Genomic DNA, 144,179 nt, shown 5'->3' with positions numbered 1-144,179 from the left:
AGGGAGGCGACGGCGGCACGTCACGTGGTGGGGCGCGGGGAGCGCTCCCCGCTCTGCGCCCCCTAGCGGCGGCGGGCGCGGTGACGGGCGCCTCTCCGAGCTGCCTAAGAACGCTGGAGTCCCTTAAAACGATTAAATATCTAAATTTCACTATCGCGCTGCAGAAGAACCACCCGCCCCTCGGGTGTCAGTCGCCATTTCTGCTGCATGCTGAGGGATTATTTGATAACTTCAAGTGGAATTAAGCTCAGACCGGACACAAACCCATGACGGATAATTACCTACAAGTCATTCCCGGCATGGGCAGCCTCAGACGTGCAGATGCAGAATTCAATAATTCAATTTTCCTGCACAATTATTTCAGAGTCCCCTCTGCCCAAGCACCCCGGGCACCCCCAGGACCCCCTGACTGCAGCCGGACGGGGCAGGTTTGGCCCTGAACCACTCGCATTCTGTGCAACTTATTGCTTTGCTTCATAATTCAGTTTTCCACCTCAGCCGAGCATTGTGGTGCTGGGTTTTGACCTAAACCAGCAGATCAGAGCACGAGGGTCAGAGCTCAAATTTCCCCAGTCTCATACAAACTCAAACATCCTTTAACACTTCTGAAAACAGAGAAATCTATCAGAAAATCCCACCCCTTCACCACACTATAAAGGAAGCAAAAGCAATTTCTCCTTCTAGCCCGTTGCTGGCCTCAGCTGTTCATGCTGTTATGAGCAGGAATGACGACTGGCCAAGCCGGGCTGTGACAGAGGCGGCTCCTGGGGACGGGGCTGGTGGCAGCAGGTGACAACTGTGACACCTTCCAGACAGGGGTCCCAAACAGGGACACCAAGAAGCTGCACCAAGGTGCCTCCATATTGCACAGCAGCAGCACCGCTATGGAGTGTTACTTATTTGCCTCCTTTTTTTGTTTGTTTGTTTAAATTTTTCCTCTAATAGGAGCAAAATGAGTTCTGTACTATCAGTTGAAGTGCACACAGCTACTTCTGACACTGGTAAAAACCAATCTTGCAGGTCTTTGAATGTTTGCCTGGCATCTTCCTGAAGCACTTGACCTACATCTTCCTCCTACTCTTCCTTTTGCTTCTGTATATTCAAATTGACTACTTAAAGGAGTTATCTGTTTTTCTGTGCTTAACAGTAATACAGTCTCTAATGATATGGGGAAGATCCTTACAGATCAATCATGTTTTCAGTCTGTGACATCTACCATATACCTTATTTATACAGAAAATTCTCCCTTTAAACTACCTCATGAATTGATGAGGCCCTTTTATACTACCTTAGTCAGATTGAAGATTTTAACTGAAACTTAAATATATGGTCTTTGCAGGCTGTAGGACCTAATGAGCAGTTTCTATATGATTTGATCAAGAATGTTTAAGCAGAGCTGGACATGACCTCAGTCTTTGCAGAAGTGTGGCTGTGTATCAGGCTACAGCTGCTCCAGCTGACTCAAAACACGTGTCTAACAGGAAGATGACAAGAGCTCCTTTCATTCCCCCATCTCTTGCCACCCTGCATCTATATCTTGTGTCAGACTACTCCTGGCTGAAGGTATGCGGGCTTGAACCGAGAGCTGCCAAATCCACTGCAGATAATAGCTGTTATAAGAAAAGCTTCCACCAGTTTCATGCTGAGGCCGGCACTGATGGGTCTGTTTGTGGTACTGAGCACACATTCCCCAGCTAGCACCCAGTCACTGTATCATCTGCTTTCTGCATCAACAAGGTGTATGTCCTGTCACCCTTTTCTGATGTGTCATGTGCTTCATAATAAATGTCAAGAGCTACCAGCTCATGGAGTGACTTCCTACCTTATTTCTACAGGCAGCACCTGCCAGCCAAGAACTTACAAGGGCCAAGTGGGTGAATTTCTCAATGTGTGTGACTGACTCAGGTGGGAAGAGGTGCTAAGCGAAAGACCAGCCACCACTATGAAAGGACTTAGTTTTGATCTTTGCAGCATTCATCAACAGGAGTAGAACCCCATTTCATCAGATCTCTGCCCTGGATGAAGCCAGAGCTCCATGGCTTGTGCCCAAGGATGGCACTAAGTGCCAGCGCCACCACCACCTTCTGGGCTGCCTCTTCGCCCCTTGGTCCCAGACGTGTACACAACAGTGGGGAAGAACAGGGCTCTGCAGCTCCCAGTAACAGACGGGGGTACCTGTCACCCTTCTGAGCAGCAGCAGCCGGGAATGCTGCCTGTTGTGACCACCCACCACTGCTGCTTTTGTCATCAGTAAAATACGCAGTTGCACCTTTGCAAAACTGACTTCCCACATGCATTGGGCACAGCGAACAGCTTTTACAGTCTCCTGAGTCAGGAGTCTGCTGGTGTTGGCACTGTGGTCTGTCCGATGCTGTTTACTCCGTTACAAGTAAGCAGTTTGCATTAATGGTGTGGATGGCCTTAAATATCGCATGTTGTAGAAGCATTTAGACTAATTAGCAAAATCCACATCAGAAAGTGCACGTTTCTGTTACCCCTCCCATTTCATTATGAATCCAAGATCAAGAGGTTAAAAAAGACCAGCCTTTGAAAGGTGACCAACACTTAAATACCTTGGCAGTCTGGCCCGGAGCAGTGCCCTTGTCAGAGCCAGGATCCTCTCAGGAAAATATCTGTTGCAAATACTGGTTTTGTTCTTATAGACACAAACATCCTATGTGTTTGTTAGCAGCCCAGTTTGCTGATGTACAGAGAAGTAACCTTAGCAGGGAACAGAACAAAATCACAGAGCCTAAGAAAATCAATTTGATCTTCTGAATACACCTGAGAAGTGCAACCTGCTACTGGAACCCACTGACTCAAAGCTTAGCCAGGGCCAGAGGAGGGTATCTGGAACAAAAAGGGTATGAACTTTTTAGGTGTTTCTACTGAGATGGTTCAACAAGATGGAAACACATGATACCACAAAAGCCATGAAGTGCCCTGATGTACAATGGAAGAACTATTCCCATGAGAAGACCGTAGGCGTGCGCATTGCTCAGCCCAGGCATGTCTTCTAGGTCAAGCAGTGGGTGTCGTTCCCTGACCAGTAAACGCATCCTGCAGTCACAGCAGCCTTTAGCTGTGTAAACGGCAGTTCTGCCCATCCCATCAACTGACCACCTATGAAGAAAAGTTAAAGCTTTACCAGTAGTACAGAGTGACACGTTTGGACCTGACTCCCCTACACAGAAGTGGCAGAGGAGAATTTGTGCAGTTCTGGTTTTGCTGACAGAAGTAGGAGGCTGGATTTAGCCAAGCAAGCGCTTTGCTGCTCCAGGAGCATTCTCATGGTGGGTCGTGTTAGTTTAAACTCAGAGTACAGTGCAGGGGATGTCTTATGCTGGCATGATGATGATCCCCTTCCCAGGCTACTTGGTATTCATGATCTTGGAGAGGAGAGCAAAAGCTATCCACTATTTCCTAAAGAAAAAATGTAAAGGGTCATTTTATTTTGATGTTTAAATATTTGGTTTCAAGACAGATGCATTTGGAAATACAGAATTGCTTTTAAACTGTGCAGTTTGCCCCGCTTTTGAGAGGACTTTGGATCTGTTGCCCAGACAGACAGATTAGCTCTCTTCTGGGCATCTCAATTGCCTTGCCGGGGCCTGGGAGCTTCCACTGACACCAGCATGGAATCAGCAACCCCTGGTGGGTTCTTCCAGGAATCCCAACACTTGTGGTGATTACATGTTCAGTGGCCACAGAGCCAGCTTGATCCTCATCTGCGTGTTCATTAAAGCTTGTGAGAGCAGCTGAACACTGGGTAAAGCATAGGAGTGGACACTACTGTCATTTTGAGTAATTTTCCTTATGAAAGATTCTTTCACTGGTATCCTTAAAAATTACATGAAAGTAATTCTCAATAAGACCTCTATAAATGCCCTGACTACTTGCTCTTTGATAACTTTCTCACTGCCAATAACTACCGTGCTTTGCCCGTCTCCCAGCAGAATCTTTCTTACTTTCCTAATTAAAATTCCTTTGTGGCCATCATCTAAGAACTTGTAATCCAAAAAACTCAGGCCATTGCACAAACCAGATCCAACTCATACCTAATGTAAGCCCATTGCAATGTTACACCCAAAACCAAAGAACCAAAGCCTGTGAAGAGCTCCTGGGCTCCTCCAGCCCCTTCGCTGGGATTGCTCTCTAGCAAACCTCCCCAAGATTTATAGCAATGTAGTTTTTGAGGGTGGGCTTTAAATACCTGGGCTTTAAATACTTCATTTCCGAGGGTACATCCTGCTATTTCATCTGCATTTTGCTTGTCCCCACCCTTAACTGTTGCTCCACACGGTGCACTAATGAATGGTGGCATCCTCAGTGCTAAACCCCTCCAGCATCACAAGCCATGACCACCTTAAGCCTCATTTGGCTAAGCTTGCTATATTTTGCTGGTTTAACCTTTCTTCTCCAACACCCCAAATATTTTTTGCCCTTCTCACAACTCTTAATTAGCTAAGGAAAAAACCCCAAACCCCAGTGATGCCCAAACCTGAACACAACCACTAGTGAGGAATATGTAACATCATGTGGTAGTGGGTAATACCATGAAAATGCCCATTTGTCTGGATAACTAATATTCATTCCAAAATCATGCAAGTAACACACCACCCTAATGCCAATTACTAGCTTCAAAGGCAGCAGCACAGACTAATGCTGCAGACAGATAATATCAGACATCCCTATATTAAAGCAAACACAAATTATTTAATTACATTTCAGATTCACCTGGAGAATTCTGGCTCTCCCATTTATTCTGCTGGTCCCCACGTGTCATGGGAATGGCATCAGCCGCCTTCACCCATCCTACCTCCATCCCAGATGTCATTGCTGCCTATTTGCCAACCCAGGCTGGTGACACCACGCCTTGGCTGACAGTCAAGTCTGCCACTGCAGCATATTCTAACAGCAGCTGCTGGCTATACTAAGGTGAAAATAAGCCTCCTGGGGAAGAGTTAATCATTCAATTTGGAGAATTTAAAAAAAAAAAAACAACAATGAACCAAACAAAAAAACACCAACCAAACAGTCTCTCACCCAGGTTACAATGGGGTTCTCACCTGAATGGTATTAATAAAATTAATATCGAAGAAGTTTAAAGCGATTTGGGCTGTAAAGTTGCAAGATATCTTCCGATTCAATCAATTTTTCACAAGGCATTTTATTTTTCAGTTTAGCAGCATTTCAGTAGCTCTCAGGGAGTTTTGACTAGCTTGTTTCATAGAATAACATGTTGCAACACATGCTGATTGCGTGGGGGATGACTGGCAGTCTGTACTGACTAATCCATGTGGGTCCTGCTGGAGAAACCACTCAGGTCAATGGGAATTGTCCAAACTGAAACCAGCTGCTTGTTCAAGCTTTTCCACCAGCCTGGTTCATTTAAAGGATTAACTCGCATTTGCTTTACCTACTGTCAGAAGATCTGCCCTTCTTACAACTGCTTGTGTTTCTGGATCTTTCTGTTCTATGAAGAAAACCCCCAGGGAACCACCCCCAGCCCTGTTCCTGGCCAGTGTCCCACGATGAGGAAGAGAATGATGAGGAACAGACAGACCATGCTGGAGTCCTGCACCACAGGGATTGTGTGGAAATGCAGAGAATGGGTATAGTGCAGCTAAAAGCAAATATCTGCATAATGGATATTTACCTTTAATTGCCAAGAATAAATTCTATGAATGTTTTTGTGTGCCTTTTCCAAGGTTTCTGGCTGGAGTTCTTTACGAAGTGACTGTAGGTCTTTCAGCACAATTTTGTGCATCTGGTTTCATTCATTAAAGAGTTTGTTTCCTCATATGATAAAACCAAATCTGGCAGTTGACATCTCCATGCAGGGCATGAGCAGTACCAAGGCATCACCACAGCTACTGCAGTTTGTAGTTGGATCTAGGTGAAATATTCCACAAGCTTTTCTCCTCTTTCTTGGGTAGGAATTCATTGCTCTGTGCAACAGCAGATGAACAGCAGCAACTCCACAAACTCATATACCAGCCGTTCAGCTCCTCTCTGCCAAAACACTGCTTGTAAGAAAACCTCATGCAATGAGGATGAAAGCAGTGCAGAGCTATAAAAACATTACAAGGCTTTACATAAAGTGCTGCAAAAACAAAGACTCTTGTTCATAGTCTTAAATGGCACATCCTATAGAATTCTACAAGACTGAATGATACTTATTCATGTGATGGTTATTAAGCAAGCAGAAACTTTGTAGTCACATTAAATTTTACAATTCCCTCCAATACTTGGATGTCAGAGGGACTCTCGGGGGTTTGAACTGTACATTAGGAGTGGCTGATATATACATGATATAAATCTTTAGCTTAAAGGGCTCTTCTGCAATTCCCTCTGCTCACTTGGAGTGGAATACACTGTCAGACAGAGTCAGCACAAGGTCTGCATTTCACTTAAATCCCCCTTAAACTGCAAAAAGAAAAGGATATTGCTCGGGACTTGGGCAAAGCAGCAAATTTCACTCTGAAAAAATACCACCAATAGCTTAGGCATATCCAACACATCACCTGGACCAGCCCATGGAATAACTGGGGACTGTTTCCCCTCTTCTCTCAAATATTTTGGCTGGAATTTTTAGAGGACCCTGAAGGAATTACTCAGCCTTATCCCCTGGACTCATTCTAGGAGGAATGCATAAGGAAAATATTTCCGTTGTGGGGAGCATACTCCATTAAGTCTCCATGAAATGCCAAGCCTAAATCTATAAATACACCACTGGGAATAGTCACTGAGACAGTAAATTGTAGTCCTATATTTCTGAATAAGACCAAAATCCACGTTTTCAGCTCATCATGCTGAACTTTATAACAGACACTGAAACCTAGGAATACCTGTTCCTAAAGAGGGAGCAGAAGTGTGTCATGCAACATATTAATCCAGTGGGAAATAATGCGGATTTACAGTCCAAAGACACCCATCAGTTGCTTAGAAGCACACAGAAACACATCATTCACAGAACCGATGAGTGAACAGCGCAAAATAAGGGGTATCTTGCAGAAAACTGTTAGGACCTGAGCTGGGTTTCTGCCTTTACCTCTCCCCAGAGACAGAGCAGAGCAGGCAGTGGGTCTGTGACCAGGGACACACATCTCCTTGGCCACGGCACCACCCCATAGGGGACACTGGACCATGTGCTGGACCACACGTGGCTGCAGCACACCTTGCTCCTTCCTTGGAGCAAGAACAACTGGAGAAGACATCTGCCCACTTTCAGACATGCTTTAGATGTCCAGCACAGACATGCCCAATCCCTGCCCCAAAACAGGGCCCAGCACCACGATCTGTGCCCAGTCTTGCAGCAGCCCAGGTGATGATCCCATACAGGATTGCTGCCACCCAAGCAGCCCCTTTCTTTCCTCTCTCCTCTCTTTTTTGATTTCCCAGCAAATTACTGGGAAGTCTTCTTTAAAGGAGATCAAGTCCATGCAGGTTATTTTTAAACAAACATTTGGCAAAAAGCGGGATTGCAGCTTAATTGACGAGCAAGGATTTGGTTGGCATGAAAATCCTATCTCCAAGCACTGAGGGACAGTAGAGTCATTTTTCCAGTCACAAGTGCTGCGGCTAGAAAGCTCTCTAAAATATTACAATGAAGAAGTTCCGACTGATTTTCCTTGTTTTTTGAGTTTTCAGAGATCAATGGGAAGAGCAGATTAGGTTTTTCCCCCCTCCATGTTTTTTTTAATTGGTCCTGACTGATCCACAGGGCATCACTACACATGTTGTTTTACATGAACCAAACTGAAAAGTCATATTTCTGTCACCCAGTCACCAACAACCAGCCAAAAGCAGGTCATGACAAAATGCATCTCTTAGTACATCTTCTGACAGAAAGGTTACATGAACTCCAAATCACATGAAAATGTTTTGCCTTCACAGATCTCAGCAGCTGTCTTATTTTTGTTTTCACATCATAAAATTCTGCCAATTATTTTTAAAGAGAAAATAAGCCCAATTAGGAGAATGAGAAAGGAAGAATCCAAAGACTGACACATACAAGTTTGACCCACACTGTCAGAACTTGTAAATGGGTATAGGTCCATTAACCATTTGTACAAGTCCTAACCGAGCCCTTTGTGCTCCAGCTCTCCAGGAGATGTACCACAGCTCTGCGGTAATGTCAACTGAAACCAAGCCAAAGCCCCAAACTTCCTTTCACAAAAGATATAAAAACAGATACTACAGAACACCTGTGTAAAATAGCATACCCCCGTTGCTTTGCTTTTCTCATGGGGAGCAAAGGAGAAATTTAAGTTGTCGTTTCTCTATAGATGAATTCAAAACAGGCTAGTGAGAAGAATAAGAAACTTGGAAGCAATTATCAGAGTAGGTGTCCAATTCATCTTTTGGACAAAGTCAGCAGAAAAGGTAAGTGGATTTTTCCCCATGCACTAAACATGGTTTATTATGCTGGGCGTAAAGGATTGCTACAGAGATCAAAGCCTGATGCATTATACAGAGACATCCACTGAGGGTTTACCATACCTGCCATGAGATGCAAAACCAAGTTCCTGTGGTCAGTGGAGACCTCATGACCTCTCACAAGAGTTGACCACAGCATCCTGGTCTAATACCAATCAGTTAATTACATGTTGGCTTTAAGCATCCTCTGCCGTGTGAGCAGACTAAGGGAACCTCTCCGGCCGGGTCCAGGGAGCCCCACCAACCCCTATTGGCACTTGGCTTTCAGTGAGGAATGCTGGAAGGGGTAGGTATTGGATTTTAGCTGATTAGGAGCTATTTAAGGCAACCTGTAGGTAGATTTGGATCTCACAGGAAAGAAGCTGCAATTGAAGATTAATACTGAGCATGACTTCCCTGTCCATGCCCCGACATCCACAGCACCGAGAACTGTACCTGTAGATAAACTGACCTCCATTCACTGCCTCTTAATCAGGCCTGAACTTTCTAAATATTGTAATTGGCAATACCCCCAAAAGCAGCTTTCCTGAATATAGTCCCTTTCTTTTTGTAAAGTGCGTCACTAAAGAGAAAACGAATGGCAAGTTCTTCCTTTGAAGCCAAGATTCTGAGGTGAATAAATATGAATGTCCTTTCAATGCTGTTAAGACGTACATACCTCCCAAATATCATCCAACAGAATCAAAAAGACCCTTCTCCGCTTGCAAGGGCCACGCGCACTCGCTGGCCAAGCACTGGTCCTGTCCTGGGCAGCAAAGGGGACAAGGGGTGAAGGGGGTGACCCTGGTGAAGCCAACAGCTTTACTACCAGTTTCCACAGGGCTGTAATTCCACCAAAGTCCCAGTGTTGTCAGCACAGCGTAAAGTTAGTTAAGGCCAAAAATTTTATTTTATTTGCATATATCCTACTGTGGCTGAAGAGAAGCTCTACATATATTCAGCAGAGAATAACGGCTCTTTAGTGTTTTGGGTCATTCTCAAGACAAACTCCTAAATATTTTTGTAACCGTGGCTCCAGGGAGATACCAGTAACACTCCCATATGAAAGATCTTTACAGAATCATTTACCTTCCTTGGTAACAATTTTATTAACTTCTTTCTGCCACCATTAAAAATATGAGCAGAAACATATGGATGCTCCACAGAGAGTTGTATGCTACTATAATCACATTTAATTAATGTTTCAGCTCTCTGTCCTATAAGTCATATATACAGTAGAGTGTAAAATTCACGATAGCTTTGCTCTTATAGCTTAATTCAAATTTTGACCAGAATTCATACAGTTGTTTCCATAGTTTGTAACAAAATATCGTAGAAGGAGCTAGTAGGTATCTCAAACATCTATCTGTTTGCAGTTTCATTATGCTTCATTAGCTCCAACCAGGAGTAATAATAAATTTTAAAAGAAAAGAAAAAAAAAAAAAGAAAAGGAAAAAACCAGTAGTTAGCTTAATTGATCTCAAAGCATTTATTTTCATCTTCTGCTCTTTGTGAGGGTTATGCTCTTGCTTTTTCAGATGTGGTTACCTTCATTTTTCTTAGAATAGCTCCTTGTTTGCTCACTCTCCCCTGTTCACAGGGCAGTTGCTAAATGGAGAGGCAGATGGATAGGGGAAGATATAGTTTAAATTTAAAAATAAAACACTGAAAAAACATATGAAGTTTTTATTGTTATGGATGAGACATGAGCAGTGGTGTTATTTGAGCTGCAAGGCTCTTTAAAGCCAGACCAGACCAACATTCAGGTCTCTTGATGGCATTTCATGTGGGGATGAGGTTCTCCCCGAGGAGAAGACCTGACCACATTGCTTTTTGCCTTCCTGGAGCTGAGACCTTTCAGTCCTTCAGCTGCACAGACAGACATTGGCAGCAGTAAAAGTTACAGAGCTAAATCCAAGTGCATTTCCATTTCCTGAAGGTCTCTCCTACACCAAGCCACGCACCCAAGGGTGCACATCCAGGGCTGCTGCAGGGACCTCCGCAGGAGCCACGGCTACCAGATAACACAGGACAGGTTGGAGAGCCCGATTTTGCCTTTTTCGTCACTAATTTTATGACTCCTTCCTCTCTTAAGCGAGCAAGAGGGCAGCTCTCAAGCAGCTCAGTTCCCTGGGGCTTTGCATGGTGTCTGGGAAAGGCAGAATCAGCTGGATTGAGTGGACAAGGCTTTGCTCTCGCACTATAGCCACTATACTATAGCTATTATAATCACACTTAATTTTAAAAAAAATGTCACAGGTTTCAGCTCTCTGTCCTATGTCATGTGTACATTATAGCATAAACTTAATAACAGCTTAGCCCGTTATAACTTAATTCAAATTTTGACTAGAACTCACACAATTTGTTCCGTAGTTTGTAACAAAATATCGTAGAAGGAGCTAGTAGGTATCTTAAGGATCTATCTGTTTGCAGTTTCATTATGCAACAAATATTCCTTGGTGATGCACATGCTGTGGGCCACAGGTGACTCACAAGCAAAGAAAACTCAAACCAAAGCTGCATATGGGGAAGAGGCGCCTGAAATTTGCATTATTATGTAAAGTGATTGGGATCTATAGTGCTGGAAATAATTCCTGAGAAACCCGCAATACCAGGCAAGGTGCCACAACCCTCGTCCCGCTTATTGCCCCTTCTCAGCTCTGGCAACAGGAAATTACTGCTTGTATTTATAGGTACCTTGCTTGTTCTCCTGTGTGGACATAACTCCTGTGAAATCAAGGCACCGTCACAGTAAGCGGTGTCATCCTCCAGCTCTTGCATAGGGGCAGCTGTGGACACATCACCCACAGGACATCACCAAAACCCACTGAGAGCTGTGAAGGATACAGAAAGGGGGAAAAAATTGAGGATAAACACACAGCATTTCTCATCTAAAGTTTTTAACGATTAGACAGGAAAGTGAGAGCTGGGCTTTGGTCACAACAAGTGAATGTTTCACAGCAGAGGGGATGGCACAGAGACCTGAGCAGTAAGCAAGGGATGTCTTCACTGTACATTTCCTTCATGAGCTGAAGCAAACCGCTAAATAACATAATCACAGCTGTGTGATTAACACACACACACCCATCCCCGCTGTGTTATTGCGAGAGATTATTTTGCCTGGTCACAGCTCTCTGCATTTCCACTTCGCAATAGCTTGAGTATTCAAGAGCTCAAAATTCTCCCACAAGCTTTTCCTCATACATTCAAACACCAAAACCAAAGCTTTAAACACAACTCTCCAGTCTTCCAAAGACACCTTACCATGGAAACCCTCCTCATTCAACCAGCCTGGGTCACTCCCAGAGGGAAAATCTGCCAGATAAAGCTGCTGTCACACCTGCAGACTTTTAACTGGTGAACTGGCAAAGCCAGTATTGATAAGTGGGAGAAAGGAATGACCATGGGGCAAACCCCACAGGAGGGTAATTCAGCAGCTGTCCCTGCAAACCAACAGTGAGATGCCACTAGAGGGTGACAGTGCCCACAGAAATTAAACTAGCCAGGTGAGAACCTAATCTCCAGTGCAGGGACCCTGAGAACTGGAAACATTAGAAATAAATAGTTAGCACTTCTTGTTTGTAAAAATGAGAATTTAGTCTGTGTTATGGTCAAAAGCAACATGAGGAGGTGGTTTAGTGATAAATAGAAAAGTGAGTGAATCCGCCTGCTTGGTGTCGGTGTGAAATGAGCTATTTCTGCATGGCCCACATCAGAAGTAGATAAACTTCATCTTCACATGAAATTTATCTTCATTTCTCTGTGCCTGCTCACCTGCACCCCTGGTACCTGCAGGCTGAGATCAAGCATAATCTGGGCTGTGGGATTCACCCATCATTCCCAAATGGAGCTGATAATTTTCCGTGGGACAACTTCAGCCACTTTGTCCCTTGTGCCCAGCACAAGATGATCCACATGTGAGAGGTTTTGCTGCTGACCTGCCTGAATGCTGCCCTTGGGCTGCTTTTACAACACACATTTCTGTTCCAAAGTAGCATCTCAGCAGCGTTTTGGCAACCCATGAAATAATGCTGAATTTGGTAAAAATGGGTGGTTACAGATAATCCATGAACTCTACAAGTGCCAGCTCCAAGGAGCAGGAATTGGATTGTAACTGGTGACCTATGTTTTCTTCCTGTGAAAACACTGGTGTTGAGGGATGGTTTTTAGCTGCTTTCTTGGAGTCAGAGTTGTTTGAGAATGAGCAGGTTCACTTACCTGTTTCATCTACAAGTGTGTCACATTATAAGACACTAGATTTGTCGGTCATTTTGTATTAATCACCTAAATGACGCATTTAGAAAATGCAAGTTTTTCAATGAAGGTGTAGCAGAGAAGAAACTTTTTCCTGGCATTTAATAATATTTGTCATCTCTGATCAAATAAAATTAAGGGCTCATTTACACTTGGCTGGTTTTCTTGTTATTGTAGCTCTCTTATCCAAAACACCGGCTAAAACATGAGAAAGAAGGCCAATTTGAAAAAAAACCCCTACAATACACAGATTATTTAAAAAACCATATGCATGTTGTGACCTGCTGTTTATTAGACGTGTGCTAGCGCTCAGCTCGCTGCAGCGCAACACTGAGCAAAGCTAAAGTGATCACCGTAATTAACACAGAGCAGACAGCAAATCCACTTCTCTTCTTCTGTTAAATATAGCCGCAGCCGTGATGGAGAGAGGGAAACAGCTGGAAAGGACAGAGAACTTGCAGAAACAGCAACAAGATTTGCAGAAGTACAGGAAACATAGTATTATTTCAAAGATGGAAAGATTAAAAAAAAGACCTGTGCGTAATTCTGAAAAATAAGATGACTATTAACATGTAATTAATATCTGACTTTGGGCTTTGTTTATCTCCTCCTAAAACCATCAGAAACAAGCTCCTCTCTCCCAAAGCAGCAGCCCCATCGATCAGAGTGTGCGGGCCCGGACAAAAGCAAAAAACATAGGTGAGACACAGTCAATCCTGAATTCAGGGCAAATCAGATCGGTCATACCGCCAATGTAAACCGCTACCAGCAGAATGGGATGCTAAGGAAGCGTGATCAGTGTTGCTTTTGCAATGGAGTATTTCTGCTGCTAAATTGCACAGAGAAAAAACGTTTACAAAAAACAATTTAAGAGTGTAGAAAGAAAAGGATATATTCTCTGACTTGGCAAGCGCATCTGCAGCGCTCTTCACCAGCCCTTTTTGGGTGATGCTGCAAACATCATCACCCAGGTTCAGTTTTCTGTTTTGTCAAGCAGAGTTCTCACATAGGAACACGCACACACGTATGTCACTGTGCAAACCGAGACATTCCCATTGCAAATCCCCTTTGCTTAAAGATAGGACAAATTTTACTAATTTCTAAACAAAACCTCATCTCTCTATTTGAAAACAACTCATTTCTAAATGGAAAAAAAAACAACAAAAGCAGCACACTAGTGAATTTTTTAATCAAAAAAAAAAAAAAAAATCAGGTTTCGGTTTTACAGTGAGTGTGAAATACCCAATTCTGACAGTTTTCACTTTCATTATACATTGCATTTATCTGTACAGCTCTCCTCTTACCCAGGCCAGTAAGTAACTGGAAGGTCAACGTTTCACCCCTTCCAAAACAATACGAACCCTGAGAGCTGAAGCTGCCAATGCCCCTGTTTAGCACTGGGGTTCCCTCCCTGGCATTAACTGGGAGGCCCAGAGCTCTCCCCATGGGGACATAGGTGGGTCCCCACGTGGGGATGGAGGGTGCTCCAGGGGACCCCCCGCAAGGGTGGAGCGTATCCTCAGTTCCCAATGCTTCATTTGATGGGACAGATATGGAAAAAAATTCCACATTAGAAGTTGCAAGTAAAAAATATCCCCTTTTGAAGTGATGCTCCAGCTTTTTCCCAACTGTACAAGCATTTGTGTGAAAAGACCAAAAGTCCTCTCGAGTGCACAGCCACCCATTCCCACCTTGGAAAAAAAAAGGCAGCAAAGAAATTCAGAAAGAAAACAAAATTGCTTTGTGTTCCCACCACAGGGCCCCGGTGGGGGAAGGTGAGTGTTCCTCTGCTATAATACTTTTTGTGTGTTCCCTGTTTGGTGTCAGCCCAAGGCACATCACGGGTGTAAAGCTGGGAGCCGGGCAGCAGGGCAAGAGGCACAGATCCCAAACTGGGGTTTTCCTGGGCAGAGCTCACTACATCACCTCCTTTCTCACTGCACTTGTGCAGCTCGTAGACCTCGGCAAATTATCTGATTGCTAGAGGTAATATCTGACCCTGCCAACTGTTGCGATGAAAATTTGCAGTGGCTTTAAAAACCTGATGGGAAAATACTATACCAATTTGCAGATGGGTAATTAGTGCTCAGGGTCAACACCTTGTGGTCCTTCTTGGAGAAGCTGGGGGTGGAAAGGGGTTGGTGTCCCCAGGGATAGCAGCCACACTTGGGGCCAAGCAGACACCTCATGGAGACAAACAGAAATTTAGGGAAAACACCATCATTCTTTCAAGATTAAAGGCAGGGTTTCAGGAAGAGCAAGTGGCACTCTCAGCATCTGCAGTTCCTCAACTGAGCCCCACACCGAGCCTGGCACAAGATGGTTCCTGGCCAGGGCCCCACAGCACATCAGGGTGTTGGATGGGGATGCAGCGATGAGAGATCCGTGGTTATGCAGCCCATTTCTCCTGCAATGGAATAACCAAAGTGCTTGAAAACAAACTGCCTGTGGTTAGTTAAATGGAAAATACACGAGAACCTTCCCTTCCCCAGCACGTGCACACACCAAACCCAGTCCCACAGCTGAGCTGCTCCTGTGCCCCACACTTTGAGCAGGGCAGGAGAGGGCCTAGCACCTCCCCATCACCCACTCGTGTGCATCTCCCAGGGATATGCAGTAACAAAAATCCTTGCTATTTTATTCCAGCTAATAATCCCCATCACTTGCATCGTGGTGGACTCCAAAATTCCCTTCGACACAACCTTGGTGCTGAACAGCCATAGAAGCCTTGTCCTACATCAGTTCAACTGAGTGCAAACCTATATCTGTTTTGGAGAAAACTGCTTTCCATAGTGGCTCAAGCTCACCCACAACAACAGGAGGGCTTCGTTCGCATAACCTGTGCCACCAAGATGACAATTATGTTTCCAGACTTCAAAAAACATTTAAATATTGCATCATATAAACAACCTGATTCTCAAGCATGAGCTCATTTATTCCATCCTAAACCAGATGTGCAGTGGAAGATGTCAACACAAAGGGACCACCAAACAAATGTTTTCTACAAGCAGAGAATTTATCTAGGTTTCATTGAAATAAGCTGCTGTATCCCAGCAGTGAATGCTGCAAACTGTCAATGATTTCCATGTTTCCCCAGCTTTCTGGGATGCATATGGAAATATGTTGTCATAAAACATAAGTAAAAACTTCAGACTAATTAAAGGGATTTTGTCTGGTTAGAATCATATCTTGTTATTTTGTTTTGTTTTTTAAAAAAGGTATCTCCTTGCCTGTGTGTTCTAAATAGCAGCATAGGTTATTAAAACAGAAAGATGTTTTACAAAGCTAATTTACATGACACCATTTATTGTCATCTGTTTATTTTTGCATGTCTCCTAGTACAGTCTAGTCCGTCCCACCTTTCTTCACCAGCACTTTCTAATCAATGGCATTTTCAGCCTCTCTCGCCCAAAAGCAGGAGACAGGACGGTTCAGTGGTTAGGGCACCAGACAGAAATACAACTCCCTGCTGCCAACGTCCCGTGGGATCCCAGGAAAGGTGCTCACCTGCTTTTTGTCTCTGCTCCTCGACTGTAAAACGCCCCATTTTCCCAACTCACAGGGCTATCCTGAAGCACACAACGTTTTATTGCAGCAGGGTAATGAGGCACAGACTTAGCTTGTGTATTCCTCTGTGCATGCCGCCAACGTTTATCAAAAAAAGCTACAAAATGCTTGATGGGAGCTGTATGTTGTAATTGTAGGTAGTAATGAAGCTGTAGGTGAGGCATATGACTTTGAAGAAAACAGACATATGAAAGTGTACAAGGGAGCTTCTGTCCCTGGGGTGGAATGTAAATCCTGACTTTCCAGGCAAACACCCAGCTCCAAAACTGGAGTAACTTTATTCAGGCATAAATACTCTGCTTTAAATAACATAGCAGTGCCTTATCTTCCTATCTTGGCTATAAAGGAACTCTATTTCTGAGCAGACTGCCACTGGCCTGAGTGATCATCTTGGAGCATGTGACTGCTGTGATTGGTATTAGCCAAAATAGATGGGGCACAGCATCAAGGGATGCTCAGTTTTCTCCAGTGAAATCCTTTCACCTTACAGACAGCCTGTCAGGGGTGGCTGGAGCTGCAGAGATGAACATGTGGGAGCAGAAGAGGAAGGCAAAACCATCTTCTTCCCCACTACATGCCATAACAACGTCTTAGACCAAGGTTATGACCTTGAAGACATGAAGCAGTCCTGAACCCTACCAAAAGTACGTCCCACCACAACTGACCCAGCACAAGGCAGGCTGCTATTTGCCACTTGAATCCCTCTGTCCTGCTGAGCAATGTAAAGCAGGCAGTTACCTGTGCGTGGCAGAGGTGGGAATCCTTCCCCACACTGCTATGGGTGCATATACTGCATGCCACTCCAAAATCCAGGGTCTGCCACCTTATCAAAATGAAAAACTTGAGCATGTGAGGGAGCAGTTAGCGCAGTAATCGCTACAGAAGAGCTTAAGGGACCTGTCTGCCCCAGCCTGGGTCCCTCTCTGAGCTGCCTTGTGGGGCTCAGGGGTCCCCAGCAAAACACATTTGTCACCCTTTGGACTCTGAGAAATCAAGCAAAGGCTTCATCATCACTCTTGAGCAGACTCTGGAAAACACTTGATTTAATTCAAGCAGCTGGTCTCTTATTTCTGCACTGTAAAATGCTGCAGGCAGCTGAAGAGAAGGATATTGGTATAGACTTTTCCATAGCAAACAGATAAAACCCAGCTCCTATTTGTAACAGAACACATGAAAAAGCAACAAAATTATCTATTTTCTCCCAGATATACAGGATAATAACAATAATCTATCATTCAATTACTAGTAAGCTTTCATAACTATAAAAATACACACCACTGTATGCAGACTGGTAACAGTAATATCTACAATTGCTGGGGAAAGCTCAGTTTGTCCTAAAACAGTAGTTGACTGTAATTACTTATATTAACCTAATTGAAGCTCATCACACCCCTGACTAAGTGGGAATCAGCAGCATTTTCATGAAGATACCTCTGAAAACATTGGTGCACACAGAGTAGTTAGTTGCCTTTGGGGAATGTGAGCACCAAGAACTAATCCATCTAATCAGTACCCAGATGACAGTGGCCGGTTCCCAGGGTCAGCCCATCCCTTGTCCCCCTGTGCAACGTCACCCTGCAGCGACGGAAACCCGACCAGCCGCATCTGCAGAACCCATGTTTGTGCATCAGCATTCTCAGAGTTGGGCTCAGCCCCGGGAGGGTCACAGTCAGTAGGTGAAGGTCCTATGGATAACATGAGGCGTCAACAAAGTGGACACATACTAATATTTCTTCAAAGCAGGAGGCAAATAATTAAGAGCCTGTAAATGCTTTAAGACTAATTTCTGATATGAGCTACTGATTTGAACCACATGCACTTCTTTATTTAATAGGAGGTTACAGCACATACTTGACTTTAGCCATGTACCCTACGTATATGCTTCTTCTCTGAATCAGGCTTATAAGTAGCCCAGACCTGGAATTATTTTTTTCACTGAAGCTTCATGGAATATTAAGAGTTAGAAAGAAAATTAGAAAGGAAAGTTTTATTAAATGCAAATAATTCTTTTCTTCTTGCCAGCTGTCTACAGGCATTTAAGGCAGAGATGGGTTGGGGAAGCAAGAGGTAAAGCTGTTCTCAGATCTGCAGCTGAGCCATGAGAGCGTGTTGAACACCAACAACAAGTGACACAAGCAGCACAGCCATGATAGTTTCTGGAAGCCTTTGTACATGAGATTTTAAATGAAGCACTCAGTTTCTGAAATGGCTACTGGAAAAAAAAAATGCTATGGAATCAGAATAACTTCATTATTTGGACAGAAACCCTACTAGAAATACAGAAATAAAGAGCAAACAAAGCACGTTACTGGAAGGGCCAGTGTGATTTTGAGGGTAACTCAAATGGCCATTTTGCAGCTCAGAGGTACCCACCATCGCACATTCATCCGCCCCAGCTCCCGACCAAGAAACTCCCTGACCTTCCTCTGTCTCCCCATCTTGAGTCTATAACCATCATTTCAGCATGTATCACTCACAGTATTATTACTAGTCATAATATTATCCAGCTGTTTGTTGTTTAAAAAGACAACTATAATATTTAACTTTGTGAACGTTTTGCTGTAACAAGACTTTAGCAGATGTTCTGCCCCTTGATTAAGCATGCCACAAAAGCATGTTTTATAATGACAAATACAAAGCAAGATGAAAGTCATGGAAATGCCTGTGTGTTCTTTTCTTAACGCAGCTGTATTTGAGATGGTTTTTGCATCTGTCAAGCATAAATCAAATGTGGAAAAATGATCCTCAGAACAAGCCCATTCCTTGATAGTCAGTGTTTTCTGTCACAAACAATAGTCTGTGTCAAGAATTACTCCTCGTTATAAACTTCCACTTCCCACAGTCACAAGGAGGTTAAGTTAAATGTTACTAAAGCATTTCCAGCCCTGGACTGGAAAGTGCTGAGAGTTTCAAGGTTTGACTACATTTTCTGATCAGCACTATAAAAGCTGAGTAACAAGCACTGCTTAAGTGGGGTGTGTGTCAGCTGTAATTCCTAATTTATTTTCCCAGCTCTGCCACAAGATACATGAGTGACTGTGGTCAGATCTCTGACCTGGGCATGAGGCTTTTTTCATGCTTTTTAGGACATCAATTAATTAATAGTTGAGATGCTCAGATGAAACTTCCTCATCAGTAAATACAAGTATTTATTCTGTTTAAACATCTGGGGCATCACTGGGGCACTGGCAAGCAGGATATCATAGAACTGACAAATAGGCTGAAGCGATTAAAAGTGTTACTGTGTAAGCAAAAAATACAGCAGTACCAGGAGGAAGAGTACCCAGGGTTTTTTTCTGACCTTTCCCAAGCAAAGCACTATGCGCGGCGAGCCCTCCACTGTGTGTTACCTATATCCTGTATGAATGAAGTCTTTACTTGTGTGATTGTTCAAAGCCAATATGTCCGTTTCTATAGAAGCACCCACAGGATCACCGAAAACCATATATTCAGCTCTTGTTAATGTCAGCAATGACGTACCAGAGCAAGTACTTGTTTGTCCTGAAGAAATACAGGACTTCCACCGCTCGAGCGCGAGCCGGCTGCCAAACGCCTGTTCAGAAAAAAGAAAAAGAGAAAAAAGTTGTTGACATGAGAGGAAAAACCAGGTTTCCTGTTTGAACTCTGACAGGTACTGGAAGATATGAGTAACATCAAATCTTGGTCTGCTCTAAAGGCAGTCTGTGGTCAGGGGGTTCTCACATTTGTTTGTGTGGAACAGCTTTGAATTGTTTGCAGATACCGCGCAGAAGAAACTCAGAGATCCTTATCGGGGCGCAGGGCCTGTTATGAAATATATGCACTTGTGAACAGGTTACAGGAGATCAAAACTGCTCCAGATGATATGCCTCACATGCTGTAAAATGTGGTAGATGCTCCCGCGATACCTCCGAAAATATCACATGTCGCAGCGTTGTCGAGTACAGGCAGTGGCCACCTTTATTTCCATTTCTCTCTGCATATCAGGCAAAAGGAGTTTGGGGGATTTTTTTCCAGATCATTCTTCTTTTTTGTGTGTGTGCGAGTCTGTTTGACTGTTCAAATGAAAACTTTCCTTCGTTATGATTCTCACTAACAGAACTACCCAAACAATTGAAAAACAACAACAACAACAAATCTAGATGCTGGAGAAAATGGCTTAAAACATCCTGGTTTTGCTCCGGCTGTGTGCCATGCTCTTCCCTTTGAGCGGTATCACAGTGCGACACGGGACAATGCCAGTGTTGCCACTTGCCAGCTCCTCTGAGCTGCAAACCCCAATGAGGAACCTGCAGCAAGGAGAGCCAGGAGGGATTGATTCTGCGTGAGCAGCACAGACTGTCCTGCAAGAGAAAGGAAAGCGAATAGGTTTGGGTGGGAACGCTGTGGACAGAGACCTCGTCAAACCCCGATGCCCAGCCCAGCTCTAAGAGATGCTGGCAAGAATTGTACCATTAGTAAGAGACTTCCCAAAGTTCTCTGCCAAAGTGATCAAATAAAATTGCAGCTGAAAGGCTGCCTGCTTCCGTCACACCAGCCAACGGCATGCTGCTGCCTCCCAGCTCACAGGTCAACCCCACAAACTTCACATACTTTTGGATGAAGTCTAAACAGTGTCCATACATCAAATCGTCCTCAGACCAGTGGCTCGCCCTCCAGCCCAGCTCTCCAGGTGTGAAGTGAAGAGCTCGAAGGACCCTGCTCAGTCTCTTCCTTTCCACAAACAGATCGACAACTCCAGCATCCCCATCTGCTCTCACATACTTGCGATGCCTTCTCCTTTCCACCACCCCTAATGTCACATCACAGTGCCTTTGTATACACAAAACTAAGCCTCAGTTTTCCTTACACCCTAATGCAAAACATTTTTTCAAAAACCCTATTAAAAGGCCTCCCAGATCCCTGCTAAACCCAAGTCATCTCAGGGGTACCCCTAGTTCATAGCTCCACGTTACAATTTGATAAGTAAAAAACTTAAAGCTGCTTCAGCTCATTCATTGAGGCAAAACTCTCCCCAAAACTGTGGATCCCAAATTCATATCATCAGTTCTCATAGCCCAAACACGAGCACTTTGCATCAAAACCTGATGAAGGGGACATGGTCCTCCAGGAGGAATGCTGTCCTTGGAGAACATCGACACCTTGATCCATTACCGTGAAATCCCCACATCAAGATGCTATGAGGAGAGTATTTGAACTTCTTTCATGGGCTGTGCCCTGTGCAGCAATGGGGTCCCCAGGTGATGTGGGACAGTGCCCCACACCACACAGGGTCAGACCTTCAAAACCATTGATTTTAGGGCTACCTGCACATGGTTAACCTCGAAAACACAGCTGAGGAGATGGTGGCTGTGAGCTCCTCTCAAAAACCTGTTTCACCTCCTTACAGCCTGCAGACCCAAGCGCAGGAATGGGTCACAGCTGCAGAGATTCACCAAAGACGGTGCTGCATGGATCTGATTCTGTCCACTCTCATGGATTTATCATCTTGGTTTCTCCAGCTGCCATGAGTGAGCCTCTTCTATGGTTAATGCTCACAGAAAGCAAGTTTTCATTTTGCAGGCTGTAATACACATGAAAGTAAAGTGAAAATTAAAACCATTCTATCAAGGAACAGAATAATTCCCTACAACAGGCCAACCAGTTGCAGCTAAATAACAGCTGGGATTTCAGAGCTGGGTTAGTCATTAATTTGCTTAACTTGCAAACACCTTTTTTTACCTACTAGTAGTAACTAGTAAGTTTAAAGCAGAAAAAAAGCTGCAGGTTCCTTAGACACCTGATGCACAGCTCAACCCCTCAGAGCTCCCAGCTGGAGGAACACAAACTCAGCAAATAATTATTCCCCTAAAATACTGGGCATTGTGTTTCCTTTCTTTTCTGAGCTAGAACCCTTTCAGATAAATTCATTATTTTCTATAATAATTTTTGTGAATTTAGTGAAGTTTTTTTCCCTCATGAGATGGGATGGATTTTGCCAGCTGGATTTTAACTTGTCCTTCTGGTGCAGCTGACAAATGCAAGATAAACAATATGTTCCCAGTGGCCTGATACTGAAATTCCCCTGAAATCTCTGGGACCTAAGAGAGTGATTAACTTAATACCTGTGGCTTAAGAGCTTTCCTGAGTCAGGGCTATAAATCACAGGAGAAAGCTGGAGGAATCCTGCTGTCACTAAAAACATTGCCCAGTCACTTATTTAAGGATATCAGGATTAAGACAATAAAATTTTGTAAGAATTCATTCCAATGCCATTAGAAATGGATTTATATAATTAAAAAGTGCATAAGATAAAACCCAACAAGTATCTAGAACAACAAACCCCAGTAGATTCATAACTAGATATAATATCAAATTAATCCAGTATTACATGACACAGCAGTGAAAAATATGAGAACACTGGTTGTTCATATACAGCACTATAGCATCAAATTTATAGGAGTGAAGGGTTTGTTTTAACTGAATACTAATCTATGGCCAGGTTTTGAATAATTTTCAAAGTGGAACTGCTTAAAACAAAGGAACAAAGATCTGTAGTGTGTTAAGTCTTTAAGTGCTGCTGTGAATTGTTACATTTAAGTGCTGTTTCCATTGATTCGGTCTTGCTTTAGCAAATAATGAGGCCAGGTATGCTCATACTCTTTGTAGATTTTGAATATTAATGGCCAATCAGGAAGATAATCAAATTTAACCAAGAGATAAAGCCAGATTAATTCAATTATTAAATATTATTTCTGTTCATTATGTTAATTTGGTACCATTTTATCACAGAATTTTCCCTTTTTATCGAACTCTTCGTGACTAAGTGTTGCTACCAAATGTTTTTATTTTTATTTGAATAAAATAATTACAAGGAATAGTCCTCTTAGTAATAATTTCTTTTTCTTTTCAGCTTCTCTGTTTAGTCAGGGGTTTGAAACAGTTAATAAGATGCAATAGGGCTCTATGTGCTCTGGGCAGAATCGTCGTTTATTTTATCCAGACTCTCCTGGTAACAAACACACGATCCAGACCCGCTCTGTGAATCCAGCCATATCCTTCTTGAATTCCAGCCATCGGGTGCCACACACTGTGTGTGACTCCAGCTCCGAATTAACATCTATCAACAATATTAGCTAATTTTATGTTATCAAACAGAACACGCAGAGGCTGAGAATCAAAATAGTGTGTTGGCTAGCTAAGAGAAAAAGAAGCATTTTTAATAAAGCAACTAATTTTCAAAGTGTCTAAATATTTGTCTTTTTTCTATTTTTTTTCAATTCTATACTTTCAGAATATCTAACCACAAGCATTTGAGCAAACTAGAGAAAAGAAACTGTTGGTAATTTTCTGTAACTTTCAAAAGGCAGCAGGATATACATGCCGTTTTATGTTTCTATCTATAGAGACCTGCAGGCAAACGTACAGTGGAACAAAGATAGACATCTAGATATATTTGTACCTGCTGTTCGTGTGCCTATATGGAGATAGATTCTTAATTAGATAAGTAAACAATGGAAACTTTCAAAATTCATAGTTTGAGTGTGCTGAACTCTGTATTTCTCTCTCATCTTTAATAATATTTTTAAATGCTTTCTGCAAGTTACAGCTGGTCACAACAGGTGTGGTACCACAGCTTTGGGCTTCTTGACTTTGACCAAAGCACAGCCCAACATGTAAAACTGAAATAACTATCTTTATTCAAATGCTTCTGTGGCATTTGGCATGATTTATTTTCTCTTTTAGCAGAACAATAATTTCTGAACTACTGAGTGAGGCAATTACTACGTGGAAGATCTTAAGCAGAACTAAAGTAGCAAGGTAAAATTTGAGAAATACAGGTTTATAGTTGTTGTAAAGGTCTGTATGGGACCTTCAGTCACAGATGGAGCTCCCCAAGCAGCCCTGGTTTCCCTTGTCCATTCTCCCCCTCTTGCTGCTATCAGGTGAACATTCAGTGAAGTCAGAATAATTCTCCAATTAATTCTAGATGGGAAGAGTCAAATATTTGCAAACTGGAGAAAGCAGACACGTACCAAATTACAAAACAAACACACCCAGGCTTAAAGTTTTTTTTCTTTTTTAATTCTCCCTTTTATCACCACGCAGCTGCTGTGATCTGGCCCCAGGCTTGTTGCCAACAACCAGCAATAGCCCTTGCTGCTGCAAGAGGCTTTGATACAGGATTCAGCTTGGACACCCCAAAACCAGCAGCCACAGGGGGTTAGATGTTATTACCCAACGTTTGGCTGCAGGTTGTCCCCCATAGGCTTCCCATTTCACTGCTCGGTCCCCACAGCTCTGGGGACTGTGCCCAAGGGCACGTGAGGTTTCTATCAAACCCCAGAACTCGTGTAAATCCTGCAGAGATGATGTTCCTCTAACAGAGCTAATGCCTTAGTTTATAAAAAACTAAGCACCCATTTTGGGGAAAAAGACAACATCATCAGCTAGTAGGAGTCAGTAAAGTTCTGGTGAGTTCTGTGGGACATGAAAACTCATGCAAGATTTTACACAGACCATAGGACCCAAATTCAGAAGCCCATGAGATCCACACACCGATTTCCCAGCACTGCTGGAAGAGCCATTCAAAATGCCTGTAGAAAGCAATTACTTCTAGCAAACTGGAAAGCAATTTGCTTATTTTTATTAAGCTCTCTTTTCCTCTAGACTGGCTAGGCTTTAAGGAAGCAAAGTTATAAAACAGAAATATTCAAGAGAACATTCATTAATTTGTAATAGCTACAACATTGTGTGTTTCAAAACCTCATCTCTCAGGGAATCATGTTAAATATTCATTCTGATACTTAAGCAATTCCAAAGAAGATATATATTTCTTTGCAACAGAACTTTAAAAATTTATGAAGTGAAATAAATAAATCAAATAAAATCCAAGTGATGACTAACTTTGCTTTCTTAAAGAAAGCTGGTGGCTTCAAGAGCCTTCTCCTTCCCACATGGTCAATAGAGTTCAGTTTTAACTATGGCTGATGGTTTCTCAGTCTTTGTAACAAGGAATTAAAAAGCACAACTTTGATAATACAGCTTTGTCTATATAACCAAAATGTGAACCAGACATCAATTAATAGCCTGAAGACTTTTTTCAAATTTATCACTCTGTTCTCCAGTAAACCTGCCCCAGGTGCCCAGGTAGAGGAAAGGCTGGATGGCAGTGGGTTTGGGGAAAGGGGGAGAAATTCCTGGAGACACCAAAAAAGGGCATGTGGTCTAAAACACTGTGGAATCAGCAACCTACCAGTGGGTCTATATATATAAAAAATAGGGGGAAAAAAAAATCTAGTCATAAGCAAAGTCCAATGAGAATGCTAAAATGCCAGCCAGGACTCTCGTACAATGAGATTATACTGGTACAGAGAGTTTATAACCTGCTTAACAAAGTCTTGCTGGAGGTTTGGAGGAGCACTCTGAAACCTCAGTACTTCTTGGACATCTAAAATAGCCCCCGAGTGCAGGACAAAAATCTAACACACAACTAAATACAGAAGGAATGAGGTCAAATCCTTTAATATAATATATAGCTGTGTTTCATCTTATGTGAAATACAAATTCTGAGTGTTCACTAGAAGTGAAAGTTGGCATTCAGATGAGGCTAGTTCAGTATCTCCTGTTTATGTCTTTCCTCAAACTTCACAAAAGCTCTAAAAGCTGCACAGCTTTTGTGACAATCCCTTACTATATTTTATCCCAGGGTAAAGGAACATTATAAAGGACAAGGAGAAAAATAAAGCAAAAAATATTTTAAAAAACATCCCTAAAAGCAAAATGTTACTCTTAATTTGCAAATGTGACTTTTTAGTTGATGAATTTCTCATTCCTGACGAATGTTTGTGCAATTTTCACTTTCAGGGTCTGTATTGTCTAAATACTTTATTTTTGGCCACAACAGAGCCTGTTCACAACCCCTTGATGTGTTCCTGGAGCTCCTACTGGTGCCATTTCAGGGTTCTCTATAACAATATATTTGTTGCTAACTTTATCACAATCAGTTTTATCCAGCCTGCTGTGTGGCTGGTAAACTTGAAAGCACCACATGAAATCCAATGGTAGGAAATGACCATGGGATTTTACCTCCAAATTTCAGCACTGACCCCTCAGTAGCTGGAAATCCAGGCTAAAAGCAATAATTCTGTTCCTGCAATACAACAGAAGTGTGTGAGTGGTTGTAAGCACCACTATTTTTAGCCAGTGCAAAGCTTCCACTTCCCAAAACTGAAAAACAAAACAGCTGTTTTAGCTTTCTGGAGATGATCCAGCTCCCAGCCATATTTCTTTCTTGGGTCATCTGGACTGAACTGAGTGCCCAAACCCAAATCATGCCTTGCACATAAGCTGCTGTCTACAGTACAGGATTTCTCAGATGTTTTGTGCAAATGAATATGCACATTGTGAAAAGAAAAAAAAAAAAAAAGAAAAACGAAAAATAAAATAAAAATTTAAAATAAAATAAAATAAGATTTTTTTAAAAAAAGCAATACTACTCTGAATGCAAACTTTCCTAAACCCTTTGATGACAGCAATAGAAAGTGTGACTACAAGTGCTGATGTGATGCTGCTTACTCGCATTTCTCATTATTGTAACAATAGTCTACAGGCTCTAGAAACCAAACAGCACCCAGAGACTAATTCTCCTCCGGTTGCTACCCTGCTGCTGATAAAACATCATGGCATAGACAAATTCTGCCCTCTGACTTTTACATAGACATATATACACATGCAGGCCCACAATAAGCACCCACAGCACCACTTTTAACAGCAATTAGCAGGATGGCACAGGAGGCAGAAGATTTGAAGAAAATCATAGAATCATTTTGGTTGGAAGAGACCTTTAAGATCATTAAGTCCAGCCATAACCTAACACTAAACCATGCCCCTAAGCAGCTCATATGGATGTCTTCTAAACCCCTCCATGGATGGTGACTCCACCACTGCCCTGGGCAGCCTGTTCCAGTGCTTCACAACCCTTTCTAGGAAGAAATTTTTCCTGATATCCAATCTGAACCTTCCTTGGTGCAACTTGAGGCCATTTCATCTCATCCTGTCACTTGCTACTCAGGAGAAGAGACCAACACCCTCCATGCTACACCCAATCATCAACATCACCACGCGTTTATTTGATGGCAGCAAAACGCACAAGTGAAGAGGAAAACGGGAAAGAAGCTGCATGGTTTTGGGTCACACAGAGCCCACAGCTGATGGAGCCCCACAGTTCCCATACCACAGACAGACGGGCAGTTCCCCCCACGGCACTGCTGATGTGCTCACTACTCAGACAAAAGAAAGTAAATTTTCAAAACAAACCCTAAAATGTGGGAAGGCTGGCACACAACAACCGGAGTTTCAGAAAGCTAAGCAGCTTGATTTTATTTTTCTATAATTTGTTTTTATTTCTGTTTTGTTTTTATTCTGTTCCACCTCCTCTCTCTCTTTCGAGTCTGGTGTTATCATTATTACTTAACTGGAAAGGGCTTTTTCTAAACATTTCCAAGTAGACTTTGGTAGGATCTCTTTCCACAGCCCTCAAGGTTTCTACAGAACTGTATTTTCCTCTCCTATCTTGACAATCTTTTTGCTTCAAAAGTGTATTTTTTCTTTCTCTGCTCTTTTTTTTTTAACGGTCCACCGCATGGCCATGAGCTGCCAGTCAGAGAGTTTCCGTTGACCTCACTGAGCTTTGGGTTCGCACTTTACATTCAAAAGTTTTCTGCCCCTTCTCATCTTCAGATCCCTTTACCGCAATGCTTCCTACCCACACAGAAGCTAGTTTCTTATGGGCTGGAAATCTGATGAGGCTGTGGCTCTCAGGTTGTTTCCAGTTCCCAAAGAATGCAATGGTTTTGCCCTCAGGGACTTTCAGTAGGTCCCATTCTGAATTGGCAACAAACACCATTTTTCAGGCACAAAAGAGCCTCAGATTTGGTCAGACTTAGATAAAGCAGGTGGGGGTGGGAGGGTATTTGGCCACTTTCAGCTCAATCGACTTCATAAGGTTTGAGTGATTCTTCAGCATGTGTGGCCACCCATTCCCAGATATGGGTGTCCAGCCATACCCAGAGGGTGAACAACAGCTCATTAACAAGCTGATTCATCAAATTTCTGCAGGAAACTGTCTCAGATCCAATTCTGCTCCATGTTTCCCTAAAATCAGGGATGATAAAATGGAAAGGGCACGTTCAGATTTTCAGATGATGTTAATGTGGAAGCCATTGCAAACATGTCACAGAACAGAAGTTCAATGTGATCTTTACAATAGAAATAAAAATGGATGAAGTTAAATATGGACAAGTATCAGAAATGGAAGGAGATATAGGTACCTGCAGATGTACCTTCTGAAAGAGTTATAGCAAATACAAGTCGATAATTGCTGGTTGTTTCCAAAAGGAGTGAATATGCAGTATCTCCGAAGGATACACAATAAAATGCATCAGCTATGTTCAGTACCAGTGTGGTCTCAGCTCTACTACCAACCCACTTTAGGGCTTCAACTTCCAGAAAGATATGGAGCAGCTGGAGAGAGTGCAAAAGTCAAAGAGGCATGATCAGACAACCTGAAAATACGGCACATAGGAGAGGACTGAGAAAATTGAGATCTCTGAGCTCAGTGCTGAGCTCAGCTCAATGTTGAGCCCCTGCTCACCAGTGAGGGAACATGATCACAGACGTAAAAGGCATCCAAACAAGAAAACAGTTTATTGGGCACAGCCACAGATGAAACAACGAGAAAGATAGACAAACTTTGGCAAGACAGACATAGTTTAGACTTGAACAAAACCCTTTAGTGAGAGAGCAGCATTAGAACAAGTTGACTGGAGAAGCTGTAGAGCTCCCATCATGGGAAGTCTTCAAGAATAGATTAAAAAGTTTTTCGCTAGAACGACAAAGGTAGTTTTTCCTGTAGTGGTTAAGAGGATGGGTCAGAAAACTTGAGAAATCCTTTCCTTGCTTATTAAACAGCTAGTTATGGTTAGGTTCTCCAGGAAGATCAAAGCAAACACTTAACCAAGTGCGATGCAACTGCAGATTCATGAATGTTGTAATAATACAATTTTCTGGATTTTTAAACCCTCAACAATAGTTAGTGGCCAACCTTGCCCAGAAGGTCCAAAGAGATGACGCAGTTCCACTCTGCTGACAGAGATGTATGGTCGGAACAGGGAAGAGTCTACCTTGATTGCCTTTTTACTTCAAGACCCATAGAGTTCTCCAGGAACTGGCTCAGCTTGAGCGACAAGGATGGAGCTCCAGTGACAAAGCTCTCCCACAGAACGATCTCCATAGCATGCTTGGGCTCATATTTTCTTTCTTAGATGTTGTCTAAAAACAACAACAAAAAGCAGTATTGACAGATCGCTCAGATCTTATGTCATGCTGTTTTCATTCTGACATGCCATTTGGCTGTTGCTCACCCTCTCCCACCACCTTCAAAGTTCTTCCATCAGTGTAACATCTGAGTATCAACAAGAACATTAAGATTTTGTCCATTATAGAGAGATCATTTCTGAGATCAGCCTTTTTCCAAGCACTAATAGAAAAAGAAAAAAAAATAAGTAGCAAAAAGATGAGTTACAGTAACTGCGAAAGAGGCAGCAGAATTGCATGTTCTTTGAGCAAAGCAGCTGCTGTCCCAGGAGCTCCTGCCTTCCACCCATATCCTTTGCTTATTCTTCTCAGCATTAGCCAAGGTAAAGGTAAACAACAACCAGAACATCCTGCACTTCAACCAGGAGCAAGACATTGCAATCATAAACCCTGCGCCAAATCCTCACCTTGTGCCAATGATCTATCCCAAAGGAAGGTCTGGCCACCTGCTCCAGCCACAGTCTGGCTTATAGTTCACACACACTATGTGCATGAGGTTCGCTCCAGTTTTGGTCCCTTAATTAGCTTGATATTTACTGACACAATTATTTCATGTAGACTTATTATTCAAGCCTTTTCTCCTGTTCTTGTAAAGATTAACTTTTTAGAAAGACATTCAGTTGGCAAAACATTTTGAAATATAATTCTTTGGTGGTCTGTTTTCAGAAATGAAATACTTGGTGGTCACTCTATTTTGCTACTAGTACTTAGTGGTTTTAAAAGTTGTTTTCTGTTCTACGTATTAACATAATGTGTTTACTATAAAAAGACTCCTAAACATACATTTCTCCAATATCCCTTGTCCGTTGCAGATGAAACCTGAATGTTATATGAAAGACACTAAGGATAAGTCAAGTCTCAAAATATTCTTACCCAAAACCAATTTCATTTGCAGACTCTAACTGCTTATTTTCCAGAGAAGCTTAAAATCCCTTAAAACAACAACATGGATATATACACCACACCCCATCAGAAATGCATCACGTTCTGTTATTGTCACAAGAAATACCATGATAGCAAGAATCCCAGCATGCAGGAGACTGGCACACTGGAAGCACAGACTCTGGGCTTCTGCACTCAGCAGACAACATAGATGGAAAGTAAATAGTGATTTTTAAAAGCAAGTTACATGACTTACATCTGTGCCTCAGAGACTGCTCCTGCCTGCAAAAGAGCCAGGTAGGCAATGATCTCAGACACTATAGGAGTCTTCAGAAAATATTTTTTAAGTGATCAAGACAAACTGTCCTCTTCCCTCACCAGTCATGCTTATGTTTTATTCTGGGTGAATATTTAACTACAAGTAGTATTTGACATGTCACACTCCCATCTGCAGAGTATATGATTACATGGTGGGACAGGCTATGTGAAATCTTCCTTAGCTAAGGGAGGGGGATCAGCCAGATCTGTACCCAGAACATGACCTCTGTGGGTTGTGTGTCCACACAATAATGCCAGGAGGCAGCAGTTCAGAAATCATTGTGAAATAGTATCGATAAATGGGAAGCAATTCAGAGCAGGGCTAGCAAAGTAATGAAGAGCCTGAGGGAATGGATGGTAGAATGAAGATTAGAGGAATTGCATATGTATATCTTTGACCAAAGGAAACAGTCCATGGATATCTGACAGGTATCAGCTTCGCAGAGGGGAGGGAAGCGTTCAAGTTGGGGTAGGATGGATAACTGGGAGTGATTATAGGAAAGTGAATAAAAATAAATTTAGGCTCAATATAAGGAAAGAAAATTAAAGAAGAAAATTAGAATATGAAATATTTTGTGGGCAAAAGGGTCATTTGCAGAAACTCTTTCACTGGAGAATTTAAAAGCCAGCATGATAAAGCCCTGATAAATATTTGACAAGGAGAAGCATACTTTGTGAAGAAGGGAAATTGTCTGTGTGATCCACTAGTGCTTTGCCAGTTCAAAGATCTGGTGATCTGTTTATACCTGACCACACCATAGGATACGACACAGCAAAGTCTAACACACTTTCAGGGGAACCTTTTCTTGATCTCTCTGCTTCCACGTGGCCACTCTTTGAACTTTGTTGTGCTCCAGGACACTTGACCACTAGTGACAGCAGAAGCCAAATATAAGCAGAGCTACTCTGAATAGCACCCAAGAGCAGAGAAAGCTGCCAGACGCTGCCCTCTCCCTAGAAGGGTAAAACTCTGAAGCAACACATGCCACTAGGTTATTCTCCTTTTTTTCCTAGTTTACATCTATGTCACAACACAATAGTCTGACATTTATTTCAATAAATACTGGGAGAGCTTCCCAAAGCCTGTTGCAGAGTTATGAAAACTAACTAAGCCACTGAACTATTATATAAATGATCTTTCAGGCCTTCATTATTGTTGTTACTATTGGACAAAAACAAGGCTTTCAGGGGCTTCCACAATAGCAAAGTCTTGTTTGTGATCCCAGAGGCTTCTGGCTCAGTTTCTTCTATTCAAGCATAGCAGAACTAGTCCAGCTCTGACTGAATTGCAACACCCTGTGGGGTTAAATCCAGGCATTGCATAAAGATTAAATACATCTGTTATGAAAACTTTCTGTGTTTTGCATACATGATTCAATAAAGAATCTTAGCAGGATAATTGTTTTGCCCAAGTTATTAACCAGAAATTTTTTATTATTATTATTCCTCAGAACACTGTTTAAGGTAAACAAGTCATAACTGTGCAAGTATTGCATTAAGTGGAATGCTCTCTCTTGAATGTCCATTCCCGGATATTATGTTCTATTACCAAAAGTCATCCTTGCATTAGGAAGTCAATTTTATATTTCAAGAAGCTAAAGCAGACAGCATATGTATATGAAAGATTAAAAAAAAAACAAACAACCAAAACACACCAAACAACAGTGGAAATTAGGTCCTGAATACCGAAGGCTATGTCAAAGTGCAAATTAGATTTGCACAAGACCAGGAGTCATTGAATGCAGAGAGAAACAGGGATTTACGCTTTGCCCCTTGGTCCCTTGAAGCTGGCACAGCTCCTGCACCCCAGGGAGCAGAGCTCTCACACAGCCACCCAGGGCATCCCTGACATAGTTTGAGCCCTGAACCCTCCCCAGAAGCCATCACACCCCTACCCTAAATACTAAATACTTGTGGGAAACAAGCTGTGAGAAGGAGTAGCATCATTCCCCAAAGGAAATCACCATCACCAGCACTTCTCCAGTGTCCCACAGCATTCTGGATTTGCCACTCACAATATCCAACAGTGCTCCAGCAGCCAAGAGAGCCAACAACGTCCTGGGCGCATCCAGCACAACGTTGCCAGTCGGCAAGGGAGGTGATTGTCTTGCTCTGTCCTGCACTGGTGCAGCCTCACCTGCAGCACTGTGTGCAGGTCTGGGCGCCACACTATGAAAAGGAGATAAAGCTGCTGGAGAGTGTCCAGAAGAGGCTACAAAGTTGGTGAAGGGTTTGGAGGAAAAGGCACGTGAGGAACAGCTAAAGTCACTTGGTTTGTGCAGCCTGGAGAAGAGAAGACTGAGGGGAGAGCTCATGGTGGCTTCAGCTTCATCACAAGGGGAGGAGAGGGGCAGGCACTGAGCTCTCCTCTCTGGAAGCCAATGATAGAACCTGAGCAAATGTCAGGAAGATGTGCCAGGGGAGGTTTAGGTTGGACAGTAGGAAAAGGTTCTTCACCCAGAGGGTGCTGGACACTGGAACAGGCTCCCCACTAAGATGTCACGGCCACAAGTCTGACAGTGTTCAAGAACAGATGGGACATGGTCAGACACATGGTGTGAACTGTGGGGTTGCCGAGCTGGACTCGATGGTCCTTGCGGGTCCATTCCAACTCAGGGCGCTCAACGATCCGCGGCGGGACAGACCCGGCTGCGCGCTGGAGGCAGCGCCCGCCGCCAGGGGGCACCGCGGTGCCCGCACAGCCTCCGCAGCCACGCTGCCCGGCGCGGGGACCGGCGGGACACGGCGCTGCAGCTCCAGCAACACCCACGGGCGGCAGCGGGCGTGGAGCCGCCAAGAAAGCAATTAGCGAGCGAGGCGTGGGCTGTGTAACTCGTGGCGGTGCCAGCCCTCGAACCAGCCCCGGCTCGGTCTGTCACAGCCATCAGCGTGGCTCACGCTTCAGAGTCTGGGTTCTGTGGTGATGTGGGATTGTATTTAGACCCTTAAATAAACATCTGTATTTTGAAACGAAGACACGGGTGGGCTTAGGGTGAGCAGAGCAGAAAGTGTGTTTCAGGACACTCAGACTTCAGTAGGTTTGTTCCCAGGTGATACGAGGGATGTGAAATGCTTGAGAGAGACAGAAGCTTGAAAATTATGGTCAAATAAGGAGCAAGATGCATAAAGTAGGACTAATGTAGACTTTAAAGCTCAACACTTAAAACAGTAATGCTCAAAAGCTGCACCCATCTCCAGGTGACTGAATTAACCTGCAAAGCTCCTCTGTTATTATTTTTTCTGAAAGGCTGGATCCAGGAGAGTTGGAAAATACTGACCAGATCAGGTACTGGCAGCATTCCTCTCTTTTCCACAGAAAAATTCAGATATTAGGCCATTGGTTTGAATGCCAGGAGCTTATGGCCTCCATAGACAGCATCTCACCTACCAAACTGCAGGCTGGTCTGATGGGCAGCAGCAGGCTGCATGTAAATCCTGCTTTTGATGTTTTTCCCTTACCTAGTATGGAACATTTCCAGACTGAGCTGGACTGTGGAGCTCTGGGATAAGTCTCTTATTCCTGTTTATTCATTGGAGCTTTAAAGAAAGAGCATTTCTCCCAAAGGAGAATTGCTGCAGAGTGATTTAACCTCTGAACTGCAGAGCTCCAACACCCTTTTCCTGTGTCCAGGGAAAACTGCCATTTTGAAAAGAAAAGAAATAAAACCCCAATCCACCACAAGGGTTGCTGGAGAAGTCCTACAAGTTTCAGCTCTTCCACACAGACAGGCAGAACTTTGCCTACTCGGCAAATCCTGCCAGGGCAGAGGTGTTAAATAACTACCTTAAACCCCAGTGTCGCAATACTCCCCATCCTTGCTCAATCATCACCTGACCTTAGAGACTTCTGGAGCCTGCTGATGCCTTTCTGGTCAAATATAGCTTGCCCCAAAACTTGAATGACACAAGAAAGTGTCCTGCAGTGCTCCCAAGACACCCACTTCCAAACCATGTTTCCTTAAAGGTAATTAGCTAAGTAGCCATAAGGGATGTGATAGATAACTGGAAATGCCACAGTCGAAGTTGAGAGTGACCACGAGTCAGCATTGCAGTCTTCCGACAGAAAACACATTGTTTTCTGCTATGTGGACAAACAGGTTGGACTAATTACCACATATAATCATTATTATATATGCTCTACAGAGTTTTGTCTTTAAATGAATTTATAGAGGGAAAAAAAAAAAAAAAAATCACAAAGCTGAATAATCCCCTTTAATTATATGCTTAAAAATCCTGAATGGAAGACATTAGGAGACACAAAGGAACAAACATAAACTAATTATTCCTTGTTTTGCAGCTAACGTATTTCTATGGTAACCACTATGGTCTTCGAATATATTAAATTATTTTTTAAAATCAGTTAATCAGGAAAGTCACCCACTGAAGCCACAAACCAAAGATATTTCAAATAAGTCTGGAGATGAAGGAGAAAAGCACGCATTTTTGCAGCTGTTGATCATTAGAGCTATGAAACTGCATTTCCATTAAAACCACCAAGTAAATTCTCTCAAGTTCTGTGTGGGGAGCTTGGTGGGTATGTCCGTGGGCACACAGGCGCACATGCATGTGCCTATGTAGAAGAGAAGTGACTTACTTTGTATACTATGTTTCAATATAACAAGGTGAGCAGACCAAAGGATGCATGTTTTGTAATAATTGCACTTTCTGCTCACACTCCCATTTTTTTGAGATTTAACACTTCCAAGCTAATTCTTTGACAACCTCAGTTTTGCTGCGCAACTTCAAGTAGATTGTTAAGTATTGATTTAAATGTGGAGTGTCTCAGCTCTTTCTCTTTACTACATGGAGAAGCATGTCAGGTAGGTACAATTTTGGTAGGTCAACAGCACATGGAAATGGGTGTAGTATTCAGTAAAGACCTAGTTTACACTTTTTTTTCCCCCTTGAAATGTAGTGAATTAATCAAAACCATGCACTTAAAACCTAAACCAGCTTTACATTATTAAACTTTAGCTCAGGGGGTACATTGCCAGAGGAATAATTCAACCAGAATGGTCCACAAAGCAGGCAGATTCTGGCTCTGTGGGAGGTTCACTTCTTCAGGCTGTGCAGAGCTCAGTCTCCGAAAAGGCAGTTCATGCAAACACGCCTTACTCTTTATTTGACCACACCACCAAAACCAATAGTTTCCCCTATCGCATCTGTGGCCATGCTGGTAGCTACAGATAAAGAAGTTAACTGAATTGGCTCCTATTAAGGGATCCTCAGGTTTCAGTTAAGAGGAAAGTCCCTGCAGTTGAAGCTGAGCAACACAGTTCAAGCTTTTTCACAGAATACAGAATTTTTCCCTCCCTTTGGGCTCTGCTTGGCATTTTTACCATCACACACTCTGTGTCTACCTTCCTTCATTACTGCAATCAAAACCGGAACTTTTCTGCAGAAAACTGTCAATTGAATGCTGTACCTGATCTGTCTCTCCGTGCTGGGAGGAGTTGTCACAAACAGGAGAAATACCCAGAAAATTCAGTGTCAGCAGGGACTAAAAGGCTTCCCAGCTCCCTGCCGTATGGCTTTCTGCATAGCAGCTGTCTTCAGGGTTACCATTTGTCTTGGGTGGTTTTTGCCACAGCTTGGTAAGGACAAAGACATGTCACATATCCCAGACACAGGCCAGCAGACTCATTCCTGCCTTGGTTAACATAAGATTATTAATATTCTTAATAATAGCAATAACAGCTCCTATTAAGACATCCTGCTGGCTTCAGAGAACAGGTTTATATTTTCCTCAGGTTCTAATTTTAGAAGCTTCTGAGGACTATGTAAACATGTAAGCTAGAAACGAAGAGAACTGTATAGATTATTTGCTGAAAGCCTGATGTGGGTGATCAGATCCAAATACTTTGCTATACTGAAGTCACTGCCCTGGACTTGTGGAGATCTCAAGAACAAAGTGAAGCACAGAAGTATCATGGGCTGCTGCTGAAAAGAGTTTTCCCACCTACTTTACTGAAAGACATCAAACTCAGGACAGATAGAGGTGCAGTGAGAGCCGCCAACACTGAGCGTTAAACGCTGTCAGGGTTGTGGAAAGGCAACGAGGGTCTGGGTTCAGCCTCACCGCAGGAGGAGAAACTTGCTCCCAGCCACTGCAAGGCTCCTCAGCTCCCTGTGCTGCGCCATTTGCAGCCTCATTCCACACCTGCTCTGCCAAATCGTCTTCGCTGATACATTTAGAAAAAGAAAAGTGGTGAAATGCTCATTTTGCATTTGTAGTAACAGTTTACTTCAAAAGATAAAGCAGCTTTTCACACACTGAAATATCTCTGAAGTCAAGCCTGTTCATATCCCATTTTTCTTCTTCATTAATCCAGCATGTGTGTGTGTATGCATATATATGTGTATGTAAAACTACACAACAATTTGCATCACACTTCTAACAGACAAAAGAGATTTAAAAACTTCATGCGATGTTTTCGGCTTTCGATTCTACAGCACACTTAAGCAGAAGCTTAATTTACTGCAGGTAAGGAGTATGTGGCTCCAGTGGGACGATGTATCTGATTAAAGGATAAATGTAATTGTCTCAATAGATCAATGCCATGATTTATTCCTCCTTAAGTATCAGATGGATTCTTATAGTCTCTTTGATAAACTCATGCAGTACAAAACATTAAGTGATCCAACCTATGAAACACACATGCACTACTAGAAATCTACACCCAGATGCATATAAACATCTCTGAATATTTAATTTCTATTGCATTTCCTAGTTAAATGAGATGCTTGGGTTTTTTTTCAGAACTCAATATAAAGAGCTCATAAAAGCAACACTTCACCTTTTCCAATGTCTTGACAAATTCCAGACACAAACACACAAAAAACCCCACCACACCAAAACAAACAAACAAAAAAACCCCACCAAACACCACCATACAACACAAACAGCCAGACTTAATAGGTCAGATCCCTTTAAGAGGGATAAGTTTTCAAGACCCTGGCAAAATAAGGTATTTAGGAGAATACGGGAATACAAGAATTTTTTAGACCAGCTACAGGGCATAAAAATCAGATATTGAGTTGCTTCTGGTAATAGCTGGTGCTTTGGACATATGGTTTTTTTATCTGCACTTCATGGACCTTCATTCACTAGACTGGGAAGGCGCATCCATCAGAGATGTGATTTAATGGCCTTCACAGCAAACAGTGACCCCACAGGAAAAATAAATGAGTGTGTGTTGTTAGCTGAAGGCGAAGGCATGTTTTGCACACATGATGTCACTCTTGCAACTCAGGAAGAACTAATTGCTCGGCTTGTTGTAAAGTCTCATACTCGTTGGGTTCTCTTGCAAATTACAGTCGTCTGGAGAGCTACAGTATGTCATCAGCACACAACAATGTTGTCTGAAGCGTAATTAATATCTGTCTTTCTTTTCAAGTTCCTTATTTACCCTCTTTTCCCCATGACAAATATGTTAATGACCTCGCCAAAACCCACAAGTTGTCATTTTCAAAGAGCCCCCGTCTTTCTGCCCTGAGCTGAACACTTTAGCCTAAATCACGGTGAGCCTATTCTTGCCCCCATTAAAGCTACCGAAGGTTTTGTCCGTGACTTCAGTGTAAGCAAACTCAGAGGCTGTAGTGGGAGCAGGTCCACGGACCTATTTTGCTTTACACCTTCAGCCAGAGGAAAAAAGAGGGGAGGGAGAGGAAACAAAACAACCAACCAAAAACCAACCAACCAAATGATAAAATAAAATAATAAAAAACAAAACAAAAAGAAGCAAAACAAAAAAAATCCCACACCATACCAAACAAAAAAGCCCACGATAGGCAGTGACTGTCTTCAATTTTGCAGGATTTTTAGTTGAATCAGGTGCCTGAAGTAACACAAGGATAATCAAACCATCCAATCTTACAGGCTGCAAAGCTTATGTTGGATTTCAGGGTCCTAAAAGGCTACTTGTTTTGCCTTTGGTTTTGATTTTGAGAATGGGTTTTATATCTTGAGTTTCTTTTCAGCAATATTATCTGCTTACTTGGTTCTCTTTTAAGTACTTACCTGCAAAGGGTAAAATACTGCACAGACTTTCATATAGTTGCATGTGAAAATAAACATACAGAACATGTATGTCAGTGACAGCAATAACTGTACTGGTAGCCCAGACCATTACTGGATAAAATTTTGATACCAGTTAATGAAATACTGCTCACACTCACACAAAAGATTGGATTATTCTGAATATGTGCCCTTTTTTGTGTGTGTGTGTCTTTACAAATGAATCAGGTTTACAAATAACAAATGCATTTACACTAAAACCAGAAACAGGATCTCCTATATTTAATTACCCACATCTGTATTCTACTTTTCCTTTTTTATTAAAAAAAAATCCCCCGATTAAATCATCTTCCATGAAATGGAAATCTCTGTACAACAACGAAGAAGTGCTATTTCCACTACTACATAGCTGTTAGTTTCAGATGTGAATAAAGCATTCCCCTTTCCAAGATTTAAACACATGGCAAGTCCCCATGCTGTATTTATCAAGTTTTCACATGTTTCTTATCCTTTCACAATTAGCAAGGTAAATCTTTTGGAATTCTTCCTTACCTGCACTTGCAGGTAGGAAGCTACAAGATACATTATAATCTACTTTGTACATAGCGCTGTAAAATAGTTTCAGACACCCATTTTTTCCTAGAACACTTGGCCCTACCCTGGTTTCAGCATTAGCTGATATTAAGTGCACTCTAGTGAAAACTATGATAGAGTCTTGGTCCTGCTGACCAGAGGTGGAAGGATGCCCAAGGTCCCTAGCACTAAGGTACAGAATCCTAGAAGCCATCTGCTGTTTACATTTTTTACAAGGCTTTTATGTTACATAGGTAGAGCAGCATAAAGGGAGCGCAGAATATAAACACTGCTGAATAACAAACAAATCTGTTCCAGCAGGATTTCTTTTTTTAATGACTTATGTCCATTCTCATTCCATCATGGTTTAGATGTTTCTTCGGTATTATGTTAAAACCCTCCTACATTCATCGTTTAATAAAGAAAAACCCTCCACATTTAAAAGCATTAATAAGTTTCGAAGGTCTGCCAGAATATGTAGCAAGCCCAGCGGATTTTAACAATCTTCTAACAATAAATGGGCAGCTTTTAGAATAGGGGCTATGATTCAGGATTCTCAAGTTCTAGTCTTTGTTTTGCAATACCATTGCTGTCGAGCTATTAATACGTTTGACACCTCTGTGCCTCAGCTTGCCTAGTTCATAAATGGGCCCGGCAACACCTCTGTCACATGGTGTTAAAAGGTTTAGTTAATTGCTGCTCATAAATCATATTGAGAGCCTTGAAAAAGAGAAATATATATACATGCAAAGTAGTTTTGATGTTGTAATAGAACCACATTGCTGTCAGATGCTGTGTTTAAAATTAAATTCTTAGGAGATTCATATTTCTTGTATCACTTTGCTACCCATTAGCATTAAGGGTTACTTACAGAATATTCAAAACCTAGATACGTTTGTGCAATTCAAGATGTTACTCATGACACTCACAGGAGAAGATACTGGAATAGGAACAACTTTATTCATCCACCTCCCATTGAAGTGCAGTGAGTTTTGCGTTCATTTAAAGGGCTCCAGAAACCAAATCTATTCACCATTCCTAATCAGCCTTGAAAAGCAACACTGCCACTTTATAAGACAAATCCTACATTTAATAGCTCAGTTACAAACAAATGCTTCTCCTCCCTCCTCTTAACTAGCACATTGCACAGCTGAAGGATTTAAAATTAGACACCTTCACTTTGTGAAGTGTTTTGAGATCTGCCATGTACAAGTAGAGAGTTAAGATTACAATTTTCACTTTGATTTTTCTACCCTCCATGAGTTGCTTGCTATCAATTACAGCTGCTTTGTAGACAAGAAGCAGATAAGGGGTTTAGGAATGAATATTATACCTTTCAGGGTATCAGATACACAAATGTAGTTTGCAGAAACAGGATCAAGCTATGAAGCTTGGATTAGATGAGAAATTCCCTATTTAGACTTAACTTCCAAAGCCTTGATTTTTCTTATGCCCACTAGAAAGACAAGGGAACATTACGAGTTTTCAATCCACGTCCAGAACTCAACAAAATCCGGTAAAGCAGTCTTTACTTGGGCTGTTGGCTCAGTTTTGGCTCTGAGATAGAACTAAAGCAGATTTCTGTGACTCTTCCACATCGCAGTGAAGCAGCGTGAAAAGCAATAAAGATTCAGGGATGGAGGTGCCTACAGCGACATGACTCCATCCCTACACATTTCTCCCACTGCTCCTGCGGGTTGAACACTCCCTGTGCTCCAGGCAGCCAACGCCACCACACGTGGACCTTCGCAGGAGAGAGGACTCGAATCCCTGCTGAGCTGTTCCATCCTGCTGCGATTTCTAACCACACAACTACAACAAAATCCCAGACGATGAGACCTTTACAGACTCATCCTTCATCCCTACCCGGGGCACCAGGAAACACGAGCTCCATTCCCAGGGCAGCTTACTCAGCCCATCCTACAACTCATGTCAAACAGGCAGGTGAAAGATTAGTCTTTATTTAACCATTTCAAATTGAACTATTTCTGGTTCTTTCACAGACTGGGTGTGCTTCACCAAGGAAACCTAAGGTTTGCTACAGGGACATTTTAGTCTTCACTTACCACCATATGAACAAATCAAGCTACAAGAACAGATTGTAATTTATTTCTTGCTTGAAATCACAACGCACTGCAGGTATGTTGGATTGCCCAAATTCTGACCCAAGTTTGAAACAACCAGATTTTACATAGAATGGAGCCATCTATGTGCTAGAGAATGTGAATGGGGGACAGGTAATATAAATAATACACAACTGCAGGATCCAGCCCTCATTTGGGGACAGAGTGCTGAAACTATAATTGCTCTTGCAATTAGTGACTGATGAATGAAAATAATCACTTTAAATAAAACATTGTTAGTTTTGCCAACACAAGTTTACAAAAGTCAGTAGTCAGACCGCACACAGAAAGAAAGAAAAAAAAAAGATTTTATTTTTTAAAAAAGTTTAAAAGAAACTCAAACTGATAAAGATGTTCAGGCTTTTTCTCTTTTTTTCTCCAAAGTTTTTCTCTGGATTCATGAAAACTACGATTTTCAGTGGTGATTTTTATTTTGGGTTTTATTTGGGGTTTTTTTTTTCCTGTTTTGGTGGGGGTTTTGTTAGTTTGGATGGGGGGGGGTGTCTTATTTTTAAGAGGTAGAAGGCAAGTCAAGCCTTGGAACTGCAGAAGCAAGGACTTTATAGAATCTCTCAAGACTGGGAGTGAAATTTGGAGTGTAGGAGCCATGCAGGACTGGGCATGGCCTCCCCACACCAGCTGCTGCTGGCCGTGCAGCCCTCCGGACCCGGCTGGATGTGGAAGAAGGTCAATGAAAGCAGCACGGGGGCAAAAGCGAGGGGAAAGGGTGGCTCAGCTCATCCTGCAACAGGATGGTTGGGCACGGCTGTCCCCCAGCCGCCTCCTCTGCCAGCCCTGTGGGGACAGGTGGCTCCGCAGCAAGTGCCGACCTCCCAGTGGGTGCCCGCAGTCCTGCCAGCCACACGTGTCAGCATCAAAAACAGCAAGAAACACCTCGCTGATCTGCATTTAACCTTCTCTGGTTTGAAGGTTTGGAGAAAGAGGGCTGCCAGGAGTGTGTATGTTCTCAGTCTTCATCCTGCCTGGCCATCAAGCATTTTGTCTTCCTGCTCAAGGAGTGGTGGGAACAAGGCTTGAGGGAAGGGTGACCGTTTTGCTGGCCTCAGACCCAAGCACAGCCCTGCGGGGCACTGACCATCCCAGCTGGCATCCACAAGGCTGCAGGCAGCATATATGGGGCAGGTTAACCACAGCTGCCATTGCTCAGCACTAGCGGGTGCTCAAGCCCCACAGGACCCTCCTGGAGATGGCAGAGTGCTGCTGCCACAGCACGGCTACCACCGGCACAAGGCTCGCCCCAAGCCCAGGCAGGAGTGTCCTACTCCATTAGGACACAAACACTGTCTGCAAGGAGCAAACAGACATTTTCTGCCCCAAACACTCAGTGCTTGAGGATAAGATGAGTGAGAGTGGGTCAACAGAACAGACAGTACAGGGGAACCGGACAGCCCCGGCTCGGAGCCAGCATGGGTCTTGGCATACCAGCTGCCTCCACATTGCTGAGAGGCTTTCAGCATCAAGAAAGATAATTGGGTGGAAACCTTGTTCTTTCCAATACCTTAAAACAAAGGTGTTTGAGACATTTCCCTTTTCCTGGGGACATAAGGTAGCAGTTCCAGGTTTGCCTCACCGCTATTCATGTTACCAAAAGCATGCTCGTGAGCTCATACTGAGCTACAGCGTAACACCAGCTGAAGAAGAGCATGTGCTGCTTTTCTTATTACTTATAAAACAAAAACAAACAAAAAACCCACTAAAAATATACCAATCAGAAATTCTGAATTGCTGAAGTGAAACAGACAGAAAGATGGGAAACAAAGCACATGGCCAGATTCTGGTGGAAGTTCAAAGGAACAACATCCCAAACACTACCAGGGTACAGGCATGCATGCATTTAACCACAAGGAAGGAAAAATACTTCATAAGATATTTCTGTTATAATAGGCAAAATGATCCTGAGGTATTCTCTATATGGTCAATTCTGTACATAATTATCACCTATGTTACTCTGGATGCTGCTGTCTCCTTTCTTTTCACCTCTGTATTTAGTATTTTAGAGTCATTGTGCTCATATTATAGTTATGGTTAAACAGAGATTAATAAAGTGAGAAGTTTAATGTGTTTAATGGTCATAAAGAGAAGTCTTCATTAGAGTTTAAACAAGACTAATTGATAGGTAAATGCAACTAACAGTTCTTTGCTTCAGCTAGACCATCTCAGATATCACAACAAATATCTTCTTTAAAGGTGCTTCAGATTGTTTTCTAAGTACATACTGCTCAAGAAAATTACTCTATAGGTTGTTCCCTGGCTGTATTGCCATATGCTTTCTGCTTAGAAGCAGAAAGGAGCCTTCCTGTGATCCTTCTATTTGAGTGAATCCCTCTGAATCTCTCTTGTCTGCTTGGATCTCCAGGCAGTAGCATTGAATCTCCTCAGCAGTGTTTTAATTGGCACTGCAAGAACATGCTGTCATCACTCCCCTTCATTTTCTAGTGTATCTTTCCAAAATCACAGTGCCTACTTCTCTAATTATTTTATTTGGCAACCTGTAAATTAAGGCAATTGCAGTGTTTGCTATTAGTTTGTAAGAGGGACAGAGCATCAGATCATTTGGAGGAAAGAAAAATCAGACCAGTAGGTCCTGATTACATTCAAAGAGGAATCTCCAGAGGAAACGTGTGGTTGTCCATGAAGAACTGCTGGCAAATTTGAGAGCAGTTTTCCTTTAGACCAATACTGAACCAATACTCCAGCATGACAACAGAGGCACAGTAACTCTGGATATACTGTATTTCCAAACGAGATGTTGAACAAATGCCTTTACCACATGTGTTCATTACAGATTTGATGTCAAGATGAAAGGTGTTAACCTTAGAAACCTGGCCATACTCCAACATGGGTAATTACCTTCTGCCTCCCTGAGCAGATCTCTGCAGAGTTTCAGCTGGACATTTCGGATCTTAAACCGTTACGTAGCTTTGCTGACAATGGCTTAAGAAAAGGACTTTGCTTGATCGCTGTGACAACCCACTGATATTCTGCATCAAAAACTCATACTGCAGAGGTGCAAACCTAAGAGCAGTAACAAATTGCATCATGGAAACACTACTCCAGTTACTGTGCATTGCTGCAGCACCTTTACACCCAAGTAGTCATAGGAATTCAGTGAAACCTACTGTGCAGATAACCTTTGAAAGGATTAAATATTGTATTTTCATTCATAGTGGCTGCCTTGTAAGAAACTCACAGGTACAAGATGGGGATGCTGTTTTACTGGATTAACTGTTGACGTGTGCATTGTGTCACTGTTTTTCATCAAAGCAGTCCTGCTCAGATCTACGAGTTACAGAGAAAATTTTGCAGAGTCTTGTAACACCATTCCCAATGCGTGGCATTTATAGCCTGGCCGCTGTATGCTATCAGCACAACAAGTGCTGCAGCACCAAGACCTGATCTGCAAGCTGAGGATTTCCAGTGCCAGACCCTCTTCTGAGGAAGGTTCCCTAGAGGCAGCATGGACTTTGCTGGGCAGATGCTCTGAAATACCCCCTGCAATCTCCACCCCTGGGTACACACCCTCGCCCCACACCATCTCTGTTGCAGGAGGAGACCTGCATGCACACCCGTCCCCTGTGTGCACTGGTTCCATTGGTAAGGAAGCCAGGGCACGATGGGGGCTGAGCCACAGTCCGTATGATCTGGGGACCAGGGCAGGGGACAGTGACAATCTGCAGCTGCTGATACTGCAGCCTACATTCAGAGGGCAAGCAGAAAGCAGCACTCAGGATATTGTGCACAACCTTCCCAAGTGTTGACAAGATTGTTATTATTACCATCCTCATTATTACCATACACATCTTTTCCTTATGAAAGGGAATCCTATTTTAGCTAAAGCAGATGCAATTCCTGCGAGTCTCATACTGTATAACATTGGCTGAGTCCAAAACCCCAATGTAGAGATTCACTGAAGTCTGTCACACAACTGATTTAAATGCAAGCGACTTCAAGGACTGCAAACTCAGACTCAGCATAGGAACGTGTAAAATGTGTTGGCCATCTTATGAATACAAGAGTAGAAATAAATCCTTACTGATGTAAAAAATTCTGAGCTTACCTGGTTTTATATTTATTGGCAAGCTATCTTACACAAATTCATTTCAGAAGATCTTTAATAACACTGTGCAATAATGAGAGCCAGTGAGGATCTCTTTTCAATGCCAAGTTCCTGACACCACAAAGAACAACGTGGATCATTTTCAGAAATTTTCCCAGTGCTCAACATGCAACTTATCAAATTCCCTTCAAGTGTTCATCACACCCATGCAAATAATTTATTCTTCCCGGCAGAAGCTTTGTGTTTGATCACAATGACAACTCACTGCTGCTACTCTGCATCAAATATATTATGGAGCTTTAAACCCCAGAGCAATAGATAAATCATGTCCAGGAAACCAACTGAGGTGAATGTCCATTCCTGCGGTCCTTGCACACAATTACACCTCATGAACTCAGTGAGATATAGTTACGTCAGCAAGGTCTGCAGAACCAAGATCGCACTTCCGATAAATGAGTTGTTAATCCTGAAAAGGATTAACAGATTGGAAAATAAGAAAATACCTAACTCAAGATTATTGTTACAAGAAAGGCACTTTGATTATAAACTACATTTTTATAATATAGAAGCCACCTGTCCTGCAAATACATATGCACTAATTTGTCTACGAAAGCCCTGGGAAACCACAAACAGGTTTCAGAATCTGCTGATCAGTGTAAGTAGTCTGTCAGAATAGCTTTAGTAAATAAAAGAAATGCAAAATACTGAAACATACCTAGAGGACAGAGTCTCCTGGCTGAGTAGGATTGTAGGCTGAGACCCAAATAGCTGGTAATTTGGGATGGAACAGCTTCTACAAATCAATCAGTACAGAAAGCCAACATCACACAAACTGTGCATTTACCAGGCAGTGTTTGACAGCAAGGAACAAGCTGCAGCCTAGAAAATTTCTGTATATTTTAAGCCTCCATCCCAAACTTGCTCCTCATACAATTCATCTGCAGGCTGTAATTTACTAAATCCATCTGTTGTTTCTATGGTTTGCTTTCTGGAAATGCTGCATTTCAAGGGTCTGCTTGTTAGAGAAGGTCAAAGAGTAAAGCCAGCCCTTTCATTTTAAGTGACTTGAAAGAAAAGGAAAGGAAATTTATATTTAGAAATAGCAATGATTAACTAGGAAATATATTAGAGTATTAAAATAAATGACAGAATAGCTCTTACTTCCAATTAGGCTGACTTCAAGAAAAATATTTATATACAAATATAAAAGCTAGGGAATGCTAACCTATACTAAGATGAAAGCATCTCATAACATAATTCATGTTTAGCCATTAAAATGGGTGATCACATTTTTACATACTTTTTTCTTCTTGTCCTTCTAAGTGTCTGCTTCTGTGTTTTTTTCTCTAATCACCAAAACTTTTAGCAACTACTATTTGTCTCTTACCAAGCTGCCTACAGTAACTGCACACACTCCACATCTCCACTGCCTTCAGAAACACATCATCTGCTACCACTGCATCGATGCTGGACCCACATACACTGCAAGCAGACAACTAGCAGGTTCACCACAGAATTAAGGACACAAGCCCCCATAACACATCAGTCTAAAACTGAGGATCTCAAGAGCTGAAGCCTGGACCAGGGTCCACCAAACCATACCCTGGACTGCCCAACTAAATTCAGCAAGTCTATTATCAGCCCACTTGGTTAGCAAGATAAGGAGCACCAAAGCCGCTTAAGAAAAACAGAAGAGAGTTGCAGGTAACTCCTGAGCATACTCCATATTTTAAATGAACAGTTTCACATACCAGTAGTGCTGTAGCCATCATCAGAGGAAAAGAGAGAGCTCTGAGGTCCCTGCTTAAATACTGAGCAGCTGTGGTTGCCCAGGTGTTGGCTTCCAACTAACTAGTCACAGGTGCATCACAACCAGCTACAGTCGTACTTCAGGACTGTGGTATAGACCATAGCTGTAGCCTGAAAGGGGGCAAGAATAGACACCGTAAAAAACCGAGGGAAAACACAATTAATACAGCTGGACTTTGACCAGGAGACTGGAATCACCATCTGTATGAGTGCAAAAGTCTCCCAGGACACTTACTGGCATAAGTAGTCGGGCTTTCAGCCTAAAAAGACATCCAAAGCTCATGTGCTAATGTCACGCAAGAACGCTGTTTCAGTCCTGAGTCAGAAGAACCCCTGTCACCTACTGAGTCACCAGTAGGACAGTATGGATTTCCTTGGAGTCCCCTTTGTAAACCCTGCTTGATGTCTGGCCCTGTTTTGCCTGTAAGATTTAACATGATGGGAGTCAAAAGTCATATGATGCAATGAGCTGCTTAGTTTGTTTTCTTAGGGTCTCTTTCTTCCCTTCCTCTGACTGCAACCCTACCAAAAGGCCTTTGTTTAAGGAGTAGAATAAGGAGCGTAACAGAGTGCATTTACTTATGGAAGAGCTACTCTAGGAACTCCTTGCAAGCCTCTGTAGTCAGCTCCAGTACAGTTATTTGGCCTAAGTTCATCTGAACTAAGGGGGCTGACTTGGTTCAAATATATTGCACAACCAAATGATAAAATTGGGAGAGGGGGAAGGGGAATGAGTAGTGATGACACATGTATTTAACACTGCATGTCTCCTCTTTCCAGATTAGGAGGAGCTGGCAAGCTCCAGTCTGTACACATGCCAACAGCGGATGTCGGCACATATACAACACTTTTTCAGAACAACATACTGTTGAAACATGTAGTTCAACTCAAAGGCACCCCTTCTGCTCAGCTAGCCCAAAACAACTGTAAGAATTGTCTTGCTTAAAACGGTAGGATTTGTAGCACAACTTTTAATGCTGCTTTAATCTGGTTTCTTTATAGGCACTCCAGAAGTGCAGAGGTACGAGCAACCATGTTGTACTTTTACAAGGTTCCCCACATCCATTTGAACCAGAGGAAGTGATTAAACTGTTGGCAAGAGGGAAATGGCAAGGATGGAGAGGGTGGCATAAATGGTGCAGGAATACCAGCCTCCCATCTGCTTTTACCTTTCCTCACTTTTCTTTCATTTTTCAGTCTGAAGTACAGAGAGGTATGATGCTGACAAGCTCACCCTGGCTTCTTGACAGTGTGTCTCAAGAAAATCATCTGTAAAGATCTGAAAGAAATAACATCTGCAAAATAAATAAAAATACATTCCAAGTAGTAAATGGAGTGATCTGCATTCATTAGCAGAAAGCTCTGCCTTGCTGAATTCAGAATTGTAAATAAGTTTGGTTCTTTCCTCCTTATCCTTTCAATAATTTTAGTGTGAACATTTTTAAATTCAGCATTCCTCTCCTAGTCTCATGTTTTTTTCCCTACTCCATTTTTGCCCTCATCCCTTTGATTATTTTTCTTCTTTCTCACAGCAGGCAACGATAATAACCAAAAACAATGCAGCAAAAAAAAAAGTGCAAAGAAAGGCACCTTTTGCCATGGGTCTAGAGTTGTGCTGAATGTGTCAGAAGTGATCTATATGCCCCACATGATACAGGTGGCTCTTAGACACTGGAATAATTCTCCTTTGGTTTCTGATCTGGCCACCTTATCCCATCACCATTCTCCTGACAATTTCCTTTTCGTCTCACTTCCTACCAGCTGTTTCCATTTCTTTCTGCATAGCTCCAGCACTGGGAAGGATCAGACCACAGGGACTCGGGGAGGGCTTCCTGCCATAGGACTCAAATACGTGTTCATGTAAGGCAGGAGACTGCCAAAGCCTCCAGCTCCACTCTGCAGAAGTTTGATGTGCTAATGTGGGGATCACAGAAAGAGCCGCAGACGAGGTTGTCATAATAATCTGAAACTCTTTTCACTTTTCCCCAGCAGCACCAGTCTCTGCAGGTACCTCTTGGCAACGCAGCCTCTAGTTTGAGTATCATTCCTTTCACTGCTCTCTTGAGCACCCAGAGACAACAGTTGTCCATCCAGATGTCCCAAGTCACGACGACTAAAACCACTTCACTGTCTGCCACTCAGTTCAGCAGCTCATTGGTGCCGTGCAGCCCCGTTGATCCTCATTCAGATCTAGCTAACCCAGGTTTTTGGAAATTGTTCTTGTTAGTGCCTTTTTAACAACAGGACTGTCTGTTAGAAACAGGCTCATTCGGCCAGAAGCAGGTTGGGGATTGCCCACGTGTGAAATACGCTGCCCCATCTGATGGAGCACAGAGACCTTGGGTGGGAGATGTGCGGGAAGGGAAGAAGCAGTTGGAAGCCAGCTCTGGGTAACAACCTCTTAACCAGGCTCAGCTGCAGCCTGGATCACATGTCTGAGCAGGGCCTGAGCTAAAAGGACAATATTTGGATTTCTCCTGTACTTTGTTCCATCCAATGTACAAACAGGAATCCCAGGACAAAATGTACTTTATGTGAATTGTACCAAGTGTACAGCTATGGGCTTGTAAGGGTTTTGTTAAAATATAAAGGACACTGTCAGAAAAAGAAAAAGAAAAAAAAAAAAAAAAAAAAAAAAGAACCCAGTGCTTTGGTTTGGTAAAAATAAGGTTTTATAGACCCCAAAATCAGCATGCTTTTCCCCACGGTTTATGGAAAAACGGTTGTGGAAGCAATGATTCTGCAAATCTGTCTTCATGGGTCCTTTTAATTTAGAGGCATGACTCATCGGAGCAGGGACTACTTGGGTGATTGTATGACCACAGGATGCAGCCCTGCAAAAGTGTTTTTGTAAACAAATAAACATGCTCCTTCCTGTTTGAAACTCAGATCTTCCAGCACTGGGCAAGTGCCTGAGAACCCAACAGTGAAAGTAATCAGAAATATTTAACACGATGCTAGTTCCTTGGTTCAGTTCTAACAGCAAGAGTTGAACAAAACACAGAGAGTGAAAAACAGACAATTCTTTTAAAGTCCTTTAATAATATGAAGTGTTATTTGTATCAGGAACAAAGAAAATACTTGTTAAGTGAAAATTGCTTGAAGAGATGGTCTTGCAACCTGACAAAATCAAAACAAAGGGTATCATCTTCTAAACAAAGGAAAAACCAAAAAACTGCACTGGAAGATTTCATGATGGCTTGTGCCATGTTGTGCTGTACATGCAAGGAATTGTCCAAAGATCACAGTCTCCAGAATGAATTCCACACAACGGCTTTTGACATCTGATGAGGTCTTTTGAGAGCAATTATCCTCTTTTCCTGGAGAAAGCAGGATGCTGGTCCCAGTCAGGACCTTTGCTACTTGCCTCCCAAGGGGGGAAAAAGGAGTCTCCAGTCCTAACAGCTGGAGACATTTTCAGAAAAACATATAGACATTTGAAAGCAACCTAAATATTGCAATGTCAGAAAGTCAATTTTCTGTTGGTATTTTAAAAGCAATCTTTTGGCAGCTGCCAGTGAATCCTTTAAGTATGTTTAGATCAATGCACAAAGTCAATTAAAGACTTAAAATCCTGCAAGATTAAGAAGGGCAGAGTGAATCAAATACGCAAATGTCTGAGCAACTGCTTAGCCCTTTTTTCTGCCACCAACAAAACTGGAGGACGTTCCAAACCAACACAAAATCCTGCTGTACCTAGGCAGACACGAGTGAAAGAAAGGCCAAGTGGGAAGAAGAAGACGAAGCTTTGCGCTTGGCTTAGCCGGGTCAAGATGTTTCAGTTGCAAACGATAGATCTGTTTTAACTATTAGAGCTTGTCTAGACTAAGGAAATGTTCCTGCTATGACTATGCTGAGATAATTATACCGGTGTAAAACCCTTTGGGCAAAACAGAGCTTTCGGTGGCCTGATTTGCTCTGGTCACTTGCCAGGATTAGTTCAGCTGGTACCAGCCTGTCCTCCCCGAGCTCCTGCTCCCAGCTGGAAACCCCGCACAGGAGTTTTCATCCATCTCATCTGAAACATTTCCACTGCCAATCTATCAGTCAATCCAGTCATCCTTATGGGACAATCATGCAAATATTTTTCCCTCCAGAAGAATGGCAAATATTTAGAAGGTTCGTAGAGAATCGAATAATTTGCTACCAAAAAAAAAAAAGGTGAAATAAATCTGTTTTTAAATTAAACATACTTTGATTTGTGTACGCATATCAGGGAAACATATTTGCTGCAAATATAATGAAATAGGAAGGCAAATGTAGGATGTTCAACCTGCCAAGGAAAGATGTGTCCTTTACCCACTTTAAATGAACTTGTATGAGAGGATAAAATGTGTCCAAAGACAGTAAAATGGGAGCTACTCCAAAATAGTTCTAGGAAACAAACAATAAAATGAGAAAACCAAACCAAACCAAACAAACAATAATAAGTAAATTAAATAAATCCAAGTGCTTCAGTCTGAAGCCCCTTTTAAAGAACAGAAGGTGAAACCTGAGCCTAGGAGAAGTTAGTGGCAACATTTACATCGACTTTAAAGGAGAGGCTTCACTTAATATAATGTGTATGGCGAAGTCCCATAATGCCACTGTGTGCAGTGCAGTGCAAAAATACACGTGCTGAGTTTCACATGCAGCATTCAGAGAACGTGCTGATAAATGCAGGATGAAGAATAGACGGAAAGACGGACAGACTTGGTTATAATTTAATCTGGTTTACTGTTATCTGCGGGTGTTACAGTTAAAATGTTCTAAAAAGTTATTATATACCTTTAATTCTGAACAGTTACTGGAAGGACAGTTAGAAATTCTAATAGTGAAACAAACATGCCACTTTAGACTCTTCTTATTAAAAGGAAAAAAAAGCACGTCTGAAGCACAAAGATGACATCAGAAAAGTTCCTCAATTCACAGATGGCTGCACCTTTCAAAAAAAATTAAAATAGGAACCCTAGATTGATTTAATCACCCATACAAGCGAAAAAACGTAATGAAGATACTTGGTGCCAAATTGGTTTCTTGGGACCTTTTCCATGTAAATAATACAAATCAAACCTTGAAGTTCAGCGCAGATATGATCTGACAAGTAAGCCAGGCTTTTTGTTTTGCTTTGATCCAGCTCCAGAAATATTTTATCCAAGGTAAAGTTGTTTTTAAGTGTTTTCCATTTCAGTTTTTAATTTTAAATATTCATCATATAGGAAACTTGCTTATAGTGCTTAAAACGTCAGTCTGGCTGGACTGGCTCACAGTGCCAAACATAAAGATTTCCTTATATTTCCTCCTAAGAGTGAAAACAGAAAGAGCTCCCGATGTGACATGGGATCAATCTCAACTTGCTCTGTTGTTTTTAATGGTACAGTGAACATGGACAAATTGAATTGAGTATTTCCAAACATCGAGTCAAGTCCACTCCAATATTTTTAGCACTTTTCCACTTCTCATAGGTGTGCTTGTAAATAATCCTTTTGGAAATAATAACATAAATAGGCCTTTGTTTTCTAAGCAATTCCCCCCATGCTGCCATTTCCTCAGGATGCCATCTGGGAGCAACAGTGCCTTCTCTCGGAAGAAAATCTCCACATTTTGGGCTTATTCTGATTTTTTAGTATTTTACATGTACACTGCCATTTGTTAAAAAATAAATAAATAAATAAATAAATAATTTATTTTTGCTCCATTCTAACACCAGGATGAAGATTCTGCAGTTCAGAAAAATACATATATTAAAACAAAACAAAAACAAAGCCAAACCAAACCAAAAACCCCAAAACCTAACGTTGTTCAAAATTTTCAGCGTTGTGTGTCTAATATGGATTCAGGCACCTTGCTGTAGGCATGCAGTTTTCAAAAATTCAGCTCTTGTGAATAATGTAAAATCCTCTGGATTCCCCGACTTCCACAAATTGGTATGTAGTATATTTAGAATGAACAGGACCCCTTTCCTCTTCTCACTCGAATATGTGGTGTAAGGTTAATGAAAATAAGATGGATCTTTTATTTTGGGTCTTAAATATAATACTATTAAACGTGCCCACCAGAAATGTAGGATAAAATATTTGCTCTGCTTGAAGATTATGTGATATTTGTATTCTAAGCCTCACCACAGTGGGTTTCTTTAAATAGAAGCTATACTTTACTCCTAAATTGCTTAAGGCAAAGGAAGCAGAGATGATGTTTTTATGAATGTTTAAATGCAAATGGAACTGAGAGTGAATGCTATGCTAGCTAACATCAAAGGCTCACCAAAGTCTCTGCATTAATGAGGCTCTTTGTTTCCTGGATCACAGATTACAACAGGTTTCCAACTCATTGCCAAGGCTTTATCTCCATTTGGGAGGGCTGTAAATCTCAGACGATTTTTTTCACATGCAAACCAAGAGGATCATCTGAAAGAAAAAAAAAAATCTTAAAGTAGCAAATATTTCATTCAAATGATTATTACTCAAAGTCGCTGCAGCTTATTTTATTTTCGTGATGTTTAAAAGAATGGAAATTTGCAGACGGAGTTTCCTATGGGGTAGCCCCGCTCATTCAGTTGGATGGGAGAGCTGAGCTGGAAAAAAGCAAACAGCATCCTTTCCCTCTCCCACCTCCTTTAGCCCCCCAAATCAGAACAATAATTCTATGTCATGCAAAATCAGCAATTAGCAGAAAGACGGATTTTGCTTCATTTAAATATATTTAGTACTTTTCAAAGTGGCTCCAAACTAGTTCTTCTCCTCCCCAAAAAGTAATGAGATTATATCCCTAGTAATAATACCCTAATTAACAAGAAAAATAGGGACTGAGATTTTTAGTTTCCTATTCAAGGGCCGAATGCGACAATATGTAGTATATTGGGTCATAAAAAAAAATTTACATGGCGTCATTACAGTCTGTAGAAAAGTCTCCAGGACCCAGGGCTATCTTATGCAATCTTAATTAAGGAAAATAAATATCGGTGTGTTGTTTTAAGCTACCGGAGACATGCACAGGACCTGTCGTATGTGATCAGAAGAGATGGGGAGTTTCCTTTTCCATGGGAACTGCTTAAAAAAATCTCTGACGCCGACACAGAAGTGTCTAGTGTCTTCAGAACTGGCTGCGAGATGGTAATTTCATGTTTCCTGACCCTTGGGGCCAGTCAAGAAAACTAATAATTTTCTGGGATGCAACGTCATGCCTGTGTCCCCAAGAGGCTGGGGACGAGGGGGTGAGGGGGGGAGTGGGGAACTGCGGACATTGCCCCACATCTGGCCGTGCTCTGTGGGGCCATCAGCACCCACGGGTGTCGGGTGAGAGGGGGCACCCACGGCTGGAACACCCACTGAGGTGTGGGTGTGCACACGTATATGTGCTGATGTACGTGTGCGCACACCTATATGTGTTGATGTGCGTCCGTGTGCACACATGTAGGTGGTGAGGTGTGTCTGTGTGCACGTGTTGAGCATCTGTGTGCACACCTATACGTGCCGATGTGTGTGTCTGTGGACGCATATAAGTGTTGATGTGTGTCTGTGTACACGCGTGTATGTGGTGAGGTGTGCCCATGTGCACACAATACATGTGCTGATGTATGTCTACAGTTACATGTACAAACTTCTGTCCTGTTTTTAGTTGCCAATCTGTGCTTGTAGATTTGTGGGCAAAGGTGAGTGTGTGGATGTTTGTGTGCAGATGTGTGTGCAGATGTGCATGTGCAGGTGTGTGCATGCTGATGTGTTTGCGTGTGCAGAGGTGTGTGTGCTGCTGTGTGCGGTTTTGTGCTCACTTGTGCTGATGTGTTCGGGGATGTGAGTGGATCCCACTGAGGTGTGTGTAGGTGTGTGAGTGCTCGTGTGGGTCAGATGTGCAGCTGTGCATGCTGATGTCTGCGTACAGATGTATGTGTGCAGATGTACACAGACACACCTGTACAGCCATATGCATGGCTGCACATATGCATATGTGTGCTGATGCATGTGTACAGACTGTGCACAGGCAGATATGTGAATGCACAGAACCATGTGTTGATTTGTGTGCAGATGAGGGCACACACATTGTATGTGCAAATAAGCACCTATGGATGTGAGTGTGCAGATGTGTGTGCAGATGGGCTGGTGCAGAACTGTGGATATGTGTGCAGATGTGTGCATGCAGGTGTATGTGCAGCTGTGTATGCAAATAAGCACCTACAGATGTGGAGACACAGGTGTATGTGCAGTGAGAGTGTGCAGAAGTGTGTGTGCACAGATGTGTGCACACAGTTTGTGTGTGCGTGCGCACACTGATGTGTGTACAGGTGTGCACATGTAAATACATAGGCACAGATGTGTGTACAGATGTGTGCACACATATGTCCACACACAGCCGGGGGCTGCACTAAGCCCCCAGTGCCACCCACCACCGGACCACTCCCCACCTCCAAACCCCCCCCAACGCAGCCGGCCCAGGCTGGCGCCGAGGGTGCCGGCGGGGTCCCTCCTCCTCCCCGAGAGTGGGTTGGGGGGTCACCCCGCTATACCGTGGGCTGGCGGTCCCTTTAAGGCAGGCACGTCGGAGCGCGTGTGTACATATATGTGTGTGTGTATGTGTGTGTGTGCCCGCCCCCGGCCCCTCCCCGGAGCTGCCAATCACCCGGCGGCCGCTTTGATGTCGGCAGCCCTTGGCCGCCGCGCCGCCGCGCTCGCACTCAGGCACCGGGCGCTCCGTGCCTCTGGCTGCCGCCGGCGCCCGCTGCTCCCAGGGAAACTTTCCGGGGCTCGGGGGGGGTGGGGGGCGGCACGGGGGTGGGCGCCTGTCGAGCCCGGCATCCCGCGACGCCCGCCCGCCCGCAGAGCCCCCCGTGAGCCGCCGGGGAGAGAGGGAGGGGGGAGGAAAAGAATTTTTATAAGAAGGAAAAAACAATTATAATTAATTTTTGAAGAAAGGATTTAAAGGGAGTTTGAAAAGGAGGGGGACAAAATTAAAGGGAAAAGTTTAAAAGTTCAAAAGGAAAGGAAAAAAACTTTAAAAAGAAAAATTTCGAGAAGGAGCAATTTTTTTTTTTTTTTTTCCAAGAGAAAAACAAAATTTGAGGGAGAAAAAAAATTTAATAATTGCGAAGGGTTTGATCCGGGCGGCGGAGAACAATACTCGCCGGGAAAGTTGCTGCGCGGCTCGGGAGGGAGCGGCGGGAGGAAAATGCCGCAGCTGGGCAGCGGCGGCGGGGACGACCTGGGGGCCACCGACGAGATGCTGGCCTTCAAGGACGAGGGCGAGCAGGAGGAGAAGATCCCCGAGAACGCCTTTACGGAGCGCGACCTGGCCGACCTCAAGTCCTCGCTGGTGAACGAGTCGGAGGGCAGCGGCAGCCCGGCCGCAGCCGCCGCCGACCCCGAGGTGAGCCGGGCCGCCCCCGCCGCCCCCGCCCCGGGCCCGCGCCCCCCGCCCCGCCACCCCCCGCTCTGCCTCTCTCTCTCCTCCCCATGCAGGCCATCAGACGTGTGCAGGATCCGCAGAGAGTTTATCAGGAGAAGCTCCCAGACCACATGGATGATGGTTAGTGGCACCGATCACCCCGTCTCTGTGTGTGTGTGTCCTCATCCCTGGTCGCTGCTGGCATCCCCAGCTCGCCCTGTCCAAGTACTTGGCATCACCGGGGTCAGTGAGCCCCTTGGTCCCCAAGCTTGCTGCCCTGCAGCCCCCGGGAGTGAAGGATGCCGGCCTGGCCGCCACAGCCCCCCCAGGAAAGCTGCAGCTGTCAGCAGTGAGGTTTCCTGGTGCACCCCGAGGGAACCCTGGCACCCCCCCCAACACCCTCTCTGAGGAATATGAGGCAAAAAGACTCCCAAAGTGTGCTGTAACCTCTTCGGGAGCTCTCAACAGGCAAGGGAGTCACCTGTCATAAGGCAAATAGTGATGGGGATCTTTAATTTTAACAGGTATGAAGCATCAGGACCCAGGGATGTATAAAGGATCTGCGTATTCTGGCTACCCGTTCCTAATGCTTTCAGACCCTTATCTGCCAAATGGATCTATGTCACCTCTGGTGAGTTCATCCTCTCGTTATAGAGAAGTTTTGTAGCCTCTCTCACTGCTGAAGTATGTTGCAGGTATTGTGCAGGCACCTACATGTGCTTTTCTTTCTGACAAATTGCAGCCCTGTTTCTAAAATGCTCAGGCACTATTCTGTCCAAGCTGAAGGGAGGAGGAGTGGGAATGGGGGAAGATGCTCGGCAAGTGTCAGTTTCACTCCCAGTTTGCTGGAGGAGCTGCTTTTCCAACCTCCCCATCCTCTAGGTTCCCCTTTACTCCTCCAGCAATCAAACCCTAATATCAAATGTAAGAATGCCCCTTCCTTTTTCTGGGCCCCGGGCTTTGGAGGCGAGCGGCTTCTGGTGTTTGTGTTCACGGATATATCCCACAGCTTAACTTCAGTTTGACGTTAATCTGCTTGTAAAATAGCTAGGTTTTGGTCTGCCTTCGGTTTAGGACTCTGTAGTGGATGATGGCCCAGAAAGTTTATCTTTTGCTTCTAAAATGGCAACAGAGGTTCTTAGGAAAAGCTTTAATACTGCTGGGGGACTATTCCTGTCTTCTTCCTGTAAAGTTTTTCCCTCTCATGTCAAACTGGCTTCAGTAATTCTGTATATTCCAATATTTGTAAATTTTGCTATCTGAATAATTAAACTAAAGACTTCTCTACAAAAGCTGTCTTTTCCCATCACCATCTCCATCAGAACTTCAGAAAATATTGTCACGACATTGCAGCGGGCAGTTGTGCTCGTGTCGCTCCTGGGGAGCTGGCATTGCTGCGTTCATTTTGGATGTTACTTTGCATTTGCAGCCGGTAAAGGAGAACAGAACATCACTTAGTTTATTTCAGTTTTAGTTTTTAGCCTGTAGTTTAAAAAAATAACACCCTCCTTAATTTTAACCCTTTGTTCACTGGAGGATTAGGATGTTAAACTGGCGTTATGAGAAAGGGATGGATTGTGGGGGATGAAACTCTAGAGTGTGATGGAATATTGTTTGCTGGGTCAGTGGCCTGAGCGGCAGGAGATGGGTCCCCAGCCTGCCCGTGCTCTTCCCGGGAGCCGATTTCCCTGCTGCAGCCCGGCGCGGCTTTGCTGAAGTCGGTGTGCAGATATTGAGGATCTGGCAGTAAAGTTCGAAGTTTTCCTTGGGTTTACAGCAAGAAAAGATGTGTTTGCAAGGCAGGGCCAATGTACGTTGTTTTAATAAAAATAAGCATTTCTTCTGTTGCATTCCAGCTCATATCTCTTCCTCCTAGTACGAGGTGTCCCCCTTGCCCCTCTAAAATATTAAGTTCCTCTCTCTTCTTGATACATTTTAAATGATTATATTAAATTTGTCTTATTTAAAAGCACTTACTTTGCTCCTTGGTATAGAATCTGGGTAAATTTGGAGTTACATTAGCCCAGCAACTACTTGCTACAATAGAATATTTCTTTTAATAAACCCATACTTGATGGGCAACAAAGTACCATAGCCTATTTATTAGCAATTAAGCTAAAAAGTAGATTGTGGTTTGTGAATTGCTTCTCCCCTTGATAATGTAATAAGAACCCAAGAGGTTATTGTTGGAGCAACAGACAGGAGTAAATAGGCTGTGCAGAACTCGGAGGGGAGAAAACTAAGTAGTAGAGAAGGAATGATCCTGTCCCCTCAAGAGCCACAGAAATCATCCACTGCCTCAGCCGGCTTTGCCTTTGGCCTGTTCGGATCCTGCAGTGGTTTATGTTGCGTGACTTCAAAAGCTGGTTTGATGTTTTCACCTAAAAATCAGTTATCTAACAGACATGGGAAGATTTCTTCCTCAGATAAAGACTCATCTTTTGGTTATTTGATTTGGTACCATAACTATTCCAATTTATCTTTCTGGGCAATTTTGTCTTGTGTTTGTATTGACTGTGCAAAGATTATCATAGTAAATTGTGTATTGCTCTTATAGATTTATTGCTTCTCTGTATATTATATAAAGCACAGGCTATAATCTGGTGGCTGTTTCCAGTAATTGAGGAGGTCGGATCTGTGACCAAAGATTGCCTATACTTAACCATTGATAAAAGTTTGTTTAATTTATGCTTTAGCACAAGTAGAGTCAGGGAGTGCAAGTGAATGGGATTATGTATCACAGTCATGCGTGCATTTGATAGTAGAGATTGTATTTTGCTTAATGAGGCTTCCTGGAAATGGTTGTTTGCAGTTAGGATTAATTTCAGAACCTTCAAAAATAAAAATTAAAAAAATTAACCCTGGAGTACTTTGGCAAACTGTCAGGGCTTTACACTTAACTAATTGAAAAATATGACACAGCTCCCTGAAAGATGAAGGGTGGCCAGCATCGAGGCTGCAGGTTTTATTTTCTGCGGGCTCCTCCGAACCCGGCCGGGTGCTGCGAGCGGTGCTGGAGCTGGCCTGGAGCTCCTGCCTGCTGGGTGTGTTGCTACCGGCGTTACTGGCCTCCTGCTTCCTTCTTTTATTTTCTCAGCAGCATCACTTTTGCTTTGTTTCCCTCAAGGTGGTTGTAGCCTGTTAACTGTTAGACTGCTCACCCCAGCATCCAGCTAGTCTACCAACATCTCCCCTGCTAGAATTATCTCTTTTTACCAAAACACACCCACTTATGTTATTTGCATGCTCTGGTGTCGCTCCAGAGTAATGCACTGAATGTGTCCAGGTACCTCACATCAGCAGCAACACCAAGCCCAGCTGATGTCCCCAGGACATGGCAAGAGCCACCCTGCAGCGGGCAGATCCCAGGTGTTCAGCTGTGTGGGCCACCTCTGCTGCAGGTGGCAAACGCCAGGTCAGGGTAATTCAGCCAGAGGGATGCTGGTCTGAGCAGGCACAAGTGGCCTGGACTGGCAGCAGAGCTGTCAAAGAGAGAAAGGAGGACTCGGGGGTGGCCAGGGTGTGCGAGTGAAGGTGCTCCTGGAGCTGGGGACAGGGCGTCCTGTGTTTTGGGACATTGCTGTGGCCCCCCGTCAGCTGGCTGGGCTGGAGAGGGCATGCTGTCAGTGAAGGTGTGTTAAGAGCATCTCAGCACAGACTGTGCACGCATCTGAAATGTCAACATTTTGCCAGGCACCAGGAGAACTGCTCCCCACTTGGCTCTCAGGCATCATGTGCATGGTGGTTCGTGGCTCCTTTGAGTCTCCTTTCTCTCGCAAAGTCCAGTTATTCCCAGGGTGAAATATATACGATTTACTGGTTAAAAATCTGCAAGAAACTTCCAAATAATATTAACAAGTTGAGGAACTGTTTTTTTCTAAATGAAATATAAAATCATAAAACTATATCCTTTTTTAAATAGTACAAATGACTTTAAATCAAATTAAGGTACATCCTTAGTAAGAACATCAGCCTTTTAGGTGGTTACAAACATTAGAGGTCAGACATGGTCAAACATGTTAACACTTTGATCAGATTAAAATATTTTTCTTGCTACAGTTGTATAATTTAGTTTAGACCCGAGGGGGTTTTCTGAACATTGTTATATCTTGTACCTTGTGGTAGTTAAGTGGTAGAAGGAGCATTTATAAGTTCCTTTAAGTTCCTTTTGTAAATAGGTTTATAAAATAGGAATGAGCTGTGCTGTCCCATTTGCAGGGCACAAAGCTCTCCTCACTCTGGTCAGTGAGAGAGCTCCCAGGGAAACTCTTTACACCTTCTGTTCACCTCTGTTATGTGTAGGGAGCATGGGACATGTGTGAAGGCAGCATTAAAATGTTTTATGTGTAAAGCTGGTCTTTCTGTCTGTGTGAAAAAGAGGTCCAAGAGCCTCTGTTTCTTCGGAAAACAGACACTACGTAATCTTAATTACTAAGTGGTCTAACCAGAGCTCATGTGGGAGCAGAAGGGTGGTGGTACCTTCCCAAGCTCTGCACATCTGAAGTCACCAGATGAGATGGCAGGCCAAGGAAATAACGCCGATGCTCAGAGCCAGGTCCCTGTGGTCAGCCAGGCTCCTCGAGCTCGGTGTCTGTTCAGTGGCTTTGAAATGTCCCCTTGGGGCAGGGCAAGATGAAAGCGCAGTTACTACTGACCCGGGGCCACAGGTCCCAAATGTCTATCACGAGGTCAAAAAGGAAAAATCATAGAGCTGGGAGTCTCCTGCCGCCCTTTGCAGGACAGAAGCTCAGGCAACAGCCGCTGAGCCCTGGGACGCAGCCACTTCTGCTGCAGCCCCTTCCCCCAAGGATGCTCCATCCCCTTGCGGGAGGCTCTTGCCCCCGCAGCAGTTGGCGGAAGGAAATCTGCAGCTCAGCTGCTTCTCTGGAGAGGTTTGTCTGTCCTAGCTTGCACTGTCAGTTTAGTATTGCTTTTTCCTGTGTCGAGCTCTGATCCTGTTAAAACCAGTGGCAAAACTCCCTGGAGTTGCTGCATGATGGGGATTTGTCACTGTGAAAGGGCTGCTGCGTCCCTCTCCAGATGTTGTGCGGGGAGGGAAGGCAGCTGCAAGCAAATGGGAGCTCCACGTGTTCCCAGCAGTGCCAGCAGCATCCCAACCAGGTTCCCTGGCAGCGACAGGACCTCGCTGGGACAGTGTTCTCTTCCCATAAATTGCTATATTCCCAGCAGAAAGCGTTAGGAGTGCGGTGGCTGCTGATGCACGTCCTGGCAGACAGACAGATGAGTAATTTGTTCCCTCCTGACCAGACTGAATCCACTTCTTCCAGCTCTTCTACCTAGCTTGAAATAGGATAATGGTGAAAATAATTTTTTATATTAAAGCATAATGTCGAATAGGTGGATGTACCAAGGCACAGACAGGGCTTCCGAGGTCATTTATTGCATGTCTGATTCAGCCTTGGTTCCCCCCAAGGAAAATTCTTGTGTTAATTTCTGAGTTCATATCACACCCTCAATTTTGAAGCAGAACTTCCCTTTGAAATAAATTAGAGAGTTCTGCTTAAGAAGCAGTGACATGATACAGCACTGCCTGTGTGTGGTCTAATATAACCTTATTTTTAAAATTGTTTGGAATGAAAAAAAGAGAAAGAAAAATGTCACAGGGAAACAAAAGCAAGTTTTATGTAAATCCGAGCATGCGAGTAAGTGCACACGTGATTCAGACAGTTCAACGATATCTGCTCTCCTCCGGGATTCCTTCGCAGGCTACCCTGGGACTGGCTTCCCAGGCATGGGATGCTTTGTTGGTGAGGACCTGTTATGAGGTTATGTGTGGTAAAGGCACCGTTCCTGCAAGCTTCCAACTGTTGCTGTTTGTGAAGTGTTAGTAGCTCAACTGGTTGAGAATTTGGAGAGAAAAGCAAAAACGAAGCATCAACCTCAGATCCCAAAGCTCATTCATGTTAATGATAAATATTTTTGAAATTTTAACGGTGAACAGCAGAGTGATTTTGGGGTTAGCGGGACATGATGTGTCCAAGATGAAAGAATGGATCTGGTCTGGTCTCCAAAGCTTTAACCGAGAGAAGAGGGGAGCGGTGGGAGGGCAGCGAGGAGCTCTGCAACGCCTTCCCGCGTCACCTCGCTGTTTGCAGTCCCTCTCCTGCCGTAAGTCTACAGGCACCATTAAATTCCTGCGTTCGGCTGGAAACTCTGACAAATCCCTACGGTCAGCTGTGCTGGCATTTGCTGTTCGGAGGTACCTGCCCAACTAACCTTGTGTGTTCCTGTGACTAAACAGACATTGCTGGGTCCTTAGGGATGACTCTTGTCTCCTCTCGTAGATAATCTGTGAAGGGCCGGATCCTCATCGCAGGCTGAATCCCTCTTTATCTCTAACATGATCTGCAAGTGAAGCAGGTTTTCAGGGTATGGGTGGTGTGAGCTGCACACCAAGGATTGCAATCCTGTCCCGAGATGTGTGTCTCTGTGTACATGACATGATGGTTATTGGTAAAACACAGTCAAGAGAAACATCAACAGTTTTGAGGAAACATTATGGCTTCCTATTAATTTCACACCCCCAGTTCTTTCTCTGCCCTTCAGTCATGAGTGATTCAGCAAGACCAAATTCAGTCTTTGTTTCTCTGAGGTTGGCCTTTGAGCCCCCTCACTAATTCACTGTAGGGAAGGTGAGGGAAGGACCTGTGCGTCTGTGAGCATCGTCTCTGCTCACGGGGAGGCTGCGCTGGGCAGCAGGGTTTGGGTCAAGCACGTGCTGCCGTTCAGTAATTAAACTCTCCTGCACCATCCGTGAGTCACAGATTCCTCATGAAATCCTCAAGGTTTGTCTTCTCCTGTCTGTTGCGTTGATCTGAAGAGGGACTAGATGCCAGACATCCCGAGCACTGTTTTCCTGGAGAGGGCATTGTCACCCTGGGAGCTTCTCTCCATCCCACCCCTCCGAGGCTTTGGGATGTCTGCAGCCATCACCTCATGACTCTCATTTGCTGCTGTTTATCCTTGGTTTCCCATGCTTTTGCCACTGCAGTTCACTGCTTTCAGTGCCAGAAGATGGCTTACATCAGCATCTCTGCCAGCCTGATGTATATATGCCCTTACCTCATCATTTACCAATGGCGGGTGGAGGGCACAAAAACAGAAGGGTAGATACCAGTTGCTTCCTGAACAATTTGCAAAGCTGCTGAGGAAACTTCTCAGCCTGACCAAATCCCAGGTTGGAGCCAAGCTGGGCCATCTCAGCCCCCCTCACAAGCTTCTTCCAAATCTCCCTTGGAAAACTAGGCTAGAACATGATACTTGCTCATTAGTCCCTGCGTCTGGAGGATGAAATGAAGGTTTGGTAGGAGGACGGGTGACTCAGAGGGTTGGTAACAGGATGCAGAGCTGTTCCTTTCCTAGTTTACAGTTCTAATCCAGCTGAATCAGTAAAGACCAAATGCCTGTTCTGTCTGCTGGCTTGTCCAGCGGTCTGTCCGGGAGGGCACGGCTCTCTCCAGCCCCCAGGCAGGGCGAGTGTTTCATGGGTGAATGATGAGACGTCCTGGGAACCTGCAAAGTCTGTACCAAACCCAGTGTCAGCCCAGGTCTTCCTTCTTGCCTTGGGACCTGCCAGTTCAGCACATGTTGCTGGCTCACAACCCTCCGACTTCATTTCCTAAAGGAAGTGATTGCAACATCATGTGCCTCTGAGTCTTGATTACAGCAGGATTTGCTTCTTGGTCACCTCCCGATGAGCTTGGTGAAAGAGCTCTCACCTTCACCTCCTTACAGAGCGACTCACCACTGCTCTGGCCTGTGGCCCTTTCTCTTATTTTTGTCTTTGGGTCTTTATAATTTGTGACCATTCCCAAAGTTACAGAATGATAGAATAGTTAGGGTTGGAAGGACCTTCAAAGCTCATCCAGTCCACCCTCCTGCTATGAGCGGGGACGTCTTCACCCAGATCAGGTTGCTCAGAGCCCTGTCCAGCCTGGCCTGGAAGGACTGTTCAACAATGCTTCTGCGAGGTGGTTTCACAGAGAAAGTGGGACATTTGATCAAGGCTGAGGATGAGGAGGGTTAGCAAAACCCAGCAGAACTAGCGGTACCCATCCAGAGCATCCCACTGGCTGGAGATGCTGGGCAAGAGGTCACCAAAGTGGCTTTAAAACACGACTCCTTGCCCATCCACCGCTTCTGTGCTAAACACAGCTTGGCTGCAATGAAAAGAATCTGGTTCATTGTGTTTCACGGGGTCCCCAAATTAGTATTTTGTTGAACGAAACAATAAACTCAACAATACTGTGGTAAGCTTTTGAAACCAAAGTAAAGCTGGATACTAGAATCTAGAGCACTTTTCCCCTCTGGTTATAACAACTTTACATTTGATTAAATGATAGGGGAAAAAAAGGTCTCAACAGTATCTCCTTTGTTCCATTTGAGAATCTGGGACTATAATATACAAAGTACATGTCTGCCTTAAAGAGCTACACAGTAATCATGGACTGACCAAAAAAAAAAAAAAGACCTTTTTTTAAGTGATTAAACTTGTATGCTATATGTTGAATTTGTTTTCTGCTGTGGCTTGCTCTGAGGAATAGCACACAGGAGCGTAAACAGAGGTTCTCCTCTGATGGGACTTACACAAAAGCAAAACGTGAAAGCCCAGGATTGTAAGGTATGCTTGGCTCAACACGAGGGGGATGCAATTATAAACACACGGGTGGAAGAAGAGCTGTGGAGATGCTTGTCCCAGCAAAATGCTAAGAAAAGATCAAAAATGTGGAATTTTTATTTTAACACTGAGGAGATGGCACTGTGGGGATTGCTTTCATGTTTAGGAAATAAGCCATCGTAAGATCTACCACATAAAAATTTGTTGTTCTTAGCACGGAGAGGCTGATGAGTTGGTTCTCGTTACGTGCCGCTGCCCTGGAATTACTGGCATGGGAGCAGAGATAGTGAGGAGGAGTCATCGTCTTCTGCAAACCTCACTCTGTATGACTTTGCCCTAAAAGAAGAAAGGCCAATTCTAACGTTCCAATGCAGACAGTGCATAGCCCCTGAGGCCAGCATACCCTGGATCAAAATTTGGCCTTTGAGCTTTGCCTTCCTGCTATAACTTACCCCATGTGGCATTGCGAGCTTTGAAATCCCCCTGTCCAAAGGGATGCGCCGATTCAGAAATCCAGGTGACATTTTGGGGGATCTCATCATGCTGGGCCGAGCGTCTCTCTGGGACAGCCGGTGCTGTCACACCGGATAAATTAAAATATGTGGATGAACCCTAAATCTGAAACAGAAGTAATAATACAAAATAAGACCTTTTCTTTTTTTAAAACTGCCCAAACCTTTTTGTTTAACTTTCTCCGATACGAAGCAATTTCTTTGGGACTGTACACCATATGAAACACATTATAAATGCTCTTGTAAAATCCACATCATTATACCACATGAAAGGCTGGGTCCTAAAAATAGCCATTCAGAGAGGATGCAGGCTAGTAGCAATTTCGGTGATCGTGAAATAGTTGTGTTGACATCTCTGTGCATGCACACCCACAGAAAGCTTTGACTTTTGAATATTCTTAGCAACATTTGTGCTTTATGGAATTTTCCACATTCTGGTCCCATGAATAGTCCCTTACCCAGGGGTGTTCCTTTCTGATCTTATCACTGTGTTCCTAACCCTGATTTTATTGAGAAAATGAGTAATTTATTTTTTTTTTCTTATAGTTTAACATGAAACTCTTTCCTTGGTATCAGTTTGACAACAGTTGACAGTATCAGTTGTATTTCCCTGTCTCCTATCAATGAAAATATTTTCCTTTTCCTTCAATAGACACACACATCTCTTATATTTTGGAGGGCTGGCACTCAGAATGTAAACCCAAAGCATTAGATGATAACATGGGGAGCCACCACATCTTCCCAACTTGTATCTGCCATAGTATTCCAAAGATGCAATCTGCAGCAATTACGCAGTAATGAATCCACAACAAAAAATTTCTTCCTCGTCCCAGCGATCACAACTTGGCTTTTGTTTTGGAATCTGAAAGGATGGAGCCTTCTGGCTGTGGGGTGTTCGCAGCAAAGCCCTGGCTGGGATAAACTGCTGTAGCTTTGGGATAGGCAACACCGTCCTGCCAACCGATATCGCTGCAGATCTTTTTGAAGAGCTCATCAGATTATATTTTATTGCCGTCGTGTTTTTGTTTTAGGTTGTTATTTGTTTGAAATCATTACTATAGGGATAGTTTTCTGAAAAAAAAACACAACCCGTTTGAATCTTCAGTGCTGATCTTGTTTGCCTTTTCCTTTTGTACGTAGAGATGGGGATTCTGGAGACGTACACCCTCAAACACGAGGATGTCTGGAGGTTGTGGTTTAAGTCTGTTCAGGGTTTTAAGTGTGTGGCCCTTCTAAAGCCATTTGGAAGCAGTCTATTTCCTCAAAATAAGTTTGCTTTTGGAATTGGAGCAAAAACTTGGGAGATAGTGAATGAAATAACAGGGTGTTGAAGAAAATGACAGTGCTTCTGAAATAGCTGGCATGAAAATCATTAAGTCTGAAGTTTCATTCAAATCAGATGTAGTTGTGGTTGTAATGGGGCAGGACACAAACTCTTCAAGCAATGCAACTCCGAGTGATTCACTCCGAGACTCACAGTCGTTCTCCAGGTTGGTTTAACTTCAGGGCAGCTCTTGTCCCTTGTCCAGCTCCAGAGTCCTTTTCTCATGGAAACAGGCTCTCAAGTTTTTAGATCGAACAGTTGAATTCTTGCAGGCTGTTAGCAACTTTGAATAACCAAATGCTGTAAAATGACATCACAGAAACGTCTTTGCTGTTGCTAATTTAGCTCCCCAAAGCAGCTGGACGGGGAGATGTGGGAGCACCTTGACAAGGCAGTAATTTTATTATGGAGTAAATGCATTAATTTCTAAACGCTGTAATGTAAAGATATATTTCTAAGAAATGTTGGCTCGCGTTGGCATATGTGCTCTGGATAATGCAACAGATACTGATGTTCAGCAAAAGCCAGAAAGTTTTTAAACACTTCTGACTTGAAGTTAACATCATCCTTCAGTCCTTTTGTGTTCTCAATAATTAATTTGATGGCTGAAACCAGGGTTATATCTGGTAATGTCAGTTTTTTACTGTTCTGTTGAACTGTGTGCTTTTCCTGCTAGGAGCAGAATTCAGGTAAAATACTAAATGTGTGTTGGCCGGGACTTCTGACGGCACTTGAACACAAGAGTTGTTGTAGAGGAAATATAATTTCTTCACTCAAGACGACAGAAAATTATCTGATCTATCAGTGCCAGTTGCTTGGTTATTAGCATTAACTGGAAATGGTATATAACTACACGCATATACTTGAACTTTGCAAAATTAAATGTTTTTAAATGATCACGCACTGTTTGTACTGATCTAGTACGTGGATCTGCATATACATGGACAATGAGGGATGTGGCAGGCATCAGTGAATCCATGAAAGGTCAGCTCCTGTATCCAAAAGTGTCACTCTTCATCCAAATTTTCTTCCAAAAGCGGTGCCACGGTACATGTCTGTCTGTTTGCCGTGGGTGGGAGCTGCTTGGGAGTTCGTTTGATACGGAGCCGAGCGATCCTCTTACCAGAGAGCACCAGGTGCTGTGTCAGACACACGTAAAGAGCCAAATAAACAGGCAGTAGTAACACCAGTTGTTTGTGTGTTAACACAGGATGTTCTCAAAATCAGGTAAGAAGTGAGGCATGTTACCGAGTTTTATAGCAGAGGAACCGGATAGTCTTGTAAGTGCCGAGCAGGGCTGCGGCGGAGGAAGCGTGGCTTTATCCCGGCTTCTGCTCCCAGTCCCCCGGCAGCTTGTTTTTCTGTGACTCAGTTTCCCTTAGGAACATTTTGGAGCTTTATCATTTCATGGCTAAGTGATGTTTGGAAAGCACTGCAGGGAAAGCCGTGTTGATACTGAAAAAAACCCCATACAATCCAGCTCAGGGTTTTGTGAAAGGGGATGTTTCAGAAACGATCAGAGAAGGACTAGCCAAAAAAGTAAGCTGTGCTGCTTATTAGACCATTTACTTCAAGATATTATTTGCAATTTCATAATTGCAATAAATTGGAATTTCATAATCTTTTAGCAAGTTGCAGGTGGCCCTAAAACCACAACTCCTTCAAGGCGGTTGGCATCTTTTCGTGCTTTAAAAACAAATAACATTTTCAGCCTAAGTAGGAATTTCATAGAGTGGCATTAGTTGGATGGGAAAGATGACTGCATGGTCCAACATGTTTGTCTCCAGTACACATGCCATAGAAATCTGTGCTATTAAACTGAGGACAAAATGTCATTTCTTATTTACCCATTTGTAATATGTTGATGAGAACAAGCTCCAGGATTGCACAGCATGGTTTTTGGACACATGTACCAAACCCCTGGATGCATAATTGAAATTCCTCATAATGAAGAATGAGTCTATTTATCTTGGAACCTTTTTTACTTAAACAGTAATCTCTAGGAAATCATTTGTTAACAGTAGTTAGCTGCCAGTTTGTCAGTTAATGGCTTGAGGCAAAGTCAGAAGCGAATGAAATCTTTTCCAGGGAGATGCTGTTGTCGCATGTGGTGTAGAAAGGTTTATAACAGAAAGCATTAGAGGAGGCGGTCAGATGAGTTCAGTCCAACATTTAGAAACACGAGGAAACTCGGCACGAGGTAGAGACGGCTGTTTTGCTAGCGCATCCATTTGTAAAACATTAAAGCCAACAATCGTGCCCATGTCAACTTCTAAGCCTAAAATTTCCTTACTGGAGGCTCCAGGTGTGAGTGCGTGGAGGCCGAAACCACACATGTTCACAGTGGCTGGGGCTCTGCCTTGCACCCCGGGCATCTCCACATCCCAGGCATCTCTGCATCCTGGGCATCTCCGCATCTCTGCATCCCAGGCATCTCCGCATCCCAGGCAGGTAAGCCAGGGCGCAGCCCCCCCAGCTCAGCTGGGGTGTTGTGAGGTGTTTGCCAGGGCAGCAGAGTCCTCCAGCTCTCAGATTTTATCATTTTTCTATAAAAGCATAGCAACCAGTTTCAGTTAGGTAATGAGAGTTATCTGATTTCTCTTTAATCTAAGCAGCATCGCTACAGCACGATAACCTTGACTCTCTGTTTATCTCGCACTCGGCACTGCAGGAAGAAAAGTGGCACTGGAAAAGGAGCTAAGAGAAGTTATCCTAGTCCACACCAAATCCCTCTTTCTTGCAGCAGGAGCGGGCGAGAAATAACTGCCCCAAGTAGAAACTCTCTCATGAAGCCGCAAAATCTAGCTGAAGTAAATACCACTTCCCTGCAGCATTATCTCCCACTCGGTGCTGTCTGCCCACAGAGGATGGTAGGGTGTAGGAACTGGCAGGGGATTAATGGCAGCCCAGTTCATAAAAAAGCTCTGCTGCCAGAAGGACGTGGGACCCAGACAGAAGTAAAGAGGGGCTGGTTCTCTCTGCAGATGCCCCCAAGTGCTATTTGTCTGAGAGCAGATTTTCCCACAGATCTTTGGCCTTCATATTATTTGAAGAACCCCCTCTGCAGCTGCAATCCTTCCCTCCCCCGAGGGAAAAACAGGGTGGTAACTTTGTGAACTGAATGGTGTGGAGGTTTAGGAGTAGTGCCATGGGAGGGGAAGATTTGGCTCATTAGTGTGGAACATTGTGTTGCCAGGAACAGAGTTTTGGGGCAGAACTAATAACATGGAAGCAGATGCAGTCAGCTTTTATTAAACTGGTTTGGAGACGACTTTAAATAGGCAACAGTTGTATCTGGGGCTCTTCTTGTGAAAGGCAGAATGGCAGACCCCATCGGCAGAGCCTAGGTAACAAGTACAGAGAAGCCAACCAAATCTCTGGACGTAAGGAAAAAATTCTCCCAAATGTATTTAAAAAAAAAAAAAAAAGACACTGTGGTTGTGTTATGTTCTTTAAACTCTTACAATCCACATACCTCATTTGGAGCAAGGAACAGCTATAGAGCCATAGAGTTTATAGTCCGAGGGACTCAGCATTGTATCATCTCCTCTTTGCCACGGATTCCTGAATTTCACTCAGTTACCCCAAGAGCTGGATGTACCATTAACTGCTTGACAGTGCATTACAGCTAAGGATGGATAAATTAATCTCCAAGCCAAGTTTTGAAGCGCTTCTCCCTGGAACCACCCTTTCCGTACAACTAATTAACTCCATAACGCTTATCTACATCAGTGATGATCGGGTGCCATTTCCTGACACATGGCATTCCATGGCCACCAGTAACGATGAGTTGAACTTGTTCTGTTAATTGCCTTACCCGAGTAGACAGGTTGGAATGACCATCAGCCGAATCCAAACTCAGGTGGCTACCAGAATTGAGCAAGGCTGTTGGTACCTCCAAGAAGTCACTACAAACACCATCCATCCCCCTGCCAGACCCAGCAGTGAGTGTTGCTGTGCATCCTTATGATATCTTTCTGGTCATTCGTCACCTCCACACAAGTCTGGACTGACTGTCCGGCTTTCATGAGGGTGTCGGGAATGATCAGCCCCCATCAACACAACTAAGCCTGCAAATCTCTTTAGAGGTGCCTGTTGGATTTCTGACTTCTCCATAGATGTCTATTAGTCTATTAGCTGTCACCTCCTTCCACACCAACTCGAGCCACCATTTTGTAGATCAAAGAGCGATGTCCAGAAATCCTGTCTCTGCTCAGCGCATCCAGGAGCAGCCTGACATCCGTACCAGGTCTTCATGTATGTGCTTCTTGCAGCCTTGTCATCCCGGGCTGGCTGAATAAGGCACAAAGAATCCCATTTGAATGCTGTACTCCATCGTACATTTGTTGTGCAATACTTTTTTCTCAGGCAGTTTCTAATCTAGAGATTTTCTGGGATCTGTTCATGGTGTGAAGAGAAGCCTTCTCATCACCTCAGGTTCTGTCTTTCAGTACCAAGTGCTTAAAACATAATTTTAGGCGTCCAGGGCTTGCTTTCTCTTTGTGTCTCCTTTGCTGTTGCTTTAATTTACTAACATGTTGAACTTCAAAGTCTATTCTTTCTGCTTCCTAATTTTTATGGAAAAAATGGTCTGAACTCCATTTACATTTCCTCCCTGAGGATACTGGCAATCCTTAATCCTATATATTAAAGAATCTTAGTTTTCCCAGCAGCCTTTTATTCTGGGACTACTCTTCCACTCTTTTCTCCTTGAAATTCTCTCCTGTGGCTCAAAATTGCTCTTCATGGTGCCCCTGTCCACTGTCACTTTCTGTTATGAGCTGTTTGCACACACGTTTGATCACTTTCACGTCCTTTTCCCTTCCCATCCTGTCCTTTGCAGCCGATTTTTAAAGGTTTTGTGCTTGTGGCCACAGAGCCGTGTTTGCCCTTGGTTGTTGCAGCACTGGGCCATGTGCTCGGCAACCCGTCCATCTCCAGCGACCTGCTGGAATTACTGTTTTTAGAGCCAAGAGATAGCAGGTTGAAAGCATTTATGGTGAATAACTGGGTGCTTGTTTATTAGGGCCAATTTAATTTTACACCAGTGGGTCCATATTCCAGTCGAGGACAAGGTGGTGCCTCCCAGTGACCACTGGCATTTACCTGCTCGGGAGATGCATGCTGTCTGTCCCTTGCTGCAATGCAGGTGGCACCGGGGGGACCCTGCCTGCCTGTCCCTTATCCCTCTCCCTGCTTCCACGCAGGGACCGTGGCAATTCCCCCTGTGTTCCCCGTCTCGTGGGAGCTGTGGGAAGCAGATAGGGTGCTGGCTGGGCTGACGATGCGGATCCAGGGATTTGGATCGTGCAAACCTAGTGTTCTCTCCTACAAGTCATTCTCAGCTATGTACTCGGGTAATTAGCATGTGCATAAACACTTTATAATCTTGTGATCATGGCTTGCAGATTAGCTCTTTTGTCAGCTTTGCAATTTCTTTGCCAGTTTTAGTTTTAATTGCAAATCCATTACTGCCAGCTCCCTTGCATATTGTAGCAATAGGCAAATTAAAACATTTGGACATAGTTGGGCGGGTTTCAGTTAAGAAATTAATTGTTACTGCCAACCAGTGCTTTTTAATGTGAGGGTGGCATTTGGGCTTGTTTTTGAGGGCATAATCTCTGAGACTTTCTTTTTTCCCTTCTCCTCCCCCCTCCCCAGACTGCGTTGCCCTGTCGAGCAGCTCCACAGATGGCATGAAGCAAATGCTTGCCTCTTTGATCTCCTAGTCAAGAAATTTGGAAGTCGTTCTGAATTTATGAGAATCCTGTCTGAAATAAATCTGTCTGTGCACAGGGCCACACTAAGTCAACCCAGAGCTGCAGGCACGGCTCACCTGAGCCTCCCGGGGAAGCGCAGGGTTACATCCCACAGGAGAGCATCGTGTGATGCTGTAGCGATAAAGAGAAACTTCATGCATATTGTTGTACATGAAAAAGTCTAGACAATCTACAATTTACCAGTTGGGTTAATTGGCTAAAGGCTTAATCCGCCCTGATAATCCAGTAATGGTGTTGTTGGCAGGACATTGATGTAGGTATCAGGCAGCAGCGCTGGCACCGTTGTCTCGTGAGATTGCTGCCATTCTCGATTCCCCTTCCGCAGTTGTCAGGCCTGACGGGGAATTTTCAGAGTTCTGCACGCTTCTTGTCTTTGGTGTTTTTCAAAACCTGCCTGTGCTCAGTTAATGTTGTTTTTCAAATTTGAATAGGTAACATTTTTCACCAGATTAGAATTTTCACAAAAACATCAATTAAGAATATATTTTTTTTCTGAAGTACTTTTTTTCCCTGATGTATTTTTCACGTAGCTCTTCCCAGCCCCCTAATGCTACTGTCACACAGCCTCCCATCGCCCTTCAATACAAATAGCATTTGTTTTTGCAGCGGACCTGTGCCAACACTGTAAGCCACCTGCCACCTTGTGTGTCACCTCCAAAGTTGGTGGCATTCCTTGAGATGTTGGTGGCATCACTCTGCCCAAGCCCTCGTGTACCACCAGCGTGGCTGAGGCTGCAAATGCTGGTGGGGCGCTTCTGAGGTCAATGAGTTGAGCAAGGTTTTAAAAATACTCCCTTGTCCCCATTTTGCAGGGGCATTTTTAATGCACATCTATGTGCCCCGTGGTGACAAAAGGGAGGGAGCTGGGGCATAGGGGCTGTAGCAGCAGAATATGCTATGGGGAATGACAGATGGACAAGTCCCCCCTCCAGACCTGGGTCTCCCCCTGCTGCAGCATTTCTTCCTACCCCATTCCTCTTACTTTATTCTCCTTAACTCATTCTCTCCATTTGATAAAAGCTGTTATTTTCAGCTGGTTTCACAGCTGAAGGGCTCTGCTCCTGTAAGCAGCACCAAGCACAAGTGAATTCTGCTGAGAGGTACCGGAGCCTCCAGGACTTAATTTATAATAGAGTCATGTTTCCTGACTGAATAGCTGCTTGCTTTTTCTTGATTGCTGCCTTTGCACCTTTGGTCCAGGGACTAAGAGCCAAGGTAGTTTTTTTCTTTCTGTATATCACCACCAAATCATGCAGGAGTATTGTCTGTACAACTGCCCTGCGTTCCATGAGGCTGCGGACATGTAAATGATTGGCAAGCAGCTCCCCAATAACCAAAGAAGAAACACCCTGGGACTGCATTACCAGCAGAAGTGTTAAAAAAGACATCTATAATAATATATATAAACTTATTTTAGTTCTTGAAACCAGCTGAGATGGCTGTGAATCTGTAACACCATTTTTAAAGCAGCCTGTAATGACTCTTTTGAACATTGTTTTCTTTTTCTCTGCTCGGAAAACAATGGAAGAAGCACAGTTCCGCTGCAAACAAAACCTGAACATGCTCTAACTTACATGTGAAATATCAAAGAGCTCTTACTCAGTACACATTACCACCCTTCCGTTTTACAGCAAACACCTCGTCACAGCCGAGAGAGACTTTGGGAAAACTATACATAGCGTATTCGGCTGAATGTCACCCTTGTAATTATCCCAGAACTCTGGCTCCACGATGTTGTGGCTAACAAATCCAAGTTTAATTGTTCGTGATCTCTATCGGAGGAGGCATCAGGTTTGAGTTCAGCTGGTACAGAGTTAGGAGGAATAAACACGAACCTACAGTAAGATCAAAGCAGCAGAGAGGTGCGCATGTGCTAATAATAATAGCTTATGAAAGCTCATATTTTCCTCCAACAACATCCTGTCATTTGTGTATTAGCTTTGAAAGGGGTAAAAAGAAAAAAAAAAAATTCAGTGTAATTTACTTCAGCAAAAAATGAGATAAGGCAGATAGTTGATTGCAGCAGCTCGTGTGTGGTTTGCTGCGAGGATTGTACACACGCCGCGTCCTCCAGCGCGTGTGTGATGGAGTGTGCAGGGCTGAGCTGGCTGTGACTGAAGTACCATTGTTATCTGATTTCCATATATAGTCTGTGACAATGTGATGCAGAAAGGAGGATGAGGTAAACAGTCTCAAAGTCGGTAACCGCATTCACACCTGGTGCACCTCGATAAAATGTCTGTAAACAGTTTGTATAGAGTGAGGTTGCGGCGAGGCTGAGGACGTCTAACGGCTCCGGGCGACCCAGGCAAGTGCAGGGAGAGAAACACCGAGTTTCGGGGATGGCGTTTCTGTCGGGCTGGAATCACCCAGGGGATTAAAATTGGGATTTTGTCCTTCCACAGCTGTATGCTCATAGGTAGCGTGTAGGACAAGCATAGCATGGTCGCAGTGACAGTCCCCTGTGAGGGACTTTGGGATAGCTTAGCAACGGCAGGGCCAGACAACAGTGATTTCTCCACACAACGTGACCTAGTTAGGAAGCGCTGGTCAGCCCTCGCAAGTGGGCACAACGCTGACCATTTCCTCTGTCCTCTTACTTCAAATGTTCACTATCAGCTTTTTAATCTAGTGCAGCGGCTTAAACCTCTGGCGAGGTTTTACCCTGCCTGGCACCAGGATCGAGACCTGAGAAACCACAGGAGGAGAGCCATGCTGGGTGATGCTGGCCGCCAGGAAGGAGATAGCCTGTATTTACCATTTCTCTTTCACGTTGCATGCAGTGGTTGTTGACATTCGGTTGTGCCTATAGTTGTGTCTGCAAGCAGGAAAGGGTTTGGGGTTTTGGTAAAGGGGAGGAAGGCTGACAACAAAAGGTGACAAAGTGGCCCACTAAGTACAGAAAATGAACTGTCTGAGGAAGGAGAGGGTTGTTTAGAGAGAAAACTGAGGGGAAGAGGATGAACAGGAGCAGATACAGGCAGGGTTGCAAACTCCCTGCTGTCTCTCAAGGTGCTTCTGGCTCCCTGGGCACCATGTGACAATGGCCACGGGGTGATAATCACAGCCAGCAATCACTGCACTGGGAAGGTGTTTTTCAGGGTTACAAGGCTGAGCTAGAGTCTTATCCAAATTCTGCAGCGACTGAAGCGCAGCAAACAGGGACTTGTTAAGAAAGTGGAGCAAATAATAATGATCCGTCTGTTTAATGCAGCTGAAAGGCGTACTTCAAAGATAGTGTTATCCTAAAAAAGCCCAAGTATAGAGGGGAATAGACTTGATCACAGCTTCCAAGTTTTGATGGTAGCATTGTAAGTAGGTCAGCAAACGGTAATATTTAAATTATCTCCTCTTTCTGGCAACTAGATGGGAATGTAGGTCTGGAAATGGGTAGATGTAGATTCTCTTCCCAGCTCTGCCACTCTGACAAGTCACTTCATCTCCTCATGCCTAAGGGAAGAATACACCTTTGGGCTCTGCCCAGTAATCATCAGCCAAATGCTTCCCCACCTATCTAAAGGGTTTTAGAATACGTGATTGAAAAGTGCAAAGTGTTATTAACATTGAATTAATGTCTGCCATTACAATATGTAATAGAGTATTTCTACACACACCCCATTTCCTCCTGCTTGAATGTTTTGTCAGGCAAGTCCAAGTGTTTACCAGCTTTATAGCTGGCCTAAAAAGAGCCAGTGAGCTGGTAGCAAGTGCAGCTGCTGGGTTTGTTTGCGATATTTCAGGCACGGTATCTGGCAGCAGGGCAGAGCCCTGGGTGGCCAGTTGTAGCCCTGGATTTCGGCAGCGGGGTCGGGGTGACCGGGCCACCCCATCGCCAGCCGCCCCGGAGCTGCTGGCACGTCTCGTGTGAAGCCTGTGTGCCCGTGGCAGCGTGCCGGAAGGCAAGGTGCTGTCACCGCGGGTGCACGGTGGGTGCAGATGTGCCACGCTTCCTGCCGGGGGTAGAGAGGACCAGGCTGCTCTGAAAGCAGGGGGGATGCGCTGCTGGAGCACCTCCCTTCCCCTCTCTTTTGGGAGCTGAAAGTCACAGCCCTCCCACCGCCTGCGCACGGTCAGCAAACAGCAGCATCGTGTTCACCCGGGCAGCGCAACAACACCCTGTGCAAATTGCTTTAATTTCTACCTCCTCTAAATATATTGATTTTCTCTATGCAAATAAGAGCTGCATGTTTGTTGACCCACAGCTGTATTTAAGAATATAAACCCAAACCTTTTTCAGTTGTCGGCTCATCCTATCAGACAGAAATTCCCTTCTTGTTGCTCTCGCCCATCGGCGTTTGGTTCACACACAAGTTCTTGGCAGCCCTGCCTCGCTCACTGACTTCTCATTATCGCACCCAGTGCAGACATTTCACTTCTTTTCTGAAATATCTTAACGCATGGTGTGGGTTACTGTCTAGACTGCATCGCTTGAACCAAATGTATTCACTAGTATAATATATTATTAGAGCTCACTAAAAGTAACAAACAAAGTACATTTCTTTGTTCACTCCTTAATTGTTTGTTCATTAGCTCGCTTGCTGATTCATAAAATATGAAAACCTCCAATAGGGTATCTAGTCACTAGTGCAAATTAGCTAGTTCCTAATGCACATAAATAAATTATAACCCTTACATGTACAATTTGCCTTTAGCACAAGCACTGTGCAGAAGTGCTTTATCTCATCAGGAAAGAATTGGTTCTGCTGCTGTGCACACAAAGTGACAAGTAAAGGCAGAAGCTGGGAGTGCAAAACATAGTAGTGGCAAAAATGATCCCTTTGCTGGCAGGTAATCTGTTTTCTTTAGCTTCGGAGCTGGAAAATGACATCCTTGGATACATACCTTTGTAGCTGTGGCTGGTTGTTCATCTGCAGTGAACTGGCATGGGCTGCGTGCTGTCAGCGGTTGGGAAAGCCCTGAAGCTTTCATTGTCCCGGGGCTCTGTGTTTTCCCCTGGTTTGTGTGATCCAGTTTTGCCCTTTCTCTCTGGCAGCAGCTCTCCCTACTTTTTGGCTATTCTTGTTGCTTCTGATAGTGTTCCCCAAAAGAGCCATGCCCTCAGATTCCACAGAAACCTACTTCCACATAGGATGAGCCCATGTGAAAGATTCACGGAGCATCTAAGACCAATTTTTTTAATGGTGGGGTTTTTTTTCCTAGCCTACAGATTTCTGTGGTGGGGAGGGTAAATCTCTAATAGAATTCAGAGATATGATTCTTCACTCCTTCCCATACCATGGTTAACATACTCATCACAAAGGGTATCATTCTCTAAAAATAGTGTAGATTTTTAGACAAAATTCCAAAGGCAGCTTTTGATGTCTGCGTATTTTATTGGATTAATCCCTTTTCAGTTCTGTAATTTTCTTAAATAATGAATACAGGCTATCTGGGACAAGCTTCTGCTCCAAGTTGTGGCTTACACTGCACAACATGTCTACAAGCGAGGTTTGCACTAGTGCAGCTTCCCTGTCAGTGGGTAAGGCTCCAAGCAGCACAACATAGATATTAATTATTAAAAACTCAGATCTTGTCTGATTCCTGTGGACACTAAAGATTTATGGCCGTAAGTGCCTCATGTTGCTAAATTGACGGTTGCTGCCTCTTCTGTGGGTGACATTCCCAAAATCTTCACTGCGCATAAGGCTCGAACCTGCAGATGCTCATGTAGCTAAATGATTTCACTTATATAAATGGCCTAACAATTTGGGCATAAAGTTATTTGTATGCATTTGTATTCGCCAGTGTTGGATTTACACTTGCAAGATCAAGGACATTTAGTTTGTAAATTTTTTCGGTTTGATATATAAACATTTCATTGACTGCATACTCAGAGGTCTCTGCTGCACAAGTCCTGTTGAATTTCAATAGAAACCACTCATATGGCTTTCTTGAGCACACCAAGGTATTCTTAAAATTTTAAAATGTATGATAAACTGAAGGCTATTCCAGCAGGTCAGCTCTCTGTAGGATACAACATTTCAAATTATGTGTTGCCAGCAATCTAGACTCAAAAAATTTATATTTTTGACAGAATAAAGTATACACTTTTTTCTCAGCCTCTTTCAACGCATTTGATTGAACAGAGATTAGAACGACGTGGGGTTCCTATCTTTGGTTATTTTACCTCAATTAGTATACTATTACTTTAACTGACTTTACCTCAAAGCTTGTCAAACTTCCTTTTATTTGCTAAATTAGCTCGCGAATTCTCCATCCAGTTAAAGGAAATCAAATTAAAGGAAATCTTGCTTTGGAAAGTCAGGGGCACCTTTTTCCCCCAGTTTGACTCTGTCCGCATTTCAAATAGCATTTTTCTTGCTTGATCAGTCACGGATTTCTGTCATTTTGCAGTATTGTACTTCAACAATAATAGAGAATTAGTTCTAGTTAATTAACCCACAAATCTATAATCTCTAGTTTGTGAAGGAAAAATACAGAAGTGGTAAAATCCCGTGTCCTGCTGTTGCCAACCAGTACGTGATGCTGCAAAGGCCTGCAAAACGACTCCAAATGGCGTCATGCAGAAATTCTCTTTCATCTTCATCTCATTCTGCTTGAATTTCTTCATTTAATTGTTCAAATCATTGGCTGCGCTTGGGTTCTTACATATTTGGGTTCCCATGTGTCTCTTTGCAGCGACTAGATTAGGTGAAAGAAAATGAATTATGCTTATTTCTGTGCTTTAGGTGTTTTTTCATGTGTACTGCCCTATGCAAAACAAGGAATATGATTCTTTAATGTTTTCTTTAGATCCTAACTCTAGTCCAGCCTCCCCAGCTCCACCTCAGCTACATGTGTGCATAACTTTCTTTGCTGTACAATTTTTCTACACTGCTGAAGGTAAAGTTTCTTACTAAAGAGGTAGAAAGCTCTAGATCACCTCTTTTAGCTTGCAAACATCGTTATTTTTTCTCTCTATTCAGTTCTCTGCCTCCCTCTTGGTGTTAGGAGTAATTGGGGTGCTGAGATTTTCTGAATTTTTGAGACCATCAGAAATGGATTTCAAAGGCCACCACACAGCTCCGTGAGGAAAACAACTTTGATGCACTGCTGGTCCTGCAGTTCAGGATGACAACTGTAAGGCAAAATATTTTACTGCAGATACCAAGAGTTTTAAAGTCCTCAAGCAAGCTTGCATTTAAAAGGAAGAGTTGCTAAATTTGACAGACGTAATTGACATATAATTTGAAATAATAGCTTTACAAGAGTGTCTGCGTAGAGTTTGACCTATATATTCCCTAGAATTGGTGACCATGTGGAGGAAGGAGAGAGCTTGACCCAGCTTGACATTCAGATCCCAAAGGAAGGTTGCATGACTAAAATTAATAAAACAGCCATTTAATTTCAGTCTTGGAATTGCATCATGAAATCACCAGCTGACAACTGTGGAAACCAGTATAGGCATTTTTTGGAGCCGTTTACTGATGTTCATCCAGCTGAACTGAGAAAACAATGGTTAACTACTCTCTTTTGGAAAGCAACTCTAAATATATTTCCTTTTAACCACTTTGTTAAGAGCACCTCTTCTGCACTTGAAGAGGATTTCAGATGGACCTTCAACTCACACTATTGCCAGATGGTGGTGATCCTGCTTTTTTAAAATAACCTCTACAGAAAATTATCCCAATCCCACAAACCACTCTATTATTCCATTGATGTTCTGCTGGCAGAGAGGCCTCTGAGGTTTTAGAGCCTCAAATGGAGGCAGGTGCCTTTTTTTGTCTTCCAGCCTTCCCAAAAAATTTAGTAACACTGTGGCATTTCCCCAGTTCTTGGAGGAACTCCCACCTCGGGGGAAGACACAGGGCAGGATGGCGGTTTGGGTATTTATTTGCATCTTCCTGGGCAGAGGACCGTGTCTCCAGCGCATCCTTCTCCTGCATCCCAGTGCCACCAGTGCTGAGCCCTTGCTCCCCAGCTGCTTCCCTGGGCCACTCTGTCCTCTCCGTTTTCCCAGCAGGTAGATGACACATGAAGGGAGGAGGTGCAGCAGCACAGTGGTGCTTACAAAAGAGGCAATTAAGCCAGTGACACCAGTATCCTGAGTACCAAACTCCCAGGTGATCACATGAAGTTGGTGCCTAAGGACAGCAGCATCCTCGGGTACTGCGCTGGGGTTCTGCCATTTCCACAGCCCATTGTCCTGTGCTGTAGTGTTGCGTATTCTCAATTGTCTTGATGGAAAGGACTGTTTTATATCAACTGTTTCAATCTCATACATGGGGAATGTCCCGACTTCCATACACAGCAGAAACGGCTGTGGGGTTCGTCACTTGGGTTGTAGGATGTAGTGTGCTATTTAGCGTGATTCACCCGGCTGCATCACTCTGCCCTTTGGTGTGTATGGTTAAGACATAACATGTCCCGTGAGGATCAGATCAGGAGGAAGCAAAAAAAAGAGCAACATGTTGCTACTCTGATGTATTTTTTAAAACTCCGCTGCTTAAATGATGAGCAGAGCATGCTGAGGGCTGCTGGATATTGGTCTCTGCTCTCCTGCTCCCTTAAACAATGTGTTCACAGAGATTTGGATTTTCCCTTCCAAAGTGGATGGGTAAATTGTCTGGAAAGGAGAGGGAGTCAGCTCTGCTGTCTGGTGGAAAGAGCATGGGTGAAGCATTTTCCTCAAGTGCCAAGGCCACCACCAGCTGTGGAGATCCAAGCTACTGCTGGGTTGCCCAAAAACATGCCCGGAGAGAGGGAGGGGAGAAGCTTAAGCTGCTGTAATCACAGGTAGGAGTGGAAATGCCTGGAAACGATCCATCAGCAAAGGGTGGGCCACTCCTTGGAAAATCCAGGAATAACTCCTGTGGCCTCCTGGCGAATGTGTGCTAACGTGGCCTCGCATAGGAGTTTCCTTTTCAGTCTAGCTGATAGTCTCAGCAACACGTTTGGATAGATATTTATATTAAAAAAATCTCTTTTTATGTTTAATTTCTGAGCTACCACACACAGATTTACCCGTGAGTAATGGATGAGTTGGCAGGGTATGATGCTCATTACTCACAGGGAGCGCACAGGGAGGTACTTGAAGACGGGTGGATCCCGAATTTGTCCTGTCCCCGAACGCTGGGCATTGCTGCCTGGAGCTCCCGTGCTGCTGGTGCTGCAGAAGCCAGGATGAGCAATTCAGCTCATTTGTCCCCATTTTTTTAGTTCACTTCTGTCATGGTAAACTGAGGCTCCACCATGTCATAGAGTGCAAGCCAGCGATAAAGTCTAATTTCTGTATCTTCTGCCTTCCACTGCTACTTGTGGAAGGGAGGCAACAAGTGACATTGGATAGCCGCAAACTCTCTTTTAAACGGGGATTACATTACCTACAAAGAATGTAGGCAAGTCAGACTCAGTGGTGCAACTTTCTGAAGAAAAGACTAGCAGCCAGTGCTAATGAGAGTATCTGGTCATTCACAGATGGATTAATCTTCTTTTCCCTCAGTTGAATCTTTCTGTTTATAGCACCTGCAAAAAGGGAGCAATATAATGAACTGTCTGGGTGGTAAAAAGTGGTTTTAGAGCCCTGGCTTTGCTTTCCATTCTTTAGTCAATGTATAGAGCACAGAAAAAGCTCCCATAGCATGGGAAGCCAGAAGCAGAGATGGGGAATTAGGACCTGGGCCCTAAAGCCTGAAATACCCAGCCTGCAAAATCTCATGCTGTGAGTTGGGTGGAAAACAAGAACAATAATTGAAGAGAGAGACTAAATTTAGGCAGAGAGCAGAACAAATTAATGTGTGGTCCTGGAGGGCGATTATTCCTGTGCCTGAGAACACCCAGGCTCATCTCATATCACAGAGGTGCTCAGGGGAGGGAGGTGAAGGATTAGCTTCTCCTTCTGTTCAGAATACAGTCTAGACCAAGCCTAGCCAGACCAGAAAGACAACATGGCATGGAAATCAAAACACAGCCTTCTATTTCACTAATGGTACACAGGATACAGTGGGGCCAGTGTGAGGTTTTTTGCTTGTGGTCGAGAATTTAACTTTCTTTTTTTCTGAATGTGCTCTAACGTAAGACACTTTGGGCATGAGGTTTTCAAATGAAACTGGATTCTGTGCAATGCAGAAGTTGCTTGTTTGCAAATACAGTGATGTGAATTTAAACCCCCTGTGGTTTACCGTGGAAAATACAGACAGTGTTTTTCACCTGAACTTCACTACTCGCAGACTGAAGGCAGAGGGGACCGTGTAGCTCGAGCAATGAAAAATTTCAGACATGAAACTAAAAGTAACTTCCTTGGTGTGTGGACAGACAAATACAGATAAACATACACACAGGCTGCTGGAGGGTGATTTCCTTGCACTGCTTTTGGTTGCAGAGCGGGTCGGGTGGCAGCGCGCAGCAGCCTGTGGCCACCACACAGCAGTGGGTGAGCAAAGCTCCGACATCCCCAACCACAGAGGGAGGGTTTTGCACGGCAGGAGCTCACTGCAGCGGCATTTGTATGGGGGATACATTAGCTGCATTCTGCACGAACCTGGACAGTTAGCCTCTACAGTCCTTTGTAGCAAAGTTCAGGTCTTTGTAAGCGTTTCATTTATAAGTGCTTTCCCAGAAATAAGGCACAAAAATCTTCCTTGCTTTCGCTTATACCAGAGCAATGCACTTCAGCATCCCATGCGGATGACAGTATCTTCCCAGCTAGGAGGTGGCAGGGAAAGACCCTTCTGCAGGAAGTAAGAGAGCCGGGAAGAGTTACTTGTGCGCAGGACACATCTAAGATGCCTCTGCTCTGCTACCAAACATGCTGAGGATCAAAATCCAGAAAGTAAAGCCTGAAAATGCAGGGAGACTTATGAGTCCTTTCATATCTTGTCCTTTTGCAGCATGACTACAGGTGCTGACTGGTTTCCAGTGACTTGTACCCATGAAAGGAAGGGCAGGATGCAAGTCTCAGTGGTGATATTATTTGTTTGTTACTCAAAAAGTCAGAAAGAAAAGTGTGGTTGACCAGATCTACAATACATCATCTGAAATGGAAAGTTTCCACTTTGAGACTGGGGAAAAAAAGTAATTTCCCCAGTATAGACCTGTGCACAGGACGCTTGGATGTGTTTATCATTATGCGTTCTTGGGGTGGGTGAGAGAATTGCCTTCCACATTCATAGTTGCTTTTACTTTTGATTCCTCCTGCAGAGTTGAAAGTTTACAGTCTGTAACACAATATCCGTGGGTTTCTCAGGTCAGTCAACCTGACCTGTTGGAAACACATTTCATGGGTAGTTTCTCATTTACTCATTGTATTCTTCATTGGTGCTAATAGCCACAATGAGCTGAATACAGAATGTCACTGCAACTGGGAGAACCAAGATATGATCATTTTTCACATGGCAACAATTTTGTGAGGATTTGAAAAGGTAAAATCTGGTTTTGAGTTAGAATAAGGCATGTGTTAGGGTTAAGGTTTGGACTGGTAGAAACCGATGAACTAAAGGAGCACAAGCTACAGCTGGAAGTGAGCCTGGGGACCAGGACAGAACATGGACCTGCTTGGGGGTTAGGGCTGCTGGGAGACACTGGGCAGGAGGGGAAGATCTTAGACTTAAGATTTGTCTGAGAAAAGCCATGAGACAGTGCAGCTGCTTCTGAATTCCTATGATACGGGATTTAGTTGGCACTTTCCCTTTGAGCTTTACTTACTACTTTGAGCCTTGGTCATCAGAGCCTTGCTGGCCATGGTTGGCAGTAGGGCCCGAGGCACGCAGCGGTTCTCACATTGCTTCAGTGACGTCCTCAGTGCTGCAATCGCAATGGTTTCTCCTGGTTCGAGCCTGAATCCTACACTTGGTGTCAGCCCAACCCTAAGAATGTCTCCCTGTTCCTAAACTAAATATACTCTGAGGTTAATAATGGCCTCAGATGTGCCAGCACATGCAGAGTCCACTATATAACCTTCTGGACTCAAACTCTAACCCTGACCTCAGCTTCAGCCCTTTCACTGCTCCAATGGTTACCCCAGATTTCAAAGGAGTCACAGATTCATGCAACATGAGCTTTCAGTTTTGGTGTTGTTTTCCCCATATCTCTTCATTACCCTAGTCCATCAGTTCTTCTGATAAAACTGTAATTCTGATCTTTCCCAAACTCATGCAGCCATCACCCATCCCAGAAGAAAGTGGTCTTGGAGAGCTCCACGTCCTCTCCCCTTACTTTGCTCCATTGAACCTTCAAATGACCTGACTTCAGCTGTTAATCCTGGATTATAATCCTAACGCCTACTCCAACCTCAAGACCATTGCTTTCCCCTTGCCAGACACTAACCATAACCAAAACTCTCACCTGTACCATAAAGATACAAACTATATTCAACCTGCCTTAAAAGAGGATCCAGGTGGAGCTGCTAGAATGCTTTTTTGTTAGAAACTACGCTGAGATCTGCAGTTCCAAAAGCTGGGACTGGGGTTGGGTCTGGGGTTAATATCATTATCCAAATTAAGTTTAGGCTTAAGTTTAGGCTCACATTTCACATGAGCCAGGAAAAAATGGGAGAGTGCTGGTGGTGTGGCACGTCTCAGGTCATTGGTGCTGCTGTCCCGAGCAAGTGGGTCGGGGAGTGACCTGTCCCAGATTTCCCTACCCACTGTCACATGGATGAAATAAAAATTGCTGCCATAGGTGCACGCTCTGACAAAAGTCTTCCTTGGAAAAAACAAGCTTCAAGGAAGAGTATCTGATGTCGTCACCGTGAGATGACTGGGCTAGAACAGTTTCCTTAATTACCCTCCTGTAAATAACGTACTTTGATGCACTGCAGCTCAGCAGTGGCGCAAAGATCTATTTTTGAGGCAATTCTTCTAAATTCCAGAAAAGATAAAGATGCTTTGACTGCGAAGGTACTGAATCCAATAATAGTTCTGAAGTTTGCAAATAAGTCTTTGATCTTTTGTGTTTCGTGACTCCACATTGCTTTTGAAAGACAGCTGAATCCTCAGCCCCCACAGAAAAATTCAGCTTTTAAAATATTTTCTTATCCTGCTGACGACAAACACAGGCAGGTGGCAGGTCCTGGTGGTGCAATGAGTGTGAGGGAATGACCTTCCCTTCTTTCCTGCTTGGTGATAAATGGTCAAGACATGGGATGGGATGGGATGGGATGGGATAATTCTGGTTGGAAAAGACCTTTAAGATCATTGAGTCCAACTGTTAACCGAAGGCTGTCAAGTCCATGGGATGGGATAGGATGGGATAGGGTAGGGTAGGGTAGGATATGATAGGATAGGGTAGGATATGATAGGATAGGGTAGGATAGGATAGGATAGGATAGAATAGAATAGAATAGAATAGAATAGAATAGAATAGAATAGAATAGAATAGAATAGAATAGAATGTTCAAGTTGGAAGAAGTACGACAGCTACTCCTGTTTTACATATAAAAAGAGGGTTTGGGATTTATGTAATCAACAGTTTGAAAACTATCAGAAGAAGAGAAGCTCCAAGCTGTTTGCATGCTTTCTCACAACTGAATGCAAAGACAATGGAGGCCAAAGTCCACCCCAGCCCGCCTGGCCCAGCGTTGCAGACCAGCCCTCCCAAAGTGGAGAGAGGATGAGCTGCTCCATTTCCAAACTGGTGCTGAGCGCCCGTTGCTGGCGGTACAGGGGAGGTTGCCCATCTGCGTGTGTCTCCCGGGAGCTGCACGCAGCCGTGAGCGCATCCTCTGATGCAAGGCTGTACATATGAAAGGAGGAGGTTTGTATTCAAACCCGTCCCCACTGTGCCCGTGGCCGTGGGAGGATAAAGCCGCATACCCAGAAGTCAGTTCAGAGAAGCAGTCACAGGTCTTGCCATTGATTTCCATTCAGACTTCCAAAGGTACTTTTTCTTTTCTCTGTGTTTTGTAAAGTGCTGCATACACCTACTTTCAGCTATAAATAAAAAATAATCATGTGCATTTAACACTTATTAAAATTCTTTTTAAATTTATATGCAAACAAGGAGCAGCCACAGGCTCCTGGCAGGTTGCCTATAAAGCCCTTTGTTCTGCAAAGATTGTACACTGCTGATGAGGCAGATAGATTTGTCTTCAGTGCCATAGTCTTGTCTTTGCTCTGAATCTTTTTTATAACTACTGGAAGGTGTAGGTTGAGAAATGCTGGTTTGATTAGCTGGGCTTGTGGTTGGTCCCTTTTCATGCCAAAATCATTTAAGTGTTCCAGACATGGCATACACCCATGGAATCTACAAATATATCTCTCCCCAGTGCGTCATAATTCCTGGGGTAGTAAGTGATGAATCATCAGGATCTAATGTGAAGATAAGCTAATTAGCATTAATCAGAGCTCCTGCCCGAGGTGGGAAAATGCTAGGTGAGCAGTCTGTTGGCTGCCATCTGAGTTACTTAATTATTTTATTTTCATTTCTTTCGATTTTACAAATCAGACTCTTCAAAGCTCCCAGGCTGGTAGACTGGTAGTCTTCGGTGCCATGCCAAATTTAACAACCCTTTTGTGTCCCTCCGTCTCCATCGTGCCCTGATCTCACCCATCATCTCACTTCTCGGCACAGCCTGAAAGTCCACAGAGCATGTCTGGGTCACGTTGTGGGTGGGATGGCTGCTTGACTTAAAAGTTTCTCCCTGCAAGAAATCCTGCCTACAGCCCCCTCCCATTAAAATTGTTACGTGTCTATCTCCAGAACTTAAATTACTCCCAACTTATTACAATATCACGGAAGAGAGAGGTCTCATCACGTGTAGTAGGCAGTGATAAGTATTTCGCTTACGTAGAGTAGTTGTGCTATCAGGCTACATTCCCTTCTTTCCGCTCTGGGACTTTTTGTAGAAATTTTAAAAATTATATAACAGTTTTTTTCTCCTAGCAGTGTACCTTCTAGCAAAAAATCCTTAGCAACAGGGATGACTGTAAATACTTCCTTAGGTGCCGTGCCTGTGTGCCAGCTGCCTTACTTACCCTGGCCAGGGCAGGGCTGTTGCAGTGCACGTTCCAGTCTGCGGTGCAGGAGCACGAGGAATTCAGCCTCAGCAAAAAGACGCCGTCAAACACCACACTGCGTGACTGCTGGCCTATTTGAAGGATTGTTTGTGACAAATTCCTTTATGCATTAGCATCTGCAGGATGCCTCCAGATTTTGAAATACATTGGCTTTAGTGGTGTGTTTCCTCCTCTGCATTCCCTGCGCACCTCGAGTTTGGTAGTGGGAATCACTGGGAGATAGGGGATGTGTGTTAACAAACCCCCAGAGCAAGAAAAATGAAAATATTTTCTAGTCTGTGGGTCAGGAGTCCTACAAAACTGCAGTCCATGTGGTCCTTCGCCATTGCCCTGTGCCCAACATGTGTCCTTGCCACCCAAAGACAGAACTGAGGTTATCTTTCCGTGAAACTGCTGGACATCTGCCACTGGAAATGCGTTTTTTTTCTTTAGATTTTGCCATGATCCCGTAACTTATAATTACACTGACTCTTCCATTATGCTGAAACCCGCCTGTTCCTTTTATAACCGTGGCACATGTGCTTTTTAGAGAAACCACTGCAAAGCTTCAGAGCCGCATTGTGCTCCACGGACTGCTGGAGTGGGTCAGTGATTTTTGCCTCATGAGGTTGTTCAGATGCAGCATGATTATTAGTTTTCACATAAGTACTGTCCCACAGCTCTGAACTGATCTGGGAAAAACAAAACAAACCAAAAACTAAAAACTAACCAAAAGCACAGGAGCTCATAGCTGCTGCTTTTCCAGTGGTGAATAAAAATACATGGGCTGGCTGAGAAAGGTTTGTACCCACCAGCAGATGTCATTGCAGCCAGCGCAGCTTGGGAGACGCCGGGCGAGAACAGAGGCACTGCAGGTATTCAGACCATACCCAATGGAAAATGAAAATAAAAAAATAAATCATGCAGTGTCTGATTTCCAGGTAGCTCATTCTTAGATCACTGGTAGCTAGTTTGTAGCAGATAGAGTAGATATGAAGGATTAAATTCCACACTACAATTTGTTTTCTGCTGAATAATTAAGATTTATTAGTCCCAAGCACAAATTATGGTAATTTAAAATACTAATACGTTTTTTCAAAGGGAACTCGCAAGTGGATTGTGCTTAATGGGGATAGCTGGGTCCTGATAACCTAATGAGCCCGAGGATAAACGAGGAGGGCTGGCTGGGGGCTCACTCTCCGCTTCTCAGTTACTTGGGTGTACTGCTTGGGGAGTGATGGGGTGAACGTGCCGGTGCCCAGCAGCCTGTTTGGGGGTGCAGGACACCTCCTCCTCCCTCCCTGCTCCTGGGATGCTCCCGGATCCTGCTCTGTCCTCAACACCTCCGTGCTCCCTCCCGTGCTGACCTCACCAAGGTGAGGGGGGAGTCAGGGCCAGCAGCACTCAGGGGCATGCGGTGTTGATTCGAGGAGTGACTCAGTGCCAATACGTGTTATCCGGGCTTCCCTCCTTTGTTTTCTGCTTGTGTCTCCAGGACCTAGTAGTTTGTGCACATCCCCATGTTGCGATTGTGTCGCTGTCGGTGCAGCCTCAGCTGTAATTTGGTCTCCTGGCCAAATCACCCTCTACCTGTGCCATGCCCAGAGCCTGCCCAAATCTGTGGCCTGTGCCCAGCCCCTTCACCCAAAAACTGCTGGGGCGATGACGTGCCATCCTTTCCCGTGCCATGCTGCTGGGCGAGAGCACTGCTGGAAACAGGCCATTGAGACCTTGTCTTTGTGTCACCTCCTGGCACAGGGTTGGGTTTAGTGTCACACTGGAGTTGTGCTGCCTTGTCCATAAGCGCCAGATGATTTATTGCCATTTTCTCACCGGTGCAAAATAATTCCATGCTTCCTTGGTGCAGGCACCCTGCAGATACCATGTGTGCAGCAGCTCTGGGATGGCTCATGGCGGGCAGATCCCAGTTGCACGGGCTGCACATCTTCAGTTAGTGTGGAAAACGTGGTCCCTGGCCGGTGGTCAGATTGCGATGCTGCATATGTGGAATATGGAAACGAGCCCACTGAACAGTTTGGCTGAGCATCTCCATGGCAGCGCCATGTCCTCTGCAGCACAGTGTCACAGGGTGTCACACCTCTCTGCACAAAACCCTGTCTATAACCTGGAAATGTGCTGCGGCTGCTGCTGGGGTGGAGGATGCTGCGGGGGGTGTGTGGGAGAGCCCTGCCCTGGGTGTCTGTGCACGTGTTTATGCTCTTTCTAACCAATTTCTAATCCTCATAAATTTTTATGCTGATGGCTCCAGAGTTCTGTTGTAAAGACAAAATAAGCTAAAATGCTCATTAACCTCTGTTCCTCGGAAATTTCTCCATTCCTCTTCTCTCTCTGGGGTTGAGAGAGAAACACCACTGAGCTGAATCAAAGAGTGTGGTTGGTAACTATTGTATACTATTGTATAAAATGTAGAGAAATATTTTATGTAAAATCTCCTGTTATACGCAATATTTACGGTTTGCGTGGTGAAGATGACGACCAGAAGCGAGTGTGCTGAGCTCGATATTGTTCAGATGCAGGAGATAACAGGTCTCCGCCCTAAAAAAAATACAGTTAAGAAACGCAATTGCTGTTAAACTCTTGGTCTGAATATAGCCCTGTATGAATACGAAACAGTTGTGCTGAGGCAGATAGATGTGAAGATAAGAGAGATCGACTGAAGGCAACGTTTTACGGGCCGTGTCACCGATCTCCTCGTAACACAACAAACAAGTATTTATCTTGTAGGTGACTGGCAGGGCTCTGGCAGGAGCCCCGAGATAACCGGTGATGTGGTGCTGTGGCCTTTGCTCAGCACACAACCTCTCCAAAACCCGACGCCTTTCATGTGGCGGGGCCGGGAGCCGGGGTCGGGCGGTTCTGCCGTGGCGCCGGGACAGCCGCACGGAGCCCCTGCAGCTGCAGAGCCGGGGCAGGTGCCTCCTGGGACCCAGGAGCGCGGCCAGGAAGGGAAGCGGGTTTCTGAAATGAGTAAATTCGAGTCGAAAGAGAGGTGCTAAAACAACAGACTAAAATTTCCTGCTGTTAAGCTCGTAGCTCATGATTTTCTTCTCTAGGCACTGTGCTTCTGCCGCCCATGGGGTTGAGAGTCTCGGTGTGCCTGACAAGCTGAAAGCACCTTGTGTTGTTTATGCACATTTACAAAAAGAAAATGCAGTGGATAGAACACTTGAAATCTCCCAGGCCAGAGAGGAATAGCGTTTCTCACTTCTGCAGTTTCTCAAAACCTGAATGAATGCCTACCAGCACTGGGGATAACAGCATATCTTTGGCCTTAGGTGAGATAAATCAGTGGAAAAACTTCCACTGACTTTGGCATGGGTTGGATCTTATTTTCTATCCTATCAATCCAGTATCTCAGCTGTTTGGAGATGCGATGTGGTGTGTCCTTGTGCAGGCTGGGGAGCAGCATCCTGAGCATAGAGACACTTTATTCTGCCCATGGGAGGGTCACCCCAAACACTTATCGTGGAATCATAGAACAGTTTAGGTTGGAAGGGACCTTCAAAGGTCACCTAGTGCAACCTCCAACTTGAACTGGAGGATGTAAGGACTCACCGGTGCTGAGATAGAGTTGCCCTCTAAATCCCATTGGCCGGGTCTTGGCTGTATTGGGGGATTTATTTCTTCAGGAAGCCCCACACTGCTTTATGTCCTGAGATAGTGGAGAGCGACAGACAAAAAATTAAAGGAAAGATTTTATATTAAGCATGTGTTTTAAGAAGAAATTGCTTTCTCTGTGTAGCACCACAGTTTAAAAAGTATAATGCTTTGTAGTCTATATGGTTTTACCTTTTGCATTCTAAGGAGCTTAGATGATGGCCATAAGATAGATGGGTTTATTTTTTAATTGCAGACTTTGCAGGGAAAAATGTAAATCCTAACCCAATGGAAATAGTGTTTTAATTTGATTTTTTCAGCAAATGTACAATCCACTGGTTATGAAGAGCACTTTTACTTTAAGAAATGAGATACTAGTGTAGGATTCGAATGTGTACTAATGTCTTGAAGCAAGGATTTTTTTGCTTGTCGATCATTGTCCTGATAGCAAGAGAAGTTTTTCATTCCCAGACTTTCCGAAAGCAGATGTGGGACACACAGACTTCCAGCTCAGGCCCTAAATAATACCTAAGCTAAAAAATTGCACTGTAGGCATGTAGAGATCGTATGCGCACAGGTGTGGTAGATGTTTTGTGTATGTGTAATTAGTGTTCTGTGTAACCTCAGTTTCATCATTCCGCAAATGAAGCTGTCAATTACTGTAGTAGATCAGAGGGCATTACAAGTAAGTTAAAAAAAAAGATTTGTGTTACAAAATGGCCTACAGTTAAATAGCTGGTCCCTGGTAGTGGGTTAAATCAGTTAATTATCTGGTTAGGAAAAAAATCTATGCCAGAAGCTTGATATATTGATGGTACCCTGGATTATCATCTGTTCTTCCTTCTTCTTGAATATTTTTTCCTCTTCTTTTCATCTAAATGCGTGTAAACGCTGAGGCTGTCATAGTGAATCAGTTTGTATTTCATGGCAACAGCTGGCACAGAATAGGACCCAAATCGGTGAGTTCGGCAAACACCTCTGTGGAAACCTTGAGGTTTTTCTCCTGTCAAAGAGGGTTGAAGCCCCTCAGGAGGAACTAAGAAACAACCTTCTGTTCCCCAGCAAATCCCCCAAAATGAGCTGCCAAAAGGAAAATAGTCCCTTGCCCTGGGGACACTTCTGGTGGCACCAGTGTCCCATTTGTGGCTCAGCAGCCCTGATCACTCCCTGCCATGGGACCAGCTGTTTGCACACCCTTCTGTTTGCTCAGTTCTGCTTCATTTAACATTTCTGGAAAACCTTTTCCGTGGAGCCCCGTGTTGCGGCTGACCGCGGGGCAGGGTGAGCTCCCAGGGTGAGCTGTTTCGGAAAACAAGTCTGACCTCAACTAGGAAAGTTGGTGTTTTAACATTGTTCCCCTTCACCTCCTGCATGACATTGTGATATCTCGAGTTTGTGGTGATAGGAACAGACATGAACCTCCAGCCACAGCTCTCGGGCTGCTCTCCCTGGTCAGGGTTGGGCCACCGGGACCTTCTTTGTGGTCGGCCGGCATGGTTCATGTAAAAGAGCACGGTCTAGTAGAAGATGGCTATTGCAGTCTGATCAGAGCATGAAAATAAAAATAAAGATTCAGGCTGAGCATGGCTTGTATCTGGGTCTTCTGCCTTCCAGGAAGGCAAGTGCAGTGACCAGGAGGTGGCTCAGAATTCTGTCCTGGACCTAAACTTCTCCCAACAGAACGTTGGTGAAGATACACCCTACAAAGAGTTGTGGTTTCCATGACTCAGGTTTTCTGACAAAAATAAATAATGTTGCTTAAAGTTGCTGACCCCATGCAATCCTGGAACAGGTGACAAGCTTCCACAGTAGGAACTAGATGATTAAAACTGTACTAAGATTTCAATCCGTGTGGGTTTGGCTCCATTTCTTCTTATATTTAGATGAACCCCAAACTCAAAGCAAAACCAAGTTGGAAGAGCAAAGATTCATCAGTCATTTTTCTCGTTAAAACCATATGAAATTGTGACTTTCTCATTATTTTCAATGTGAAGCCTTTGATCAGTCCTGCCTTGTGAATTTTTGATCAGCCTGGGTTAAAACGAAATCCAAGACGGGTCACATTTTATGTGGTCTCTGGTTTCGAAGTGAAAATTTTTCAAGTTTGTGCTAACCATGTTATTCCCGGGCTGTTATTCACAGTCACTCTCATAAAGCCATAGCCAGAACTTACTGGAGATCATGGAATAAATATTCTGAGAAGCCAACCAGGCATAGCAAGATTCATTTATCATTTGTTATTTAGCATGAAACGTAAAGTTTGCTGTGTTTCATTACAACTCTAAATTATACTCCCCTGTTATAGCACCTCCTTGCGTTGTATTTAGCTGCATTTAGAAAACGAGACCTTCAGCCAGGGTCTGAAGTTTGGGAACCAGCTCTCTAAGAGCTGTTTTCCATACAGAGGCCCAAAGATGAAAATAATCTCATGACCATCCACTCCCATAGTAAAATCTTATGCAACTAAATCCATGAATCTCAATACCTGAAAAACAGGATTTGATGACACATGACAAGAGCTGAGTTAAAATATGTATGACTTAATAACAGCACGGTAGGTAATCTTTATCATCACAAGTGTAGAGAAGATGGCATCAAGGCATGGGGTGAAGTTTCGTCTTTTATTCCCGTCCCTTACCTTGAGTCCCATCCTGAAAACAAGCCTAATAGCTGTTGCTAAATATTTAGACAATACTAAAAAAAATTCAAACATGGTAAAAGATCTGAAGAGATCCCCGTATGGAGTCAGGCATTGCTGTGGTACTTGGTGCATCCCATCTCTCTTGGTTTGCTGTCTCGTTACCTAGTTTGTAGTGGGGAATTAGGAAGTGTAGGCGGCAGAGCTGTGTGTTCCCCATCAGTCTGAGTCCAGCTCACGAGCCAGGATCAGACCACTCAGTCTTGGATCTGACGGCTCTTGGCCAGGATGGCCATGGCCATGGCAGCTCCTCACTGTTGTATGCAGGGATTAGCTGGTGAGCCTTTAAACTGCTCCTTGTTTTACATCTCTTCGGAGGTAACATTTAAGGAACAGTCTAGAAGTCAAGTGGCAGGACAAGATTAATTAGGATTCCCCTCTAATCCTAATTACAATGATATTTGCTTCCCACGATAGGAGGTGTTCATTATCATATGTATAAGTTTGTTTCTTTAGTCTGTCTGCTTCCCTCCCCCCAATAGAAAAAAGTTAAATAATATTTAATACAGTTTTACAGTCATTAAAAAAACAACTCTTTTTAATCTGGTAAAAACATCAAATGGGCAGAGGAGAAAACCATTCAGTTCCCTATTAATTTCCCTTGCTCTCTAATTATATGCAAATCCACCCAGCCCAGGTTTTAATTCAACCATTCGCATTAAGAGATCAGAGAGAGATTCAAAATAGGAAAGCGGAGTTTGACATATCATCGGGGGCTCGTCTGAATTTGACTGGAAGATAAATTCCACGTTTTAATTAAAATGTTTATTCCGCTCTGCACAATAACGCTTGCTTGCTTTCAGAGGAAAAAAGGGGTATTAAGCATTAAAGGAACTAATTCCTCCTATCAAGAAAATTAGGATTTCTCCCAGGCAGACACAGGGTATCATCCAGGATTAGCGGCTGTAGCATTCTTTGTAAACATGTCACCCTTGGAAGTGAGCAGCAAGGAACACTGCTATCGCCTTACAGCTGCAGGGTGGCAATAAAGCATCCCTCTGGCTCCGCAGGGGATTAGCTTCCCCCCCTCCAGAGAGACATTTATCATGGAAACGGGGAAATAAGTGTGAGCACAGATTAGAATAATGTGGGTGTGGTGCAAGGCTGGGCAGGAGGCCCATCCTCTCTCTCCTGCCTGGGGGTCACCAATGGGTTTTGGGGAGCTCGATGGGGAGGGTTGTCCCCTGCCACAGCCCTTGCCCTTGGGCTTCGTGGCTGGTTGGAAAAATTGATGTGGGAGGAAGCGACATCCCATCCCCATGCCGTCCTGCGTCCAGCGATGCTGCCAAAAGGTCTGGGAGAGATCCCAGAGGGGACCTGGAGCAGTCACGGTTCATCCATCCATGGCCATCCATGCTGGGAATGCACTTGACATCCATATAAATATAAACAGGTTTCACCATAGCAGGGGAAACGTGTACCCGAGAATGAGGAAACTATTACAGATTGTCATGTCTGGTTGTTTCGTCTTTTCTGTTCATTAGCTGGTGGCAAGTGCTTGGGCACAGCCACCTCCAGCGTGTTAAAAGATCTTCTCTTGGTGTCGTCTGACACACGGCCCCGGCGGTCGTACACCAAGGGAGAAAGCTCTCTCTGAACAAGTCAGCAGCATTACAGTATCATTATTATTGTTATTATTATTACTGTTATTACTATTATATTTTCACCACACAGTCACTGAGTTGGGGATTTACTTTCAGAGGCGGTGAGACACTTTTGATTTGTCGTCTTTTTTAAAAAACAGTGGCGTTCTTGCATGATGACGTCCCCCCTGAAGCTGAGCTCTGAGACTAGCAGATTGAAAATGAATAGGATAGGATAGGATAGGATAGGATAGGATAGGATAGGATACTGTAGTATAGAATAGAATAGAATAGAATAGAATAGAATAGAATAGAATAGAATAGAATAGAATAGAATAGAATAGAATAGAATAGAATAGAATAGGAGTAGAATAATAAACCAAGGTAAAAAACCACGAAAATTAAATAAAATAGGAAGTATAGTGCCTGCCAGGAGCAGCTGGCAGCTGTTCCATCCCAAGCCTAGAGACAGGTACAAAAATCCTGTAATGGGTCTACTTTCCAAGTCCTGGTGTGACAGTGGTGACACCAGCAGGACAGTGTCACCCATGGTGGCCGTGCACCCCGGCACCGCTGCAGCATGAAGGGGCAGGTTTCACCCCTTCTGATGTTTGGAGAATCGAAACATCTCAGATCACATCAGAGGTTTTTTGTGTTTTGTGAACTCCCCTGCATTCTTTCAGTTACATGGGCTGGTTTGTTTTTTGTTTGAAATTGAAAGAATAAAACACCCAAGCAGCCGGGAGGCCTCTTCTGATGCCCACGGGATGTGTAAGCAAACATTTGCCTCCAGAAAACTGCATGGCACTAACACCTAGAGAGTTCCTCTTGGGTTGATTTGCTGACAAATGCACCCAGAAACCTCACAGGATTTTCCATCTGCTGCTGCAGCGCATCCTCAGCAGGGAGGGATGCAACAAAGCCACCTCAGTTCAGATCCAGGACCCAACTATGGCTGGGGTTTGCAAATGGTTTCTCAAAACCAGTGAAAAGGCCCCGAGACACTGGTGTCTGAGCCTGGGACATGGTTCTCACCGTGCAAACCCCCCACGTTTCACCCTGAGGTTCGGCCGGTCCCGGTGCTGCCCATGAGCTGACACACGGGAGGGTGATGTCTCTGGTCATTTGAGAAACAGTGTCTTTTGAGCCTCTCTGAAGGACTGGCCTTGGCTCTGTGTCATAGGTTTATTTTGCTTTCCTCTCTTGCCTTCTTGGACATTTTCCTGGTTAATTCTGGGTAGGAGACCGACTGCTCGTCTTTGAGAAGCAGAGCGAAATAAAGGAGGTCAGATATTATCAGCCTCCATGGGTCAAGTAAGTGCCTCCTCATTCGAAGCCTCAAGTGTTATCGGTAACTCCAGGGTTTGAAGCTTTAGATTCAAATTCGCAGAACTATGTAGCACGACGGGGACAGGATTTTTGATTTTTCTTTTTTCTTCACAGCCCAGAACCCAAGAGAGGAAATAACCAGGGATGGATGTTGCAGAAATAGCTGGGGTGGGGTGGGGGGGTGATGCAGCCCCACTATTATATTGCCCTGGCATTTGGGAGAAAATAGCTGGGGTTTGGATATATTGTCCCAGCATTTGTTTCTATGAAGCCATATGTCACTGTCAACTTTTGCGGGACTGGGGGGTGTTCAGCATCGCAGCAGCAGTGTTTCCCAAGCAAGGGGACTTTCTGCAGGGTTGAGGAGCCTTCTGGAGTGCAGTGGTTCTTCTTCTGAACATGACTGTAGACGCTGGTTGGTGATGCCACAAGTTCATTTCTCAGGGGGTTTCTCCTCTCTGGGGTGTACTTGCCTCTGCACTTGCCCACTGTCACCATAAGAGAGCAGCCTCTGGGAGGGACTTTTGATCTTTATTTTTCCATACTTATTTTTCTTTTTTCACAAAGAACCACCTACATCTTTCTCTTAGAAGATAAATACTTTAGAAGTGAAACAGCTCTTCCTGTGCCCGTAAATGGTGAAAAGCTCAGCGATTTCCCCTACAGAGTTTTAACTTAAAAATAATAACCATCATTGCTTAAAAACAGAAACCATCAGCAGCACAGAAGGTCACTGAGGACTTCTAAAAGGTTTTTTTGACCCCATCCTGTCTGGAGCAGGGCTGTTTCTCTGAGTGCTGGGGCATGGAAGATGTTAAATACTGGGAAACTTGTCCCCTGATACCCAGGCAGAATCCCCTAATGCCGCTGTGATGTGTATCTGAGTTGCAGGGTCAACATCACAGGAGCTGAGTTTTGTCACTAAGGTGAGCACATCCCCTTCGATGTGCAAAATAAAAGAGCAGGGCTGCTTGGGTGCCTCGTCCACATTTTCAAAGCAGAGCTGGATTTTAAAGAAGCTGAAAGAAATCAGGAAGGGAAGAGTTGAGGGAGTAATGCCCCATCAATCACAAAATGTTGAGTGCAGGGATAAAACATGAGCAAGGACAATATTTGTATAAAAACCTGAGCAAGGACAATATTTGCCTGTGTGCGCAATGTATATCTTAAACCCATCGGCTCCTTATTGCAATTCATATACAGAATTAATGAACAAATTACTAGCTGCAAATTATTACTTTCCTGTTCGTTTGACCGCTGTTCATAAGCACTGCTGGGCCAGCCAGGGATGGGGTGCACGGGACAGAGGTGCCTGTCTGGTCGTGGGAGATGTGGGCTTCTAGTCTCTGCTGCTAAAATTGGGCTTTTCTGGAGGGGTGCACGGCTGGGCGAGGGCAGCGCCTGAGCGTGGGTGACTTTAACTTTCCCTGTTTCCTTTCTGCTGCGGCAGCGGGCTGGGGCGATGTGAATGCAGCAAAAGTGAGAAAAGAGAAAAGAGCGTGCCGAGACGAGAAATGAGTCTGTGCTGACTTCGCCTGCGGGCTGCCGAGGGCTCCGGCCCCAGCGCTTACAGTCAGCGCCCAAAACGGTCTGCAGTGGCTATTTGGAGTGATCTTTTATCACAGCATCTCCCGGTGCAACACCACAGGGAAATGAGGCGTGAATGTCTACTGACACGGTCTGGGGCCCTGAGCTGGGAGATGTTATCAGAACTCCAAGGTACCCTTAAACTGCAGAGTGGGGTTTGAGTCATGAGCTCCAGGTCCTCAAACAGCCCAAATGACAGGGCTGCCCTGCGAGCCCTCCCAGGAGCGGATCTGGTGCTGCGGGATGTACCCATTGATGTCCCTAGTAATATGTCCCTAGTAATTTGCTAATTTGGAGTGATCGTGGGATAAGGAGCAGAAGGCACAGTCCCTCCGGTGACAGGTACCCTCCCCAGCAGGGCTGCATGCTCAGTGCAGCCTGACCTTATACCTTTCTTTCTGTGGCATGATGACTAATTTTGCAATGAAAAGGAATTAATTCCTCATTGAATCAGCAACAGCCAAACTTGGTAGGTTTTGGTTTTTGTAGCTGGCGTGTTGACTCATCTCACCTTCTCTGAGAAGTGACGTTGAAGCAAACACATTTAGGGCAACTTGGGGCCGGACTGCAGCATGTGTGCTGCACCCAGGGCTTTCACCCAGGGGCCACCCAAGCAGGGCAGGGGGTGAGCTCGGAGCTCACCTCATCCATCTGCCTGCTTTGAGACAGGACCGGCCCCAGGGGCTGCTGCCAGGCTGGTGGCACGGGGCTCTGAGGATGCCGAAACCCCCGTCTGCCTTGGTGGTGACAGCCACCGGCGCGGCTCTGAGCTGCCATCCCTCGGCCAGGCCCCACACCAGTCACTGCTGTGCTGGCCCACAGCTTTTTCGTTTCACTATTTTTGGGGCCGGTGATGTGGGAAAATTTGAAAGTGACGTGAGTAATCTCGCCTCACCGCGGCTCGGCTCCCCGGCGAGGCTGGAAACCACAGCTCTCTCCCCGGCCGCTGGCTCGTGTGCCGGGGTGCTCTGTGCCGCCGTACCGTGGGGGACAGATCCTGCACCCCCCCTGGGATGCTTCCAGCCTCCCCTGGCCCAGGAGGCTGTTGCCAGGGCCAACACCACCCAGGGTGGTGTGTGCATCTGGATCCAGGCATCCCAGTGGGGTGATGGAGCTTTCCTCTCCCTGCAAACTCCTCTGCACCTGGGGCTGCCAGGATGGATGGCAGCTTCCACAGTGCAAGGCTTTCCTGCAGGTTCATCCCTGATTTGCTCACTTTTGGGCTGGCATTTCAGTTGTCTTAGTATCAACTGGTGCTTTTGCGCCACAGGAATGTGTTCGGTGGGTGGGAGCTGAGGTTCGTGCAAGGCAGCACCGTTGCCCTTCACAGGGAGCGCAGCATGGAGCCAGGTCCCCAGAGGTGCTGGGCCCCAGCCACGCTGGTGCTGTGCACAGTCCTGACACTCTGTCCCTGTTCCCTGGCCCACAGGGTCCCCTCTGTGCAGCACATCCCCTCTGTGCATGGAATCCTCCCGTGTTTATGGGACCCATGATGCCTGCAGCCTGTTTCAGGTCCCTTACACCTGTAAAGTTCCCTATTTCTCTGGGTCCCCTATGGCACTGAGTTCCCCCATACATTCAGGGTCCCCCTCAGCTGGGAACCCCCCACATCTCTGACACAGATTCTGCAGAAATTGAAGCCCAAATGCTGGAGCCGCCTTCTCGCAATGAAGCCCCAGCTGGCTCATCTACAAACGCACAGTATCTCGTTTCAGAGTGTTAAATAAAACATCTTATTAAAAAAACATACAGAAGGGGTTTAGCAGGATTAAGATGTCCAGAAATCCTGTGGAAGAAACCTGAGTGGAGTTTTCTCCACTCAGAGCGTGGGGCTGTGTGATACCCTGTTTTTGCAGGACAGTGATATTAATATTTGCATATTCAGAATTGGCTGACAGTGCAGAACACCTGCTGGGGACTGACTTCTGTCCAGTGAGAGCAAATCCTTAGATTTGTTCTCTTATTTCAAACATATTGGAAATCTGTAAAATAGAAGTTTCTTTCCTGCAAAACAGCATCATCTTTGTGACTTTGCCTTAAAAGCAAACTGTAAAAAGGCCAGCTTTTCACTTAAGTTGTTTTTCTTCAAAATCTGGGGAAAATGTAGAAACTCGTGAAATACAGCCGTCAAAACCCAGAAGACGTTATTCCTGTGAAGGGTTCTTTGTGCCTGTGTGCAGCTGGGCATATCAAGAGCAACCCTGTGAGATGAGATCCTCTATTTGGTTGGTGTAATCTGATTTGTGGCAGAAAAATTTACTCCTTTAATGTATTAAACAACTTGCCATGGTGCAGGTCAGGTTTGCAGCCCCGACTGCCCCATGCGATGACTGATCCTGGGTGCTTTAAATTTAACAAAACCTTTTCGCGAAATTTGGCACCAAGTGTTGACAGGGGCAGTAGAATTAAGCTGCTTTCTTATAGTCAGGAGTCGTCTTTTACTAGAAAATTAATTTTAAATCTTCCCATGCGTGGAAGCAGCACTGGTTGGATACTGGGATCTCCACCAGCCGCCCCTGCAGCTTGGTGTGACCACTGCTGCTCTTAACAGCTGCTTCCAATTGGCAGCAAGGAATAGTTTTCACAGGTTACAAAATATGCACTTCCTTTTTTTGTTATTTGTTTCTTTTCCTAAACTGATTTAAGCAGAAAAAAATCTTTCATTTTTTTTCTAGTATTTTCACAGAGCTAAAAACCCGAAGAGTTTTGGCGGCCCTGGAAATTGTTTTGTTTGATCATTTCACTAGAATTTTGCCTTTTTGTGCTACATTTTGCTAAGATTGACTTTAGAGTTTAAAGGAAAAATCCTCTGTCAAGCCAGCAAAGTACAACTGCTCATTTTTAGTGTGTCACTAATAGATCAGACTTAAAAAAATGACTCAAAATACTAACGTGAGGTGCTTTCCAGAAAATGTTTGATTACAATCTCTTGCCTTTTTCTAATGAAAAACCTACCTTTTGTTGAAAAAAAAAAAGCTCATTTATAGTTCTGAGCAACCAGCACTCTGCTGGTGGGCGAGGATGACCCTGCGGCTGCCTGTGTGGGGTGGGAGCAGGGGTGCAGGGTGCTGCGCCCCATCGGGCACCTCGGAGCTAAATTACATTGCGGCTCCGATCATGCGGGTGATCCTCAATGCGAAAGAGCTGCTGGGTTTGTGTGTGCTCAGCGAAAGGAGGGTTTTCCAGCTTGCCTCCAGCTGCTATCGCAATCTGACACCCCATGCATGAGCGGTGAGGTCTCCTAATTTTGCCTTGCCAACAATTAGTCTCTCTTAATAATTAATGCCACGGCGTTTTCTCTTTGCTCATCCAATTACCTCTAGTTATTAAAGTCACATCTTGGCTTCAAAGCAGAAGCTTCTTCCATCATAGGCTTGTTATTATTATTATTATTTTCAGGCAGGATGGTGAGGACCAATGAATGCCGGCAGGGTGATGCTCCGTGGGGTCGGTGTGTGCCCGGTGCCGAGTGGCTCCCAGCTCCACCACCTCCACCAAAGCCAGCAGCTGTTCCCTGCTCGCTCTGCCTGAGCACAATCATTACCAAAGTCCAGAGATTGTAAATACCTTGTCAAAAGTCATGCAGCAAATCATCTGTAGATGTCCTGGTGGGACAGGAGAGGTCTGGCTGGCAGTACCACAGGGGACACGGGGACTGGATCAGGCACCGATCACGGGGAGGTGGGCACTTAGGAGAGTTGCAATTCATCAGATTTGAGAAGGAAGAAAAAAAAAGGCCCTCTAGGCTTGCAAAAACCCATCCTGCTCCTCCATCCCCTCTGGAAATACCGTTCTAGTGTTGCTGTAAGTGCGCCTCTTCATTTCTGTACCGAGGTCGTGGCTGCTCAGCTCATTCCCCGACCTGCCCTCAAAGGGCTGCACTCAGAGAGGTGTGACAAAGATGTGTCCTCAGAGCTCTTTCGTGTCCCATCGCAGCTGCCAAAGGCTGGGAGGTGACTCGGGGTGACTTGGAGTTGGGGCCGTGGCACTGGGCACCACTGTGTTGTTGTGGATGGGTGGGCAGCCAGCAGCTCCAGCACCGCTGCTCCAAAACACGGCTTTGGGGAGAAGACACAACAAGATGCTTCACCAAACCTGCCAGGGGACCTGTGAGGGGACATCAAACCAACTGCCCTCACGTTAAATCCATCCGCTGGGCAGAAAACATTTACATCAAGTTAGTTTTATGGCATAAGACATTGCCAGCTGCTAAGTTCTGGCTTTGAAAGCCTCGTCAAGGTTCATGTGCTTCAGCTGATTTGCGGGAACTAAATCTAAACCTTATAAAAAAGAGGAATTGATACCATTTATCTGGCATATAGATTTCTATAAAAGAGGTATTATTTCATAGCAAAGATACGTGTGCAGCCACAGGGCACCTGGTGAAGACCGAGGGCTGCTGACATGACCATGGACCGCGACCATTAGCAGCTGCAGTGTTTAAACTGGTAATCAACACTGAAGGTGTATTTTCTGTTTCTGTGGATCTTTGTGCAACATTTCCTTCTTTTTATGACTTCAAAAGAGTAGGAAAAATGTTTCCCAGCAAGGCAAGTACAAGTGTAGAAGGGACAGAGGGAAGGCCAACTCTTCTTACTGGTGTAACATCTTGTTTCGCATCTGAACTGTTGGAAAATTTGCGTAACTGAGCTGCAGCTTATTGTACCACCAAGTTATCATGTTCTGCTTTGATGGGAAAGAAGGGACAGCCCGTGCCTTTGCTGTAACCGCACGTGCTCTGTGCTTTTCACTCTTGAGGTGTCCTGTGGATCAGCATCAGGACTGTTCAGCCGCCTTTGTCATGGTCTGTGTCTCCTGCCGTTGTTCCAAAAGCTGTTCACAGGCTGTGCTTGGGATCAGGCACAGTGCGAACAAGGAAAGATCCGCCCCACTTTGGAGGGCAGAAATGCTTAAGTTGAAGTTTTCAAAACAATTAAGCATCGAGCTCATTCTGCTCAGGAGTCATGTTAAAATGTACACGTAGATCTGCATATCCCTAATTTAGGTTTTCTGGCTCTTAAAAAAGCTAAACCATAGCTAATTTTAGAAATATTGCTGAAAAGCTGTTCTTCATCTCATTTCATGGGCAAGAATAGTAAAGGCACAGAGCTCCGAGCATGTTTAACGAGGCAAGAGCCAGCCCAGTGCTGCCCTCAATGGGAAAACCACACAGCCCATGTCCTCGGTACAGGATGGAAAAGCCTGTACCACACCAGTTTGTGCTGGGGAGAGGGGTTACATTCCCAGTATTGCACTGTGCACAGTAGATCTACACCTGGTAAGCATCAGGAATTAGAGGTTTCATTCATTCTTAAATGCAAACCTGCATGCCTCTCGTTTTTTATTTGCATAAGCAAACCTTTGTGGGAAAGACAGATGTAAAGTGGCGTCCCCATCAGTCTGTTTTGTTTTCCACTTCATGGGTTTCCTCCTTAGAGCAGTGATGCAAAACATAGGACTTGCCCAGGGCTCCGGAGGTGCTGTGCAAACATCTCGGAGCAGCAGGGAGAGGTCCATGGCAGGTCCTCCAGAGCCATCAGCTCCAGCTCCACCACCTCCACCAAAGCCAGCAGCTGTTCCCTGCTCGCTCTGCCTGAGCAAAATCATTACCAAAGTCCAGAGAGTGTAAATGACTTATCAAAAGTCATGCAGCAAATCATCTGTAGATGTTCTGGTGGGACACAAGAGGTCTGGCTGGCAATACCCAGCTCCTCGCCCCTGGGGAGCTGCCTTACCTGGTCCATTCTCATTTTCTTCCCATTTTGGGGTGCTCTTAGTCCTTTTTCTCTTTACGGATTTACCTGGGACAAATCCTAATGTTCCACCACCAAGGTGAAGTCAGTTTGGGTTTAAAGGCAACCATGGGCGAAACCGGGCATGTCGGGAGCAGCATAAGACGCTGGAGGCGAGGAGGCTGGAGACGGCAGCGTGTGTGCATGTGCGTTTTCCTTGCAGCTCTTTTGAACGAGTTCCCCTCTCTCTGCTCCAACATGCAGAAGTACTCCCCGTTGTGTGCACAATAAGTGCCTTTTAGAAAGATGTTGGGCTCTGATGGCCTTGCCATGCGTGACCAGGAGTAGCTGCAAGAGGAGACTGGATTTTTCTTTCTCAAATTTCCCGGGTTTGTTGCATCCCCAGCACTTCCTCAGCTTCCTCTGCTCCTTCTCCCAGCGCCGGAGCTGGGAGCAAGGGGGATTTCAGCCCAAGGACTCTCTGGTGACCAGGTTGGGGTTTCAAAGGTGTTGCTCCCAGCAGGGCTCTCCCTGCTTGAGCACTCCAGTTAGGAAGGCCTGAGCGTGGGTCTCAGAGTCAATGTGCAGGATGTGAAAGTCCAGATTTAGACCTCATGGTAGCACAAGGCTGAAAACAAGAGCAATGCATTGGGTAACATGCTTGTAGCTTTCATCCTGGAATAAAAGATACTGGGAATAATTGAAAACAAGTTCTGTATTTTGAAAACTTCATGTTGATTTGAGTTTTTTTCCACTTGGTCTTCAGCTATTGATACTCTATGGATTTTTCTTGCAGGATGCTGTAGAGTTTATTTAAGTAGGCAAGGGCATTTTCTGCCTTGTCCTTGAGACACACTGGGGACTTGTAGTTAATTCCCAGCCTCACTTGCAATGGCAGGACTGCAAAGGGCACCATCCCTCCTTTCTCATGGAGCTCAATGATTTCTGAGCGCTCTCCCTCCTTGTGTCTTGCAGTCCAACAAAGTTCCTGTCGTGCAGCCATCCCACGGAGTCCACCCGCTCACCCCGCTCATCCCGTACAGCAACGACCATTTCAGCCACGGCTCCCACTCACCCCACTTGCCCGCCGACATCAACCAGAAACAAGGTACTGGCATCACTGGGGACCCACACGGTGGGAGTGGGATGGTGCTGGAGACTGCTGAGATCAAGACCGTCATCTTCGTGGTCCCAAATCGATGGGAAAAGTCAACAGCTTGGGTCAGCTGGGGCATTGCTTAGCAGTAGGAGTTTATTTAGCATATTGGCAATGTGTCATAATCCTGGTTAAGAGGTGTTTGATATCAAAAGTGCCAACCCTGCTGATCAACTGTGCTTAATTTTCTGTGCAAGCTCTCCTGTAGCTTGAGATGAGACCAGAGCCTGCAAGATGATGTGTAAGAGTCAACCAGAAAATGGAAAGTAATCTTTCCTTTGACTCATACCCAGACTGTTGTCGGGTTGTCATTTTGAGAAAATAAATGCTTGAAACAGGAAATATTTTGACTAGCTAGGGTCAGTGATAGCTGACTGGATTGTTATATGTGCGGGTCCCTAGCATGCATTACATGGTTGTCACACGGTTTGGTTCTTTGGGTTCCTGTGTGAGTCCAGGACATGTCAATTAGCTCACGAGGCTACAGAGGAAAGTACAGTAGGTAGAGGTTAAACCCTGAACTGCAAAAATAGGTACGTGCACAGGAATTCACCCCAGCCCATCATTTTTTGTGGGTTACAGGCAAGCTGAGTGTAAAATCAAACTTTTCTCAACATTACATTACTGTGACAGAATCTTTCAGCATCTGTTCAGATTACCCAGGCTTTTGCACAAACCTGGCTTTGATTTCATGTGAAAGTGAGCAAATGATGGTTTGATGTCAAAGTACATTTGGGAAGGGATTCAGGATTCATCAGAGCCCTGGGCTCTGATGCAAATCAGAGCAAAATGGAGGCACAAACCCAGTTTGATTTGGGAAAAGGCCTCCACCCAAAAGTGGTCCCAGCTGTCCCAGAGACATCAGCTTCACTGAGTTAACATAATTTCTAAAACGATGGGGTATTGAGGATGCTCTTGGCTGGAGGACATGCTGAATTATCCTGGGTCTGAACCCAGAGACCACATTCTGAATTCGTCGGGGATGCTGATGGGTAGGATTTAGGTCTGGTGTAAGAGACAGACAGACACATCCCGGTGTTCTTCCAGCCAGCACATTGCTTGTCAGCCACCAAAGCGTAATAAACTCAGCAGAAAAATATGAAGAGTTAACAAAATAAACCTATTAAAAGCTCAGCTAATGGCAGATTTCTGAATCTTGAGAAGCGTGCTGATTTCTGTGTCTCCTGGAAGGCGATCCGACACACCTTGCTTGGCGCTGCCTTGGCAGATGATGTCTTGCAGAGCACAAAAGCTCCTCACCATGAGCTGCCCCCAGGGACTCACCAGTAGCCTGAGCAAAACGGGAGCAGCTCACCCAAGGGATGAGCTGATTATGTCCCCCGGTGGAGGCTACGATTGGCACTGGAGTAGTCCCTAAGCGTTCATCTCTCTGGTGGGTCAGTCACTCTGGGAAGCTGTCCTCTGGCTGCACACCCACCCGTAGGCATGTCCCAGTCTCCCCTTTCCCATTTAGCATGAACTTTTAGGTTGGTGACAGGAGCAGGCTGTCCATCCCAGAGACCCCCCAGGTCCTATTTATGGACCGTCGTCCTCAGCTGGGACCTGCCTCCATGGTGCAACTGTGACGAGCTTTCTGTCCCGCATCCCTATGCAGCTAGGATGAGGGTTTCCTTCCCCATTCACTCTGGATGTGTCCCATCTCTATTTTCATCACTGAAATATCTCCCATTATCACCTGATGTAAGCGCTTGAGAGTCACCATTGTACTCATTCTCACAGCATCACTTTAAAGCATTTCACAGTAGCCCAAGGACACACAGACAAGGAAATACAAGCAGGATCTTCTGAGTCAGTGGCTGGTGCCCCAACCACCGGGCCAGCAAGAATAACTGGTGCTCTGGCTTACGCAGCTTGTACTGTCAGAGGGCCAAATCTCAGGAAGCCCTGGCAGATGCCTCGCGGATGCAGCTTTGGTTTGACCTTCGGTGGGCTGCTGCATCCCGCTTGAGCACAACTCTAGGGAGATCTCATACTAAGTTGTGTATTCCTTTCAGTTCAGTTATGTATATATTTTAGCTAACTCCTAATAAGACCTTTGGAATCTGTTAGTGTCATTCCTAATTAATAATTTATTATTAATACACTTAGGAGAATAATCCAAACTTCTGAGTTTGCTTGCAACTAATCACCGATTTAGTAAATGTATTTGTTGCCCCGGACAACTGCTGGGCACCCTCCGTGCAGGAGTTCTTGTCTGGGGTTCGTTAGCAGTCAGGGGAGAGCTTTGCTTGCCAAGTCCTGCAGGCTTAGCTGGGTGGCGAGGTGGTGCAGCGAGGATCATCTGCTCCCGGGGACCGGCTCTGCGTTAGCGATGCTGCGGCAGAGCTCAGCCCCAGCTCCCCTCCGGTTTTCCAGTCCAGGGCTCAGCTGGAGGCTGGTTTTGCCAGCAGCACCACATTTGTCTGAGTCCCACCTGCGGCCTCGGGCTCCACAGGCTGTTTTGGAGTCCAGATAGAAACGGGGAGATGCTGCGGCTGTCTCCTCCGACCATACCGCCTGTGCCAGCAGCTTTGAAGACCACGCAGGGATTCCCCGTGTGAAAGGTGAATTCCCGCCTGGCACCATACCCACCTCTGCCAGTATTTGGCACCCACAGAGCCCACAGAATGATTACTTTAAAAAGGGACTCAAATCATTTAAAATTCAGATACAGCATCCTGACTCGCGGCTTGTGGAGGGTCCCAGGGATGACTGATGGGATGAGGATGTAGGAACAGCTTTGACCATCACTTGTGCACCTGAACAGGCTCTCTGGGAAGGGCAGAGGGATGTCCAGAGCCCAGCAAATCCTTACCAAAGCAAATTGCTGCTTGGCCCCAGGGTGACACAGAGCAGGGACGATGCTTGTGCTGCCTTCCCCATTCCATTACACGAGTGTTAGTGATTCTGCAGCAGTGCCAGACCCACCACATCCCCACAGAGAGAACAACAGCAATAAAAAGGGCAATTAAAATATCCTGCCACTTGCAGACAGCTCTTTCACAGACATTCCCACAAGTGCCCATAGATGGAGCAGCCGGGGAGGTTGGGAGCAGTCTGGGTCATGCAGGGAGCACAGTGCTGGGTCCGACTCATCTCCTTCTTCCTTCTCCCAGGAGTGCACCGTCCTTCCCAGACCTCAGACATCCCCGGGTTCTACCCCCTCCCTCCCAGTGGAGTCGGACAGATCACGCCGTCGATGGGATGGTGAGTGTGGAAGCCTCGGCCTCGCGCAGCCCCCAGCCCACTGGCTGCTCCGGACGGGGATCAGTTCATTGAACAATCCGCCTGCAGCCACTCTCCATAACCTCCACGGTGCTTTCACCCCGGCTTCATCCCTTCTGCGTGCTGTGTGATGGGGAGGAGGATTTAGGGCAACGGAGCTGGTGAAGGCTCGGTAGCACAAGTGTAATGGGGAGCGGCTGAGGGACCTGGGGGGTTCAGCTGGAGAACAGGAGCTGAGGGGAGACCTTCTGATCTCTGAACTGCCTGAAAGGAGCTCGGAGTGTGGAGGGGGTTGGTCTCTTCTCCCAAGGAACAAGTGATAGGATGAGAGGAAATGGCCTCAGGTTGCACCAGGGGAGATTTAGGTTGGATCTTGGGAACAATTTCTCCCTGGAAAAGGTTGTCTGGCATTGGAACAGGCTGCCCAGGGCAGTGGTGGAGTCACCATCCCCTGGAGGTGTTTAAAAAACATATAGATGAGGTTCTTAGGGACACGGTTCAGTGCCAGAGTTGGGTTAATGGCTGGACTTGATGATCTTGAGGGTGTCTTCCAACCAAAATGATTCTGTTTCTATGGTTTAGCCCTGTTTTAGAGATGGGGAATGGATCTGTGGAGAGGCTGAAGGCTTTGTTCAGGCTGGGATATCCCTGGAGTGAGGTTACAACCTGCCCAATTCAAAACCGCCTCCAGCCTTACATCAGGCTGGCTGTGCGGATTAGGAAACCCGGGGAGAGCTTCCTGCCCACTTCTCCTAATCACAACAAAAGCCTCTCTTTTTGAGTAGGAAGTAACTTTCTCCCTCACTGGGATTTTCAGCACAAACAGTGCTGCTGGTGTGGTATAATCCAGTGGGATGCTCCATCTGCCAGGATGCTCCATCCACCTGGCCATGGTGCCTCTCAGGGTCTGACAATCATGTCAAAAACACACTGTGGCAGAGACCTGTGCCAGTGAACAGCTCCGGCACCCGCAGCCAGCACCCAGTGCCCCAGGGGGGATGGGGAAGGAGGGGCCGCAAGCTGGAGCACTCCCAAATATCCCCCCTACATGGGCCAGCCCCAAGGAGCATCCCACAGAGTGGAGCCTGTTGGGAAACCTGCCCCAGGGACGTGAGTTAAAAATAGGGTGTATGTGCTCCACGGTCATTGCTGCTGGCTTTTGTCACCGTGGTTGTAAGCACAGCCAAGGAGCAGGTCTGGCAGGCAGTGCTGTTTGGGCATCGTCACTCTGCAGATTAATCTTTAATCCCGGTCGGTGACGCAGGGACCTTGCAGAGGCTCCTGGGGAGGCTGGTGGCTGCAGGTCAGGGTGGCCGGGATGGAGGGGAGAGCGTGGGGAGGGCGATTGCAGGGGCAGGCGGCCAGATCCTCCCTGGTGCCGGCTGATAAAACCCCAGCAAAGCCCCGTGGAGACCTCCAGGTACAAGAACATATTGCGAAATGGGAGAGGCAAAGCGTATGAAAACACAAAGTAAAATGTTAGCATTTTGGTTTGTTTATGAATGTCGTGTTCCAGAGATTTAACCACAAGGAAACAGAGGCTGAGGCCTTTGATACAGAGTTTGGCTTCAAAGAGATTACATTTTGCCTTCTGTGCTCAATCTGCTACTCTTGGGTGATGATTTAACTCCTCGTATGATGTGATTCATCCTCAGGAAAAACAAGTACTGAGTTGACTGTGCTCTAACATGAAACAAATACTTGGGGATGGGAAAGGAGCCTGTTTGCCAAATGCAAGGTCCACTCTGGCTGTTAAGGGCAGCCCGGGGCACGTGGAGGGGAAAAAGTCTGATTTGCATGAGGTTTTGTCGTTTGTTTGGTGGCAGACGGAGTTTGCATTGTTGAGAGCTGCTCTAGCATCTGCAGGGTTTGGCATCCTCAAGCAACCTCGTCAGACATGTTCATTAGTGACTAATAGAACAGAGTAAAGCAACAAACAGCCTGACAGAGCATAGAGCAACTCAAAGTGCATGTGCCTAGTAGAGACTTTGCTCATCCATTTGCCTGCCCAAAATTTACGGAAAGAGCCCCAAAACCTCACCCAAAGTGCCCAGTCCTCAGCCAAGGCTCAGCACGTTGGTGCGGGCAGGTGCGGAAAGCGGCGGCATTGATCTCGTGCAGGAGGCAGTGGGGACTGTGGGCCGGGGATGCTCGGGCCAGGGATGCTCATGCCAGGGATGCTTGTGCCAGGGATGCTCACGCCAGTGCCGCCGAGCCCATGGGAAGCAGCTTTTCCTCCACGAGCCGGCAGGCAGGAGCTGGGCAGAAATGGGCTTTGTTCTTGCCAGTGCTTCAGGAGGAGGAGCTGCAATCACTCTCTTTGTCATTAGCTGGGATGACAGTCAGATAAAAGCCTCTGAGAGTCCAGCCGAGTGAGTTTTGGTGGCAGGAGCCTGGCAGCAAACCTCAGCTGGGAGCTGCGAACGTTGTCACTCACCCGCTCCCCAGACCGGGCAGCGGCTGTGCCACAGCAGCCCCTCCACGGCCATCCCACATCTTTTTCCCCAGCCGCCCTCCCATTGCTGGGTGGTATGGGCTGTAATCGTGTATTCTCACCCATCAGAGATTGTTTTCGCAATTGCATTAATTTGCGCGTCAGAATCGCTTTGAATGAAGCCACGAGTGCCCGGCTCCTTTCCTATCCCGATATCTCAGCAACGCATGTCGCTTCTGGATTAGCTCCGAGCGTTTTCTCAGCCCTGAGGCGGCCGTGTTTAACTTCAAAGGTTGTTTCGGTTTCCCAGTGCGTGGTAGCACTTGGCTGTTTGTTGGTGTGTTTATACCCGCCGACATCTAAGGGGTGGGAGAGAGTGTAAACAGCCCCGCACCTCGCCTGCCTTTCCTACAGACAGATCCTGCAGATTTCGGTCAAGCCGAGACACAGCAGCAGGAACAGAAACCTCCTTCCTCCCCAGCACAGCTCAAGGGCCTGACTGCTGTCACTCTGTTGTTATTCCCCCTCAGGGCAGAAAAATACCTTTAGCCCTAAAAAATCCCTGGCATCCAGGAGCTCGGTCCTTCGCAGGGCAGTGGGGTGGCACCTCACTTAATGATTAATCAGCTTTTTTGTGTATTAGAGCTGAAAATAGCTGGTACCGGTTTTAAGCGCAGACCTGTGCAGCCTGGCTGGAGGAGCACGACCATCCACACGGGTTTAAGCACCCATCACGTCCTCATCGGGCGTCTTGGTCTCCATGCACAGGTTTAGGCTGCATCTATTGACAGGTTTGCAGAACAAGCCAAGGTATTTTGGAGCGATCTCCATATGAAACCAGAGGGAGTTTCCCTTGCTGGGAACAACGAGGAACTTCCTTAGTAGTTATTTTACTATCTTAAAAATAATTTCCAGGTCTGGTACATGGCCAGTCCCTATATGAAACGACATTCAAAAGAAATGTAGGATCGAGCTTTTGGCTTGTTTAAAAATGATGGGCATCCTTTTAGGGATGCACTGGGGCAACCAGAGCATTTCAGAAGCATGGACAAGGGCAGAGTAGGTGCTTTCTCTCCGGGATGTTCTCATCCTTGGGCATTCACTCAGTGTATCCCATGACTGCGTGGCCTCTTGTGCACCGCACAGAGGGACATTCTGACCAGGCTTTAGGGTTTTTTGGTCAAACTCTGGTCTTTTAAGCAACTTCTTCTGTGCCATAGCAACGCCTCCTGTTTTCTTCCGCACACCTCCGCATTTTGTGCTTTAACGGCGTTAACTTAAAGCCACAGTATTCCTCAACACCAGGGACGGAGGGGGGGTCAGAGTTGGATCCAGCCTTCATAGGGAGGTCCATCTTCTCCCAAATTGAAGTCCAAGTCCTGCATTGTCCCTTGAGCCCAGGGAACACCCCAAGCATCCCACCAGGCAGAGCTCTTGCTGCATCGGTGCTGTGAGTCCCCCTTAGCAAGTGGGATCTTTAGGAAACGCCACGTAGCTGTGGGTACTTTATAGACTCTTTCTTCCCGATCCCAGGCAGAGCCAGTCTGTCTATCCGCTCCCGTCATGTGGATTTAGACAGCCGTATTCGTCAGCGCTTTCTGCTGGGGCTTCTTTCTCCAGGTGAGTATGAGCTGTGTGAGCCAGGGCAGCAGCTCGGCTGGGCTCGCAGCTTGCAGTTTGTGCGGTAGGAGCTTGCAGCAGATTGCAGCCACCCAGGGACAGCCACACACCTTCCCCGGGCAGCCAGGGGAAGGGAAGGAGCTTTTAGGCAGTACTCGGTCCAAAGGGCAGTTAGGGGAATACCAAGCATCTCGGGAGGATGCGCAGCAATTGGGTTTTAATCAGCCATAAACCCCTGCCTTGAGCTCAGTGTTGGGAAAAGGGGGTGAAATCCATTGCTCAGGATTTTGCTCCTTGTCACTAACCCTAATTCTGAATATATCCCTGCCGCCACCACCGCTGAGTTTTGCTCTGCGGAGAGTGATCCATTTTATTTGGTTTCAGCCTTAAAATCAGGACAGGCAGCAATTTGCTGTTTTCCTATCGGCACAACTTAGTCCTCTGAGACCTAAGTACATAACATGACCCCAGCCCATTCATACTGCAAGTTTATGGTCACTCAGGACCAAATTTTGCCCTCTGTAAATATACCCGGACCCCAGTGATGTCCCAGTGAGCAAAATACATCCCCTGTGGATGGAAATCAGAGAGTCCAGCCCTTCTGTGCATGCTGGTGGGCAAAGCCCCTGTGGCTCCAGCGAGGACGGCAGCACCTTGGGGATGCCTGTGCTCATGCACCAGCTTTCGCTTCTGCTTCGTGTTGTCCTGAAGAGCTGTTAGCGGAAGATTCCCGCAGGAAAGACATGCAAACCCTGACTCGTGCAAAAGCCTCGATCCATGCAGCCCTTGATCCGTGCGAACGCTGAGCCCCGCAGCAGAGGCGGGGGAGCACTGCCAGGCCTCCTTGCTCGCCAGGCATCGCTTTTGCCCGGCCTCGAAGGCGAGAGAGGAGCTAGCGGTTCCCCACAGACCCAGCAGCCTCCCCAGCCCGGTGCAGGAGCTCTAGCTCGCAGGATTTTGGGGCGGATTTTGCAGCGCTGCTGCAGCCGAGTAAGTACACCTGGTCAGATAAGGATCAGACTGTGCTGGTGGATTAAATTAAACAGCTTTTCTTTTCGTGCCAGCATATCTAATGAACAGTTCATCTCCCATGGGCAATTCTGCCATCTGAAGCTGCAGTCATAAAGTGGCAGGCTTGGCAAAGCTGACTGTGCTGGCTTTACCCTCTAAAACTCACAGGAGAGCTAATGAAGCTTGAAAGCTAGCGAGACCTCTCGTGATCTCAGTCCCGCGTTGGTGGAGAACGTTGCTTAGGCAAGGTGCACCTCCTAGAGTTGCAGTTTGGTTCATGTTCAGACTTAGGCTGTTTCTGTTAAAAGAAAAGTGCGGGGTGGTCCTAATCTTTCCCATCCAAACCCTGGGTTGAGTTTGTTGTTCCTTTCTGCAGTGCTCATCAGATATTGCAACAGAGATCTGAGTAGCTGAAACTGCTGGTTGAAAGTGCCCTTGATCTTGGGCCGGCTCCTGCTGCAGGCTGGTTTCCTCGCCGCTCTGCGGCACCCAGACCCTTCCCACCCCAGTGCCCGCTGCCGCCACAGCGGGGGTGACGTGGGGGTGATGGGCGCTGCCAGCACCCGTGGGTTTGCTTTCCGTGTCCTCCGCTTACCGTCTGCTTTGCCATGTCAACATGCCATCTTGTGAGACGTGCCGCTCGGAGCCTCCCCAAGCATCCCCAGCGCAGCCCTCCCGGCACGGCTCATCCGCTCTCTGTTGCAGGTTCCCTCATCCACTGATGCTGGGCTCCGGCATGCACACCACCGGCATCCCACACCCCGCCATTGTGCCCCACTCCGGAAAGCAAGAGATGGAGCACTATGACCGAAACATGTAAGTTGGAAGTGCTGGTAGGGCTCCTCATCTGCATTAGCACCTTTATGCAGCCTCACCTGCAGCACTGTGTGCAGGTCTGGGCGCCACAGTATGAAAAGGAGATAAAGCTGCTGGAGAGTGTCCAGAAGAGGCTACAAAGTTGGTGAAGGGTTTGGAGGGGAAGCTGTATGAGGAACAGCTAAAGTCACTTGGTTTGTGCAGCCTGGAGAAGAGAAGACTGAGGGGAGAGCTCATGGTGGCTACAGCTTCATCACAAGGGGAAAAGGAGGGGCAGGCACTGAGCTCTTCTCTCTGGCAACCAATGATAGAACCCAAGGGAATGGCAGGAAGGTGTGCCAGGGGAGGTTTAGGTTGGACATTAGGCAAAGGTTCTTCACCCAGAGGGTGCTGGACACTGGAACAGGCTCCCCACGAAGGTGTCACGGCCCCAAGCCTGACAGTGTTCAAGAACAGACTGGACAACGTCCTCAGACACATGGTGTGAACGGTGGGGTTGTCCTGTGCAGGGACAGGAGTTGAACTCGATGATCCTTGTGGGTCCCTTCCAACTCAGGACATTCTATGATTCATTTATCCCTATTCCTACCTGCACAGGGGAGAGGATGGATAAACACCGGGTTCTGCTTGCAGCAGACAATGGTGTGCATTCAAGGTGCAGATCTCAGCCCCCACGCACCCACTCATGCCAGCGGGTGGGTTTGGCAATGTCTTCTGCTGAGCTGGGTGCCGGCAGACAGCCAGGCTGGAGGGTGGCTCTGATGCTGACGGCTCCTCTTTTGCTTCCACCAAGGAAACCTCAACCAGAACCAAAGAGAGAGAAGGAAGCCAAGAAGCCCACTATCAAGAAGCCCCTGAACGCTTTCATGTTGTATATGAAAGAAATGCGGGCGAAAGTCATTGCTGAGTGCACCCTGAAGGAGAGCGCTGCCATCAACCAGATCTTGGGAAGGAGGGTAAGAGCACACGGGGCTCAGCACCATCACCCCATGCAGCATCCCCGTCCCTTGTGGCTGCTCTGAACCACCCAACAAGCATCTGCTTTCAAAACTGGGTGCTTTTATTCCTTAAATACACGGAATCAGATGAGTCCCGGACCGGGGCGGCCGTGGTGGGATGTGCTGGGAGGGGACGGCAGGATCACATCTCACAGTCACACTTGTCCTTGCAGTGGCACGCGCTGTCCCGGGAGGAGCAGGCCAAGTACTACGAACTGGCTCGCAAGGAACGGCAGCTCCACATGCAGCTCTACCCCGGCTGGTCTGCCAGGGACAACTACGTGAGTGGTGCCGCGGCGTGGGCTCCCTGGCCATGGCATGGCCAGAAATCACCCCGGGACGGGGGCTGACCACTGGTGTTTGCCCAACATCACACCTGTCCCTGGTATCCTGACAGCAGGATAGCTATAGAACTTCACATTTCAGGAGTATTTTGAACATCCTCTTGGCTCATTGCCTACCTGTAGCATGAATGTTACAGCTCCCCAGCTTCCACAACCATTTGGTCCCTTATTGTCCAAGTAAATACAAGTAGAAACCCCGTGCTTGCCTGCAGCAGCACAAGCATCTCTGCCTCCTTGAAAGCACAGACCACGAGCTCAGCATCCTTATTAAGCTTTGCAGGATCAGTGCTGGATTCTGTCACCCTCCGGAGCCACCCTTAGAGAAACCAGAGCAGAAACCAAAGGTGCTGCCCCAATTTCTCTAAGGGCGGCTCCAGAGGGCAGCAGCACCTGGAGAGCATCAGCATTTTGAGGGCAGCAGCATTGCTGAGAGCAAGGCACCATTTTCTTCCCAGACCAAGTGCATCCTCCATGGAAATGTCAATCCCGTAGCATCCTGCATCTTGGCAAGAGCCAGTTCCTTGCTCCAGAGGAGTTTTTCTTCCGTTGGCCCTTCCAGCACTGGCAAGCGGCTGCTTCAGGTCTTGTGGTTGTTGTAAGAGATGCTTTTGTCTCCAGAGCTTGAGTGGGGAGGAGGAGGAGGAATGTAGGTCACTTCTGCGACACATGATGCAGATATCGAGCAGGAAATACAGTTGCTCCCACACTGAAGAAAAAGCTTACCGCAGCTGGGAGCTTTCCACCTTCACTCAAACCACAAGAAGTCATATAACAAGTCACGGGTCAAAGGCAACCCTGTGAGCTACCTGCTCCACACAGGCCAGATTTGCTCCTGCATGGCTGTGCCCTCGTTAATAAGCTCATCAAGACATCAGTGGGGGGCTGTTGCATACAGTAAGTCAGAGAGGCAGTCTGGGGATAAATTTAGGTTTTATTGTTAGTGAGGGAAGAAAACAGAAGAATGAAGGGTGGGTCCAGAGCTATGAAATCTCTGAAATAGAGAGTTAAGTATTATTTAAAATACCTGAGTATTTCCTAAACCGTTCTTTCCCATTTGAAATCAGGGATGCTCCTCCTGGTAACATGTTATGGAGCAATTTCTGTTCAGGCATAAGGTACCACGTTAAAGTGCCTGTTGGCAATAGGGAAGATGCTAAAATGGGCCAAGTGCTTTTTAGAAACATAAAGAGGGGGAAGGAATAAGAATATAGCAGGAGGATCAGCTGTTGATCAGACTGCCTCCATTGCAAGCAGTAAATCTTGTTCAATTCTATTAATTTGGTTAAATATACTAATTAAATTATCAATTAATTAATTAAAGTGATAATGGGTGGGATTCCCAGGTAAGACACAGCAGGGTGGGCTGAGGAGAACAGAGGTGCTGAGCAGCACAGGCACTGTTTTATTATAGACGTTTTGCATCCACAAACATGTTATCTTGTGGTATTTTTATGCAGACTGCAGTGTAAGTCAGGGTGACAGCCCCAAAAACCCAGCACAGGGATTAACGGCCTTTCCTTTGATTTCCCAGGGGAAAAAGAAGAGACGAACACGGGAGAAACAGCAAGATTCCAACTCAGGTAAATGCGTGTGGCTCGGTGGCCGTCCCTTCGGTTCTGCTCAGAGGGGATAATCCAAAGCAGTTGTCGTGTTTTACCATGTTTTCTTTTATTCTCCTGAGGTAACTAAAGAAATATACTGTTTTTCTTTTTTTTTTTAAGATGTGGTAAATTAACACTTCTGTGACTTTTTTCATAGACATGTTTGAATTAGAACATGGGTAGTGTTTGAAAACTGAAAAAATTAGATTTTTGGCAAGTGCATAACGATGTAAACTATCACTAAGCTTAATCTATTCAAAACATCCAGGGTGAATGTCCCCATCTGCCCTACAAATACCACTAATTGAAGGAAATCCCTTTCCAGTGCATCAGTATTGTGTGTGGGACTAAATGCAGTAACAGGACTGAAGGTCACTCATGGCACTACCCCAAATTTGGTTTTCAATTCAGAGTAAACTAGAGTTCAAGTAAAGTCATACTGAACACCAGCACCAGCTGCCTCCCTGCACCACACTGTTTATTAAAAAAGGTCCTTTTGACAGATTTCAGCTGGTGACACACACATACCCATCATACAAGGCTGGTTTCTGAAGTTTTTCTGCCATATCAAGAATAAATAATATCTGCACCACTAAATATTCATTATACAACATCAAGAGACTGTCCTTGCCTGCTATGGCATCACGTGTAAGTGGAGCTGGACAGCCTGCTTTTTCCAGTATGTTCATTTTGTGATCACCTAGGAACTTACAAAGAGCTTTTCCCACTCTCCATCCAACCAGTTTATTAGTGCTTATTACTCTTACTTTTGGATGAAATTAAGTCAGACAGATATTGAGGTGTTGGCTTTCTAAGCAAAACACTACACCTGGGCAGGGTGGTTGTTGGTTAGGACATGGGAGTCCAGCTCTGGTGTTATCGCTGGGGATTATACATCCATGCAACCGGAATCCCACAGCCTGCATTAATTCATAAAGTTCTGATTTTCCCATTAATTTAATGAATCGCTGCTGGACGACCTCTTTGAATTATCCATAAAAAGCCATCGCATGACTGTGTCCCCGTAATACCTTCAGTTTAGTTAACACTGTTGATCTCACTTGGTATCTAGACTGATAAGGGGAATACAAGCTTTTAGGCTTATATGTAGTGTGTATAATACAGATTTATATTTCCACATATATGTCATGTCTATGTGATAAAAAGATGATAATTTCACCTGTTACGGGTTGAAAACCAGCTGCTGGTCGTACACAACTGAAGACACTGGTGGTGGCTGAAAGAGGGAGTGTGAATCCAGCACAGAAAGGTGCTGTTCAAATCCCATTTACAGCACTAGAAAAAAAACGTGATGTGCCTGAAAGCAAACAGGGCTTCACCCTAATGAGTCCCATAATTACACAGTAAAACTGCAACCTTTTAGGAAAGGCCGTGGAGAATCACTTTTCTATTAAAACTGGAAGGGGAATGGCAGGGGACAGAGTGGAATAACCCAGGCCTGGGTCTCCTTGTGCTCACTGTGCTTTCAGCTGCTTCTGCAATGTTTCCTCCTCTTCTTTCCCTTGCGCAGTCCAGGCTGGCTGGCAGCCCCGTTCGGTCGCTGCCGGACAGGCAGGGAGCAGGTAAGGATGCAGATGCAGGAGCCAGGCAGCCCCTCTGGGATTTGGCAGCTTTTCCAAACTTAAGAAATGCAAAGAGCTGTGAATCTCCCCGTAATTGCTCACATTTCCCGGAGCTGAGGCCATTTCTCAAACCTCCTTCTTCTCCAGCTGTCAGCAGTGATCACTGATACTTGCCTAACAATCACTTTTATCCAGGAGAGGTGGTGCTGGCACCATTCTATTGCAGAAAAAGAAAAAAAAGAAAATCGGATTGTAGTCTGTTAGTTGTGTGTTAAAGTGGCTAAAATGATGTTGCCTCTTTTCTTCCTCCTGCTCCTCCTCCTCTTTGTGCCTCTGCCTTGCCCATTCTCCGCCACGCATGCTTCTGTGTTCAGATCCTGCCTCTCCTAAGAAATGCAGAGCTCGCTTTGGCCTCAACCAACAAACGGACTGGTGCGGCCCGTGCAGGTGTGTATCGGCATCTCCTCGCTGCTCGGGTGCTGCTGGGCGAGCGGGTCCGGCTCCGGCGTCCTGCGGCAGCCGTCCCAGCGCCGGCGAGGGCTGCTCCGGCCAGGCGGGACGGGGTTTTCTCTGGGCATCATCACTTGTTGTGCGAGCTGCAAGGGTCAGGCTGCACCCTGGGGTTCTTACCCTCCTCCTGGCAATGCTGGTGTAATGCTGTCTGTGTTCCTCAGTTCCCTGGTGGTAAAAGCTGATTTCCAGGGTGAAGACCTCTGTGACACTGATGCGGGGCTTTTTTCCTGTTAGAGATGTCATAGCATAAATAGCACCCTGGGGCCAGCAGTGAGTAGTTAATGTGTTTATTTTGCTATTTATACTGGGGCTAAGCATGGATTTTGAAATCCACCTCTTCTTGGCCCTGAAGCAGTACTCACCATGGGGTGGCAGGGCCTCAAGCAGAGGGACAGTTTGCGAGCACCCTGTGCCTGGGGCTCCTGGGGAATGGGCACAGCCAGGTGATAGCAAAGCTTAGCACATGAACCACATGAAGCAGGTGGAAATGCAGCCAGGCAGAAAAAGCTCCTGGGGGGTTTCTGGACCTGGGTGCTGAAGCACAGAGAGGGTCCAGCCTGGACGGAGGTTTTCATAAGCACTTTTTTATACTTATACATAGAGAACTCCAGCAAAATCTGGAAGTATTGCTTAAAGTGCTTACCGCAGCTTAAAGTGACTCAGATTCTTTAGTCTACCCAAATGTGAACCTGCAGCCCCGGCAGTGTTTGGCCACCAACTGTGCCAGTAAGCCGAGCCCGCGTCCCCATGACTGAGCCCAAGGTGAGGTCCCCTCCCTGCAGCCACATCCTGCACCCCGGGGTGCTGGGCAGCCCCAAGCCTCCCCGCCCAATGGGTCATGTCATCAAACACCATTTTTTAATTGATGAAGAGCTCCCTTAATGTCTCATTAATACTTCACGCTGAGAGGGATTTTTTGCCCCCCGTTGCTCACACAGCGATGCCACCAAGCTGAGAGTCCCGTTCCACAGCACAGGGCACAACTCTCCAGGCAGTTCCTCCAGCTTCCCTCTGCCCTTGTTTGAACTCTCTTTTAATTCAGCTTCTCTGCGCTGCTTCCCCATTAACACAGGCTGCTGAAACACTCGGAGACCTCGGCATGCTTTTATTTGTAAACCTTTGCCTCTGAAACCCTGGTTAGTCACAGCTGTTCGGAGTTCCCTGTACTAACGTGCTGGTGCTGGCTCAAGGGCTCCTGTCCTGTGCGCTCTGCTCACCTGCAGAGAGCACCTCCCACCAGAGATTTCCACTCTGGAGAGGTTAACTGGTTAAAACTGGGTGTTCCTGCTCTGGAGCTTTCACCCTCCTCCCCATCACCCTGGGCAAACAGCTCCAGGGAGCTGTAGTTCCTAAAGGGAGAGGGATAAATCCCTTTAGCTGTTCAATAGCCACGTTCACTGTAGCCCGCCAACAGGTTAATTATCAACAATCAGTAGTATCAGATCTGCTTTTTTCCCCCCATTACTTCAAACCAAATCAGTGAATCAATGGGTCGATTTGTATCATTTTGAACAGGTCACTGAAACTCTCCCTCTGTGGGAAACAGATTCTCCTTGGGCTTGTCTGCTCTGGGAAATCACAGCCCCTGTGAAATAACCTCCGAGTTAAATACTCGGTTCAGCATGGCTGTCGTGTTTCATATCACATTAATTGGGTCACCATGGCTAACGATGGCACTGACAGCAGTGATAGCACTTGTCTTGTTCACATCTAGTGCAAAGTCATGTTTAATACTGGATAGTTAATACATATTCTAACACTGTTTAGTTTTTCATTAGTAAGATCAAAGAAAGGTGTGTGCCCGCATTAACGAGTTCTCCATTACATCTTTTTTCCTTAAATGAGACAGCCGAGCCAGGGAGCTGGGCAGGAGGAAGATGTTCTTTTTAGTGCTTTTAGCTGTGAAGTCATTAATACCATCTTCAGGAGTGGAATTGTTCCCTCGCTACTATTAAGCTGACATTGTGGAGAGCTCTTTTGTTTAAAACAATACTGAGATGCTCGAGAGCCCATAGCAAGTGACATGAGGCATCTGTCACACATGAGGCATCTGTGCTCAGCACAGAGCATGTAAAGACAACATGAGACTGACTCTGAACAGCCAAGAGTGGTTAAAGTAATTGGGGTGTATGAGAGGACAACTCAGGCTAAATATTTCTGGGTTTGATACTGAACAGCAGAATTGTCAAGGGATGTGGATAAATCAGTTAGATTATGGTTGGGTTCGATGATCTTAAAGGTCAACCAAAATGATGCTATGACATGTGAAGCAGCACCTCAGACAGCCTTGGGCTGTGTCTTCCTTCAGCTGGTTCCAGAGCGTTTTCTGCCTCTTCCTGAATCTCTGCTGAGCACTTTGAGCTTAGCTGCATCACTGGGTCATTGTTAGAGATGGGAGTCAACGCAGAGTATTTGGAGATACAGACATGGCTGAAATCAGAGGCTTTTGCTGCAGAAAGAAGAGCTCAATGCACGATATTGTGCACAAGTCTAGGAAAGTGCTAGGAAACGGGCTCGTAAGATTTTTGAATTGACTCACGTTGCCTGAGAAAAGTCAGAATTGGTGTGAAGGGCAGTGTCCTGGCAGCGCAGGACCCGGCGCTCCTGACCGCAGAGATGCCACGTGTCCCACACCCTGTCTGAGCGGCACAGCCCAGCGCCAGGGCTCTGCCGGACGGTGGCCTCGTGCCACGGCACGTCAGCCCTCCGGCCCCGTCACGTGTGTCCCCTGAGCTCTGCGGTGGCTGCACGTGGGCTTACGCTTCGGGGAGAACGATTTAGTCTGGAACTCGCTGAGATCGCGTTTGCCCCACTCAGCCTCCCAGGATTAGAGAAGCCTGGATGGTGGCTGCTGAGAAATTACCTTCTTGGTTTGATTTTTATCATTATTTTATTTTTATTATTGTTCTGATTTTTATCATTCTGATTTTTATTATCTTTTAATTTTCATTTGTATCGTTTTGACTCTTACCATTTTCATTTTTTTATTATTGTTTGAAGTTTTATTGTTATATATAATAATAATAGGCTATGGTTGGACTCGATGATCATAAGGGTCGCTTCCAACCAAAATGTTTCTATGATTATTTTTATTATTTTTACTGGTTTTATTATTATCTTTATGACCCCCCCTTCTCATTTTGTGGGCGAAGCCTTTCGCTTTGAACCCCGCTCTCAGTGCAGCGCACGTTGCGCGGCTGCAGCCCCGCTGCGCAGCCGCAGGGCGGCCGGGCACCGCCCCCTCGCCCCCCGCGGGGCCGCTGTTATGGCGCCGCCTGGCGGCCGCAGGCACACGCCGCTCCGAGGCCCCGGCGCTGCCGTAGTCGCCCCGCGGGCGAGCCCGAGCCCCGGGCCGGGAGGAGGCGGAGGCCGGCCGGGGGCTGCGGTGATCGCGGATCTCCGGGCTGACTGCGTGCCCCGGCCTGCGCCAGGCGCTGGTTTGATCTCGCGTATGACTGAACTCACCCTTTATTCACAGATAACTCTCTTGACTGTTCTTAGGAGGAAAAAGAAGTGCATTCGGTACTTACAAGGAGAAGGACGCTGTGCCAGCCCAGTTTCTTCCGATGGAAGTGCTATAGACTCCCCTCCCTCTCCTCTGGACGCACTCCAATGCATCTCCTCTGCTTTTCCTTCACACAAGCTCGCAGCCCCCGCTGACTCCGCACACAGACAACAGCACAACCCCTTCCCCGACTCCGCTCCCCTCCAAACCGCCACCGGCTCCTCCAGACTGACAACCAGGTGCTCTTCTGCGCCCGCAGAGTCCCCCACGTACCGCGCGGCCTCCACGGGGACATAGTCCCAGGCGCCCAGTCGGGACACTGGGCACTTCGCTCTCTCCCACCTGGTTTCACTGCCCATCCAGAAGGACCCAGAGGCCCATCCCAAATTCCACATCTTGCTGTAAAACGTGCAAAGTTAGGCAACAGGATGGCTTAAGGATGCTGGAAAACTCATTTGTTGTTTTGGGGGGTTTTTCTTCTTTTTTGTTTTTTTTTGGGGGGAAGGGGTTGTTCAAGATAGAAAAGTGATTTCCAAAAAAAAAAAAAAAGGTAAAAAAGCAAATACTTGCCAAAACGTAAAGTGCTGATGAGTAAACAAGCCTTTTGTCCCTGCCCTGTGCTGCTTTTTTTCGTTTGGGATTTTTCTTTTTAACTGCATTATCTCCAAGTATGGCAGAGAGCAGACAACTCCCCAGCTTGCTGCAGTAGATGGTAGGTGCTGTCCATCTAACACTGGCTTCCACTCCTGCCCTCCAAGCTGCTTTAGAGCGTAGTCCCGCACTCACATCTCTCATAGCCATTATATGATGGAGCTGGAAAAGCTGGAATAGGAGCATTTTGAAAACCCCAATGTCTGAAAATTAAATGTAGCAATGTGAGCTTTCCAATCTGACCAGATAATAGAGAAATCAAGTAATCAAACCAACGAGGTGAATTTTTTAAACTTCTTGTCTGAGAACAGGAGGATATTGTGTGCAGGTAACAGGTCTCTGTGCAGACATCAGAATCCTTTTTTTATGATTTGGTGTTTAACTTTTTAAAAAACTTATTCTAGCTTTTAGTAAAAGATCCTCCCTCCAAGCGCAGGATGATGCCAAATGTTAATGTATTCTCTCCAGCTTGAGAACATTTACCAGTTTCTGGTATTCTATTTATATTTTGAGCTCGATAAACAAATAACACTGTAGACAGATTCTGATCTCATTGAACTAATGTAAACCCCACATTAATCCAAATTCTTGATTTACATCAGGTTTACAGACTTCTCACGGAGACCACAATCTAGTCCAGTGCCCATTTTTTCTTGCTTGAAAGACACAGATGCTAGTGCTGAAGAGAAAAATAAATAACACCACACAGAGGGAGGGGGGTCTATTTTTTCCTACTTTGCAGAATAGGTTTTAGAGAACTGAATACAAATTATGTAGTAATATTATTGTATAACTGCAAGAAATTTAAGATGACCTTTATAATGTACAAAATATTTTTATATTTTTGTCTTAAAGCAAGAACACAAACCCTAATTTTTTTACATTGGACTAAACATAACTTTTTAGACAAGTTTATGCCTCAAAGGTTGAAAATTTTAAAAAAATATTAATCTGTAGAGTAGCTTTGAGTTTATTTCCTTTATTTAGGTACTTTTGCTTATAGTAGGGTAGATTTTTAATTCCAGTTTTAGTTTTGAAGTTCTAAAGCTATTGCTTTATTCCTCTCCTGTGTAAATGTAACTTCAGAAGCACTGAATGAAAGCTATGTGCACAAACCTGAAACGTTTGAAGAGAGTCATTTGCAAGAATCATTTTAACCCTTAGAGAAGTAGCATTACCTGGACAGACTGCCACCTGTACACTTGGTCATGTACTTCCTGCACTCAGAGGGTTAATTATACAGCATCGTTAAATTGTACATTGTTAAATTATTTTAGCAAGCTTAGCCAGCAGCAGGCTCCAGTGCTGAACAGAGAGCTCAGCAGACTCTTCCCAAATCTGACACATTTTTTTTAAAATCAGTTGATTAAAAAAAAGAAAGTTTAATAAAATAGCTATGTCTCAGGTAACCATTCGACACCGAGACCCTCAGATGTGAGGCGTCAGCGCCACAGATGACACATCAGCTGCAGTGGTCTAGTGTAACTCAACAATCGCGTAAAGCCGGTGTAACTAACACCCGATTGGTACCTTGCTCTGGATGAAACATGCAACTTCACAGCAAAGCAAAGGCAGGTATAAGAGAAAAAAACAGATGTGTCTAGGTAACAGCAGAGGAAATTTAGGGAAAAGTCCTGAACAGTGTTAAGCGTGTCCCCTGACTGAGGAGCACACAGCGCTGGCATACACCCGCCAGCCCTCACTCATTTCAGAATTCACCGGGATTTTCATCCATTTTTTCAAGGCTGCTTGGTCCCCTCCACAGTGGACACCTGCCTTGGTCAGGGCACACTGACCAGCAGAAGGCCTGTCTGTATCACAGCGTCCTCTCACCCTTTTTATTCCATCCAATCCCTGCAAAATCTCAGTGGAACCTGCTGCTTCCTCTGCGGGAGCCGCCCCTCGTACATCCACAACATGGACGCAATTCCACAGCCACAGAGCTGGAGCAATTACATCTATTTTCTGACATAATTCCAACCCTGCACGCTGCTCTATACGTACAGGTTTAGAGCCAGACCTCACCCCGTGCTTTCAGCTACTGCAGTATAAACTCTGAATATCCACTTGCAATACTCCAACATGGTCAGTTTATACTAGTGTAACTGAGAAAATTTTTTCCAAAACACACAAGATAGGAGACCTTTAAGCTGCCCATTCCCAAGACAAAACAGTGAGCATGACCAGCTTTTGTTACATGCCTAATAGCTGATAAGTGATACCAAAACAAAGTTACTTTTATCAAGACCAAAAAAAAAAAAAAATCTTTAGAAATGGTATATGAAGTGTTACTATTTTATGTTAATACTTTTTTTTTTTAATAGAAGGAAAACTTTGCCCTTAAGTTTTTATCACAATAAAAATTTTTGTTTAGTTCTTCTATAGCAATTTCAACTCTTCCTGAAATACATATTTGGATTCCTGAAATCAGTTTGAATGTAGAAGTCATGGAAGTGCCACTTCATTAAACCAAGTAAAACCACTGTATGTATGTAGCAGGGATAAATGTTTTGCAGCTGTACTTTCATTTGTCCAATGACTATCCATCATTTGTTGTAATTTTTTTTTATTTCATTGATTTTGTATTTTTTGGCTTTTATGTTCAAAATATGTTTATAGCTTTATAAATAAAGTAATTGCCAGACTGGCTATTCAAAATAGGCCACTGGAAGTTGTAATACTATCAAACTCTCAAATAACTATTTCTTAGAATTTAAGAAGATTCCTGCCTTCCCCACCCCCCCCATTTGTATGGACAAAGAGTTTTCAGAATAACTGCCAAGTCTTCAATGGGTAAGACTGAAATGGTAAACCAAGACTAAGAAAAAATACCTTCTTCTACAATATCTACCAGCACCTTGCCTTCCCTACCCCTGCACTTCACCACTTCAGGCAGGAGCAGCCAGCCCTGATCATATCATTACTTATAAAAAAATAAAAAAGGGGGGAGTGGGTTAAGGCAGCACCAGACAAGTTAAACAGCAATATTAAGTTTAACAGTGAGAAATGCAACTGTCCCTCTCCCTTGCAAGAATTTCAAAGTATGCAGCTGAGACAGTACTAGAGGGGAATTTCAGTTAGAAAAAGTAAGTTATATGGAATCCTGACTACCAGGACTATGAAGAATATTGAAATCTGCAAAGCTACATAATACTCTGAACACCCAGACCAGCCCTTGCTTCCACATGCTGCTCTGCTACAGCTCCACACGAGTATCAGTAGCAGGAGCCGACTGGCATGACCCTGGAGCTTCAGCAGAACACAAACAGAATTACATATAGGGTTCTGTATTAACAACACAGCACTCCAAGGATGAACTAGTGTATTCTGGAGCACACAGATGGATTAAATTTCTTGTAAGAACCCAGGAGAAACTGAGTATTAAACTCCAGGAAGAATTTCCCCTGGAGCACTTTTAAGCTGAGGTGTACTGTTTGCAATACAGGACACTGGAAAGGTTTCCTCATGTCCAAGTCCAGCACTGGAGTATTTTATGCCCACTGACACTACAATATCTATAATATGCCCATATAATACACACAGCAGCACAAGGGCAGGCCCATTAATAAACAGATGTGAGCAGCAGCTGCATTCAAAGCATGGGTCTGAATGCTGCCTTAGAGCAAGTTATGAATGCTTTCATTAATGGTCACATCAAAGATAAAATAAAAGCTGGTAACCCATCAAAAATATCCATCTGGACTGCTTGCTATTTAATTTCTGACTTCATTTGACAAGTTGTCCATTGTGTCTGACTAGTGGCTTGCGTTAGTCATTAACAAAGCCTTTACATCTGTTTTCATTTCAATTAAGCACTGCCTCAGTGCTATCATTTGTATACTCAGCAATAAGTGACAGTAAGATTGTCTAGTTCCAAATAACTAGAACCATTTGCAAATGAAAGTTTAAAAGCCCTTTATTAATTCAGAAGTGAAACACTGATATTTAAAGTGAGATAAGTATGTTTATTAAGGTTCATTCTACTCTAAGGTTTATACAGAGAATGGAATGCAATACAAGCTAAGAGCACACCTCAAAGATCTACCACACACCCATCTCCTACTCCCTATAAGGGAACTGTAAAAATCAAAATTAAAAAAAACAAAAATCAGAAAACCAGTTACTGTTTAACTAGTTGCAAGTGGCTTTGTCCAAAGAAGTTAAGCTTGATATTGCATTAGCTTCGTATGAAATAATTAAGTCTCTACAAGCTGAAGTATCACATACAGAGGCGGTAAGATTTCCCATGGACACACAAAACCATGTTTTAAAGAGCTACATCACAAAGGTTGTTTAAAATCGCCTAAAAACAAGCCACTAATGGCATGCACAGGTCAATAATATTAACTTTGGTAATGTCGTTCATTTTTGGTCAAACCTGGATCCACTTGTAACAGGAATATGTATAAAAAAACACACCCATCCTGTGCATAAAGCAACACACTTTGCTACCAGCTAGAGGCAGGTCTTCAAGACATGGCTGAAGTATTCAAATTTAAGCATCAGGGGCTTGCTTAGTTCTAGATCACATCTTTCACTAGTCTGTAAAACAAGACTAACAGGACAAGAAAATGGGCAAAAAGGTCTTTTTTTTTGTTTAATCTCTCTCTTTTTCTATGCAGGACAAGAACCATCTTGAAAGTTATATAGCTTTAAGTAACACTAATTTTCCCCACAATGTTTCTGTAAGAAATGCAGTAACTTTTTTTACTTTACCTAGTCCCCCAAGACACATTCTGCTTTGTTTTTCTTTCTGAAGCTATCAATACCCTGTAAATACAAGTGTTTCGTTCTTCTTGAGGAAGATGTCATAGGCGGTTTTATTTACAATGGAGTCAATGTTTAGCACTGTAACTGGACTTGAACAGCTTAAAAGTGTAATAAAATTACCTTAAGTGCTACTTTCCATAGAGAACCCACACTTAGTTCAGTTTTATTCATTGCAGAGTAAAGTAAAAAGACATCCAATTACACTAGTAAAAACTCAGAAGATTTAAATTTGTACTCAAAAAGAACACTACACATGCAAAGGGAACAATATCCTGCTAACACAACTTCATTTGCTGCTGCATTTGTCTAATATTAACAATTATGAACAGAGCAGTGCAACTAGTATTTGGAACAATCCTTACAGTGTTTGAGTGTCAGGCACAACACTTCACTTCTCTTCACACCACTGGTTCTCTTTGCGTACCTAAAAAACCAAAACATTTTAACTATTAATATGTTGCAGTGAACTTCTAAAAGTTAGCTGTAAATTCCCCTAAGCATTAAGGGTTACTTAACACAGAAAGGCATAAAGCTGGAAGTAGCTTGAATTTTTCATGCAGGGTTTGTAATTAGGAAGTGAGTCTCTCAAACTGACCTGTTTATCAATATAAACCAATAAATCTAGTTCTCATGCCTAGATTTGATCAAAACTGAATTATTTCCACTAAGTAAAGCAAACAGACTAGCTTAAGACTAAATTGTTTGTTTCATGACATGGCACTGAGGACAAACTAAAGTGTACGATTCACAGCCTTTGTATTTAAACAAGGCATCTTGCTCTGATCTTTCCCAACTCTGCCATTTTACAGCTGGTTTGTTGTTCAAGCTGGAAGATTAATTAGTTCATTTCTTAAAGATGAGAATCCAAACATCTTAACCTGCCAGCCACATGCAACAACGCATCTTCAGCATTCTTACTACAGCTCCAAACCAGCAAGCTAAGCCTGCCATAGACAATCCTACATGCTTTCTCAGACACACACTGAGATCAGAAGTCAATAAGCTTTGTCTTGACCTTTTCAGGCAACAGGGTACAAGGGCTATAGGCACTGAAAGGTCTTCCACCAGTAGCAATCTTCCAATTAGGAGTTCATGTATCAGTTTACGCTTACTGCTAGCAAGTCAGTTGTATCACGCATTGAATTGTGAAGCGCCACAGCAATTCAGCGTAACGAAAAGGCGCCAAATTATAATTAAACCCAGATCAAGTACCTGTGCTTCTTCCTCCTCAGTGAAGTCATTCTTAATATTGAATGTCTTGCGAATTTCTTCTGGAGTTTTCCCCTTGATCATGTTTGCCACTGTCTTGCACGTGACATCAAGCAAACCTTTGATGTCCAAGTAATTTGCAGCCTGTAGAAGAGTTTCCAAATTTAAAGCTTCCATATCAATATTCTGCCTGTGTTGATATACTACCAAAGCTTGCTTACACTGAAACTGCAGAATACTATAACTGCGAACAGATCTCCATTTTGAGAAACTTCTAGCTAGAATCTCAGAGTACCTAAAACTTGCTTGCCAAACAGAAGAGACTGTAATTTGTACCAAAGACACACCCCCCCGTTCCTTCTTCTACAAAGGTCTTTCAGAAGCCTGCAAACATTTGAAGCTGAAGTGCTGTTGACCAGCTAAGACACATAACATTGGCCCAAAGTACCACACAAGGTACAAAATTTAAGTCAAAACTAGATTTTGATTTGTATGCAGATCTCCAGAACTCCATTCCTAGGAATAAGCCCTCAACTAAGACTCAAGAGCCACAAGAAAAAAGACAGCTGAGGGCCTCATATTCAGAAAAGTGTATTAATGGATAAATGAGCAAGTTTAATGTGCAACATTAGATTAACAAGCATTCTAACATCCTCAATTTTGGCGAGTAGTTCTGGCAAACTACTGGCTCTCTCCACATACCCCCCAAGAAGTTATTGAAGAAGCATAAAGATTTGTCAAGTGCACCAACAGTGTGCACTTCACAGGTGTAGCCTTTACACTTTTGAACACACTTACCAAGATAAGTTCAAAGAGTGTTCCTTGGTCTACTTTCAGAAATTCTTGATCCCACACAGGGATGTCATCTGTCCTTTTTTCTTTGTTCTCATCATCCTCAGGAGGAGGTGGATCATCCTTGTGATGGGTGCACCACTGAATCACCTAATTATTGTTTTGATATTAAAGTTTTATCCAAATTATTCTCCCATTAGCCCCCAACTATAACTTAACATCATTTTATAAGAACTGCACCTTTTTCCCTAGATTAATACTAGAATCCTGTATAAACATGCTCCGTTACCCAATATTTTCATCTTAGAACAACTGATTCCCAATCCCGGAGTACAAACACCTTCAAGGACCCCATTTAAGACAGCTAGTTAATTATTTTATCTCTTAAAAGGCAGATGCTGGTGTTATATTCAACCCTGTGCTAACACACACAGGACTGTACAAAGGAAACCTAAACCTCATTTTTCAGCGTTTAATCTCTTTGCAGAAACACAATATTTATTAAGCGGAATACTACATAAGAGTGTAGAGTGGTAACAGCTGCCAGCAGGATGTCTGCCACAGTACAAAGTTCACCTGGTAAAAGTTCACATGTTCCTAAGTCTGTACATTTTATAAAACAAAACAAAAAACCAACCACCAAAACACAACAACAAACAAAAACCTCATCACTTCATCACCCAGACAATTAAAAGGAACAGGGATGTACTGCAAGTAAAATCCCGTTCCATTCTGCCAGTCCAAGAGACTTTCCAAGCTGTTTATGTGTATGTTCACTAGGAAATAATTCCTAACCCTGTATTTAGTCCTAAACAGTCCAGTGTTTATTTTGGCACAACACTTTCTACTCCAGAGCAAAAAGCATCTTAGAAGATAGCAGCATACTTGTTCCGCTTTTCTCACCTGAACCAACAATAACCATGAATTTAACACCAGTGAGTGTGCACGGTGTCTCTTAAGCACCGTGACGGCCAGAGGGACACAGCTACTGCAGGTCCTCTCTCCACTGCCTGTCCCTTCATCCAGTCTCCTAACATTTGGATCTCATGAACAGCCACTTCAGTTTACAAAATCCAGTTAAAATCAGTGCCTTAATACCACGAAATAGCAGCGTGCACAGATGCCCAGCACACTTTAGCACCTTACGAAGCCTGTCTGGCCTCTGGCTGCTGTTCCGGGGGGTCACCCCGTCAGTCTTCTGCCATTACCTGCCCACCAGCCTCATTCCACTTGTCAGACACCCTAGATGTCTGCGTTCATGCACCTCAGACTGGTTAAAATTGTAGCTAGCACATTAGAAGTATTTTTAATACAATAGTTCATAATAGCCAACATGAATTTCACATTTCATTACTGCTATACAACACTACCACATCCAGCAACTTACCTTTTTTAAGATGGCTGCATTCACATTTGGAAGAGGGACTGGGTCATCATCACCTTCATCATCCATTCCCAAATCTAAAAACAGAAAGATGACTAAGCAATCAGCAGGCAAAACCATTTACTCTTTTCTGAATTGGGCTGCTTCACCAGTTCTCCGCTATTTCAACAACACTGAGGCTGAATGGATTGGTAGCAAAGGATCTCAGACTGGAGAAGTCAGAAGCTTCTAGAAAGCTTTGATGAGGCTCTGTGTAGCCATGGCTGCATTACAGATAATAGGTTATACCAAGTTTAGGCTAAGGAGCTAATAAAGCTACCTCAAATGAGAGCAACAACAAACCAATGGTTAAACAGTCAGTTGCTTGTTAGAGCAGAACTTGCTAGCTCAGTGTTCTGGGAACAGGATATGCTGAAGAATCAGACAAATATTTACGTATTTTTATCACTTTCAACAGTTCAGTCCACAGGTTAAACCAAAGTCTTCCAACTGAGATCTCCTATTCAATTTATTATTTAATAAGAATTCTGATCTACTGTGGTAAGGACAGACAATTTTTTGTCCCCTATAGGAGCAGGAAATACCATAGCCATAGAGATGCTCATTAATTTGCCGCCTCTGAAGCACTTGTACTGATTCTTAACATCTGAAGGAGTTTGCACACTAAGCAGCACAAACCCTCCAATCCAAATAACATTTAAAAGCATAGTTTCCAATACTTTGTTTTAAAAGCTTGTCAGCATGTTCTAGAGAGATTTGGATAAAGTTTGTCACTTTGTCTCCTTCATCTGATTAAGGAATCAAAGTGAAAATTGGAAAAAAAAAATTTGGACTTGATATGCAGAACAAATACCATCTTAGCCATCTTTGATTAGAAAATGGGGTTTTTTAATTACACAAAAGCTAACAGTTGGATGACCCTAGCTGTCAAAGATTAACATCCTATAATTAGTTACATAATTGACTACCTACACAGACCTTCACTCATATGCACAGATGAGACAACTCTACATCCCTAAGGAACTTATTTTTTAAGAAGACTGTCACACCATCATCACTGATCAAATCTGTACACAAAAATAGCATGTACTTCTGGATTAGGCAAGTCAACTATTGTTACTGTTACTGGGATATTAATTAGCATTACTTTTTGTTTGAAATAACTTCATAAATCCAGAAACTAAAATACTGACATTAAAGGGTACTGCATATATCACCAATTACTGGAAACTTCAAATGCACTAGTATCTGCACAGTGGCAGATACTAGTGTAAGAAGTGACCAGTTCAAAATTAGTGGTATGGGGAAATAATTCAAGCAATATCTCACATTTAGTAAACTCTGCTCAACTTGTTCCCACCACCTCCAAGGCAGCAATTTCATCTGTTATCAAAAAATGATACTTGGTCATGGTGGTCCCATGATGCTCAACACAATCCGACCTTTCAGCTGCAGCATCCAACACAAAACGTTTATTAACTGATGCTTAACCAGCTGGACTGCAAATTTCACTGCAATTCATTGTGCTCCCTAACGTATCCCAACCGACTGCTGCATTTCCTGCTCATGTTGCCAGTCATGTTCAACAACATCTTATTAACAGAATTGAAGTGTTCAATGCTGGGAGTAATTCAATCTTACTTTTATTATTCTTATATATAAGGTGTCACACCCAAAGATTTATTACCAAGAACAGAATTTTAGCTACATCTACAGAAAGATGTTTTTCCCCAATTCATGAAGACACCCCAAAACTGGAAAAACAACCCAGTAAACAATGAGGATTTGCACTAGAGGGATTAGACACAGTTCGCTCTGTATCCTAGCCATCTGGCAGACTTCCCCTCCCCCACCATGAGTTCTTTTGTTTCAGTTTTATGTGGGCAGGAGATCAGAACTAGGTATTTATTCCAAATAATTTGACTGCATTCATAGTCTCACAATACAGGTTTCATTTTATCTCTGTCTTCATTGCATTTATTTATGATCTCCCACCCCATTTAAAGGATATTTACATTTTAAGACTGGTTTATATGATTAAATAAACTCAGTTTTTAATATTAGTAGATGTTCTGTTTGTTTAACTTTCACAAAACCAAAGCACGCTGTAGGTGAGACAGTGAGGTGCTTGTATTTCACTAGTCTCCCTATAAACGCTCTTAACAAGAAGACTTAACTTTAAGCTTTTTGCAAGAGCACATCCACCCAAAACATAGCTTCAGCTACAACAGCCATTGTTCCAGCTGTTCTGACCTAAGACAGCAAACTGCTCCATAGGCCTAGAAATCCAGTACCAGTTTGTCCCCTTTGGTCACAATTCCTGTTCAAAAAGCTTCCCTGAAGCTTCCTCAGGCCTCACTCTTACCTTCCAGCATGGTCTTTATAGTGACAGACTGTTTTGCAATTTCAACATCAACTTCAAAGATTTCGCCATCTGAGCTCTGGAGTTTAATTGAAGGCATCTACAAGAGAAGGACAGTTACTTCCACACAATCTTCAGCAAATGTTACAAGTTTAGCTGACTTAAATATGTATGCTACCCTTCCTATTTATACTGGTCCTTACTAACAGCAGACAGCCCAGTGCCACCTAAAGTATGCTCAGATTATTCACTGCTTCGATTGACAGGCCTAAATTCATTAATCCTCCTGCTTAAGAAACAAGGATCGACAGAAAGAAGTGTAACCTCAATGTAAGAGAACTTTTTTCTTCATTTGAAAGCAGAAAATACACAAAACGGATTAGTCTGTGCTCATATTTTTTTATAGTACAACACTAAAGCTATACTTCTCTTGAGCTTACTTTCAAGACTTCCAAACACTACTGTTTTCAAATCCAAACAACTGCTACTCACTTTGAATATTCAGTTTTCAAATTATAACCTCTTGAACAGAATCACAAAATTGAGGTTGGAAGGAACCCCTCTAGGCAAAATCTAGTCCAGCCTCCCTTCCTCCAAAGCCAAACAGACCAGGTTACTCAGGATCGAGGAGTTTCCTTAAGAAAAGTGTTTGGTTTTCTGAAGAGAATAAAAAGCAGTATATCACTGTGATGAAGGCTACTCTTACAGAGTAGGAAGGTGGATCAGCACTTTGTTGGCATTAGGAAAGACCAAGATGACTATGCATTTTAGCAGAGTTTTTCAAACCATAATAAGACATACAATAGAAGCAACAGACTTCATATATGTCAACAGCATGAAAATAAACCTTTCAAGAATCTATCTTTCCAGATATTTAACAACTCAAACCCAGAAGAAATGTACTTGATACAGCAGCTCATAGGTTACAGCTTCTGTCTGAAACTACACATTAAATCTGTTTGGGTATCACTGCACTTGTATCAACTGACTTGGAGGACGTGATAAACATAACCGTGTGGCCACATAACTTCTATAAGTCAGTTCTCAACAAACTAGTAGGATGTGCTACAAAAAGTTCCTTTACCACTCAAAATGTTTGTTAGCAGCAGACCACTGCAACAGTATCAATTTTTTCCTCAAGTCACCTGCTTAAAGATCTCAAAAGCCTGTATTTGTAAATACAGCCTGCAAGAGCACTGTAAAGAGCAGCTCTAGAAACAGAGAACCTCAAATTAATTTCATTTACTTTTCAAATGTTCTTCCCCCACCAAACCTAAGAGCCAGCTCCCTACAGTAGTACTTGAGGTACCAAAATTGAATTAGCTAGACCACTTTCAGCAAACTTACATTACCCCTTTCTGAATGTCTCCTGCAGCTCATCAGCATGACTGAGTCTGAAAGTACTGCACCAAACCCAGGCCAGTGGAGACCAGCCAAACCATGCTATTAAACAGCTCACACCAGCACGAAGCCCTCGTTGCTTTAATTTCCATTTGGCAGCACAAGCAGATAGTTAATGTTTACACAGTCATGTAACCCTATATGACAGTGCTACTTCTAATTAAGATGGGTGTTCTGGAGAGACACGATTAAGACTGCTCCAAAGATAACAAATATATACACACAAAAATAGAATTCTGAGTAAAGCATAGTTCTGAGTTTGTAGTTTCAATGATGCTCTGAAAAAAAAAATTATCTAGGCATACATTCCAGATTTAATGCATCTGTTCTTGCAGTGACTGAGAGCACTCTAGAACAAACCCAGCTTCATTCACCAGCCATCCCATGCTGGTGCCCAGGTTTACACAGTGCTGTCTTAACGAGTCCAGCCCCTGCAGGAATATTCGCATTAAGACCCTTGTAACACCCAAACCCACTTTCATCAAGACATTTAGGCTATTGTTAAGAGTTTTAATGAGGCAGAATGAAGCTAATCTATTGTCTTATCACTGATAAAAGATCAATATTTCATCCATTTTTTTTTCCTTTTTTTAAACCACAGAGTAGTGGCCTGGAAGAATTTAAATAAATAAATAAATAAATAAATAAGAAAAACAACATTTTCAGCAAACTGCCACACAGCTCTGGAAAGAGACAGGCCCAGGATAGCAAGACAACAATCGAGTGACTAAGCAGACCGGTCCTAACAGCTCTATTGAACAACAGCAAAACAGGTTGAGAGCTGTCTCAAAAGCTACACATGAATTAAAACAGTAATTTGCATGTATAAGATCGAAACGCAGAGCTCGGGCACCTCCAGGAGCGCTACCAGGCAACTCCACGTCTCCCAGCGCCGCTCCGGATGGATTCCCGCCCCTTCCCCTCCGTGTCACCGGCTGCAACGCTGCGTTTATTCCATCACCTCGCACCTGAGCCGCTCTGCTCGCAGTGCCGCTCCAGAGCCTCCCTCGCCAGGAGGAGCTGCCCGGGAGCCCTGGGGCGGCCCCACAGCCGCTTAGGGGAGGGTCGGGCCCCGCGGGGGCTGAGCGGGGGCAGCGCCTCAGCTTTATTTACCAGGCCCCACAGGCGGCACGTTCCCACACAGCCAACCCCCCACCTCCCCTAAGGGCACCGTGAGCGTCTCAGCCCCACACTGCCCAGGAAGGGCTCAGGCCTCGGCTCAGCGACCCTCCCCGGCCGCCACCTGGGAGCTCCGCCGTCACAGCCGCCCGCGCCAGGCGCGACCAGGCCAGGCCCACTGCCCCCACCGAGCGGGCCCCGCGGCCCGGCCCAGCCCCTGCCGCCGCCTCCAGCACCTATCCCCGCCCCGCCGGCACCGGGCAACCCCCTGAGTTCGCAGGCCTCACCGTGAGGCGGCTGCGTCCGGCTCCGCGCTGACGGGATCTGGCGGCGGCGGCGCTCGGGGCCCAACTGCGACGGCGGCTTTATACGGCGAGGGCGGGGCGCGGGGGAGCGGGAAGGACCCGCCTCTCCCTGCCTCTCAACCGTCGGACTGCCCGCCGCGAACGCCTGAGCGAAACACCCCGCTCTGCCACCCAAACGGCGCGGAGCGCGGCTGAAGATTAAAAAAAACGGGCCCCACTGCCCTGTGCAGCGTGGAAACGGGGGAAGCAGAGCCGAAACGAGCGGAGGGGGAAAGCGGTGGCCGTCGGGTCTTTCAGGCACTGGCGCGGTCGCCCTAGGAACCGCAGAATGGGCGGGGGCGCGTCGCGCGGGCCAACGGCTGGGGCGCCCCTGCCCTCCCCCGCGCGGCTGAGGGGCCGGGGCGGCCTCGGGCCCCGAGTGCGGGGACGGGAACGGGGATGCGGCCGGGTGCTGCCCGTGAGGGGGAGCGCGGCGTCCCAATGGAAACCACTCGTGGTGGTGTGGCCTGTGGTGCCGGGAGGCCGGCCCGGTGTTCTCCTGGAGAAGCAACCGGCCGTGCGCTTAAAAACGGTGACTGGGAGGAACCCGGGCTGGCCACAAAAAGCCCACGTTGGGTGTTTTCCTTTTAGCGGCGTTTCACAAGGAGAAAGCCCAAGGCCCAGGGGGAACCGACAGCCCAGCGAGGGCAGGCGGAGGCGGCGGGGAGGCCGGTTCGGTGTGCGGTGGCCTCTCGTACGCGGGCGCTGCGAGGTGCGATCTTCAGCGGCTGCTCGGGCAGCAGCAAACATTTCAACGGGAAAGCTACCCTGAAAAAGCGGCCGATTTCAAGTGGTTACAACAGCAGGTTGCTCTCCTCGAGGGGCAGCACAGCTGAGAATAGCGCATAGGGCTGGAAACGTATTATACGTCGAACAATCACTGAACATCTACCCCAAATCTGCCGGGAATTCAGGCAGCTACATTAAAGCATCTCCATTAAAGCATCTCCAGACAGCAGCTGCACACGGAGCCACCAGGCCAGCAGAGCAGACTGGGAGCTGGGAACCACAGTGGTGCAGCCAAAGCCGCGCTGCCTTGGCACAACCCCCACCCGAGCACGTACCCCAGCACAGACAGCCTTTCCTGAAAGGTCAAGAGTTGTTTTAGATGGCAACAGGCATTGAGTTGTCAGAAAACTGGTGAGTTTTCGCTCAGCGATGAAGGCAGACGGGGGTGCAAGTCCACCAAAGTAAATGTGAAGTGTCCAGGTGCTGCATTGTGCTGACACACACACACCACACATTCCACGCTATTGTTGAGCTTGGTTTTGCATCAGCTGCCCATGGCAAAGTGGCTTTTAAGTAGTTATTTACTCAGTGATGACCTACTATTACAACAATTTGCTTTACTTAAAATCTTAATGTAAAATGTTTTTAGAACCAAAGAATGTTTTCACAGCACTCCAATGCAGGCATATCCGTGCTACCTGTGAGCAGCCTGGTAGCTGCAACAGCATTGCCCTCCAGAGCACAGTGCAGCATAAGTCACCGTTTTCCCTTCCCTTAGGATCCCAGGCTGTACACCACGCATCTTATAGAACAAGTGACAGTCATAACCACTAGAAAATACCTTCCAACATAAAGAATTCTCATTTCAGATGCTGCAGCCCCAGACAGTAGCCTAGCAGCAGATATATAAAGTCATCTTTCTTTTCTTAGTTTTCTACCTGAGTGACATAACCAGCAAGATCACAAATATTGCAAGTATTTGATGCAGAACAATGAACAGGTTTAGTTTATACTGAAAGCGCGCCGATAGCGTTCCTTGCAGTCTTTTGGTTAGGGCTGACACCCCAGAGAGATCAAAGACAGATTGACAGCCAGGAAGAACCTCTTAGAGCTCAGGTGACGGTGAGGCTGTTCCACATCATGTCATGTCTCTTCAATAGCTTTCTACACAAGTTTCAAAGAACTTGGAGGAGACTGCCTGACTTGGGAATCTTCTTTCATGGGCTTTAGGATGCCGAACAGCTCATTAGCCACAGCACATCTGAAGATGGGTCTGAGGAACCTGCTCTGACTTTGAAGATGGATCTAAATGCAGTGTGGTCCAGAGGGCCTCAGCAGTCCCTTCCAGCCTGAATTACTGTACGCTTCTGTAACATGCGCATCTGTGGAACTCTTCGTAACAGCTGAGTGAGCATCCAAAGGTGTCGGGTGGTGCTTACAGAGCAGACTTTGACGCTAACAGGGGTTCCTCAAAGATCCTGGTATTAGTAATCAGATAAGCTCTTTGTTCACCATTCGTTAGGACCTAGTTATCTTTTTTCAATATATACATGTGTCTCACATATATATATGTGAAGCTTCCAAACTATGCCTAGGGTAACCTTTTGATTGTACCATCATGTTTACCTCTTTCCTCCTCAATCAGTCCATCTTGTACTCCAATGCTGAGAACCACATTCACTGCACTAAAACTAAGAAACAACACTGCCTTTATTTTCCTTAAACATTGGGTTTTTGTTTATTTATATGAAAATTCCTTGGTTTAGAGGAGCAGGTGATGACAAAAGGTGGTCTGTGGAAAACATATCTGCAAATCCTAAATCCTCTTCCCCAGCATTGCCAAAGATGAAGGTTTCTGATTCGGCTTGTGATCAGCGAGCACCAGCTCTCAGACTGCAAATCAGGCGCAGCAGAGGGGGATGGGGTTTGCTCTCTACACAAGACAAAACTAATAAAATCTAGGAGTAGTCAGCTAAATTCCATGCTTAATTATGGTCTGTATATGAATTTAATTTGAAGTAATACTATTAATGAGCTTTTTACTTGATACAGCTTTCTAAACGAGAAAATTCAGTCCACGGTGAACTTTGAATTCAGCTGTTGAATTACAAGTCTGTGAAAGCTAAAACAACACCACCACCCCACACCCAAAAAGAACGGCAGCCGGCTGTCACTGATAGGCTGTAATCACACCCGGGCCACCTCCTGCTGTGCCCTACATATCATACGACGAACCACCGCAGCATGTCCAGATGCTTTCTGTTATCTCTCCCGAAAAAGCAGCTGCTGCAGCGTTGATAGCCAAAGTCCCGCGAGTGAGTCAGTATTAATAACACAAAACATCCATCCTTTGGTAAAGCTGCGAGGCAGAGAACAAGATTTTTCAGGAAAATGGGTGGCCCAGTTTTAATTGTTACACACATCCGTAATCATTGCAACGCAAATAATCCTAAACCAAAGCATTGCCACTCTGAGCCAGAAAGATAATTACACCATGTATCAGCCACAGATAAATTACAATTAAGGGCCTTTTACCGCTAAGAACCCAGATGAAGAAGGGGAAGCTGAACACTAAAGCAAATACCTGAAAAGACTGGAGCAACCAAGAGCAGTGCAAGCATGATTTAATGCCTACCAGATCCAGAAGAGCTCTGACCTACATCCTCACAGCATCGCTGGGCTGCGGGCAAAGCCGGGGAAGGGGATTGAAACAGCTGAGCATCAGGGCAGCCTCCCAGACACAGCACCCATCTGCTCCACAGTCATAGAGTCCCTTCCTGGCAGTGTCAGCCAAAAATTACCGTGCTCCCCACCCCTCCAAACACCTCACACTGCCCAATTTTACCCAGAAACTGGTGGGGATTTTGTTTGTTTCCTGCTGGTGGTTACTTACAGACTACAGAGATAACACACTTGATTATTTTTCAACATCACAAGCATCTAAGCCTAATGAGAACCGGGCTTGAAAAAGCACAGCTGTGCTCCATGGACAAGTTGGGAAACTTTACAGAACTCAGCCCCAAGCCACACGGATGGGGTGTGACAAGGGCCGAACTCGAGGGTCTTGCAAGCGGAGCTGCAGAGAGCATCAGGGACAATTTGCTGCAAAGCAGGTGTGACAATCAAACCTGAACAAGAACCTAATCTACAGGTAGGGGAAGGTGAGACTGCAAAAATACTCCTTTTGTTTTCAGGAATACAAAAGATATGGAACATTTTTTAAAACAAACAGCCACAACAACAAGTTAGAAAAAAAATTGGAACTGACTGGTTCAGCGTAAAACCAGAAAACAGAATTATTCACGACAGAGATGGCAGAAAGACACTGTTGAGCTCAGCGCCCTGTGCCACCATTGTTTAATGCAATCTTGCAACAATGCAGATTTTTCTCTGGAAGAAGCTGATTATTGTTTCCACTTCATCAAAACTTTCATTACAGGTGCATCCTCAAGAAGGTGCTACTTCTCATCCAAGTCGTGCCCCAGCAATGCAACACAGTGGGTGGCAGAGCCCCCCGGCTGGGTGAGAATCCGATTAACTCTGACAGACAAAACTCAATAGCCAAATCCTGTCAAGCAGACATCAACTGTTGCTTTTTTTTCCTTTATCAGCTTCTATTTCTTCCTCTAACAAGGCTCAGATTCCCCTTATATAACTACAGGGATTCATGATAGTTTAGGAGACTAAAGATGGGGGAAAAACTAGAAAAAAAGGATTAAAAATAGAAACTCACCTACCTCAAGCGTATTTGCAGCATCTACCTCCTAATTTCATCCTCAATCCACCTCCACATACTTAAACAGACCAATTTTGGTGCTTTAAACCCTTTGGAGTACTCAGAAGGAGCGAGGCTTGGGGACGATGAGCAGCCCATAGGGCTCATCCACAGAGAGATGTACTCATATTAATTCATGAAAAGAGCAGAGTTGCTTTAAATGGTCTTAAGAACCACTTTAAGTGGCAATCTATAAAATTGTGAACATCCCCGATAACCAAGCAGGTGAACCAGGTTGGCTTTAAAGGGTTGTGTGGCACCTGATTTCAACCTTGGAGCTGTTCAAAGTCAAAAAGCCCACAGATTATTCTGGGCTGGTTCTTACACCCCAGTCAATAAAGAGCAGTTGCTTTGAGGTTTCAAAGTCCTTGGGAATAGATAGAGTGTGTTTCAGAAGTCAGACTAATTCAAAGCATTTTTAAAAGAGATTGCAGGGGAAAAGCGCAAATCCAGTGCCATTTTGAGATGGCCAAACTAAAACTAGATGAAGCCATGAGCAGCCACAACGCAGAACCCATCTCCGGCTCAAAAGGAGCAAAGCTGCCTGCAAACTGGGTCGGGCATGGAATGAACATCGCAGGATCCTCTCAGATAAGGCTCATCCAGGGACACCCCCTTTTTCTTGATTAAAAAAAGGAGACAGAGCAGCATTCACTGGCCACTCTTGCACCGACTGCTAAAAGAAACGGTTCGGACACAAAGCGTTATGATGAGGCAGGGGGTGGTGGGTAACTTTTTTGAACTGCCTGAAAAATGAAGGCAGGTGGGAGCCAGCCTAAAGCCTTTCGGCCCAATGGATCACGCCGTTACCAGTTACATTCCTCTTGGACTGTTCAGCACTTGGTTTTCAAATCATACTCCAGAAGACAGTTTACATATTTAATAACAATCAGGGGAAAAGCCCCAACTCCTCTCCAAAAACGTTCTGTTTGGGGGGAATCTTATGAGGAAGATGTATACAGGAGTCAGCAATAGGACCAAATAGCAAAGATTTAGTCTGATTTATGCAACTGTATGCAATGATGCAAGTATCTGCAAAATGGACAGTCATCAGAAGCACCTGCCTGTGAGTTTTCAGCCAGTATCTTCCCCCCAAATCGTCCTGCTCCACCTCCAACACCAGCCCCCAGCTGCAGAGCCTGGGCGAGGGTCAGAAAAACCAAGCCGATACCAGTTTGAAGTTATTGGAACATCTCCCCGCTCCCTTTATTTCCAGCTGATGTTTTTGCAAACCACAACCAAAGCCTTGTGACAGCTTCATGGCAGCTGATGAACAAGCTAATGGGATAAGCACCAGTCCCGAGTCTTGTGTATTGTCACCCAGGAAGACGCTTTTTTTAAGGACAGAAATATCGTCATTTTCTGTCCCAGCCCTGAAAACACCCAAAACTAGATATTCTGCAGCCTCACCAGCTAACTCATCCCAGTGCTACAGTGCCCTCCTATTTGAAAATCTATTATGTCCAACCTGGTTTTAGAGTTTTCCCAAATGCTGGTTAATTACATATAGGTAATATTTACGTTCTGCTCCAGATTATTGTTTTGTACCCCAGCAGCAATCAGTTTAATCAGCATCCAAAAGCAGTTCCATTCACCACAGAGTAATTACAAGAGATCAGGAGCTGTAGTTCAACCCATCTTAAAGAATAAAGCTTTTAAGCCACAGCACAGGTTTTAAAAGGCTAAACCATGCAGTACTACTTAATTTAAAACCAAAAGTGTCGTTTCAGCCTTTTTTTCCTGTATATATGCCAAAGAACTCCAGTTCCTCGCTCAAGAGAGCAGCTTGCCTTTATTCTCATCCAAAAGGAGCACAGCCAAATGAATTAGAGCACCAAAATAACTTCTTAAAAAACCACAGCAGGCTGACTCATGAACTGCTTACTCTGCAGGGCTTTCTTACTGTATTCATGGGTACTGAAAGATTTCTACAGTCCAGTGCAATTTTTACTTAACGCTTTACTTTCCAACCTTCTCCTGGAACTTGCAGAGAACTAATACTCGGTGTAGTGATCACTGTAGCATACGGAAGGTAACCTATGCATTCTATGGGAGTTCAAGAATCATTGCTTGCAGTATTTTCCTCCAAAATCTACGCTTGTATAAACCATGCATAAGGTTGCAAAAATCAAGGAATACTAAAAAGCCATCTATCTTACATAAAACTTTGTTTTAACCTAAGCAAACCCTCCTACAATATATATTGAGTTTCCATGAGTGCTCAACATACAGACAAAACAAGAAGCAATTAAAGAGGGATAAACAACAGCTGCAGAAGTGGTGAAAGTGGAGCCACACCTTCAGTTAATTTAGAGCAGCTTTTAATTTCAAATTCAAAATCATGATTTGATGGCACTTGCCTCTTCTCA

General features: G+C 44.8%; 2 protein-coding genes across 7 annotated transcripts; one reads left to right on the top strand and one right to left on the bottom strand.

Annotated features, from left to right (window-relative positions):
• The first annotated feature begins 56,148 nt into the window (after nucleotides 1-56,148).
• TCF7 (transcription factor 7) lies at nucleotides 56,149-124,118 on the top strand. Of its 3 annotated transcripts, XM_080353419.1 has the most exons (11): nucleotides 56,149-56,716; nucleotides 56,809-56,875; nucleotides 57,259-57,365; nucleotides 105,444-105,576; nucleotides 108,741-108,831; nucleotides 114,620-114,730; nucleotides 115,524-115,686; nucleotides 115,902-116,009; nucleotides 117,604-117,652; nucleotides 119,631-119,703; nucleotides 123,271-124,118. In XM_080353419.1, exons 1-11 carry the CDS (start codon nucleotides 56,519-56,521, stop codon nucleotides 123,569-123,571), a joined length of 1,401 nt encoding a protein of 466 aa, XP_080209545.1. In that variant the 5' UTR covers nucleotides 56,149-56,518; the 3' UTR covers nucleotides 123,572-124,118. The 3 variants fall into 3 exon arrangements, with proteins under 3 accessions (XP_080209545.1, XP_080209547.1, XP_080209546.1); XM_080353421.1 differs by lacking the exon at nucleotides 119,631-119,703 and having other exon boundaries at nucleotides 123,271-123,452; XM_080353420.1 differs by lacking the exons at nucleotides 119,631-119,703; nucleotides 123,271-124,118 and adding an exon at nucleotides 112,817-112,903 and having other exon boundaries at nucleotides 117,604-118,125.
• Nucleotides 124,119-127,823: 3,705 nt separating this feature from the next.
• On the bottom strand, nucleotides 127,824-137,337 carry SKP1 (S-phase kinase associated protein 1). 4 transcript variants are annotated; one of them, XM_080353425.1, is made up of 7 exons: nucleotides 137,250-137,337; nucleotides 134,446-134,542; nucleotides 132,084-132,157; nucleotides 130,703-130,846; nucleotides 129,908-130,048; nucleotides 129,058-129,119; nucleotides 127,824-128,480 (listed from the first exon to the last, which is right to left on the bottom strand). In XM_080353425.1, exons 2-6 carry the CDS (start codon nucleotides 134,540-134,542, stop codon nucleotides 129,084-129,086), a joined length of 492 nt encoding a protein of 163 aa, XP_080209551.1. In that variant the 5' UTR covers nucleotides 137,250-137,337; the 3' UTR covers nucleotides 127,824-128,480; nucleotides 129,058-129,083. The 4 variants fall into 4 exon arrangements, with proteins under 4 accessions (XP_080209551.1, XP_080209548.1, XP_080209549.1 ...); XM_080353422.1 differs by having other exon boundaries at nucleotides 127,824-129,119; XM_080353423.1 differs by lacking the exon at nucleotides 137,250-137,337 and adding an exon at nucleotides 136,697-136,714 and having other exon boundaries at nucleotides 127,824-129,119.
• Between the last annotated feature and the right edge of the window lie 6,842 nt (nucleotides 137,338-144,179).

This window comes from Nesoenas mayeri, assembly GCF_963082525.1.
Source record: "Nesoenas mayeri genome assembly, chromosome: 14".
In the NCBI taxonomy this organism is placed as follows: Eukaryota; Metazoa; Chordata; class Aves; order Columbiformes; family Columbidae; genus Nesoenas; species Nesoenas mayeri.
This window is presented reverse-complemented; position numbering and strand designations above follow the sequence as displayed.

Coding starts and splice junctions, on each gene's coding strand:
- TCF7 (XM_080353419.1), top strand. CDS start 56,519: ATGCCGCAGCTGGGCAGCGGCGGCGGGGACGACCTGGGGGCCACCGAC. Junction 56,717..56,808: donor CAGCCGCCGCCGACCCCGAG/GTGAGCCGGGCC, acceptor CTCCCCATGCAG/GCCATCAGACGTGTGCAGGA. Junction 115,687..115,901: donor ACCAGATCTTGGGAAGGAGG/GTAAGAGCACAC, acceptor TTGTCCTTGCAG/TGGCACGCGCTGTCCCGGGA.
- SKP1 (XM_080353422.1), bottom strand. CDS start 134,542: ATGCCTTCAATTAAACTCCAGAGCTCAGATGGCGAAATCTTTGAAGTT. Junction 132,158..134,445: donor TATAAAGACCATGCTGGAAG/GTAAGAGTGAGG, acceptor TTCTGTTTTTAG/ATTTGGGAATGGATGATGAA. Junction 129,120..129,907: donor CTGAGGAGGAAGAAGCACAG/GTACTTGATCTG, acceptor TTGGTTTTTTAG/GTACGCAAAGAGAACCAGTG.